This window comes from Elgaria multicarinata, chromosome 2 (assembly GCF_023053635.1).
Source record: "Elgaria multicarinata webbii isolate HBS135686 ecotype San Diego chromosome 2, rElgMul1.1.pri, whole genome shotgun sequence".
NCBI classification, from domain to species: Eukaryota; Metazoa; Chordata; class Lepidosauria; order Squamata; family Anguidae; genus Elgaria; species Elgaria multicarinata.
This window is the reverse complement of record NC_086172.1, coordinates 85,773,265-85,917,443: the sequence shown is the minus strand read 5'-3', so window position 1 is coordinate 85,917,443 and position 144,179 is coordinate 85,773,265. Positions and strand designations below refer to the sequence as shown.

The 144,179-nt window shown below is 42.3% G+C and overlaps 1 protein-coding gene across 3 annotated transcripts; it reads right to left on the bottom strand.

Moving 5' to 3' along the window:
* Window positions 1-25,342: 25,342 nt before the first annotated feature.
* On the bottom strand, window positions 25,343-132,169 carry RASSF7 (Ras association domain family member 7). 3 transcript variants are annotated; one of them, XM_063117090.1, is made up of 6 exons: window positions 132,104-132,169; window positions 42,912-43,065; window positions 37,432-38,324; window positions 33,315-33,483; window positions 30,561-30,668; window positions 25,343-28,403 (listed from the first exon to the last, which is right to left on the bottom strand). In XM_063117090.1, exons 2-6 carry the CDS (start codon window positions 43,012-43,014, stop codon window positions 28,372-28,374), a joined length of 1,305 nt encoding a protein of 434 aa, XP_062973160.1. In that variant the 5' UTR covers window positions 43,015-43,065; window positions 132,104-132,169; the 3' UTR covers window positions 25,343-28,371. The 3 variants fall into 3 exon arrangements, with proteins under 3 accessions (XP_062973160.1, XP_062973157.1, XP_062973161.1); XM_063117087.1 differs by lacking the exon at window positions 132,104-132,169 and adding an exon at window positions 92,464-92,804; XM_063117091.1 differs by lacking the exons at window positions 33,315-33,483; window positions 132,104-132,169 and adding an exon at window positions 92,464-92,804.
* Window positions 132,170-144,179: the final 12,010 nt, after the last annotated feature.

Genomic DNA, 144,179 nt, shown 5'->3' with positions numbered 1-144,179 from the left:
TGTTCATTTGAGGCTGAGCAAGGAGAGGAAGCACTTGCAGGCATTCGCCACACTTCTCCCAAGGGTTTTGCATGCCTGTACGGACAGCGGAAATGATGCCAACACACGAGATGTTAGTTGACCCCAATTCTGAAAATCTCATCATAAAATGGGAGATTGCTGGGGTGGGTGGGAGGAGAGATACACGGGTAAGAGATTTCACAAATTGCTTGGAAGGATTGCTATAGTGTATTGCCAGTTGTGATTTCTGCGCTTTATCCTCTGCCTATATGCATCAATTCACCCATGTTCGATACATTAGGATAGGTGGTGTGTGCAGTGTTATCACATGAAAGTATGTGTAAAAAACTGCACAGACGTGAACATGTGTGCTTTCTGCCTTGCTATCAAGTACAATTTCTGGAGTGTAACAGCAGTGGGGGCAAAATGATTATTCAAATGAACATTAACTTCCTATTAAACCAAATGCCCATGTTTTCAGACCCTGGGAATTCCTGCCAAAAATCACACTAAAACTCCTCCAAACACGAGACAGCAAAAATCCTGAGTTTTCACTTTGTGTGCCACTTTTCTTTGGTATTTTCAAGTGCACGTCTCCTGCAATGGTTCTACTATGCACTTTTTGAAATTATTATTTTAAAGAAAAGTAAGAATGTCTGAAGGCCTCATGCAACCTATGGATCAGAAGACGTCCAATGCATGGATATGAGGCACAGGTACCTCCGATGTGCACTATCGCAGGCAGCATGCAAGATTTGCAGCGTTTGCCGCACAGTCTTGAATGTACTGTTCCCGTGCTAAAGATAACCAGATCCCCTGGGCTTTTTGCACGCACACACGCACGCACGTGCACGCGCGCAGGCACAGATACCCACACAGAAGCAAATGAGGTAAAGGAGCAGGGCGGGATCCCTTGCGCTGCTGCTACCTTGCTGGGGCGGGGGAGCCTTGGGCAGGCCTCTGCCGCGCCGGGACTCAAAGAGCCTTTGAGGACAGCCAGCGCGCGCCAGCTGCAAACAGCAGCTGCATCGGCGGCCGTGCAGGGGACATCTAGCGGCGCGCGCGCGCCCTGCCGGCCCCGCGCGCCGCTTGGGACCCGTCCTGCTGTTGCTTCTGCGCTTGCTACGTGCACATTGACACTGTCCTCATGGCAAAGCCCAAGCTGGGCTGTACCACTGAGCACCCCCGGGGAGGGGAGAGGCCACACGAATCACAGGCGACGAACTTCACCCCGAGGCTCGCCCTGGCGTGAATGCTTTTCCCCAATAGCCGCGTCCCTGGAAAGGAGCCGGACTGGCGGCAACCATTGCGGGGAGGGGAGGGGGAGAGCGCCGCTGACGCTTGGGCAAGTACAGTTGGTTCCTCCCTAAAGTAAGGACGTGCAGAACCGAACGCGCCGCACCCCGCACTGTAACTCCCGAGGAAGGGAAAGGAGGGCGCTGCCCGTCCCTCCTCAAGGAGGGGATTCCCGTTGATTGGCGAGCGCGGCGGGGGGCGTGGCTCCCGGGCAGCCGGGCGCGGCTCCCATTGGAGGACGCCTAGTGGCGCGTCACAAGCCCCGATTTGCATGGTCGAGGCGGGGAGGGGGAATGCGAGAGAGAAGGCAGGTTGCACGGCGGCAGTGGCCGCGGCATGGGCTGGGCGGCGCGGCGCAGGGAGGACGCGGAGCGGCTGGAGGGGGCCCTGCCCGCGGAAAGTGCCCCGCGCGGGCTGCAAGCCCGGAAGCTGGCCGCCACGTCCCATGGAGGCAGAAGGTGGGAAGCGCCGCCCGAGCCAAACGCCGCCAAAGTTCAGGTAAGTCGGATCATCCCTGGAGAGGGAGGCGGCAGGGCGCGCCGGGACGTCGCCCGGGGTCCCGCTTTGCCTTGGCCGAGGGTGCCATGCCGGGGAAAGGCATCTTTGGAAAAAGGAAGAGCCGGGCGTGCGAGCGAGATTCCCGTCCGTGCCAAGGAAAGAACTTCAGTCGAAAGTCGCGTGTCTCCTCCCCCTCCCCGCTCCCCAAGAAGCCAAACGCGCAAATGTTCGCCGAGTTGCAGAAGGAACTTCGCGCAAGGTCAATGGCAGCCCTTAATTGCCTCCTCGGGAAAAGAGCCCTAAATTTCCATTCAGTTTAAAAAAGGCGGGGGGGGGAGGGGAGTCTCTTCGTTGCATAATGAAACCGCTTCCGAACCATGGAAGAGCAACGCATAGTTTCGCTTTTGTTACTGGGAAAGTTCTCCGGTTAACTCCGTAGTCTTGTGGACCAGGTTTGGGCACGCTCTCAACTTCAAGGAAAGGGATGGAGCGTTTTGCTCTTTTAATGGCTTTGGGGCATGTGGAAAAGCTGCCCATTGAACGCTACGCGTTTGAAGGGATAACGTGCGCCGCTTAAAAGTCCAGGGGAGGGGGATACCTTGGAGTCAATATAAATACAGGAATTCTGTGGGTAGCCAGGGATGCAATTCATCTCTATCGAAGTCAATGGGAATTTTGCTGTTAAAGTTAGTGGGGGTGGAGGGGGGCACGCGATGTAGATGGTGCTCCAGATGGGAACAGAGCTTCCTCATTGCAAGCATTCCTACAGCAGCATTACTTACCATCTTTCTGTGAAATAGGCAGCTGGTGGGCTCTGAATGCACCCACTGAACTGATCTGGTGGAGATACTTCATGAGTATTTCTCCCAAATTAGCCTGCTGATTTGTACTGGGGAGGGAAGTTTTGCTGTAGAACTTAAGCAGTAGGTGGCCTAGGAATCATTTCATTATCACAGTAAAGAGAGGGAATACTTTGAATACTTAATAAATAAAAACCTACCCAAGCTGATGCACAGTACCATTGAAAGCACTGCTGTGCCTCTGCATTACAGAAGTTGCAATGGACCCAGATTGCTGAAAGTGGGCTTATTCAGGTATTGGTCTAAATTTGGGAAATAAGATATAGGCAAACATGATGGTGAATGGTGGTGGTGGTGACTCTGTTGTTCATCTCTCTCTTGTGTGTTTCAGGTCTGTGTTGGTGGGGTGGGGTGTCTGTCATTTGTATCCTAGGATTATAAACCCATCTATGCTGGGTTAACTCTCCAGAAGCAGGTGAGCCACTGACTAACGCACATTGTGCTGCTAGTGTCCCCACTGTGCGTGTGACAGCGGCTAACCTGCTTTTCGGACATCACTGAGTCTCCTCTTGTTACCCCCTCCCTCACCACCGCCCATCCCAAGAAGCAGCGACGCAACGTTCTTCCAGTTCAAGTGCAGCAGGGGAAAGGACTCCCTTAAGACCGGAGCATCAACTACTAACAAGCGTGCACGTCCGTGACTACAGCAGAAAAGCGGCGTTGACATCTCTGTATGCTCTTTCCCTCAAGGATGTATGAAAGACTCAAAACAAAACACATTGGTTCAGTTTTAAATAGGCTCTGATTTCACTGGGATGTCTAGGCTAGAGAAGGGGTGTAATTAGCTAAGATGTGCTTGAGTTGTCTTGAGTTTTTCCAGCAGAATAATCCAGTGACGTGGAGTGAGGACAAGGACAAGTTCTGTGTGGGAAAATCATAAATACATGGCAGTAGATATAAGGGATTGAAAATCCTTACCCCCCGCCCAAAAGTACTTCTTAAAACTTCTGTGGTTGAGATCATACTTAATCAAAGAATCTATCTCGTGTCTTGATACACAGTGAGTGAGTGAATAAATTAGTTAAGACTCGATCTGTCGGTTAAAAGAAGAAATTACAAATAAGGGGGCTCCATAATCTTTTGAGTATCAATCACCACCATTCTTCTTTCTTTACCAAAACCATTTGTGGGGTCTCACTCGTTCCTAAGAAAATATTTCCTTTAAGAGCAGGGCAGTGGTCTGCTCTCTTTAAGAGAGAAAGAAATGGCCTTGGACATAAATGATCTTGGACATATTTCACACATGAGAGAACTGAGTTTCCCTCTTGCTGAAAGATGGAAATGCAAATGCCTGATCAAGTTTTTAAACTGATAGATGTCCAGGCAGGAAGGGAGATTTACACCTTCATTTCAATCGTCCTGCATTTTTGCATCACCCATGAAGAGATGTGTTCTATCTGAAGTGCATTTTTAGTCCTCCACCAGCTATTTTTCCATAGAGTTTGTGAATACCTTATCTTCACACTTTTAATTTTTCCTGTATAGAAGGGTTGGGAAGAAAAGCCCTATCAGTTTCACAATCACTGGGAAAACCTCATCCAGCCTTTTCCCAATTGTTACTTGCAACTTCAAGAAAGGGTAGGGCCCTTTTCTTTTCAAAAGGGCATGGATGTGGTCACAGTAATACTTCAAAGAATCTGACAATCTTGTCAATTTCACTGGCATGCAGAAGAAGGAACAGTGAAGGAAGTAGTGATGGGAAAGGTCAGAAGGACATCTATGAAACTGCATCCACATCCTAACACAAAGCAGTATGAGCCAGCATCTAGAGTAGGCAGGTACAGGAATGCACAGTAGCCGGAGTAGGTATGGTAATATTTAAGTGGGGAAAGCATAACTTGTGAATAGTGGTAATGTGTATTAACCAAAGTAGGAGAAGATTCCTGAGTGATCATTTCTGTTTTAAAATGTATTTCTGATTTTGACCTTAGAGATGCTTGGATGACTCAATTATTGGTGCCCAATGGAAAGAAATTTAGGATGATGAAATAATTGTTTTAAATAATGTCTTGTGGTTGACTTTTTTGAATTATTTTTTCTGGCACTGAAAGAATTTTCTCTTGGGATATAGGACATTTTTCTTAACTAAAAAAACACACATGTCCCTATGGCTTTGTATCACTTTCATTTGTTCTGTTTAGCAGTTTTAAATGTGTATGTTGCATACGATAATTATTGTATTCTTTATCATGAAAGTCCTAGCAAGTAGTTCATTGTGTTTCTGCTTTACAAGTGGGCAATTGAATCGGAGATACCCCAAGACACTTAAGGAATCCATGGCTAAACTGGAATTTGGGGTTTCCTAAGGCTGTGGCTCCATCCAGTGGACTGGATTGACTCATTATTCAAATACCTTTATTTCCACAGTGATGTTAACAGTTCAGGAACATTTGGGAAGATACTGCTAAAGGTGTAGATATTGACAAAAGAAAGCAGTATGTAGACATTAAAGTTGTTACATATATGCCTCCCTCAACTATACACATGTGGAAATGCAAAAATATTTTAAACAGAACAATAGAAATGTATATTTGGCTGTAGCACTAAGCATCTAGAAGCATTGTTTGTAGAATGTGTGTTGCCTGCATCTAATCATGTGTCTTGCAGCTCCTGATCATAACATTGCTCTGTCTGGTCTCCTTGGCTAGGTCATAAGCGCAGCTGTTTTAGTTTAACCCAAAAGCCTGCAGAGAAAGGAAAGCAATGTTAACAGCTGCTGGTAGATGAGTAGTCTTGGGTTGTCTTCTCTGTGTGTGTGTGTTTGTGCTTCAGCCCTCCAGCAGTGTTCCAGTGCACCTTTAAATATCTGTGAATATCATTGCAGTCCATCTAGGTGGATTTCTCATCAGAGAAGTTAAGAACTGAACAAGCAAGAGTGAATGTCCTTGAGACTGGTATGTCTCAAGCTGTACCAACTATCTAGATGAAATCTCTCTTAAGGCTCATATTTTCCCAACATTACCAGTGGCCAGGAGCCTTGACAGCACACATGTTCCTGCATCAAGGCCTGGCTCATCCATGCAGGGTCATCAGTTAATTGCTGCAAGATCAAAGTGCAACAAACGTGTCAATGTGCACATAGGACTTCTCATATCACCTCCTTTTCCCAAAGGAGTTGGTTCACGTGTTCAGCTACAAGTAATCAAGTGATGTATATGCATGTGTGAATCAGCTTAAAGTAGGGCTGCAACTTGGATGGCTAAGTAGATGATGTTTAATTTTGAAATAAGTGACCCTGTAAATGAAAGTGGAAAACTTCTCTGAACAAATGAGATACAGAAATTGGCTGTTGGTGGCTCAGTGGAACACATCTGCAGTCTGTTATTCTGCTCAATATCATCTCTGTTCAAGTTAACTATATGAAGTTGTGCAGCATCACAATTACTATGCAACATCATAATTACTCTTGTACAGCATTGCAGTTACTGTTAGTAAATCTTTATTTTTGAAGTAAAAACCATTGGTGCGTTTCTCATTCCGGTGTTCCATGAACTTGCATGCCTATGTGCAAAATGACGTAATAATGATGACTTAATGCAGGTTTGCTGCAAGGCTGAATGAGAGGGAGGGCGTAGTTCAAAGCAGAACGTTAGGAACGTGTCCTAAAAGCCACTGGAAGATGATGTGGAATTGGATGGACTTGGTTCGAAAAAGTGTTTACATCACTAACAAAAAGATATGGCAGCCTAGGATGATCCATGAATCTGGGAAGGTTTGCAAGAGAAGTTAAGAACAGTCTTATTTTTCCTTTTTTTTTTTTTTTTTTTAAGAACATATGTGAAAAGTGTGTGGAGGCAATAAATCTATCAGTTGGTCACTTCAGCTTTGTTACATTCTTAAATCAATATTTTGCCACATAATTGTGTACACATTCTTCAAAAATATGATTGACAGATTAGTATGCTGCACCTGTGAGCCATATTTGATAATCCTCAATGACTGAAAAGTGTATGTGTGGAGAGATCTAATTTCACCTTCCTGCATCTCAGTTGGATGTGCAAGTTAGTCCCTTTTAGTGCCCTTATTTGCTAATTAGCAAAGAATGAAGATACATAGCCAGAAACATTAAGAAATATTTGTATTAATAGTTTCATCCAGACTGCAGTGTGTCTTTCTCAAGAGGACCTTCTAGTATAAGTCTCTCTGAGGAAAATATCTTCCCTGTGGATGTTAAAAGGGGGTTACAACATCAGACTTGAAACTTAAGGATGCTATTTAGCTATTTCCATATTTGTCAAGACTATCGGTGGCTGAAGTGTAATAATCCTGATACATGATTCACTACCAGCACATGGAACTGAGATTATCAATAGCTATGCCTTGTAAAATATGATACCATTAGCAACACATGTAGATATGAGAGCAAACCATTCAGGATTGAAGTTGTTTAATCAAGCACCAAAGACTCTTAATGGAGTTATGCAATCTGCAAAGCGGGCACAAGGATGCTTTAGTATTGGAGGAATTGGCAATGAAGGCTATTCATTTTTTAATGAAGGTTTTTAAGTGAAATAGTCTGATTGCATTCCTTTCATCCCGATGAGGCAGGCAGGTGGAACCTGTCCACGGACAACTGAAACACCTTGCCTTGCTTCTCATGTAACCCAGAGTCTGTGAGTATGCCGATAGGATCCTAGAAGAATGTAAATAGTATTTTGGGCTGACAGCAGTATGTTTCTCCAGCACCAGAAGAGCCCATGTTACTTTCACATAAATGTAAGCAGAGGCTTATATAATCCCTCTTAAAATCAGTTCGCAGGAAATTCCACTGGGAGAGAGAGAACTCGCTCATCCAGAAACAGAATCTTCTGGTACAGAACTAGAGCCACTGAAAAAATAATAAGGCAAGTTTTACACTCTCTCCCTACCATTAAGTGGCTGTTGCGTAGGAATGGATGTCTTATCCTTTTACAGATTCATTAAGTTTTATTTTAACTCTTATTTAAACGCATTTACAGTACACCAAGCATGAAAATATTTAGAGAAGCTTCACTTATCTTGATGGTCTGGTGGTGTGTGTGTGTGTGTGTGTGTCCTCTATTGACAAAAGGGGCAGCTATAACAGGTTTCAATCAAATCATTGATTCTACTTGCCTGGTCGAAATACTCCTGCTTGTCTTCCTAGTAAGCCTAGCTGCCCTAGGATGAGTCCTCTTGTTGCCCTCACATGTATGAGAAATCAATTCAGAAATCATTTGGAAAGGTACTAGAGTCAGTAGGCCTCTTCCTGTACTTTTAGCACCTTGAGTTTATATAACAGGCAATTCCCAAAGGAAGTAGGCTTGGGGGGGGGGAGGAGTTCTTTCAAGAGCCCAGCATTTAGGAATTGTCACAAATTCTGTAAAAACTGCTGTTAATGGATGGCAGAACATGTATGGCATCTTTTGCCCAAGACAATGATACCTGGCGTGGCTGTTGTGTGTATTACAACTTTCAGTCGAATCTTTTCCAGATATAAATAAAAAGTTTCTGTGAAAAGGATATAACTCATGAAATTGCTTTGTGGGAGTGTTAAGATGGGTGGGTTGGAAAATGTTTTGTTTTTAAACTTTAATTTTCAAGTATTTCCAGCTATTGCAAATTGACTACCATTAGGCTTGGCATAAAGAGCAGGCAATTCATATATTCTTGGTTTGTTCCCTCATCGGACACTATAGCATCTTTATTCTCTTGTCAAGCTGCTTCTGTCCCATTTGCTATATTTCCCTCTAATTTTGTTTGGTGGAGACAGTCGCATCTCGTTTACTAATGCTGGCACAATGGGCCACCTGCTACGTCAATGAAATGTGCAGCCTACTGTTTACTTACTAGGGCGGCATATATGCAACAGAAGGTGATTCCAGATCTGATGGTATCCTGAATAAGCTTACTGATATTGCTGGGGAATGAATTTTGCAGTTCAAAAACAACAACATTGTGTGGTGTTACTCCTTTGGGTATGACATTCTTAACTAATGAAATACAACACATCCGTATCCATGAAATGCTGCTGTTCAGCCATTCTCCCTCTTGCCAGCTAAGGCTGGCAGTGTGGTATTGCCTCACCAGGAGATGATTAGAGATTCTAGCCTGTGGAGTTCACATTGTGTTCTGCCATAGCATGCTTGACTAAGAAGAGCAGGCTTAAATTGGGGAGAAGATGCTCCTGTTTCCCACGCATGAAGTATTATTATTATTATTATTATTATTATTATTATTATTATTATTATTATTACAAGTTCAACCGCAGCTTTTAAAGCTCAGCTAAAAACTTTTCTTTTTCCTAAAGCTTTTAAAACTTAATTTTGTTCTGACTTTATACTGTTAGTTTTACCCTACCCAGTGCCTGTTTGCTTTCTCTTCCCCTCCTTATTGTTTTATCATGGTTTTATTAGAATGTAAGCCTATGCGGCAGGGTCTCGCTATTTACTGTTTTACTATGTACAGCACCATGTACATTGATGGTGCTATATAAATAAATAATAATAAAATTATTATTATTATTATTATTTATTAACACTTTTGTATCCCACCCTTTATCACAAGGATCTTGGGGTGGTATACAGATAAAATACAACCAATATAAAACAATAAATATACACCGCTAAAAACAAACCATTAATAAGCTAAAACCAGTACAGAATTTAAAAACAGTAAAAGCAATTAAAATTCTGTTCAGGCTTGGTGAATTTAGCCATCAAAGGCTTTGTTAAAAAGCCATGTCTTGGCACTGGAATGAAACCAGCACCGGTGCCAATCGGGTCTCCCCAGGGGAGGGCATTTCACAGCCGGGGTACCACAACAGAGAAAGCGCTCTCCCACGTCCCATCATAGCATATGTCTTGCGTTGGTGGGACGCGGAGGAGGGCTCCTCCAACAGACCTCAAATCTCGGACAGGCCTATATAGGGAGAGGCACTCCCTCAAGTATCGAGGTCCCAAGCCACTTAGGACTTTAAATGTCATTACCAACACCTTGAATTCTGACCAGAAGCATATTGGCAGCCAGTGCAATTCCTTTAAGACCGGTGTTATGTGGTCTCTGTAAGATGTACCAGTCAGCAGTCTGTTGCATTTTGCAACTTCCGAGTTGTCTTCAAGGGCAGCCCCATGTAGAGTGCATTGCAGTAGCCTAATCTGGAAGTTACCAGTGTGCGCACTACTGTGGCTAGGTTATCCCTGTCCAGGAAATCCTGTAGCTGGTGGATCAGCCCAAGCTGACCCCAAGTACTCCGGGCCACAGAGTCCACCTGGGCCTCCAGTGACAAGGATGGATCTAGGAATACTCCAAAGCTATGCACTTGTGCCTTCAGAGAGAGCGTAACCCCATCCAGAACAGGTTGCTTACCAAATTCCCAGACTTGGGAACCACCACTCCAGAGCTTCCGTCTAATCAGGATTCAGCTTCAGTTTATTAGCCCTCATCCATCCCATTATAGCCTCCGGGCATTGGTCCAGCACCTTCACTGCCCCAGCTGACTCCAAAGACAAGGAGAAGTAGAGCTGAGTATCATCAGCATACTGATGGCACCCATCCCCAAATGACCTCACCCAGCAGCTTCATATAGATGTTGAACAACATACAGGATAGAATAGACCCCTGTGGCACCGCACAGCTTAATAGCCATGGGGTGGAACAGGAATCCCTCAATACCACTCTCTGGAATCAGCCCTGCAAGTAGGAGTGGAACCACTGTAACACAGTGCCTCCTACTCCCATCTCACAGAGCCAGTCCAGTAAGATACCATGATCAATGGTATCAAAAGCTGCTGAAAGATCCAGGAAGATCAGCAGGGTGCACTCCCCGTTTTTCACCGGAGTAGGTCGTCGGTCAGAGCAGACAAGACTGTTTCAGTGCTGTGCCCTGGCCTGAAACCAGACTGAGATGGGTCCAGATAATCAGTTTCCTCCAAGAACGTCTGAAGCTGCCCAGCCACCACATGCTCAAGCACCTTGCCCCAAAAGGGGATATTAGTGATGGGGCGGTAGTTCTCACATACCTCTGGGTCCAGGGAGGTCCTCTTCAGGAGAGAGTGCACTACAGCCTCCTTCAAGGCAGCAGGCACCACTTCCTGACAGAGTGGGGCATTTATCACGCCCTGGACCCACCCAATCAATCCACCTCTGCTGGATCATATTAGCCAAGATGAGCAAGGGTCAAGCTTACATGTGGTGGGACAGACTGATTCAAGTGTCTTGTCCACATCATCAGGCTGCAACAACTGGAATTGATCCCAGGAAACGACCAGACGGGACACTGGACACCTCCTCAAGCTCTGTGATAACTGGCATCAAGTTCTGAGTGAATATCAGCAACTCTCTTCTTGAAGTGCCTAGCGAATTTATTACAGCAGACGACCGAGGGTTGCAATCCTGGTTTCTCTGAGCCCGAGCCTTGTCCCAACAGGCACTTCACCACACCAGTATAGCAAGTCCAGCATACCCTTTGTATAGTGGCCAAGCAGATGTCTATGGGAAGTTCATAGCAGGACATGAGTGTAAATGCACCCTTCTACCCGTGTTCCCCGGCAACTGGTATTCAGAGGCATATCGGCTCCGAAATGGGGTGATTGACATCTATAGATAATATTCATCATAACTATTAGCTGTTGATGCCTTATCTCTCCCCCTACCCATGAGTACTCCCTCTTCCACACACACACACACACGACAGCACCTACTCCTTCAGCATTCTGCTCCTGATATCTTCGGGGCTGTATCCAGGATAAAATCTTGCCTTATTATTATTATTTATTTATATAGCACCATCAATGTACATGGTGCTGTACAGAGTAAAACAGTAAATAGCAAGACCCTGCTGCATAGGCCTTGGTTCTCTCCCATTCACTTTCTTGGAGGAAGAAACCTGATTCTTCTCTTCCCTCTCCCACCTTTGTTTTTTTAAAAATGGGCTAAAGCATCAGTCAATCAGGGTAGTGAAATGACATTCAGGAAAAACTCAAGCTAAACTCATGCTAAACCTCAAATCCTGAGCTATGTAACCTTTGTATCACCTTCAAGGCCAATTGCACAATTCTCCTCTGGTAGAGTAATGCTATGGCCCCATTGCACCGCCACAATGTAGTTGCGATTCTCTGCATGACGAGCAGCAGCAGCAGCCCAAGAACAAAAGTTAACACCACCCCACGCTCCCACAACATCCCTCAGGCTGCCAGGGCACTCTGGAGTTGGAGGCCTCAATGCAGAACCCAGAGGCTTTCCAGGAGAAGGGTTTGTGATGAAGGGGATATTAAAAACAAGCTGAAGCTACACTAGTAAGCTCACGGCAAGCTGCCCTAGATGCTGTTCAGAAGGAAAAGAGAAGGTTGAGCTGCACAGCAAGGAGATGCAGCATAACCTACCTTCTGGGGCCCTCCTGGCAACAGAGAGCTCAGATGGACAAAGGGACCAACAGCAGCACAACCACAGCCCGGGCCTCCTCTGCCACAGAAGGATTTACGGTGGGGCATTTGTAGTCTCCCTGAAACCAACCCAGGTCATGCTGCCTTTTCTGCCCCTCCTGTCTTATGCAGGGAAGGACCAGATGTCTAGCTTAGAACTCACGGGGCCCACAAGGAGCTGTAGCTAAAGCACAGGCTTCTTGGCTTGCGGGAAGGTCTGTCAGTCTCTGGTTGTCTTCTGGAAAGGGGTGCACTTGGGAGCACATTGTGATAATCATCATGACAGGAAGCCTTACCAGCAATAAAAACTTTACTCAAATACCTGTGTGATCCACTCCTGCCCTGGGGCAGAAGTGGGAAGACTTCAAGCTTGAGGGAGCTACTTCCGTGTTTACTAGAATCCTGAAATCCATCCTTTGGAGCCAAGTGCAAAGTAGTGGCTCAGGCAGGTGGACATGTACTGATCAAGGAACAGGGGGCCTCTCAGCACATGCTCAGACCTGGGAGTTTTAATCAGGACCACAACTAAGCTCAAAAGTCTTGGTTCCTGACACCCGCTCCCAGCGTTCTTTTCAGCAATCTAATTTGCAGGAGAAGAGGGCATTTCAGTTGTTGCTAGTGTTAGACAATTGGGAATCAGAAATCAGTGTCATTGCGAAAATTCCTTCCACAATTTTACCAACCATTCCCCTTTAATAGAAAAGGAATTGCTTTCAAAAAGAAAAATCTCAGAACTGTCAGGGTTCAGCACCTTCCCCAGGTTCATTTGGGAGGGTTAATTTCCTTTGTAAAGCTATCAAAACAGATGCTCATTTAAAATTTAAAATCCCCATTAAGATCCTCATTTAAAAGCCTATTTAAAATAATAAGTTAATAATTTACAATGTCATTAAGTGATAGTTACTGGGTAAGTAGCTATCTAAACCAGTGTAATTTACTTACATTATAATTAAAATCCTATTGTTATGAATATGTAAAGTAGTTTGGACTTAGTGTCCTGGACACCAATACAAGATGGCTGCTATGGGAGGAGAGGCTAGTCACAATGGATGAGGAACCTGCCCAAAAGATTGAGTATAAGGCATCTCTCTCTCTCTCTCTCTCTCTCTCTCTCTCTCTCTCTCACACACACACACACACACACACACACACACACTGACATGCAAGCACCCTATGTATCTCTCAAGCATGCTTACATGCATATACATATTCCCTCCCTTCTCACTGCAAGCACACAAACATCCATACTCACTCATTTTCAGGATCCTTCCAAAATCTCCCCTAAACTCTTCCTCTCCCTTTTTCACACACACACTGCCCCCATCCATTCAGACATACAAGAAAACCCACAGCTTCTCTTCTACAAATGGAAGGAGCCTTTCCACTTATGGAAATGCTACTCTCGATCCAAGCTATTGGCCTTTATTTATTTATTAAATTTTTATACTGCCCAATAGCCAAAGCTCTCTGGGCGGGTCACAAAAATTAAAATCATGAAGAGCATTAAAACAACAACTGATTATAAATCAGTTGTTCAAATCCAAAATAAAGTTAGCTTATTAATTATAAGGAAGCTATAAGTAGTTCACTAAAATGGTTTTATTATAACAAATAAATAACTTCCATTAGTAATTCATTGAAATAATCCAATTCCTCATTTAACCTTGAATCAAGTGTTATTTTTGTTGGCAATGTTCTACTGTAAATCAATCTCACAGCAATCCATAATCAAATCATCCTGCCTAAATGAGTTCCTTAACGTTTAAAATCAGGTAAGGCTACTTTTCAAAAGGAGCGGATTATGCATTTTCTCCCAGTAAACTGTTCAGATGGTACACGGTTCAGTCACTGCATAATTCAGGATTAAGATGTCAACACTTCCTTTTGTACACTTGATATTCTGTGAAGTATTTCAGGCACGTTTATTCTGTGAAATGTTTAAGGCCCAGCCATTTATCAGGCATTTATTTACTATGAGTGGACTGTGATTTTCCAGCAGACCAGGTAAGGGTGCGTCCAGAGGGAGGGTCCCTAGTACTACCCATCAAAAGGCATTGTGTTCCTATTCCATTTCCCCCTCCTTAATGTTTTTCTTCGGGCAAGAAAAAAAAAAAGGCTGAAGAAGCAGTGGGAAAACTCAGGAGAGTTACAAATGGAAGACAACCTCATCTGGAGCCCCTGTGAATTAGGCAGGGCAGTCACACATGAGAAACCTCATTTCAACGCACCCAAAATCTCATATAGACTAAGATCCAAGGACGGACAATCTTCATGACTCCTAACTCTTGCTTTGCCCTAGCACAGCAGAAGGGACCATGGGATCATTGAGTTGGAGGGGTTGCTAACTATTCCAACCTCATGTCTGATGCAGGAAGTCCAAGCAAGAGCATCATCAACAGATAGTGTTCAGCCTCTGTTTCAAGGACTCTGACAAGGGAGTGTCCAACAGCTCTCTGGGTAATTGATTCCATTGTTGAGCTGCTCTGACTGTCAAGAACTCCAACCCTCCTTTAACTGAAGCCCAACTGATCAAATCCTGACTCCTGGCTGTACTTTGCCGCCAGCAGCCAGCATCATTGTATGCTGGTCGGAAGACATCTTGGTCCATCCCCAAAAGGGTATCCCTACAGCATGGGCACCAGTATTCACTGTGAGGATGGTTGGACAGATAGTAGGGTGGCCTAGTGTCTTACTTTACAGAGGACAGTCCTCTATTTTGAAGGTGTCCTCTCTTCGGAGGGTTGTGCAATCCAAGTCCACTTTAAAGATAAAGAACCATCAGAAGGAAGAGAGGAGTCTTGAAGTTGCCCATCAGCAGCACCTGGGAAGCAGACTGAGCAGGAACAAGTTCACCTGGTCAGTCTTCCCCACTATAATGAGATGTATCACATTTCTGTTTTAATTATTTCCAAATTTGCATCTATATGTTTAAATTAGCATATGCAAATATTATGCAAATTGATATCCTCTTCTGTCCTCTTTTTTTTGTTGATGTATATGTGGCCAGCCTAGCAGAAGGGCCAATGGTAACTGGTCCTCCTGCACCACCTGTTGTCGCCAAACACAATTCCTTTATAAAACCACACAATCTCACTTAGCACTGGTTTCACAAAGTGGTGCTCACTCTAATGAGCACCAGAGAGCTTCGGCTATTGGGCGGTATAAAAATGTAATAAATAAATAAATAATGACAGCAATTCACCACAAATGGACTTGGGCCATCTTAATATCCAAACATCCTGGAGAAGTTGTGTTGCCTTTGTACTGAATTCCAAAGAAGACGTGGTCTGGTGCTTTGGCAGGAAAATTCTTGTCTAGTCCAATACGTTGTAGGAACGGTTGTGAAGGAAGCCATAAACTTGCAGCGCAACCACTCCGGGACACTTCTAATTACTACATCACTTGCTGCAAGGAAAGTATTCCTGGGACGAGCAAATTGTGCTGGAGCATTTTACTGTGGCTGCAGCATCAGGAGTTCCCCAATTCTATTCCCACCTGGAGAAGCCAAGACACAGAGCAATTGGGCTTGCTGCTGTCATTAGGCTTGCAGAGGGAGCCCACTGAAGCACTTAGAAGTACAGGTTCTTTCTCCAGACCAGCCTTCTCAAGATCCGCTCTTCATTTCTCACACTATGCTTAAGTAATAGTTTGCTGTACAGTGGCCAGAAATGCCTTTCCGCTGCTCTGTGGTGCTCCAGAAAAGGATAGCAGCAGCAGCAACATCTCCCCGGCAGTGAGAAGGCTTCTCCCAGGACATAAAACTTTAATTAGTAACAATCAGGCAGCCTCAGAATGGGAATGGCAAGCAGCAGAAGTCAAATCATCAATAAAATATTCAATGGCAGGAATGCATTATTGACGCAGTCTCTGCACATGGCTTCAGAGCTACCCAAACTCCCAGGGCTGTGAATATGGAGACACATCCCCTCTATTTGTTCATAGATCCACAGAAGCTGTTAAATGAGAGTCTATGCCCTGCTCTTGTTGGCATTCAGGTATAATGACTATCCCTCTGGTCCAGCTGGATCACTAAGGGTTAGAGATTGGTGAGGCCTGACCAGCCCAGAAGAGCACTTTTAACGAACCATTGGAATTCAACGAGCAGCACACGTCTGAAGAAACATGGAGGTTGCTCATCTCTACGTAAATAACTGTGCTCAGTAACAAGATATTCTCAATTCTGTAGAGAACTTTTGGAATAGGTTACTTGTCCAGGTTTGTTGGTCACACGTTTGTTTCTTCAGGGAAAAAGATGGAGTATCATTAACATCCTAAACAGAAGCTGGCAATAGCGTCATGTGGACATTGTTTTCCCCCTCCTCGGTGTTTGTGTGTGCTTGCGCACAAGGCAGAAGAGGTGGGTGGGTGGGGAATGAGAATATACATCTCACTGGTATTCTAAGCTTACGGGCCGCCCGGCCCTACCATTAGGCAGAGAGAGACAGCCACCTCAGGCAACAGATTTTGGATATCATGAAAGGACAACTAATAGTTTTTTAATTTATTGTGATTGTTGTATTGTTGTTGCCAGAAAGTGGGGAAAGTGACTGTGAGATTTCTTTTTGTCTCAGGTGCCACAAAAACTTGACCAGCCTAGGTTGCGATGCACCTTGACTTTCAGGTGGCAGCGGGGGAGCATTTGCTGCTCCACCTCAGGCAGCAAAGTGTCTAAGGGACTTCTTTGACCGTTCTTTTAGGAAAATGCATTGTACATTTGTGGAGCAAGTTACAATGGCCTATTCTACATAATGGCTGAAATCCAAACAGAAAGCAAACTTGTGCAACCGATCTTTCCCTCCCTTCCTCCCCCATGAAGCCCCCAGTACTTCTCCCTCCCTCCCTCCCTCCCTCCCTCACAAAGCCTGTCCAAGAGGTTGGAGGAAACTACAGAACATTATCTTACCAAGCTGCAGTGGGAAGGGGGAGTCACCTGAAATTGGTGGGGGTTCTTGCACTGCTCCCACAAGGTTCACGATTTTGGCAGTTTTTCTCTCCCACTACTAGGGTGACCATATGAAACGGAGGACAGGGCTCCTGTATCTTTAACAGTTGTATTGAAAAGAGAATTTCAGCAGCTGTTGTTTGTAAATATGGAAAACCTAGTGAAATTTCCTCTTCATCACAACAGTTAAAGCTGTAGGTGCCCTGCCGTCTTTAAAATCTGTTCACAGTATAGCTCCTGCAGCTTTAACTGTTGTGATGAAGAGGAAATTTCACCAGGTACGACATGCTTACAAATGACACCTACTGAAATTCCCTTTTCTATGCAACTGTTAAAGATACAGGAGCCCTGTCCTCTTTTTCATATGGTCACCCTACCCACTACAGCCCGGTAAAAAACAGCTCACAATGTTCTCTGGGTTCCCTGACCCTCTGGAGAGTTTTTTCAGGGGCTGCAGGGAGGAAGAGGAGGAGAAAGGGGAAATAGATTGCACGTGTTTCATCCCATATATTCTCCTAACCATTTTATGTGCTCCATCTACCTTATGTGGATGTCTAATGTGATTGGGGATTATTAGATGTATGAAGGGTGGGAGCTACAATTCTCTCTTTAAGATGTACGTTTCGTGAGTGATTTGTTTGCGTTGTTTTTGTACACCTGCATGAATATCCTCCATTTAAGAAATGATTTGCATTACAAAGATGTCGCTGTGCCTGGGGGGTGTCTTTATGAGGTTGCTTTGGTGCTTCAAGCCCCCAGTATCTGACACTTGCGGCTCCTGCTGGCTTGTCCCCATGGCAAGGAGCGAGCGCGGGGTTTGAAACCATAACAGGGAGGAGGAAGAATTCCCCCCCCTCCTGGTTTTTTCCCCACTGAAGCTTCCCACCTAACGTTTCTCACCAATGATGGAGGATGCGCGGAGGTGTAACAGATGCCATCATTGCCTTGCTGCAAGAGGAAAAAGTCCCTGACTTTTTAAATTCAGAGCATCAGGAGAAAGCCCTGGGATGGCTCCGCAATGGCTGCTGCGTCATATAAATGACCTAGCACCACTGCGGAGCCAGCCCAGGGCTTTCCCCTCAATAGACAACCCCCAGTTGCTAGAGCAGGGGAAAGGACCGATCCTATAAAGAATAAGGTGTGGGGGGAGGAGAGGGAAGTAGGATTACCAAATGGCTTAGATATTTGGGCCTAGTTCTGTTATTAGTGATTTCATGGACACTAATCTATAGGTGTCTGTGAGAATCATGCTTCATTCCCTACAGCAATCACTATCACAGTGGACACGCTAAGAGGGGCTGTGTGTCCGTCCGTCCCCCCCCCCGGCTCCTGTGTTAGTAAAAGGAATGTTGTGGTTTGATTTCTCCTCATCCTCAAGTGCAACACTGGGGTAAGGCAGGATTTTGGCATCTTAACAACTAACATCATATAGAGTAGGGAACCTTTGGAGTGGAAGTTGCTACCTGGGAAATATAATTGTTCCAAAGCCACCCAGCGAAAAAAATATTAATCTTCTACACTGAGATTCAATCCTTCTGTCCTGCCCTCATTTTAATTTCTGGAAAGCCCTTAGGGCAGACTATTAGGATGAAACTCATTCACCTTTTCTATTGAAATCTCATGGAATATCTGGTCCAACACTGCAAGTAAAAATGGGATGTGGCCAAGTTAGTGGCTTAAAAGTCCAGAAGAATTAGCTTACCTAATGCACCATTGAAATATAGGGCCATTTAACATATATTAAAGCTTGTCCATGTGTACATCAAAAGTAGTGAAAGTATCCTCTGGTGAGGCACTACTGATCAGCTGGGATCATAAAAGGAATAGGTAATGTCCTGGACAAATTTGTGTTTGCTGTAGGAATGCAGGCTTTTGAGTTGCACAGAGTTCTTTAGCAAGTAGCTTGAGTCAGCCAGAGGTTTCTTATAATTCTTACTTCAGAAAGGTAGCAGTCCAGGAGTTTACTCCAATGGACATCTTTTACTGCTTATGGCACAGGGAACCAGCCCAAACCCACATAACCCTGAGAGCCTTTAATTGAAATCTATTATTACCATAATGGGTTAGAAACTGTAACCCGTTCTTCAGCACAATTTGGTGGAAAGGTGGGATATAAATTTTACAAATAAAATGAATATATAAATAGACAGTGGTATTCTGAGCTTTTGGATATCATGCTAGAGGCCAGGTGATTTTCAGAATCTGAAATTTGTGGAGCCAAAATGAACACATCTTGCATTCTGCTTGGCCCTGCTCTTGTATTTCTTGCACCAGAAGTCTTCTTAAAGCATCAGCAGCCGTTAATCTAAGACTTTTATTAGCATATTAAACTGGACTCTTTTTGCAGCTACTGAGCTATGTTTTATAGCTACCTCACAAAACCTCCTAGACAGCTGCAAGAGTGAAATACCAAGTAGCTGGCAGCAGCGTAAACACCACTTTTAGCATTTTTAAGGCTTCCCTTAGAGAAGGGATTTTAGAAAGACAAAGTAATAGGTGTGGTATGCTAAATGGGGCTTCTGATCAGATGCTGTCCTATGGGACAGAACTGTAGTTACATTTCAATGCAAATTAGAGAAGGCAATTATGGCTGGAGTACCAGTGTGAGCGTACCAGTTGAAGTGTTGGACTGGAACTTGGGAGAACTGGGTTCTAGTCCCCACTCGGCCATGAAGCTCACTGGGTGATTTTGGGCCACTCAATGAGTCTCCACCTACCTACCTCACAGGGTTGTTGTGAGGATAAAATGGAGAGGAGGTGGACCATGTAAGCTGCCTTGGGTTCCTTGGAGGAAAAAAGTCAGGATATAAATATAATAATGAATGGCTAAATGAATGAATTCAGGTTAGCAGAACACTTTCTGAGATAAATACTATGATAGTAGCCATCTCAAAACACGCACAATGGAGGGAAGTTAGAATCTGGTGTTTTTCTGGCATTTCCTTATTACTGGGGGGCTCAGGAAATCTGTGACGCCAATAATTGTACCATGGAAGAGAAATTATTCATTTATTAATTAAAAAACTGTATAAACTACCCCTCAACCTTATGAATACCAGGGGATGGGGGTGTTCAATAAGTAGAACTATAAGTTATTATATAGAGAATACAATTAAAAACAACAAAAAAGCACTTATCAAAGCAATTGAGAAGAAATATAATGAGTAGAATCTAGCAGCCAGAGCAGACAAGACGCCAGGGATCATATAAATTTATCTCAACAGAAGCCTCTGTGTGTGTGTGTGTGTGTGTGTGTGTGTGTGTGTGTGTGTGTGTGTGTGTTATATACTAGCAAGATGTCTTGTGCCACCCTGTACAAAGAATTGAGCTTTGTTTCCCACTGCATCAGCAAATGAACTGCAGAAAGGGACGTGTGAAAGAAGATGGTTTTTACTGCTAGAACAGTTTGATGGGCTGAGTCGATAGCCACTTGGGAATGTCAAGCATTTTAACTGCCTTGTGTACAAAAGCCAAACAATGCCCCTCAATCGATGTCACAGAGCGTGGGGGTGACTCAGTGGTCCAGTTCTTCTAGACCGTCTTATCCATTGACGTGCTTACAAAAGAAATTGTTCGTTAGCCCAGTTGAAAACTAGAAAACCCAATGTAGATCAAAAAGGGATGTTCAAAGGCACACAGCAGGACTTTGAAGAATTGGAATAGCATGTCCTTGTCCAGAAACATCCAGGAGCAAGATATCCAAATGAAGTGGGGAGTCTATGCAGCTAGGTGAAGGCTCAGCTTTCAGTGGTTCCTATTAGATTCCTTGGTTTTATAGGCTACCTATAAAAGGGCAAAGTCTTTTTATTTGAATCCTAGACATTGCTGCCAGGATCTCTGCAAATGCATACCCATCTTCTGCCCCTACTTGTTATAATACAACTTTGATTAGGGACCACCCTTTAAAATATCTGGAAATGTTAGGGATTCAACCTGGGACCCTTTGCATAAAAATCCACTCCTACTACCTAGCTCTGGTCCCTTCCCTTTCAAGACAGGGGACTCAATCCATTATTTACATTTCGTACTGAAATGCGCAAAGAGACACGCAACCATTACAACCCTCTCTGTAAGCACAGTCTGATTATTATCCTTTCACAAACGGGGTACTGAGGCTGGGAAAGATTTACACAGTGTAATCCGATGCATGTTTATTTGGAAGCAGGTCACATCATGCTAAATGGAGCTTACTCAAAACTAAGTGTGGACAATCCTTTGGATCCCAAAGGCCACATCTGGGATATATGGGCGCCCCACATGGGCATATCCCCCCCCCAATATATATAATTTGGACCCTTTTGGGCATTTTTCCTACCAAGCACAGCTCAGTTCAGAGGGAAGCCACAGCACAACAGCTTTCAAGCACGCAAAGCACATCGTACAGGACTGCAGCCTTACTCAAGAGCAACACCACTTGTTCCCACTGAACAGGGATTTGAACTCTGTCCAGATGGCTGGCAATTTGCTGGCCAGGCTGCCCCAGCAGCTGTCAGAAAGGCTGCTCCTAAATTCCAGATCCGGAATGGAGAAATTGGGGGGGGGGGACACGACTCCTTAATTTGATACTAGACTTGTACATTTTATTCAGACTAAATGAATATCCCAATCGGGGAGCTACCAAAAGAAGCTCTGCCCTGCTCTGTTGAAACGGAATGAAATCAGAAGGCGAAAGAGAGGGTGTTCCCTGCTGGGCAGCAACAGCCTCTTTCTTATTAGGCCTTCAAGATAACTGGAGCCTGGGATCTCTGAGCCATCTTGGAAACAGGGAGTGAGAAGGGGAAGGCAGTGGTGCAAAATGGGAGCTTTTTGAAGTTTGTCTTGCAAGGTTGCTTTCCTACCTGCCCTGTTTCTAGCCCCAAGTGTTGAAGCACTAATTGCACACAAATCGATGGGAGCTTGTGGATCTGAGCAGCTGCTGCCTAAAAGCCATTGCCCGGTTGTGGCCCACATGCTGCTATTCTTTCTCTGCTGCAGCCTGGAGGAGTCATTCATAGGAGTAGGAGCCTTCTTGAGTCTCTCCCTGGGATGCAAAGCTGGGAGGGCAAACATTCTACCTGGGGTCCACTTTTCGTTGCAGAATTTACGCAGAGGTAGACCTACAATGCAGTCCTTCTAGGATAGCCTTCCACAACCTGGTTCCTGCCAGATGTTTTGGACTTCCACTCCCATCAGTCCCAGCTAGCATGGCCAATGGTCAGGAATCATGGGAGTTGTGGTCCAAAATATCTAGAGGGTACCAGGTTAAGGAAGACTGGAGAATATAACATTTTCCCAGCAGGAGCAACTTCTGGACCTGGTGCAACTATGAACTTGCTGGGCTACAAATTGGTAGTCTCCCCCCCTACACATACACACACCCCTACCTGAGTATACTGATTGAATTCTTGATAATACAGAATAAGGGGGTTTCCAGATAAGAGTGTTGTTTGTTTGCTCAGGGAATGTGCAGTGGTTACTCATGTCCTTCTTGGCAGCAATTCAGATAAAATGCTCCAGAGCTAGAGAAAGAGATCTGATTTGCACAACATAGTAAACCACAGTTGGTTAATTTACCTGTGGGAGTCGATGCTGTGTGCTGGTCACCATTTTAGCCATAGGCTGCTTTAGGACTGTGGGTGGTCTATTAACGCCAACCATTCACTCTTGCTGAGTTCACACAGCGCAGCAAGTCTCATCCCCTGCTGCAGCTTGCATATACAACATGGCTGACGGCACACAACGGAGAGCCCTGCGGGTGAATTAACCCATGGTGGCTTGTCATGATGTGTGAACAGGCCCAGATTGTGTGAGCAATGCATGGAAGGAAATCACCTGTGTGAGAGAGAAAGCCCATCCTGTTGTTCATCTGAAATAGACTGCAGTCCTTTGGGGGTAGGCAACCTGGGGGGGATCTACACTACTGCTTTAAAGCGCTTTATAACAGTTTTGACAACTGTTGGGGCCCAGGACACACTGCATATACAGGTTTCAAAATGTTTTCAAAGCGCTTTAAAAGCAGTAGTGTAGATCTGGTGCCCTGCAGATGTTTTTAACTGCAACTCCCATAATCCCGGACAATTGGCTTTTGCTGCATCAGACTAACACAGCTATCCCCCTGGAAACTAAAATATTGAAATCATTCTCTCCACACACAATTATTGCATTTGCAGATGCTGTGTCGAGAGATGGTTACAATACTGCCACTGGCGTGTACTGGAAACGTCTGCCCTGCCCCCCGCCCACTTCAAAAGAAAAGTAAGAAAAGGTTGCTTAAGCAACTTTTTAAAAAACAAAAAAGGAAGCCAGTAAACCTATTTCTTCTATTGGGGATACTGACCTGCTCCTTAGTGTACCTTTTTGCTTTTGTTCAGTTTTTCATATTTTGAGTTTGTTGAAGGCGGTACCTGTCCTTGTGAAATCCCTCTCTCCCTCAAACTCAGTGCTCCCATGCTGACAAAAATGGAGGTAAAACTTGGCCGCTGAGAAAAGGGAAGTATCAGCATACTTGGAGGCACCCCAGTTTGCAGAAGGGCAATGAATCTTGTTAAACATACACACCCAAAGGGGGCAGAGTCTTCCCAGAAGAGCCCAGTAAGCTGTCCTCACCAAGAACCATGGAATGGGGACGGAAGGAATTGGCTTGCTTGAGCCCCTGACAGTTTACAGCAATGGAGAAGGGCATGGCTGGAACCCTGAAGAGGAGCGTTTCCGTTATGGGGTATGGATAGACTGCCACATTGCGTTGCAAGTCCTGCTTGCCTGTGTCAAAAAGATAGCTTCTTGCTTGTTTATCTTCCCCATCAGCAAAGCTACTCCTCCTCCTCTGCCCCTGTGCATTTTGTAGGAATGGGATATATCGCTGTTGGCTTTAGATCAGGGCTACCGTTTCTTCAGCACTTGGGATGCAAACTGCATTGACTGGTCAGCTGGAAAGGGCCTGAGAGGCCTTGTTGCTCTTGTCATCTGCTTCATCAGCCCTGCGTTGTTGGGAGCTTTAGAAGCAGATCTCATCGTAGTGCTGATTGATGGGGTTGGGGAAGAGGATATAATCTCTTTAGGAGGGAAAAATAAACATGCTTTAACCCATAAATGATGGTTGGTCTTTTTGCAGAAACAGGCCAACTTGATTAGATTACTTTAAAACGGAGACTGCAGAGGTTATTAGCTCTGCTTGTAAAAATGGCATGCAATGTGCTCTACGGAGGAGGGGGAGGAGGCCAGCACTACAGGACAACAGTGAAGTTGTGTAAGGGGAATGCACTTAAAATGTAGCATCTCTACTTGAGTGGGCGAACCAATATTGTTTTAGAAGGTCCTCAGTCTCCCTGAACTCCAGAAAGGTCTCAGATAAAAGCTCCCTGCCCTCCTCATTCAATTTCTTTGACTAGAAATAAGACAGGACCCCACAGTTTATAGGGGTGGTGGTGTAGGCTCTAGAACTGGTCTCAAGGCCTGGAATGTGTGAAGTCAGAATACCCTGGAGGATGTAGTGTGTCTATTCCCTCACAACTATTTTTGAATACAGTCTTTACGGGTAAAGGGGGAATAAAAGTGCCCATTTTAGAAATCAAAACACTGCAGGTAAGGCCTTTATGAAACTATGAACTGGTAATATTTCTGGCTGACTCACTCATTTCTACACATTGTAAAGGGGGTTATGTGCTAGATATGCATGCAAAACGCACAGAATCCTGTGTGAAAAGTGCAAGGGGGGGAGAGGGACAGTTTAACTTGTCTTAACAGCACTGCTAAGTTATGCAGTATTATAAAAGTAATCAACACTTTTTTTTGTAATTTAATCCAGACCTTTAAAACTTGCTCCCATCCCCAAAATCTTAACTGTCATCCCGATCTATCATTTTGGAGGTGGATCTCCCTATTAATATGCAATTGGGCAACTGCTTGAGTTCTTCATCCCATTTGCCAGAATGGCTGTGTGTTGACTGGGTGAGGAGATGGATGTCGAAGCACAGCCACCACTTGTGCCGTTAGGATGTTTTAGGGTTAATGTGGGGCAGCATTAGGACCCATACCCTGGATCACTGCCCAGGTCTGTAATTTCCATTGCCTTCACTTTTACGTGGCCAAGAGAAGGCTCTCCTACCCCAGAAGTAGATATGCCAAAACCAGGAATTGTTCGACACAGACCACTCTTGGAGTGGCAATCACATTTGGATCCTCCACTACAGTTCTAGCACAGAGCTATAATGGATGGTTGGGCTGGTTGTGAAGAGATGCTGTGAACAAGGTCTACAGTGGGAAACTCAATATAACGACTAGTAGCAGTAGGCATGGAATACAGAAAACCTTGCATTGCAAATACACACCAGAGGGTGGCAGCATTGTCCTCTAATACAGTAAACTTGGCCACAAATTAGGAGACACGCTATTTTCAGGAATTTTATTACAATTTGAAACCAGAAAATGCCATTAGTGCATGGGATACATACATTCGTACATGGAATATCATTTTTTTCTTAGAGAACATACAGGAGTCACATTTCATATACATGATACACAAAAGGACGTTTAAAAACAAGAGCAGGGCTTTCCAGAGCTATTCATCGTCTCCCAAACATCCATTCAACCCTCCCATGTCTAGATTTGCTTCTTTTGGTTTCACAATGAAAACATACATCAGCTCTGGACAACATAAATACACAAAAAATGCAACTTTACTGGCCAGAGTTCAGCAAGAAATACTACCAGTAATAATTATTTCATTCCCCCTATCATAACCCAACCACATGCAACTGTTAAAAGGTAGCAGATTCCACCACAGTAGTGGAGTTATAATTAAGTGTGGGTTAAATAGAATCACATTTGCAAAATTGACAGGGATTCTATTTGTTCCCATTCATCAATGCAACCCCCACCCCCTGGCATTAGAATCTAAGACGCTGTCATAAGAAATGTGGGACATGCTGCTTAATATCTGGAAGCAAGTTGGGTTTGCAAGTTATGGTGACAGTAAAAATTAATTACTGAGTTAAGTGCATCAGAGTCATTTTCTGGCTGAAAATTCCTCTCTCTGCAATGGATCACATATGGGGTTCTATTCAGACCTGGTAAAATGAACAAGACCTGTCTTTTTAAAACGTAAGCACCAAAAACACAACAGTAGCCAAAGATTTTTTTAAAAGGGGGAAATACACTGGAAAAAAATCTCGTTTGTAATAAGGTAAAGCCGTATGGTGAAAGGTACAGCCATTTCACCTAGGGAAAGTTTTACTGGGTTTTGTTCTTAATTTTGAATTTATGCATAACAGAAGGTTTATGAGTTCAGCATATGTTAAAAAAGAGAAGAAAGATTGCACTCCATCCATGCCTGAGATAGAAGGTCAGCTTGTCTGAAGAGAGGGACAGATTATGTTCTTGAACGTTCCATACGTCCTAGCTTAATAAGTGGTCCTGCTAGTACACTTGAGTATTTAACCATGTGGTTTCCTTCCAGGCACCTTTACCCTCCTTGCTGATATGGAAGTGCTAAGGTCAGAACACACCACTTTGTGAGTGAAGCTTCCCAAAGGCTGGTACCCATTATGCCACACTGAGTGACATGACCTTGAAAGAAATCTGGCTTATTTGAAATCTTCCATTCAAGAACAGCTTAGTTGGAATAAGATAACTTTGTCCAAAATAAGTTAAATTGAAGCAACATAGTATATGCCTATATTGATATTCATATTAAAATGGGAATGGCACATTTAGCTTCACAGTGTACTCTGAGGTTTGGTTACAAAGCCAACACATCGTAACTAATAATGCTAAGAAGCTAAAAGCACTGAAGGTAAGAGTGGGGAGAATGCTTCCCCTTTCAGGAGCCACATTACCAGTTTTTAAATTGCCATGCTGCCATCCTCAAGCGTGTGTGTGTGTGTGTGTGCGTGCACATGCACACGCACGCATGCACACACACACACACTTTCCCCACACCATGTACAGCAACAGCATGAATGGGCCCACGTAATGCAACTCTAAAGTGAAACCCCTGTCCTGAATGAGGAAAGAAATACTGTTTGTTTCTACTTTACTTCCTCTTGAACTGATTCCCCACATCCAACTCATCACGCCTACTGCAAGTTGAGGCCAAATAAACAAGTGGTGTGGGGCACAGGAAGGAGCCAGGTGGAAAGGGCTGGAGGCCTAGGATTCCCATCATTCATTTATAGCAGGTATCTTAACATCTTAAGCCACACCATTTACCAAAACTTAGCTCTGCAGACTTTGTTCCCTCCAAATGGCATTTTGGCTTTTGCCAAAGAATAGACCATTACAGAGAGCACGCTTGTAGTGCCCTGTTGCACTGTTACTTCATCGGGCTGATCTTTTTTTCAACACAGAACAGGCAGCCCAGTAGAAGTTACTCTGCCAAGGAGAAATATCATGATATACAAACCCAGGAGTCACTTTAGAACAGAAGAACTAGCCCACGTTCAATGCTGCCATGCAGTTATCAGTCTTATATCTGTTCTGGAAATGTTTACTTTTACAGTCTGGGGTTTGGAACAGTCTGGAATTCAAAACTATTATATACTCCACATAAAACTATACAGAGAATAAATATATCTATAGGCTGAAGCAACATACTTCTCTTTATATGAAACCAGATGATGCAATATTTGGCATGAGACACACAAATGGCAAGACAGTGCTAGCACCTAAATCCTATTTTACCAGATCTGAAAGGTCCTTCCTGAAAATGCATTCAGGAGCTGCAACATAAATGGGATGCGTTGATGGCCATGAGCACTTTCTGTCCCAAAGTGACATTTCTTTGTGTTTATATTGCTCACCAGGAATGGAATAGAATTTGTTTCTCCCATTCCAACAACAACAAAAAAGCTGTGTATTTCCACGAAATACCAAACATATAAAAGAATTGCAATTCAACAAGTTACACACACACACACACACACACACACACACGTGCGTGAGAGCTACAGTGCATTGATACAGTCCAGTAAAAAGGTCTGGCTGATCATTTACCCCTTCATTGTACGGCAGTAGCTTGCAGTATAACCTTCAGAATGGACACAGAGGACTTGCTGCTATACGCTTTGAACACTTCATCCCCAGCAGTTTCACAACCCTCCAGGGCAGTTATTATTTAGTCCGAAGCATTGTTAGGTGATGAAGTCTTAAAATAGAAAGGCTATATAAATTTTCAGAGAAGCCACAAACAGCATCTTCATTTTAAATTACAACAAAAGAGATTTAAAAAAATACAGCCAGTCTGTTTCCTCCAAATGGTTTTTTCCTTTTTTTAAAAAAAAGAAGTCTGTAAAAATATTTTGCACAACCATCTACATCCATCCATCCATCTGAGATAAAAAGTCAAATACATACATGAAATAGAGTTTTATTTCTATACAGTTATACTCGCAAGGCAATCAGTCCTCCTTGGCTGGCCTTTTTACCTCCAGATGCTCTGCTTTGTTGATATGACTGCAAGACATATAAAAAATAAACGAAGTGTTCCCATTATGATGGCTTAGCATTTGACAAACGAGAAGGTGATGACAGATAGTGGAGGGAAAGAAGCTATTCCATGCAATTAGTCTAGTTGAAATGAGCAGATACAAAATTTTGGAAGCTCTCTCATAAATTTTAAGTACATGAATGCAGAAGGTGTATCCCTACTGTAGTATCACAACATAGAAAACCTCACTTAATTTCTATCACAAGCACAGGAACCTAGTCAAAACCGAGGCACTATTTCATGATCATATGCTCCTATGCTTCAAAGCAAGTATTAGCCTAACATTCTGAGAAGAGATCCTCAAAATTAAATACGCACATACCCTCTCTCTAGCAAAGGAAATACAACTTGAGACTAACTGGATTTAACAAAACAGAGCCACAAAATAGAGAGAGAGGATTGTTAGACAATTTTTGTGCTGTAACTGTACAATAAATCATTCCTAGCTAATTCTGACGATGAGGCTGAAGATTCGATATCCATCAAAATATTTATGAAAACAATCTGGGGTCATTTACTCAAGCACTCAAAATTTGATGCTCAAAACATGGCACCTGGACTGCCTCCAAAATATCTTAAGGTATGGCATCTTTTTAAATAGCTTTTCTATGGGCATGATTAAAGTAGAATAGCAATGGAGTTCCAGTAAAGTCTGTTGGGATGAGGACCATACACTGGCGGAACATTTTACAGGAATTATATTTACATAGAACCCACTTAAATGAATGGGACGCGCCCAGGAACAAATCCTGGATAAATGAACGGGAGAGATGTCTGCTTGTATAGGTACAGTTTTTGAAAGCCGGATGTTTAGCCCATCACTACTAACTGTTTCCCCCAGTTGGGTCCAATTAGACCACCACTACCATTTGTTTAGAGTTTGATTGTAAGCACAACCATCCTCTTCAAGGTCACTACACTCAATTTCATAAGATATCTGCACCAGCTCAACCAAAGTAGGAAGATAACACAGACCTACTGCATGACATGCTTTGTTCTGCAGTGCAGGAGGCTGCTTTGGTTGACCCAGCTCAGCTGAGTTCAATATGGACAACGCCACAGAATATACATCCATTGCAATGGAACACTCTAAGCCCAGGAGAGTGCTTTCTCAGAAGGCACCACCTCCCAGCAAGCAGGTGGGACTCTTAACCAGTATGCTGAGCTGAAACAGCATATTTTGAAATAAAAAGAATATAGTTCCCCAGCTGATCAGACTCTTTTCTAGAGACCTTGGACCAGCACCTCCAGTGTAAAAACTCTTCATTTCCTACTCCAAACGTAACTTTATTTTTTCTGAAAAGTGCAGAACTGTACCTTCAAATTGTACCGATCAACTCCGGTGTGCTTTGAGGTAAAGCATTCCATAGACTTAACCCATGGGATCAAAACTTACACTTCTCAAATGAAGCCATTAGTAGTATATGAGGAGAAACAGCCAGACACATATTCTGTATACAGGCTATAATACAGGATAAAGAAAAGATCCCATTGCCATCAACGCTTTTTATAAGTCGAAGCAGTTAACCCAAATGTGACACATTCAAGGAATTTGACAGAAAGAACTCAGATGAAGGACACGCTAATCTCACATGCAGGACAATGTCCTTCTTAGTGAAGTTTTAAATAGGACTTAAGTTAGCAAACACCCTCAGCTGAAAAAGCAATACTACACCGAGTAGCTAAAACAACTCCTCCAAAAACAAAAATGCCACCCTGCAAGTAACCAGAATGTTACTGCTGAACATCTAGCATTATCACAACCACCACCACCATTGATGGACTATTCCAAGCCTGACCTGCGGTTTCAAACCCCAGGAGCAACTTCAGAGTGATTTTGCTTGTCCCTGTCCTTAGCCTACTTTCCCTTGCCATTTGTAACTACTGGCTCTGGCAATTTATGGGTAAACACTCCGAGATAACCACGCCACTGCTGTTCTAAAGAAGGAGAGAAAGGAGGGAGGACAGGTGGAGAGAAAGCCTGGGGAGCCAAAGGAATTGTAGCTCCTTGCAGATGAAAGCTGCCCCTACCAGAGCAAGATTAGAACATTTGGAGGACTGCTTGGCAAGACCAGGCATGACTGAAGCGCACAAGAAGCTTAGGCCTGCTCAAACATACACACCCTCAGGGTTCAAGCTGGACACCAGGGGGTTCTGAAGGTTCCGTGGATTGCCGAGGAACTGCCTGGCCGTGGGTCTGGGAGGTGAATCTGTGCTGGCAATGGATAGGTCTAGGAAAGAGAATCACATTTCAGTTCAGTTAACGGACAATGCATTTATTCAATCAGAATAGCCTGGGTTTTCAGGTGCAGCGTGTCAATACATATTTGCTTAAGATCAACTTTTGTGAAGCAAGTGTAACTTGACATTCCCTCTTGCATCCACAAAAGAAGCACCATCACAAAATGCATTTGGGGATTTCTGAACATTGTGAATAAATAGCTATATAAGATGGGTTGTATGCAATTGGTTTTCCTCCACTGAAGGTTGGCTTTTATGATCATTTTCAGCAATTGCCCCTGCAGCCCTTCCCTGCTGCATCCTCCAAAACATGCTCCTGAGAGTTGGGGGACCCTCCAGAACAGCACCGGATGTGACATATGGGGCTGCAGAACCCTGTTCTGACCTCTTATACCAGGGGTGGCTGAACTGTGGCCCTTTAGATATTCTGGACTGCAACTCCTATGAGCTCTAGCCAGCATAGCCAATGGTGAGGGCTGATGGGAGTTGCAGTCCAAGAACAACTGGAAGGCCATAAGATGCCCACCCCATCTTACACTCCAGAAAGCACCATACACAGTGACAGTGCTATATAAACAAACAAACAAACAAACAAACAAAGTGATTGCCTGACAGTCAGGTGTCATCATCATGGCATACTTCCCCCATATGAGCGGCCGTGTGGCTATGGAAACATTCAGCTTACCATACAGGGAGGGGATAGGTCATTACCTCTCTCCATACAGTTAGAGCCACTATATGGTAAACTTTAAAGCAAGTACTACTTGGCGTGCTACCACCTTCCAGCAAAGGTGCTCAAACCTGTTAGGACATTCTCCACCTGAGTGTAGGGATGTGCAGACTTTGTGAAATCTGTTCTGTGTTTCATGGATTGTCAGGTGTCTTTCATTCCATCATCCATTCGGATTTTTATTGGATTTAATGGAATCGGATTTTTAATCCAGAATTTTAAACCAGAATTGTACACTTGTACAATTGCCCGAATCCACACTAGTTAATGTGAATTAGTGCTAATGTGCAAGAACTAACGCAGATGAGAGCATTTGCACAAGTGTGCATTAACGCTAATCCCCCTGCCCCCAAATTGACAAACTGGTCTGCAAGTCAGCAGAGTCTGCATGTCTTGGGGGAAAACGGCCTGCTGCAGAATCCTCAGGCCGGATTCATAGAAATCTGAACTTATTTGAAGCTGTTGCAGATTCCTTCGACCTCTGCACTTGAGTGTGTTCTTTGCTGCTACTCCCAACTCACGTGGACTGATAGTGTGGAGTAATGGTGGATACAACTTCTAAGACTCAGCTGGTAATAGTAGCATTTCCCACTGGCAGGTTCTGTGGCAGGCCATGCTTTCATACAAACATAGAATCCGTGTGAAGAAATGTGATAATAATGCCAAGCCTGAACCTTACATGCAGAGACTGATTCATTTTTTTCCTGCCTTCTGCAGACTGGAAAAAAGTCAAAGCCAAGCCTATGCCATACGTGTATGTTGCCAACTTCAAGATTTCTTTTCTTCCAGTGTTAGAAGAAAATTCAGGACTGAGATGATGTACTGGGTGGATCACACTGAGGAAAAACTCAGGGAAGACTGTACCACACAGATTCCATGGACTGTCCACATCCCAAGAGCTTTGACACAGGCAGGGTTTTCTCATAGGCAGTGGCAGGTTTTCAGTAAACCCAGCCCATAGATATTGCAGTGTTATCTGATGGGAAGTCCGTCTGTACCCAAAGACCAGACTTATTTGCTAAAAAGATACCAGTGATCATATATTTTAGCTGAGGCTTTTAGAATACCATATATCAGTAGAAATCCACAATCTCTGGCCCACAAAAGCTTATGTCACATGTCACAATAAATGTATTAGTCTTTAAGATGCCAGAAAACTCTTTTTTCTTTTCGCTAAAATGGAAACGGGCAGCTAGCAAACCAAATCTCTAGACCATTTTCTACAGACTGCACACACAGATGCCACAGGAAAGAAAAGGGCTTGTCTACAGAGGAAGGGGCCCACATTTCAGATGCCACCATCACTGCTGTAATGGTCAACCTTCATGATGCTTAATTGCTCACCCCTACCCTACTGAATAGGAGGCAAATTCAAAATAGATGCTCTTAAATGCCTTGCCATACTTATAGCCAGAAGTGCATGGATCAGAATCCTAAATCTAACATGGAGCAGGTTGAGTGTAAGGTAACAATGGGGAATAGTCAAGCTGCATGTTCAGTGTGAAGCCTCCAGATTTTCTTCTCACTTCATTTTTAGGTATAGTTTCTGTGGCTGCTCTATCCAGTATTGATTAGACTCAAAATCCACATAGCTGAATTTAAACAGTTGCCTAGTAAACTGTTCTTTCACCTGCTTGGCAAGTTTCCACTTGCCTCTCCTGTTATATACTATAACGTGAAACTTCAAAGAAAGTCATGCTCACTTAAGTATTTGGCCCCCATTCCTATGGGATTCTGACTTAAGAGCTGTCAAAAGCAATACTAATGGCCAGAAAGTTGGTCTTAGTACCATTCTTTATCAGCTTAAATGGGAGGAAGCATTACAGCACAGTAGGAGAGATGGCTTAAGTTTGGGTCTCCTGCCCCCCACCCCCTCCTCTGCCCACCCTTTGACTTGTGTTCCAACCTCCGTTTCTCTGGTGAGCTGGCAGCTCCTGACTAGTTTGATCCAGCTGGGGTTCCTCCTCTGATCTGGGCTGCGAAGCAGTCACTATGGCTCCCGTCTGCTGGATGAACTGCTGCAAGTTACACTGCCTCAGCTCCTTATTTAGCTCCTCCAGTTCTTGGTTCTGGGCCTGCAAGACAGAGGAGGAACAGGCAGAGTGAACTCCAAATCTTATCTTCATCTGAGATAAGAAGCTGCAGAAGAAAGGCTTCTGATCCCATCCCAGCCTCCTCTCAAAGATCCAACTAATTTCTCTCTATTCCTCAACAATGAGTACAAATCTACCAGAAAATACATGTGACCAGAGTGTTAAAATGAAGACAGCTGTAACATGATAGCCAGATATTCATTTCTGAGTACTCACACATTCCAAAAGATTGTTCCCAGTTTGTTTATCATGGCATCAGTATCTGCATCAGTATCTGCAGTCCAAAGTCTGGTGTGTTTCTGTGTGGATGTCTGTTGGGGGGGTGGAACTGAAGATCTATCCACCATCATAGACAATTGATACACACATACACGGTCCATTTTCTTCCTTGCTAGAAATTCCCTCTTCCTTCCAAAATGGCTGGGAGCAGAGCCTGCAACATACCCTATAGAGTCCTTAACCCTTCAGGACCAGGGTTGCCACAAGGAGGTAGGCTAGGGATCACCTTGCCAATCTTGTATTGTCTTGCGAGTCCCATAGGCATCTGATTGGCCACTATAGAAATGCTATTCTGGACAAGATAAGCCTTTGAGGTCTGATCCATCATGGCTCTTCTTATGATAGTCAGCCCAAGGGCGAGTTTCCCATTCTGGAAGCTTTAGTAAGATCAGCTGCTGCACACTCCTCTCTCTCAATCGGCATATAAAGATTTGCCTTACAGCGGAATAATGTATTTCCAATTACAATGTTTAAAAAATAGCCAAGACATCTGAAAACCAGCAGCTTCTCAGTAAGTCTAGGCCACGAGCCAGAAGAAATCAAAGAACCATCTGCACACTAACATTCTTGTTCTGTTTCATATCCTTATACCCAACAGGTCCAAAGCAAATTAAACATACCCCACAGTATATCTCCCCCCTTGCCAATAATGCTGAGTAAATGTCTTTAAAAAACAAGCATCCCTATGAAGAGGATGAGCTGTAATGGTAGTGACGCAGACTGACTGAATGGCATTTTCTATTTACAGTTGCCTGAAATTTTTGCACACTTCCAACAACCATGGATAATTAAGATCTTTACAGAAAATGAACACAATAAATTAATACAGATTCCACTTTATATTGAGTCTCCTGGCTCAAGGTGAGTGGAAAGACAGTAGCAGTGACGATAAGAGGTGTGTAGGATCATTGGGCAAGCCCCACTCAAGAAAGACTTCTACTGTTACTTTCTACTGTTAGTTTTACCCTACCCTGTGCCTGCTTACCCTACCCTGTACTTGTTTGCATTCTCTTCCCCTCCTTATTGTTTTACTATGATTTTATTAGATTGTAAGCCTATGCGGCAGGGTCTTGCTATTTACTGTTTTACTCTGTACAGCAATATATACATTGATGGTGCTATATAAATAAATAATAATAATAATAATCAGTTTTCTTGCAAGATACCCCATTTACTCTGGCCACATGATGAAGATTAAGGCTAAACTGTACTGGTGCAAAAGGAGAAGATCTGGAGACAAAGAAATCACCTTGGTTCTCATAAATAGCTTGTTGAATGCTAGTACAGTATTTTTTTAGCCGACAAACACTTTCTACTGGAATTCAGCAAGAACTGAAATGCTAAAAATGTTTCTCTGATCAAAGAACTGCAAACTACAAGCTCTGCATCACAGAAGCCAGACTATGGCCTTAGCCGATTTAGAATGCATATAACCAAAGCTACAATCGTAAACATACTTACTTAAAAGAAAATCCATCAAAATCAAACTGTTTAGGGTTGGTGTGTAAACAAAATTTCACAATGCAATAGTTTGATGGGGAAATGGTAGAAAGGAGGGAAAAAACAAATATCTAGTTTAGCTTAAATTAAATGTGCAATTTGAAGAACACTCCTTTATGGATCTTCTTCAAATCATAGTTGAGTGGCAATGCTTTTTCATTGTACTATTGACCTTGTTTGGATGTAACAGCAATGTTCAGTGGCAATTTGTGGATTAATTAATCTAAGAATTGTGAGGATGTGCAATCCGCTTCCAGTTTCCAGCAATATGTCGCATTCATAGGTTGTTTCTGTGATGTCCAAACCCAGGGATTTGTTCTTCAGTTAACTTGGGGTTGTTTAACCTATTAACAACTCCAAGTGTCCAGGTTCAGATGTCATGGAAACAACTTGTGTATGCCACATTCGTAGGCTGTTGCTGAAAACCAGAAGCAGTTTATGCATGTCCCCACAATTCGTGGGTTAATTAACCCATGAATTGCCACAGAATATGGCCATTATGTCCAAATAGGGCCATTGTCTCTTATAGTTTGGAATTATTTTAATGGGTTTCTCAAACGCATACACCATCTTGTCCTTATAATCAGAGTTTGGCAGAGGCAAAAGAAGTGAAAACAGCACGTCCTCTCCTAGGCCATAAGAGGGCACCACTGCCTAGTAAACAGTTGAACAAAAGAAAAGAAGTGAGCTGCTATTGCTTCTGCTTAAAGTAGGGAAGTAAGTAACAGCAGCCAGTGTCTTGGAGACACAACAGCAAATCCACATAAACACAGAAGCAGAATGCTGCCTCAGCTTCTAATAGAGATTCCACAACACTTCTTATAATTGAATTAAAATTGGGAGTACACTTTCATACGCCTCCAAAAGGATACTTGAAGTTAAAACTATCCCTTCAAAAGTGACCCCTACCATAGTGTTTCTGAGTGAGTCACCATTCTGGGTTTACCTACCCCAAGGGGAGGTAATTATGCTTGTGCTGCTGCCATATCAGAAGTGATTGAATTGCATGAAGCACTTCTGGTGCAAACCCATAGAATCACCGACCTCCAATGGAGACTTACTAGAAACAGGCAAAAATCAGAGCAGTGAATCATGCAGAGACATAGTGGGCAGTCTCTGCTATGGGTAGGTGCTTTGAATTCACAGAATACTGATTCTGAATTTGTTTATGTCTTGTAGCACATGACTATGCCCAATACACAGTTTGGGAAGTACTCTTCTAATGTGGTGGTAGCAGGCACATTAGCAAACAAGCAGCTTTTATCATTACTTAATTATCTGATTTCTATTATCACCCCAAAGCAATGTTCCCTTTATTTTGGGATGCATCCAATGTTATGTTAAATACAAACTACAATTTTGTACACGCAATATACACCCCTCTGACCTAAGGCAAGTCTCCTCCTATGCAAGCCGACAGCATGTCACAAAACCATGCCTGATGACTGCAACTCTTGTCACTGGGTTCAATCTGTGCCCATAAGAGTTGCACTGTGAGTCCTATTCTATCTAGCAAGCCGAGAAGAGCTTTGGGTAGGATGACCGTGAAAGGTGCTGATCACCCTGGTTCCATTCCAGCTAAAGCTCATCCTAATCCTCATGGGCACAGCCCTCAATGGAGCTGATCAGCAACACCCAAGCACTCGATGCCAAGAATGTGCCGGGCTGGCCCAGTCTCAGACCATTCAGCATTATGCAGGATCAGCTCCATCTGTTTGCTGTAACAGCTACACATTCTGCCATGGCTGTCCAGTTTATAACCCAGTAGCTCCCAGAACCTGCCTCACTTACTGCCAAATGTCAGGGAAGGCAGAAGTTTAGGGAGTACTGAGCTTCAGAGGAGGTCTCCATGCTTCAAGTCCTAGTATGAGAAAGCCTTCCCTCAGGGGTATGTTGTCTCATTGGGATGGACTGTTTGGGCACCTAGCCCTACACTAACAGACATGCCTTTTGAATTGAACCCTCGTTCTGTGCCTATGTATTCTCTTTTAAACAGTGAAATAAATACAAAGCAAACATACCTTTCCAAAGGGGGCACGATTAGTTATGCTCAACTGCATTCTAAAACATTTAGAAGCCAAACAACAGAGACTGTCCTAATCCGTCCATGGATCCCCTCAGAAAGGGGAATTATGACAAAGCACAACGTACCTGAATGCTTTGCTCTGCTTCCTCCAAGGCCTTCCCCACAGTATCCAGGCTGCTCTCCAGCTGGGCAGTCTGCTTGGCCTTGACTTCTAGATCCCTCCTCATTTTAGCTGCCATCTCCTCTAATTCAGAAGGGTTCTGGGTAGGGGCTATCTTTGCCCTCTTGGCCCTCTCAGCAATTTCCCACTGGATTTCTCTCTCCAAAGTCTCCGTTTTTGCTGTAAGTTCTTGGATTTTTTGCGTGTACTCCTCCATGGTGGCCCGCAGGCTGCACACTTTCTCCTGCCGCTCCCTTTCATATTCCTTCTCCGAGCGCAGTTCATTCTGCCAAAATTCCTCCTCGCTCAACTCGCTCTCATTTTGCCGGATCACCTGCTCGAGATGCGGGATCTCATCCTCTCGGGAGATGCTTTTGCTGTATTCCCAGTGCCTGATGTCCATTTCCAAGGCGTCCCCCTGCATCTCCAGGGAGTGGAGATGCTCCTGTTGGTGCAGGACAGTCTTAAACAGCTCCTCTTTGGAAAGCTGACCCCCACTAGCACCATCCCTCAGCTTGTGTGGCCGCAGCTTGTCCTTTGCAAGCAAATCCCTGGAGCCCGTAGGACCCAAACTGAAGGTTAAGGATTTTTTGGGCTGCCTGGGCCTAGGTACTTCCGTGCTGACTGGCCGGGGTTTGATGGGCAGGCTAGCCCTGACAAACGTCCTCTCCGGTACCTGAGGGGCACTATCCGAAGAAGGCCTTTCTGTGAGGCTGGGGCCTGTGCGCTGCAGGATAAACTGCACATCGTTGGCATACTGTCCGCACTTGGCAAGAGACTCCACAGGACATTCATGTGGTAGAAGCTGCCTCTCTTTCTCACGGAGTCTCTGGATTAGAACATACCGACCTGTTTGACCTGAAAAGGAGACAAGCAGACATTACTGGGGGAAAGGTTTCACCACTACAGAAACCCCAATACCCTTCCCTGCCACCATCTAGCTCAGACAAGGTCACATTGCACAGTAATATCCCTCTCACAAGCACAAATCCATTACACCTAAAAGCTGAACACTCTTTGGAGGCACTGATCATTCATGAAAAGAGATAGGCCGGCCTGTCAACAGTTAAGTAAGAGGCAGTATTGCCAATGACCGTTAGTCCTTCCATGCAACTCTAGTTCCTTCCTTAGTTGGGACACATACTTTTAACTCCACATTTAACAACACGGAAATGAACCTCATGAAGAATTGGATTTACCCTTAGAAATGCTGATTGAAGGCTGCTGCACCACCCTCAGAAGCAGTTGCAATTAGGGTTGTTGTGGGCATCCAATATGGTGTGTGTGTGTGTGTGTGTGTGAAGTCCGATGGATGTCCCCCAGCTTGACCTGCAGGACTGGGGTCTGTGGACCCGGGCGGCTGCCCGCCCCCACCCACTACATGAGCTGCTAAATCATTCACATCTCTAATCTTGCAATGGCGGCTTTATGGCTGCCATTTGCATAAAATTCATTTTACACAGAATAACGAACCACCATTTTATACAAAATGGTAGCTTGATAAGGGCACAGGTGACCCTGCAGCTCTGGATCCAGGCAGCTAGCAGGGGTTCAGCAAGTACCCAGTGGTGTGGATGGAGGTGAGTCCATCCATTCCTAGTTGCAATTTGGAAGGTAATTTGGGCATGCATGACAGCATCTTTTCTTACCTCAAGATTAGATGTGAACTTCATAGGTCCTCTTCTACACCTATACCTCAATTGCTACTGTTAGAAAAGGCCTGGGGAAGCATTTCATATGCAGGCACAACCTAAGAGTCTCAGTCTCACTTCTACCCTAAGCTAGGATTTAAACTTCATTTTGCACACAGTACAGACTAGCAATGTGCTTATGTAAGCATCTGCTTCTAAAACAGTGGACCCTTTTGGACACAATGGAGATACCTATTGATAAAGCCATATACCATAAAATGTATAGATTTGATGGAACATGAGGAACTGCATTAATCCCTTCTTCTGCGGGTTGGGTGAACCACCACATAAGGGCAGTAGCATCTGCCATAAACCCAGAAATACTCATCTCTCTCTCCCTACAATATAGCGTCCCAATGCGCACCAAAATCCCCAACTGAAAACGTTCAGATGCTTCTCTCTCTCTCTCTCTCATTCTCATACACACACACACACACCAGGAATGTTTTTGGAAAATGTATTTCAAATTCCATTAATGTTTTTTTCCCTGCAGCTCTTGGGGGAATTTTAATGTAGGAATCTAAACCCTTTTAGGCAAAATTATCATTAGCAAGATTTTGTAAACTAGCAGCTCTAGTAACTTCTAGCAGTGAATCAATAACCTGCTAGCCCACAAGGCTTTTGCCTTAAAAGTCCTGATGATTCCTCACCGACTCAGAAAGTACTCATATATGCTGTGACTGTAACCCTATTTTGCCGAGTCGGGACAGAAATACCCCTAAATCTAGTTAGAGGGCAGAAGCAAAAGTTAATGCAAGCTTTGCTGGCCATTGTAGAGCATTTCCGCATCACAGGACAGAATAACCCCTATTAGCCTCAAGGGGCGTAATCAGCACTGATGTGCCCACATAATAGTCAAATGGGGAAAACTCACGCATGCAGGATTTATGAGTCATGCTTGTATAGCGCAGATGTAAATCATGGTTGTGCTCTGACCATAGAAAAGCAGCATCCTGTTTGGAACAGGGAAGTGACAAGCAATACTCAAGGCTGTTTTGTAGGGCAGTGTACTTGGGCTTAATGAATAAACACCAAATTTGCTTAACCGCTACATTAGTGCATTGCTCATGTTCTACTCAGGATTTCATATTATGGGATTTCAAGCCAGTTGTCTCTCCATGTACCTAAAGACAAAGAGGATGAAAGAGCTGCAGAGCATTCTCCTGTTCAGGAACAGAAGGCCACCTACAATTGGCCCACAAATTCTGGCTTTTCTTATTGGCTAGCCCATATTTGTCCCTGCTAGCAACTCCTTACACACACAGAGAGAGAGAGAGAGAGAGAGAGAGAGAGAGAGAGAGAGAGCAGCCCATGTCCGCTGGCACATGCAGAAGGCTTCAGGGAAAGACAGAGATTTCTTTCATTTGCACTGGGCCAGGGCCAGTGTCAAGGGCAGGCATAGTTAGGCACCTACCAAGGGTCCACACCCAGCAGGGTCCCATTGACAAGAGCCCCCTGGAGTTCTCTCTTCACCCTTGCAACTGCTCTTCCCCCTGCCTCTCGCTCTGGCCCAGACAACGGTGGTGGTGAGAAGGAGAAGCAGCAGTTGCCACTGCTTACTTGCTCCCTGGCCTATCAAGCAAGCAAGTGGTAGTGATGAAGAGAAAGAGAGGGCCTCCACTGAAGATGTCTCGCCTAAGAGCCTGACACTGTACTGCAATATGGAGAAGAGAAGAAAGAGCAGGGATTTCTCTTGCTGTTCCTTAACACCTCCAAACTGCAGCACAAGAGAGCCTCTTGGAGACTGCTGGGAGTGCTTGTCACCAATGGCACTTGTCCATGGCAAACAGGAACTTTGTTTGCACTTATTTGTAACCTTCAAACCTGCCTTTGGTTACAGACTGAGCCAGTCTCATGCAGAGTATAATTTATTGTTTATACCCACCCAAAGGCAGTGTTGGCTGTTTTGGGGTGGAGAGAGAGAGAGAGAGAGAATTCTAGACTGAACACTCTTACTTTGGGCAGAACTGCCTGTTGCAAGAAAACACCAGGTTCCCAACCTCATGTTGTCCTTGTAAGGCATGTTTGGGGCCAAGGAAGACACTTGCAAACGAGAATCAACTGGAGCGGCTGCTTAACTCTTCCCCCTACCCATTTTCCCCTTGCAAGTGCCACCCAGGTAGTTTTTGTTATGTTTTTCCTTCAGCCAGCCTCTGGAACACAAAGAGAGCTTGAAACTTGGCATATGCATGTCTAGAAAGTAAGGAGGAAAGTGCATGCCAAGTTTCAAGTCATTTGCCCAAAGTTTGGGCACTTTAAATCCCAACACTCCATTAACAGCCTTTTCGCCCATCCATTACTATCATTAGCATCATCATGATCAGCATCATCAGTATTAGTAATATTTCCCTAGCAACTAGTGTAGACAGGCATACTATCTCTGACACTGAACAGTAGTATATATTGTGGCTATCATGTGGGGTCAGTAAGAGCCTTTTTCTCCATTTTCTGTCATTATTATTATTATTATTATTATTATTATTATTATTATTAGAAGAAGAAGAATTGTGGGCTGTCATGTGGTGCAAACCAGGTCTCTCTCTCACAAGTCCAATTTGAATGAATTGAAAAGCCCACCATGGATTAAGCCATTTTGAATATTCAATGTTTAACCTTCACATAAGCCTTGGTTCACAGGTTCGCACAAAACAAGCTGCAACCAGGCACTGAATATTTGAAATGGTTGTACCACAGTCCACTGTGGCTTAAACAACCCATGGTGGGCTGTTTTGATTGTGCAAACCAGGTCTCTCTCTCTCTCTCTCTCTCTCTTTCACACACACACACACACACACACACACACACTCACTCACACACACACACACACTCACCCTGGACAGCAATTAGGCTTTAAAAAGGCTCCTATTATTATTTTAATAAAATTAAATGTTATTAAATATGTTAATAAATGAGGCAGGATAAAAAGGGTAGTTCTTAAGTGCTACATCCAGCCCACAGGCTGGAGGTTCCGCATCCCTGGGGTAAATAGTGCCAAAGTGTTTAACAGCTTCATCAGTGACTAACAGAGACAGCTATCTCTGTCCAGATTTCCTTTCAACCCAATGCAAACCAGTTTTCTCTAGATGTCTTCCTCCTGTGAAGCTCACCAGCTTCCCCCAGGTGGATAGAAGAGTGCTGAATTAGTCAAGGAAAATGCAAAACTGCAGCTGAGAGATGGGGAGGTAGAAAAGGGAAGGATATTTCACAGCAGTAGCAGCAGTGTTATAGAATTGTGGAAACCAGCCTTCACCACTGAATCTACTTGTACGCCCAAACGTAGGAACGATTTCCCCACTAGCAAAACATAGTATCTAAACTAATCCTTAGACTCAACTTCTAAAGAAAAACTATTGACAGAATTTTAACTCTTAAGCTGTGGAAATCAACCATGCAAACTGTTACCATTCATGTAGCTACCAGTGCTTTTCATTTACTGCGTAGTAACGACAATCCTTGCTTACATAACACAGATACGAAAATCCACAAGGGCGAGTAAAGCACCACTCTGACAATATGTTCTAAGACAGAAATTTGGGCAGGGAGATTAATCCTGCAATCCAATGTACACTTACCTGGAGTAAACCATGCTCTCTCCATTGGAATTTGCTTCCGAAGAAACATTTATTTATTAATTAAATGTATATACCACCCAACTGGCAAATGCCCTTGGCGTAGGTCACAATAAAAAAAAAAGCATGCCTAAGATTAGTCTGTAAGTTTGCCTTTAGACAGAACAAGTACAACAATTACTTACCAATGGCACGTGCCAGTGCGATGACAACCTCCTGGCAGGTGGTCTGATCCGAGACGCCACAAACAACCCGCTGGACACCATCCACCCAGACCTTCAGCTCCATCACCAAAAAGGCAGAGGATTAGACTTTCTGGATCATTGCCGTGAGTCTTCCCTGCAGAGAAGTTTGAAAGAAACAGGTGGTCAAGTGTGCTGATTTCATTCTAACATAGGTTTCGTTGCCCCAGACCACTTCAAGAGTAAAAATGTTAACTGGCTAAAAATTTGGGAAGGTTGAGGGGTGTCTTCTTCCTACTCCTCCAATTTCTAGCCCATTTGCTCCAACAGGAACAGGCAGTTCTAGGTTTATTCTTAGCTGAAGCTTCTTGCTCAAAAGAGAAAGGACAACATATATCCCCATATCGAAACAAGAAAGGTTGTAGAATGCATACATGACAGTTCACTACTCAGGTCAGCAATAGACCCCTTCTGACAACGAACTTCAGAAACTAATACATTTATGGGGCCAAGTACAATTATGCTATCTTTGTTATTGCTTGGCTTCAAGGACAGACTGTACTGGGTGATTTAAATCAAGTAAGAGTAACAGCAGCTTTAAGGCACAGTTCTGTTTAATAATCACCCAGTCACTGCAGTAGTGAGCATAATACATTGCCAACGTGCAGCCAACTAGCATGAGAGTGCTCAAGTGAGTTCAGAAACTGTGCTTAGTTCAAGAGACTGTACTGGCCAGAAAAGGAGGGTGGAACTGCTGCCAGAGCAACTGTAAATAACACACACACACACACACACACACACAGTGAATTTACTTTCTATTTGCTGTGGGCTAATATGCAGGTAAGCAAAGTTCGCAATCACATGGCAAGTCATCAAATGTACAGCATATAAAACCCTGAAAAGTCATAGTGATTCATTCAGAAAACAAATAAATATTTGCATTAGGCTATGTGCCATTAATTGTTAGAAAAAGGCTTCTGGAGAGAGGCTGAACAGTTAACTAGCTAAGAGATTAGTGACAATTGCTGTGCCCTTTTAACTCCCCCCCCTGCCCCGCCCCCCGCAAATTACCTGACTGAAATGGAATGCTGCACACACAGTAAACAATTCGTATTCGTCCTACCGCTCCCTACATTACAAGTCAACATTAACATGTTCCCTTTCACATTTATCTAAGATATAAAGCACTGAAAGTCCTTGGAGAAACACAGATGATCCCTTCATCACAATTCCAGTTAAATCAGAGGATTACCAGATATACACTGTTTTCCTAACATGAAATTTATAATGAAGATAAAAAATTAAGATTTGGGTAATTCAGAGATCAATCTACTCTATTTAAGAAGTATTTGGGGGCTTGCATATTTAGCTCAAAGACTCCCCAGTCTCTTTCTCCCAATTTTAGTTGTGCACTATTGGCTTTAAGAACACAGTTGGCGGTACTTCAGCAGTCCAAGAATTCTGAAGGTCAAATATTGAACAATGTTAAACTGGTGAGAATAAGCCACCGATCAAAACTGTGAGGATTTGAGACATCCTGGCTAGATCTCAGCCTGTTGGAATCCAGTCATCAAAAAGTCACCTTTGGCTGACAATGCCACGCCTAAAACATGTTCTTTCCTTCCAACCAGGGAACCAGGGTAAAGTGCAAAAGTACATCACCCGAAAAGGAAAAAAAAAACCCAGCACATACATTCACTGATTACAACATGCCAAAGCGTATGTTGCTTTTGACATTATTGGTTGTGCATTCCAGATTTTCGCTTCCACACCCAAGATTTGAGCACAGGTCTTGAATAATATAAACAGACAAACATTCCCCACTTAAAGCTGTTGTACAAGAGAACAGAAGAACACAAGAATAGATGGAAATATGCATTTAAGAAAACATTTGTGTATGTATAAAACTGACTGCTTTCTGCTCTAGTCAAACAAAAAATGGATAGATTAAAAATAATTCTTCCTTCAAGTGTTTTCAGGGTGTTTTCAATTAAGTACACATATTTTTCTAATTATTTGGAAGAGGGAGAAAGACAGGCTAAGGGACCACCTGTCTCATTATGAACCTGCCCAAGTATTCTGATCAGCAGGAGAGGCCATTTTGAAGACACCATTACTTGCACAGGCCCGTCGTTCGGCACATGTAAAAGGGCTTTCTCTTGTGTTGCTCCCCAAATTATGGCATGCACTCCCTCAAAAGCTATGACTGGCCCCCACCCACTCTCGTGGCTTTTAGAAAATACATCTTTTTAATTTAGCCATTTAAATTATGCAATTAATGTTTTAACTTATGTTTTTTTAACAAGTTTTATTTATTTATTTATTTATTACATTTCTATAACACCCAATAGCCAAAGCTCTTTTAAATTGTTACACACTATCCTGATGGTAAATAAGGCAGTATATAAATGGTAATAATAATAATAATAATAATAATAATGCAACTATTTTTAGGTATTCTTTCTACCACAAGTATGTTTCATTTCCTATACTGTACAAAGTCCAAGGAGATTAAGATAGGAAACATAGGAAGATAGGAAACAGCCTTATATTGAGTCAGACCATCGGTCCATCTAGCCCAGTATTATCAATACCCACTGGTAGCAGCTCACTAGGGTTTAAAGGCAAGGTTTCTTGTATCCCTACCTGGAGATGCTGGGGATTGAACTTGGGACCTTCTGCATGCAAAGCAGATGCTCTAACACTGAGCCACAGCCCCTCCCCATGATACCTCTATGGCCTATAATTCTAAGCCAAACACAGTGTCTATCATGAAAAAGAAATAAAGAGACCTTAAAGAGCAAAAACCCTTACTCCACATGCCATCCAATATGAATAAGCGTATCTTTTGATTCATTCTGATGAGCACAAATGTTACATTGGTAATGGCTGGGAAATGGATCAGCTCAGAAGAACCATTCCTTCTCCAAATTTTCTCATGTACCTTGAAAGGGTCTGGGACAGGCTGCCACTACAGTTCCCCAGGGTGCAACGACCTAGCTTGGAGAGCACTTGCTTGCAGCACTGATCAGCTGAGGTCAGAGTCCTGATTCCCAGAAGTAGACAAGTGGAATCATGCTTGCGCCTAGTTGGGAGCAACAATGAGGTTCGTTGTTCCTGAGGCCCCCAACATGGTTCCTATAGGCACTACTATGCCCACATAAGCCTCCTTAGGTGTCTGCAAGGCTACCAGACCGTCTTGCTTTTTCAATTTTCTTTTTTTGAGATTTAGAAACAAAATTAACTGAGATGCAAAGAGAAGTACCAGCTTCTAGTGCCAGTTTCATTTCCAAGAACTAAAAGAAAAGTAACTTGCCGGAGAACAAAGCAGAATGAGGGCTGAGCTCCAAAACACAAAACCACTCCTCTGGGCCCCACATGCAAAATGTGTATTTTGTTATGCTTTGTAGGGGCCAGTGTGCGATTTTGCAGTTCTCAGGCACTATCTCTGCCTTGTACTCATTTTCTCGGCCTGATCAAGTTACTTATAGCTAAACCTCATCAGTTTGCCTTCTGTGAAATGGGTTCAAAGGCGTGGTTTTGTATTTTGGAGCTCAGATCCCATTCTAACTTATATTTAAGTTCTTTGGCAAGTTATTTTTCTTTTAGCATTCTGGCAGCTGGGTGTTTATGTGTGGCCACATCCACCATGGTAGTGAATGGCCAAATATTCCCAGTGTCCCAAAAGTTTTGGAGACTCCTGAACAGGCCCCTGGATACCAAAGGAGCTTGTGATAAAAGGCATACAGGGAATTTCCAAGATTCCCCTTAACCATGCTAGGAACACACCCAGCCAAGAATTACTACTAAGTGACAATTAAGGGAAGCTCCAAGCTGTTATCATATACCTACCCATATTTTAAAAAATCCATGCTCATTTAATCAACTACAAAAGGTCCACCTTCAAAAAGTATCATTTGACTGTCCAATATAACATGGGGAAACCCAACTACCAGCTAAATCAACTGGATTTAGACTTGAATAACATCTAGCTTGAAATGGGTCTGTAAACACTTTTAATAAATTTGTTTAAATACCATGTAAACCCTACTAGCCCAGACAGTTCTCAACCCACAACAACTAAAGCTAATGTCTTATGCTACCCCCAGACTTCATAAAATGTCACAATAGCAGCCAAGATGGGAAGATTAAATGCTTAAGTGCTGCTGAATTTGTCATTGTTATTTCCACTTGAGATGGAAGAAAAATATTTTTTTTTCATCAGCAACAGTTTAATGCAGTGATAATTCTGTTACTACTGCTGAGTGAAGTTCATTACTTAACTGGCTCTTAAAAGAAAAGAAAAACTGAAAAGCTTAAATTGTCCCCATTTAAATTGGCAACAAAATGCTAACAAATTTCAAGCAATGTATGAAGCAGGCAGACTTGAGTGACTTCTAATTCTCCACAGATATGTCAACTAAACATTTCAGACATATGTAGTGTTTGGGTTTTTTATTATAATTTGTGTTGTTGTTGTTGTTTTAAGTCTACTGATTCCATTGAGTAGCTATGGACACAAAAGACTGCGGGACTGTTGAAACAACATTTTATTGTAGGCATTTCCTCTGTAAAGTATTCCTCAAACTAGGGTGATCAGCATCACCAAATAAAGACAAAAGAGGGCAGATTTGCATTAAGATTTGCATATGTGAATTCACCCTAATTTTGTAAACCGCCCAGAGAGCTTCAGCTATTGGGCGGTATAGAAATGCAATAAATAAATAAATAAACAAACATACATGTAGAAATAATTGCTATAATTTTAATAAAAACACAATTGCATTTCACCATAGTTGGGAAGACCATGACCGGGTGGTTGGTGTGCTTGTTTAATCTGCTAACTGTGGATGGGCAACCTCAAGGCCAAGGCTCTCCCTTCCGATGATTCTTTAAAACAGAATAGCCCTTCAAATAGAGGACCGCCCTCTGTAAAAGAGGATACTGCCACTCTACCTCCAACATTTTACAGATGAAAACAGGGACACTCCTGTACATGGGAGGGCAAAGCTATGGGCAAAGTCCAGCAGTCCAGACGTGTGGCCTGGCAGACAAATGGTGGGGCTGGCTCTGATAAGCAGGACTCAAATGCGCCATCAGCAGGTACTACAAGTCCATGTAAGGCTCAGATGACAAACATCACACAAGGCAAGACAGAACACATACAATACACAGATGTATACTATATTGCATTTATGTCAATTCAAGGACATCGGCCCATTTTACAGCTACCTGAAGATCAGTCAGTGACTACATGGCAGATCATTCTTAAGCCAAATAAGCGGTAAGATAACTATATGGAGAGTGCTTTTCCTTAAGCAACTGCAACCTCCCCCACAAACTTGGTATCAATGATTAGGGCATATACAGCGATGGCATATCTCCCACAGGTAGACCCTGTTCAGATGACATGCTAAGCCATGGTGGTTAAGCATTTTGAACTAAACATGGCTTAGCGTATCATGTGAATCATGATTTAGCATGTCGTGTGAACCATTCCTAACCATGATGGCTACATAACCATAGCTTAAGCCTGCTCACTAACCAATTGCTGCAAAAGGTTTAGCAGCCTAACTATGGCTTAGCATGTTGTCTAAAAAAGCTTGTAATAAAATCCGAATACCTCTCATCAGAAATTAAGGACTGTTGTTATCCAGACACTATAAATGAGGAAGCACGTACATTCTTCTCCCCCCCCCGCTCCCCGATTAATCCATCCCTAGATTTCTCCCTTACCGTCTTCCCAGAAACTCGTCACAAAAACAGCCCCTCCTGGATGGGAAAATCCTGCCTCGTACCTTCTTGTTACAGGAAACTCTCCACCATCCCTGGACTTAATTTGGGTTAAGACTCAACAGGGCTCTGCAAATGAGTATTTTCAGTTCCAGGACTGAGTCCTACAATATAGGAAGAAAAGTACTTCTGAGTATCTGCAGGGGGCCTTTCTCTCATCTCCTCCTGATAGACTTAGAATCCAAAAGTAGGTAGCCTCCAAGCAATGTTTTACCTATGGTTTTCATTAGAAGGGTTGAACTCAGTCCTTTCCTTCCACAACACACACATGCACACACATATATAATCTCGGTTATCTTCTCTCCCTGAACTCCTCCAATTTCCCAAAATAAATCTCTTTAAAACCAAACCAAACGAAAACCTTACCAGTAGAGGTGAAGAGGGCACTTTTTCATTGTTTAACGGTAATCTTTGAATGATCTAGTTTATCTATGTATTAAATATTTAAACTTTGCCTTTTGACCCCAAATGGGACCCCCAATGGATTAAAGGAATGGATGTAGGGCAGAACGAATTGCTTCTTTTGCCCAAGCACTTCCCATCTTTCCCCACAATACACCCTAGAAACTTCAGTTGTAGTTCTAACTGGCTTCTTTTTCATTTAACTGTCAGCCAATCAGTTGCTTTCTCTCCCCCCTCTCCTTCCATGTGTCTTCATTTCCCAATCTCAGCAGGCTGGGAGAAGCTCAAAGAAGTAGCCAATAACCACACACAACCCATTTGCATTTAGCACTGTGACTTTGGGGAGGAAAGATGGATTAATATTTGCATTTAAAGCATACATTTAATGCCCAGTCTCTCTGCTCGCATCCATGAGAAGTTACAAGGGGGTGGGGGATTACTTATGTTTTTTTAACAAGAACATATTAGTCACTAATGGGAATTTCCATTCAGTCTAATCGGACTTTATGAAGGGCAAGCAACATATTTGTATTTTGGAAGAAGGCCATTTATTTCTTCAGCGGATTAACACTAGGAAGCAATACAGGTGCTGATGCAATTGATCGTGTTCCAGAAACAGATGTTAACTGAGAAAGATTTCTCTCGGTTATATTGTACAAGTATTGTTTGATCTTGATATATGCTCTGTTATAAATATTGGGTTAGATCCACAATCTGTCTTCTGTAAATGGAAAGGCTCCTCTTGTGGAAGGTCTCTCTACACAATTTTGGGGGATCCCCTCCACACCACAGCTTATCCCATTCAGTTGGTTCTCCTAAATCTCCATGTAGCATTTTCAGAGAGCTCGAGGGGCTGTTGTGGTAAGGAGGGGCAGGGAAGTCTATTTCCGGCAGGGCAGTGCATCAGGGTTAAATCTGGATCCAAGCCATTGAAAGTAACTTCAGTTAACATTAAGTGCTTGCATTCTGGAATTAAATAACAAATTGCTAAAACTGAAAGGTATTGATTATACATAACTTATTTGTTCACGATGGTGTGTCAGAAGCCTATCCTGGCTTGGGGTGTGTGGCTGGCACACATACAACTGGCTCGGCATGGGTTGAAGCCACAATGAGTTGACTTTTACACACCTGCCATAGGCTGAGATAGGTGGGTGAAGTATCCCCAGACCTTGTCCTTGAACTAGCTCTTTTTTATTATTCTATTTGCTGTTGATTCTTCCCTTGGCAGAGGTGCCAAGGATGAAATTTACCGTGGATGGAAAGCATTTTTCCTTACAACTGGCCTTAAAACTTTTCAAAGGTGATCTCTAGTTCTTGTATTATCCAACATGCTACAAAAAGTACTGATTCGCATTTTTCAGAACCTTCAGCATTTGTGTCGCAGCCATTTCTTCTTTTAAACTCAAGTCCTTGTCTTGTTTTGTTTTGTTTTCAGGTTCCTCCAATACTGAAGGAATGTTAGGTCTCTGATCATTCCGTTGCCATTTTCCACACCTTTTCCAGATCGAATATTATAATTTATTGTTGGAAGTGCACCTGCCCTTAGATGAGTCCTCCTTCAGACATAGCAAACTAACTCTTGATTATCCCAAAGCACATGTAAAGCACCCCAGAAGGCTTTGTTGGGAAAATTGCTAGGTCCTTGAAAAATACATCTTTGCACACACTTTAATTCATGGGAATAAGCACACAACATACGAAATCAGTGGAGGAGCCACACATTTGCAAACTCTCTAAGCAAGAGAAACACAACTTGTGATTGTTGAGGAAAAGTAGAATTCTTAGCAAAATGGGCCAGCTTGAAGCCTATTCCTATAAGAAGGAAGAACACGAAATGTGCCAGAATGAAACCACTCAAAGTTTAAGATTTCCCAAGGAAGACTTAAATGCTGCCTCTTGTTGCATTAGGGATTGGCATCACTGGCGCCAGACGGTAAGAGGTTGACATTATATTAAGTGGAGGCTTTCAGGTGCTGTAATTTAGATTTGGCTGTAAACCCTGACACGTCTGATTTGATAACTCTGCTTATTTTTGTCTACAGATGAGGTCTAAATGCCTGGATGAAATGAGCCACTTCCTGAGATAAAAAGGCAACTGGAGGAGGGGGTACTGGACAAACAGGTACCAAGAGTCTGCAAACGTTTTGAGGGTCCAATCCTACATGAATAAATACAAAGAGGAAAGTGACATTGGCAGCAGCTCAGCTAAGTATCTGTAATTTATACTGCAAGTCAATTAAGCCATTTTGTATTTTCCTACATAGTCTCTTCTAAGCTGAATTGCAGTCACTGGAAAGGGGTGTGTGTTGTCATTTCATTTTATGAACATTACATGAGCACAGGAAGCTTTCTGTCTTTAACAACACATCAGTCATCTACAGTCTACAATTTATTTTCACATTATCTCCTTTTTGGCACTGCTCTGTATAAGAATTCAGTCACTGTGCTAGTGTCTGCAGTTGAATTTACAGTTATAATCCCATGGAAAGAGGAAAGCAGAAGAGAGATGGTAGCAGGGGGGAAAAGCAAACACTGTTTCTTCCAGTTGCAAAACAGCCTTGCCATTCTCCAGAAAAGGCTTCTTTCCCTTTACAGCTAATGCTTTGGAGAAATCACAATTAAGGGTCCCTCTGAAATGTGTGCGCTCTTATGGATCAATAAACTGCTTCTACATGTGGTGTTCTCCAGCCAACAAAGAGATTTATGTGGGGGTTCCTGCTTCTCCTTTTTTTAATGTGAAAGTACTTCTTTAAAACAACACACTAACAACTCATAGTTATGGATTCTAAAGTACTGACAGAGCCATTTTTCACAAGAGGGACTTCAGAATGTTTGACAAGCAGAGGGAACAGGAAGCACAATCTCTGGAACATGAGTGGCAGAGCATCAGAATCACCCTGTTCCCTTGCTTCAGATATAACAGAGAAGACCAGCTCTCATTTAAAATGGGTGGGGGAATCTGTGCCCCCCCAGATTACTTTGGACTACAACTCCCATCATCCCAGTGCTGGCTGGTGTTGATGGGAGTTGGAGTCCAACAACAACAAGTTCCCCACCCTGAGTTAGATGATTGTTATTATTAACCAAGCACATAAAACAGCTAGTATGAGCTCACTTTGGGCCAGTCACAGACTCTCAGCCCAACCTACCTCATTGGGTTGTTGTAGTTGTGATGATAGAAATGGAGAGGAGGATTATGTATGCCGCCTTGGGTTCCTTGGAGGAAAAAAGGATATAGATGCAATAATAAATAAATAAATAAATAATAAAGCTGGCGGCCTTCAACTAGTAAGCAATAATAATCTCCTACTTTGCTGTTAGAACAGACTGTTATGATGCGTTCCTTTCTTCCTTTTTGTCTTACTTCATGATCAAAATAGAACGTACTGTAAGCTTTTAAAAGCTGGACATAGTGTACCAGAATATAAGGAGGAACATGTCTGGAAGAGGGAGCACAATTGCAAATGTATTTCAAAGTAAAATTGGTCCTACTTTAGGAAGGAGGAGGAGGAGAAAATTACCACCAGACAACCAGATTCAGGTCTAGACTTTAAAGGAAGGTATGGCCATACTGCTGCTTGCCAATTCAGAAATCAAGACACATGTTGAAATATAATTGGTTATTTAGCAGGACCTAAGATACTATCTTCAGAAATGTTGAGATATCCATGCAAATTCTACAACGTAAACACGTGCTAAGTAGTAATCTCCTAAGTAAGACTATTTGCCCTTCCTTTACAAGGACAGAGGTTCTGTTGATTCCTTTTTCCTCTCTCTCTCTCCTCCCCTCATGACCAAACTCAATGGTACTAATCCCTCCTTTGTAAGAGTAATCCAGATTTCCCAAGGGTATGATATTTTCAGATATGCTGATATGAAAAACCTAGTATGTTCAGACAGCAATTTGAGCAAAATAGCCATAGTCTCCTTCACATAGTGTTGCAAGGGAGAACATCTTAGATGAAGGATGACAAGAAAACATCCACTTACACACGTCTGACAGCTTTGTTAAATGAAACAAACAAACAAAAAGGAGGAGCCCTCACAATTGGTTAAAACAAACATACAAGGACTTGTGAGTCAATTTCCCAACTGAATAGAGCTGAAACGTTGTGCAATGAAAGCTGAATGCCATACACACTTTATTACTTAATAAACGTGCCCTATGGGTTACACAATGTAAAAGGTTTGCTTTGAATGAACAGTATGAACACAGTTGATTCTCTCTAAAAGAGCATATAATAAAACCAAACGTTATAGAAAGAAAACTGATTACAACACTGAAATTAATTTTGGTAGGTTTACAAATAATGCTCGATAAGTAATAAATAGACGACAACTCAGGATTGGGTTGTGTGTTTCAATACTTGGGTAACCCATAGGGCACATTTATTAAGTAATAAAGTGTGTATAGCATTCAGTTTTCATTGCACAATGTTCCAGATCTATTAAGCTGGGTAATTCACTCACAGGTCCTTCTCTGTTTGTTAGTTTTGTTAAATGGCCAACTTTTTAACCAGCACCCTCTGAAGTACACTGTAGGTGTGGGCAGAGGCCCATGGTCAAAAAGATAAGAAAATCCAGGGTGGTGTTTCGCACCACAGTAGACACCAGCACTCCTTTTACCACAACCCAAAGACTTTTTTTTTCACATTAGGAGTGAATTCCATGAGTTGTGTAAATCACCAGCTACTCAATAAAGCTGAGGCAGCCACATTCCACACCAGCCCTCAGGCAGAGTGAGTGAGAACCATGTTCGGACTGTGCAGTTGTCAGATACAGCAGTTGAGAACCACAAAGAGTCTCTGACATTAATAATCCTCTTCTGCTCTGGGACCACCGATTTAAACAGTCTGATTCATGGACAGGCGGGCCTAATTGCAACCATGTGAGCATGTATCTAAAAACTCCGTCGTCTATTTGATGGGTTGCACACAGGAATGAAAACTGCAGCAAGAGCCAGTCTCCTAAGGCTATGTGCTCCCAGTTAACAGGACTGGAAGTAATCCCATGCCAAGGTACAGACCTAGAGAAATAGCACTTTTGTACAGTCAAATATGTTGTAACTCTACTGGGCCACTTATATAAATGAGGCTGTGCTGTGTTTGGGCTATATTCCTTCATCTTTACTGGGCTTTTAAAAGAGAATGCAGAACTTGCTACTGCAAGTTATTACCTCTGTTACTAGTAAAAGCAACAATGAAAGTTCTTACAAAAGATTGCACAAGTTGTATCACAATGATGTTTAGCTACAACCTAGGGCCCTAGCAGGTTTACAGGTGCCTCCATAAGCCAATTAAATTAATTTTGACGGGAGGGGAGGGGTGCAGGAAGACAACCCCTGCCTCCTCCAAATCATTAACAGAGTTGCTCCCTTTTTTGTGCTGGACAGTCTTGCTGCGCTACTCATGCAACATGATGTGCTGTTCACTGAAAAGCAATAACAACTTTTTTAAAGATCCAGTTCAGAAGCATTATTCTCATTATCAGAACCATGGTTTGCAGGCTGGGGCTGTACTACAGCCACACATGATCCCTCCTGGAAATCCCCTCCTTTCCATGGTTTGTTGTAGCTCACATTTCAACATTACACAAACGTCAAAGCATACTTCCATTGCAATCCTGGTTAGCTCTAGCCATAGCTCACCCCAATTTGGACTAGCCACAATAACCTGCAGTTGTAGCAAATCACGGAAGGGAGGGGAAGGCTATAAGCCAATAAACACATTCCTAATCTCCAAATAATGATTTGCAGATTGAGAATGATGTTTCTGAACCAGATTGAAGTCTGGATCTGGATTGGTTGACACTTTTCCAGACATTTATAACATGTATACAGTCAGAGGAGCAGTATTGCACCCACTATCCTAACTCCCAACCTCCATGTTTTGAACTAACTTTGCTGAACAAAGCCTCCTTTCCATGTAATTGGAGAACCTGCATTTTGTAGGGTGCACATCTGTAAGATTGAAGTTAAAACTGACCAACACATGAGGACCGGAGGCAGGGATAGTAGGAGTAATCCTCCAAGATGTAGTGATGGCCACCAATTTAGATGGCTTTAAAAGGGGGTTAAATTGCTGGTGGAGAAATCTATCAATGGCTAGTAGTCCTGATGGCTATGTGCTTTCTCCAATATCACAGGCAGTAAGCCTTTGTACACCAGCTGCTGGGGAACATGGGTAGGCAGTGCTGTTGCACCATGTTGTGCTTGTGGGTTCCTGGCCAACAACTGGTTGGCCACTGTGTGAACAGAATGCTGGACAAGTTGGACCCTTGGTCTGATCCAGCATGGCTCTTATGTTCTCTGCAGTCACTGTTTATATGCACTAAATGCTTAACTACATAGTTATGGCAAAAAGTGGACGTGAACACACCTTTAGAATAGTAATACTCAGAATTTTATATAGTGCTTACTGAGTGTTTCAAAGAACTTGAAACACATTTCCCCAGTAATCTTTACAACCACCTTGCAAGGCAAGCCATCATTAACACCTCCATATCGTGGATGGAAGGCTGGCGATGAGAAATAGTGGTTTGCTTGAGGCCACCTGTGATCATACCAGAGTAGAGTCATGTGGCTGCTGCTCTCCCTTGCTAAGTGGTCATTTTTCCTGCTAGATACTTTCATAAAGGCAAATCCTATACTAAGTGATTTATGGGCATGCTGAAGAAAATCATCATGAGATGGGAGTCTATGAATTCAAAAAGCATCACTTGATAAGGATGAGGCAGGAAGGGGAAAGGAGGGAAACCCCCACAAATTCTGACTGAGCTCTCACATAAAACACAGGCATCCAAAAGTGTGAAAATATTGTCATTTCCTATTGATTCCTGCACCCACACCATGCTGCTTTTCAGAGGGCTTGTTAGTATAGTAGCCAAGAATGTATACAGATTGCACTGCAGTGACTCAGAAAGCACGTGACAACCCCACACACTCAAATGCAAAAATTAATATGTATCACAAGTCCTTATAAGTTATTTGTGGATCCTGTGAAATCGAGGCTCAACAAACTTGTTATTAAACCCATTGTAATCACAACTGTCATTAAAAGCTATTCCTATTCTTTGTTTTGCAATAGTGATATTCTCTTTAGTGAGTCCCTCTCGTGGAAAGGGCACAGGGAGGCAGCGAAATTGAAAGCACAAAAAACTATAGGGGCTCTATAAGTTTTATTATAATAAAGGGGGACAGGTGATCGAACCTGCCCTAAAAATCTTTAACACCAAAGTAATACCGCAGCTGCTTTATGGGTCTGAAATCTGGGGGTCTGACAACACCATGACCGAAGCCTTGGAGATTGTGCAGAACAACTTCCTTCGAAAACTTTTCTCTCTTCCATCTGGTACCCCTGCAGCTTTCTTGCGCACAGAAGCTGGTAGTCCTTCAGTTAGGGCAAGAATTGAGAGTGCGCAGCTAAAATATTTTAAACGAATCGCCATCTTGCAAAATGAGCGTCTTCCTACTAAGTGTTTTCTAGAAATGGATAATTGTCATTGGACAGCAATATTCTAAAAGCTCCTGCATAGTTATCATTAGGGGTGTGCACGGACCCCCCGCTCCGCCCCGCGGGCCGATCCGAAAATTTCGGCTCGGCCCACTCCGCTCCGCACCGCTCCGCCCATACTCCGCTCCTCTTCGCCGTGGAGCTCAGGCTCCGAATCGGAGCTCCGCAGTGGAGGGGAGTGGCGCCAGGTAAGGCCGGGAGAGGAGGGCGGGAGGTTTACCGGGCCCTGCCGCCATCACCGCCCATGCGGCGACGGCAGCAGAGCCCGGTAAGGGACCAAGGGAGAGGGGGGCCTTACCTGCCTCCGTCCGCGGTCCGTCGGCGTCTTCAATTGAGCTCAATTGAAGACGCCGACGGACCGCGGACAGAGGCAGGTAAGGGAGAGGAGGGCGGGGGGGGGTTACCGGGCCCTGCCGCTGATGCCGCATGGGCGACAGCGACAGCGGCAGGGCCCGGCAAACCCCACTTACCTTTCCAGCGGAGCTCCGGATCGAGGCGAAGGATCCGCCTTCACCTCGATCCTCTTCGCCACGCTCCGCCGGCCCCCCAATCTTCTTCGCCTCTGCCTTAAGGGCAGGCGAAGCCCCCCGCTCCGCTTCTAATTCGCCGGTCCGAGTAGAAGCGGAGCACATCCCTAGTTATCATCTCCCTGAATTGAAGTTTGCTCTAAGTATGGATAAGAAGCAACTAAGGGATTGGTGTTTTGGGATAGATTGGGCTAGGAGGGACCTGCAACTTATTAAAAATTCTAAATGGCTATTGGGCGGTATAGAAATGTAATAAATAAATAAATTCTCTCAGTGGTTCCCTCTTCTAAAAACAGAACACTATAGAGCATGTTATCTGTCCAAATTGAGGCCACTGCCCCTGAGAAATGCTTTCATTGAATTGAGGTTTCAAGTGATGCCAAACGCAGTGCTGGACAGACGCTACCACAAGGTAACATTCGAATCGAGATTATGTATCTGTGGTCAGCAACAAGTGGAAGACATAGCACACTACATGTTAACTTGCCCTCTGTATGGGGACCCAAGAGAGAGACTCTTGAAACCGCTGCTGACATATGGAGGCAGGAATGCCCAAGCAGAAACAGTTCTCTTCCTCCTTAGCGATACCAATAGATGTCACTCATAAAGTGGCCCTGTTTGCACTGGCAGCGAAAAAGATTAGGAAGAGAGAACTAGATAAAATAGCTATAAACTGCCACAGAGACTCAGAGTGCTGAGCGAAATGAGAGCTTTAGTCATAGTAAATTTAAGGTTGTCTGTATGGTTCTCTTGGTTATTTGAAACTATTGTGTACTTTTATAGTTGTATGCTTTTCTATGGATGTATTTGTCATGGCCTTCGGCTAGCACAATAAACTGATGATGATGATGATGATGAGATATAATTGTTAGCTAAAAGATTAAGATGAACTATTGCTCCTATTCTTTGTCATTTTATTAAGGATTAGGCACAAAATGTGGTTAAAGTTGTTTGTCCAATAATAAGAGTAAAAAAAAGTTTTTGTCAATGCTAGAGGTATTCATATTCTGAGGATGATGTAATTCCTCAAACTAAATTCAACTTGCAGAAAACAATTCAGTTTGGCAGCATTTCCTTTCCTTTAGCCTGTCACCAACTAATCCAGCATTTAATCAATCTACTCTAAGGCCCTTTCTACACCTAAGGATTATCCCAGGAAAATAGAGGGATCGTCCCTGCCTGCTCCCGGGATCCCCTGTGTGTCATTTGGATGCACAGGGATGACCCTGGAACAATCCCAGGATAAATGGCTGGTGTAGACATGCCCTAAGATACACATCATATTTTTAAACAATTTGTGGCACACCCAAGTCAAGAACACCTGCATTTCCTAAAAGCAAAATAGCAAGCATAAGAAGCCATGTAGTAGTTACAAATAAACCATCACCTGTTGGTGTTTTTAGGGGAGAAGGAAAAGTCAGTAGCATAAATAGTTTGGGAAAATCTCCATTAAACTAAACTGCTGCAAAGTGCAGCTGGCTTTCAATATATTTAGGCATAGAGAACCCAATGTTTTTTTGGAGCCAAGCTTGTTTTGAGCATTTCAAAGGGAGAAAATTATTCACTTGACCGCTGTTTGCTGCTGCCTTACCCCCGCCAGTCATTCACCCTTGGCAATCATTAACCAGCATTCTTCTGTAGTACTTTCCCCAAGCACAATTTAGGGAAAACGTATTGAACTCTAGCTACTTCAAACACATAGATGTTTTCACTACTAATGAGGAGGAGGAGAAGCAGCAGCAGCAGCCCTGCAACTTTAGTGACTACAAGTTTTCTTTTGTTTATGGATAACGACCAAATTCCTTCTCTACCTCCTACTTAGCCTCCTGCCCTCTGAACATATACAAAATAACATTTTGTTTTTTCACATGAAGCAATAAAGCCTGGTAGCTCTTCAAGTGGTCACCTGTGCAGGCATACATATGCGTTCTATGCTAGTGCAGAGTATTTCAGGAAGCTTCTATGGCTAAGCTAGAGATCTCAAGGGTGCCTCATCCTACCTTCCAGTCCCTTGCTCCATAGCCACAGTGTGTCTACTTCCCACTCAGTTCAAACTTCCAACATTTTTACAGATTTTGTATCCTTTCTTTTTACCATTATGTGTACCTATATGCCATAATAATGGTCAGTTGACTGTAAATAAAGATTGATTGCTTGAACTGACACAGTGGTATGAAAATGGAAGCAAAGCAGAAAACAACACACAATGCCAACTGCAGCAGGGGAGGAGGGTGGGTTGTGCAACCGCAGGAATGACTATTAGTCCACCTGTAGATGACAACGCTACTGCAGAAGCAGTAAGAATAGGATCTTTCCTCTTTATGGGTTTAGATGGCTTAGGAGGGGACTTGACGATGGTAGCAGAAGGAAGGGTAACAACACCCTTGAGAGTGAGGTGATAGTGACCTGCTTCGATACCAATGAAGATAAGGAGAACCATGGCAATGATGAATATAGCTCCAGCGCTCATCTCTAGGGCTGTATGATCTCCTTGAGAGGAGCATGATGGAGAAGGGTGTTGCCACGGAGGGTGAGCAAGAATGAGATCAGTATGCTTCCAATGCGCTGGGATGATCCTACTCATGGTACCACTGTTCCAATGGAAATCAACACGGAGAGTGGTGGGACAGAGTGGGTGAACGGTCTATTTCCCCTCACCTGCTGAGTGACGGCCTGACAGTGGCTACCCTAACTGATGAAGTGACTCTCTCTCAAAAGCAAAAGGCAAAGGGAGTGGCTGTCCATCAGCAACAGCAGCTTAATACTGTAAGGCAAGCACTTGCGGAAGGAAGCAACCTTCTGGGCCATCAGCATGCCAATTAAGGTGCCAAAAATAATAAGCGCCAAAGGTGCTGACGACAAAACTGAGAAGAAAATAAACCACAGAATGTAAAGGACTGAACACTAAAACAACAGAAAGAGTATAAGAGACTATAACACAAAGGTTTGTTTTGTTTTTGTCTAGCTTGAGCAGCATTCCTGAGATGCTCCCATTGCGGTGGTCAGGAAGGATCTGAGCAAGAAAGCGAGAGTGATGCCCCTCAAGTGTACAATTGGACGGAGGGGGCTGGGTCCCTGCCGAAACTCTAGCTATGGAAGCTTCCCGAAATTATTTATTGATTGATTACATTTATATCCCACCTTTTTTCCTCCAAGGAACCCGAAATAGGCTCTTAGGAGGTGCAGAACTTACATCTAGAACTGCACCAAAACCACTGATGCCTCCCTGGTTACTAGCTCTTCTTATAACATATTCTCAGTAATCAGAAATTTGTCTTTAGTGTTAAATACATCCGCAGTATTTGTTGAAAGAGGAGGAAAAATCTATCTTGCATCTTCTTGTTTTGGGGCACCTCAGCAGCAAGTTTCACACTGTTAAAAAAGGTTTCTCTTTTTATGTTTTAAATCCACTTGTCTTAACTGAATGGGCTGCTCTACCTGGCCAACAGTCTACAGCAGGAAGCTTGGACAGTCAGAGGCCTCATCTACACCAAGCAGGATATTGCACTATTAAAAAGGGGTATATAAAAGGCAGGAGGCACACCAAGCAGGATATAGTGGTATGAATGCGGTATATTATATGTGTCAATGGGCCCCAACAGTTGCCAGTGCACTTCAATACCGCTATAAAGCAGTAGTGTAGCATCTGGCTTTTATATACCGCTTTCATACCACTTTTATAGTGCCATATCCTGCTTGGTGTAGATGAGCCAGAAGCTCTTAGCAGTGGACACCAGAGCAGAGTGAGGAGGAAAGAAGGCAGACAATGAGGTTTGGTCCTGATCTTGCAAACTCCCTAGGTGTTATAGGTATCCCCTGCTTTTGGGGGCACCTGGGATTTTTGCTGCTTTCACAGTTAGAGCTGGGTTTCATAGTGCATTGGGGTGCCTCCTTAGTAGAGGAGGCAGCATATGAGGTTTGGTTCCGATCCTACAAAACCCCAATGTTTTCTAGGCATCTCCCTTTTCGGAGGGAACTCGGGATTTTCACTCCTCTGGAGTAAATGCGCAGGGGTTTGATAATGGATTAGGTATGTCCTGACTGGGAGACGCTGTATGTGGAGTTTGGTCCCAATCCTAGAAATGTCCAGTGCTTCAGAGGTGATACAGCACCACTGTTAAGACAGGTAGACTGCAGCAGGACAGGAGTCGGTGTGTGTGTGAGTCAAATTATACACGGTAGCTTAATAAGCTACTCATATTTGTACATTGCCCTGAGATCTTAATGATACAGGGTGGGATACAAATGTTTTAAATAAATAAATATTAGCCTGCTCCCGTGGCAGGGGAATCATGGGTTATTCAAAATATAAGCTACTGTGAGTAGCTTATTAACCCATCGTGGGCTATCGTGAGGTCTGAACGCAGGAAAAGAATCTTGGGGTTGTGGTAGTCAGCTCAATGAAAAAGTTGACCCTGAGTGCGGTTGCTGTGAAAAAGCCAAATTCTATCTTGGGGAACTTTGGGAAAGAAATATCACAATGCCTTTACACAAATCTATAGTGTGACTGTACTTGGAATGCTGGGTACACTTCTGGTCACTGTATGTCGAAAAAGATATTGGAAAAGGTACAGAAAAGGGCAACCAAAATAATCAAGGGGAAGGAGCAACTTTCCTACGAGGAAAGGTTACAACATTTGGGGTACTTTAGCTTACAACAAAGTTGAGTAGGAGAGGATTATGAATGACAGAGATTATAAAATTATGCATGATTTGGAGAAAGTGAAAACTCTCATAATATTAGAACACCAGGATCATCCAGTGAAGCTGAATCATGGAAATTTCAGACAGATAAAATGTTTTTAAACACCTTGCATAGTTAAACTATGGAATTTACTACCACAAGACATAGTAATGACCGCCAATTTAGACAGGTTTAAAAGGGGATGAGACAAATTCATGGAGGAAAAAGCCATCAATGGCTACTAGTCATGATGGCTATACATTGCCTCCAGTATTAGAGGCAGTATGCCTCTGTATGTCAGTTGCTGGGGAACATGAACAGTTGATACTAGTGTACTCATGTCCCTCCTGTGAGTTCCCTAAGGGCATCCAGTTGGCCATTGAGGAACAGAATGCTTGGCTAGACAAGCCTTTGGTCTGATCCAGCACAGCTTATGTTCTAAAATGGTACAGTACACAGTACACTTGTGGTGCAGATGCACTACTGATTTATAGAACAGCTTAATGCTACCTACATTTATCCTCTCAGTTGTCTCAATATTCTTAATGTTTGGTTTGGGATAGTATTAATGTTTTCAAAGAGCTGTCCACATCAACAAGCAATGTGCCAACCCACAATAGCAAGCTTAGAGGGTGGGGTGGGGGGTTGTTTTAAATAGCATTGGCTTTGGGTGTGGGAAACTCAAAGTTCAAATCTGCGCTCAGCAGCCTTGGGCACTTTGCTATCTCTCAGCCTAATCAACCTCCCAGGCTTGTGAGATTACAGTGCTACTCTGAGATTCTTGGAGGAAGGGTGGGAATTCAAATAAAATATTTGCCTCTCCCTCCCATGCATATTACTTTGAACTGAACAAAGTTGTGTAAAAAAGAAGTGCAATATATTCAGACATTGTAAGGGCTTCTTTCTAGATTATAATGTACTTTGAGTGGAACTTCCTTGATCACTTGTAAATTTTGCCCTTACACTTAAACTGTCAAGGTCAGTGTACTGCAGTGGATAGGATGTCAGCCTTGGACTAGAGAGTCCTGAGTTTAAATCCCACTGAAGTTCAGGGAACAAAACTTTGATCAATCACCATCTCTCAGTCTAGCTTACTCACTGGTTGGTTATAAGAATAAAAATGGAATGAACCTCATGCAGCACGCACACCCCATCCCAGCAAATGAAATAGTTTTCTGAAAAGTATTAATGATTATTTAAACTGTCTATTAATTTTTATGTTAATTGTGTCTTCCCAGTCCCAGATTGTTCATCCCTGGGAAATGGCCATTGCTCTGCTTGGTATTATTTATCAACTGCCTTTCCAAGGAAAAGCTATAGCCACACATATCTGATATAAAAACATCCTGCACAGAGGATAATAGGCTATAGAGTTTGTCTTTCATGTTCTGAATATTTGGAGCCTGAAGTAGATGCTGACTAGGGAAATAACACATATGCTTTCCCCTGTGATCCAAATAAGAGTATGTGTGGTGGGGAGGGGGGAAGACAGCAATTTAGATGGGGAGGGAGACTATTTAATTTAATTTATTAAATTATAGGTTGCCTCCCACCTACCATCCATCCCCCAATGTAAGTCACCTACCATTTCCTTTGCACAGGCTGTTTCCATCCATGACTGTTTTCATCACATAACTAGGCCTAAAAGCAGACTGAAATGGATCTAAGAATAATTAGTGCCATCCAATACTTCCAAAATGGTATGAGAAAAGGGTTAACTAATCCAATCCCTATCCCCCATGACTGCTTTTCAAAATTAAAAAATACAATTTTAATATATGGGGTGGGGTGAGGTGTAGTAGCTGCATCTTTAAAGCTATGGAGTAGAAGGATTTCCCCAGGATGACAGGATGTGTTGTTTTGCAAGACATATTTTGTGTACCTTTGCAAGTTAGCAGGAAAAAAATGTTCCAATAGAAGTAAAGTTCATGGCAAGAAATTAAGTGCCCTATCTACAAGAGTTTGTCACTGACTAGATTCTACTGAATATATTCATGTCTTTTGTAATACAAATTAGCTCAGGAATGTTAATGGTCACCTTCAAGAAAGTGTTTCCCCCTCTTTTGTGTTTCCAGTAGGAGAGGAGGGAGACTATTCTCACTAAGCTAAGAAAGGTTTGTAACTTAGAATTTTTTGATGCAATTTCAGTCTTGCAGCCCCTTTCCATCTTTTCCTGTGTTACTGAATGAATGGCAAGGAGAGTGAGACATGCTTCCCCATGACCTGTATCAGCACAACAATGACTAAACAAATTGAAAGATAAGGAGAATAGCCATGTGATGTAACAATGCACTTTTAAAAACACACAGCTGGGCAATAGTTTTATTGGGACCAACCACAATTCTATTAAAATGTGCAAGCTTTCAAGTTCTTCGGAACTCTTCATCATGCACGATGGCACAAAAAGCAGGGGAGGGGGACAGGGGCATCTAAAAATGTGGCCACATGTAATGACCATGATGTTGATAGTTTATATAGACCCAATCTTAAAATAGTAATTTGGATTGGTCCTAAAAAAGGTATTGTGTAATGGAGAGCATAAGTGCAAAGAATGGAAGACCCGTTCTACACAAAGATTAAAAAAAAACATGGTCTGCAAAAATACGATCCAGGGTTTATGAGGAGAGAGAAAGGAAACAAAATGTCTTAAGTTAATGACTAATTATATGAAATCCAGGAGGGAGTTTGTATCGAAATCAAATGTATTATGTATGATGTAATATTTGACTCATGGAACCAGAACCAAAGAATAATAAACAATGCCGGACATTATAATAATCTACAAAATGCCTTATCTACATAGTTACTTATTTCAAACATCTTCTACCAAGCTATTGTGTGTTTTTCCTCTTTCTCCCCTCCCTTGTAATCAAAATCAGCAGAACAATTAGAATACAAGGGCCATTAATCCCTTTGCAAGCGTGTGCAAGGCTTATCTTCAATGTTTTTTATCACTGGGGTTTAATTAAAAGACTCCCAAAAGGCAGGGAAAGCCATGCCAACATTCCCCACATGTACATTATGTTGTGCTTCTTAGCAGCAGGTCACATCAACAGCTGGATATGGGGAAGTATTACTCAAACCAGAAGAGCTAGTGTGTTTACATTTAAACAGGTTCTTATACTGATAAAAGTCTGCAACCCTGCTTCAAAGAACAGGTATTTCAGGTTCCTGGGAAAGATCAAGTCATCTGAGATAGAGGCTACCTTTTCACAACTACTAGATCACAGGCAATACAAACTTCTTTATCTCACCCAGCTGTGTTGCTTTCTTTATGCTTAATCCCAAATCCCCAAAGAGCCTCTATTATACACAGCATTCATGCTCTCCCCTCCCCTTTAAAAAGGCACACTTAAAAGTAAATGGAAGGTGGTGATTTGTCTTCTCATAATGACAAATTCCTCTCCCATCCCTATTTCATTCTTCATGGTGGTCCCAGTTAATTATTACATACCCCTTATTTAAAATATATACAGAAGGGCTGCCCTGGCACTGCAGACTCATGAGAGAACAATGGGGTGACTTCCTGATTGAGTCTCAGGGGTGAAATGTTCAGGGGAGGGGGCCTTAATTATGATGGCCATCCGAGACTTGAGGTCTACCTCGTGAATGTTGTAATTTGCTTCCAGTTCTGCATCCGTGACTTATGGGCAAACCAGGCAATGGGAAAGGTAGAAAAGCCCCAAATCCAAATAAATAATCTAAAAACTTGCAAACAAAGAAAATCTTCCTCTGCACAATGTGGAAAGGTTGATGGATTGTGGCCTCTTAGGGGTACAGCAATACAACTTGGCCTCACCCTGCATGATGAAGTTGTGTGCTTTTGAGTAATGCAAAACTGATCTCACCTTAAAGCAGGGATGGGGAATCTGTGGCCCACCAGATGTTCTTGGATGACAATTCTCATCATCCCTGACAACACTAACTGGGATTGATCAACATTTAGAACACAATAGGTTTACCACCCCTGCCTTAAAGGCTGAAGACTTCGAGAATTAAGCAAGGCATAAAAAAAATTTATTTTCCTGGGTTTCTGGAGACATGCGGCAGCACAAACATCTATGCAATTGATAAGGTTTTGAGGATAGAATAGCAACTTTATTCAAACACACATACACCTAACAAGGACTAATTTCCACCTTGATAGGATTATTTAATAATTATGCCTCCTGCTAGAAAGGCAATTAGCGGAGAGAGAGAAAAGGAAAGCAGAATGAGTGTTTACCAGTCCCACATGCACACCAGCTATCTTACAAAAATAAAAGGAGGACACACCCTTATTTAGTGAAGAAAAAGTAAAAGTACTCACAAATAATCTTGCATATAAAATGCAGGCACAGCATAGACTTTCAAAAAAGTGTTTCTTTGGTCTACTTTGTGTTCCATTACTTAGGCAAGAGTGAGGCAGCAAACACAAGTGCTCCCAGAGTGGGGAGGACAGAAGGGAAAGAGCAAAAGGAAGAAATCACAGGGAACAACTATAAAGATCCTAAGGGAAGCTGTGGCCTAAATTCTCATGAACTAACTAACTGCAACACTGCCCCCTTTCAGCAACTTGCAGACAAGGTTGCAATATTCCCAGCACACCTGAGGCATATTATAATCTAATTGCTATATTACTGCACCAAAGATAGGATCTGGAAAGATACTAAATCAAGAGGAATCCTCCCATTCCAGAAGTCCTCAGTGAGTTCTTTCAAGACATAGCACTGGTGGATGCTCTCCGGCAGTGCCAAAACATGAGACCAGTCACAGAGGCACTGACAGCAACCAGAATGAAGTACAAATAGGGGCTCCCCTTTCATCTCAATGGGCAATATCCAACACTGCCCAAGCGTTATCAGGATCCACTGCTTATGTTAAAGGAATTTAATGCTTCAAACAGTAACTGGAAACAAGCTGAAACATTTGTTTTCATTATGCGAGCCATTGGAGCTTGCATAATGAAGCTCTGCTGATCTGTCTGCATCCAGAAACTAGTGTTTCCGCTCGTTTGGGGGCTTGTTTTATGAAGTGGTAAATCCCCGTTGCACTGGCAGTGGGTTTTGTTTGCACAACAGAATTGACAAGAGCACAGCAGGCCTGTTGGATACTACCCTGCTCTCAATATTGACATTCCAAATATCTGACATAGGTAGATCCTAATGTCGACCAGCAAAGAGGCCCTTATTGACTCACAAAGGAGAAACCTTATAATAGAAACTGTCACTTTCCGCATTCCAGCCCCAAGACCCTTTGTCACGCACACTGACACAGAAGACTGATTAAACCTGATGCCAGAAGCTACCATGTAGCCACATTTCTTCAGTCTCTGTATACTTGTCCCAAGCTTCATCTAGAATCCACTTCACATGTTCATGGAACATGTACAAAAAATGGTTTCTTACCTTTTGATCTGGCAGCACAAAGTTCTATCCTTAAAGGCGGCCTAAAAACATTTTTTTAAAAAATCATTTAAATAAAAGAAATTAACAAAAAAAAACAAGGGGGTCAGTTCCAAAGTGCTTTACAGTTGCTTTCCCCCTCCAACTAGCCATGCCACCCAGGTTTAGATGACACAACAAGCTGTGCCCAGGCAGGTAATCAAGTAAATTGTTCCCTGCATGCCCGGCACACACCAAGAATTAAACAAACTCCCGTGGCTTGTTTAACCCTTAGCGATCATGCAAACCAGGTCAATACCACTTTGAAAGAAAGTTACAGTTCTACTGTTCTGTTTAGAATGGGTGGTTTAGTTTGGTGGAAGAAGCGGGGATGTCTTCTGGGAGATAGTGGGTTTGGAGAAACAATGTATTTTTCCTTGAAGGAAGAGAGTCAACTTAGGGTCATGGAGGGAAATCCTCCAAGTACTTCTGAATGACATTTGTGTTGGACCACTATGAAATAAGGATTTACAGTTTAAGCTTATTTCCATGCACTGGGTAGTCTAATTAAGAGATCTATGTAAGTACACACAAGAAAAATAATGAACGTCTTATATTGAAATCCACCTGCTTTACCATTCAATATTCACCAGCAGATTCTTCCAAAGAATGTGGGGGCAGCAAACCAATCATCCAATGACTTTCAGTTTACCCCATCGGATTTTAAACAGGACCCTGATTCCTCTTCATGAGAAGTGAGTTACAAGATTCCCAATAAATGAATGCTTTATTCAATCTATGCCCTGAACTTCCAGAAAAATAAGCAGGATGGAGAACCTCTGGCCCATGGGCCAATTTGGCCCCCTCAGGCTAAGTCCTGCTCACCCCTCAAAAGAGAGAGCGACTGAGTGCTCAGTCACTTTGCACATGCCCATCACTTCCAGGAGCCAGGTGAGTCTCAAGGTTGGATCTTGGTTGATTCCTGGAAATGCCAACTGGGTGTAGTTCATTCCCACTTCCTCTCAAAGGCAGGGACCCAGCCCTGATGTCATCCAGCCCACAGGGAAGTGTCCGTGGGGCAATCTGTCAGAGCTCAGCTGATTCCTGGAAGCACCAGCTGAGTGTGTTTCACTTGTCCTTCCCCACACTTCACTCATCCCTCGCCTTTGTTAAAATCATATTAATATCAGCATCAACTGCCCATCAGCAACAAGGCAGTGCAGTTTGGCAGTATCTGTGTGTACCACATCTCCAGTTCTGTTTATATGATGATTATCTGACAATAATTCTAGCTTATCAAAAATATTAAGACCTAGACCATGATCATCTGGTGCGAAGTAAAACTATTTTGAACAGGGTGCTCCAAACTTAGACAGAAACAGCAAATTTTGGCTCAGCCTCCCATACAAGCAACATTCCAACTTGCTGACGTGTGAGATAAAAATGGAAGGGAGAGGCTTTAGCTGCTTGATTTCATTCTGCTTGAATTCAGTGCCAGGCAGTGGAAGGTAGTCAACACTGACTGCAATAGGATGAAGCAAGTTTCATTTTGTTTATATCTGTGGCTTGCTTTTTAAATGAAGCATTCTTTGGGGCCACCCTAGAGCCTTCCACATATGGGAAAAATATGTACAGGCATTAATACCTGTGCATTCAGATTCCAAGCAAAGTCAAACCTCACCCCAAAACAATACTATTTGAGTTCTGGATCTGGTTTTGGCTTTGTAAGCTAACTGCACCAAAAGACATACTGTTTAAAGAGAACCCCAACACATTTTTTTTAAAAAAATCCCAGGTACACAAGATTGGGAGAGCTGGTGCAGATGGATTGGTAAGTTCATATGCTCTGGCTGAAAATTTTTACTTGTGGGAAAGCAAGGGAATGCGTGTATGTACAGTGCACATACATAAACACCAGTGGCACAGCTAGGCTGGTGCTCAGGACTGAATTCTAGGGCCCTGCAATCAGGACACCCCCTCCTCCAAAAGGCCACCAAGTGAACAGCAGGTGATGGGGGCGGGGGAAGTGGCAAACATGCCCAGTGTCTTCACCTGAGCTTACCACAGCATCATTTCTTCTGTGTGTTTTTTTAAAAATGTTATAATTGAGACTAGTATCCAGGCATTTACATGGTTACAGAAGCTCATTTTATTACTTTTTCAAAATATATTATCGTTTTCTACAGCAAAGTGGTGCTTATTCCCAAGTATATGTGTTTAGTATCATGGCAGCAAAAACAAAATTTGTTTTATTCCAGTAGTCATGATGGTGCTATGATATTAATGTAAAAAGGAGAACTGCACCTGTTCAGAGTTACTTTCTTTTTGTTATCAAGGTTGACAAACTTATATATATATATTCCCCTCTAATGTATTTGCTCAAGAATGTAGAAGCAGTTGCAAAGCATGAAATGGCAGTGGGGCAGGGAGAAGAGAAATATTAGTTATGTGCTTCACAACTGAAGCAATACACATGGCCATCCAAAAGGGATGTGTGTTGTAAGTTCATTAAGTCCAGAGTCTAACATTACCTAGCTGCACTTCTCATAAAAACACTTTGCTTGAATAATTATGCACTCTGTGCCACATCAAACATGAGGCTAGAAGAGTTAGTCTGCTTGCTTGGTGCCCAGATTTTACTCTGTGAACTAAAAGATATGACAACAAATCTAGAATTTACCAAATGTCACTTTACACAGGGAATTTATATGTAATTCAACAGACTTCTGACCTATAATTTAATGTTCATCTCTTATTTTAATACATTTTTGTGTTAGTGTTTTTATTATGCTGGTTTATTCTATATAAGTATGAAATTTTTTTAATGAAATGGGACTAAAAGTTGCTTCCTTTTAGGATAGATAGAAACTTGCTTTTTGAGGTTACTACTGATGTGGTCGCTTGCCTCACTACTGTTGGGCAGAGATCTGGTAATCCCAACCCCTATTAATAAGTTGTATTGTTAGCAGGACAAAGGTATGTTGCCTAGATTGCACATGATCATTGAATTCGATACTGTGAAGAAACATAGTCATTGTTTACAATGGAACAAGATCTGAATTAAAAGGTTACTGATAAAAATTAGCAATGAAATTATCACTAAATTTGATTGATTTTTTTTTAAAAAATTCTGGCACAATTTGGAGACAGATGCCCTATCATAAAAAGATACTGGAAATGCTGAAGGTATCTGGTGAGAGAGCGTGGGCAGTATCTGCAAAAATAAACACCTTTGACAAGATGAGGTATGTACAGAAAGTTGGACACATCTCTTGTTGATATGCCACCAACCTCCAGCTCCCATCAGAGCATATATCCAAAAAGGAGTTACTAACCCTCTTCGATCATAATCACTACACAATGATCTGGTTCGCACGTAAAGACAAACTACCGTGAGTGAATGAATTCATGGAACTTGCTGTTTTGCATTTTAAAAAATCAAGCCACAGCAGTGGGGTGGGTGTGGGGTGAGTACCGTGGCATGTTATTACATACAAACCTGGTAAGGGAGGGTTGTTGAGTGGTTAACAAGCCACCCAGAACTCCATGGCCTATTCACTTGCCAGGTTCACATGTAATGAGAAGCCATGGCACATCCCCCACCTTGGCTTGAATTTTCAAAATGGTGGCCAGCACCACAACAAGAAGCCCCATGGGTAAACTTGCCCACAGTGGCTTCTCATTACATGTGAATTGGCTTCATTCTGAATCTGCCGGACTGCAGCAGAGAAAAAGCAAATAGTGTTTCACAACCACCTACATGCCTTATGCCTTTACTAAAAAAAAACAATAATTATGTGCAAAACATGACACACGAGAATAAGCAGTGCAAAGTGTTCTCAGTTATTTGTTGTACTTTATGCAAGTGTGAAAAGCTGTCACAATGTATCTGAAATAACACACCCAAGTTCAAAGGTTTACTTGCATTTATCAGTAAAAAAATGTATGCTACTTGAATATAGTTTCTGATACAATGTTATTAAATAAATATTGGTTTTACTTCATGATAAGGATATTGGAAATAGTTGCCATTACTATTCATGCAGTGTATTATTATTTCTATATTGCAACATTGTTGAAGGCACTGTTTAACAGGCCTGTGTTAACAAGATCCAACAAATTCTAGATTTGCTGTAGCAGTGCCACACACATACATATCAGAAAGCAGACAGCAAAATGTTCCAGTATACACATATATTGTTTTCCCCATATACATGGAGGTCAGCACGTTCCCCTTTCAGGTTCAAAGTGGTTATTCATCCAGCTCATATACACTCTCCAGTTTATCTAGATACTCAAGCTGAAGGTTATTCTATCTGGTCATTCTCTCCCTGACACAATGGTTTTTTCTATGAACACAAAGAGCAATTCAGCAACAGATTCTGTGAATGTTCAAAGCCAAGATAAGATATGATGGTGGGTGGGGGAAGCATATTCTTTCAATTCAGGTAATCTGTCAAGTTGCCTTCCTGATCCCTCTTTAACTAGCTGGATATGCTATGGTTGTGCTACAGTTCCCATTAAAAGAAAATATACTGAGGTATTATTTCATTCAATTGCATTATGAAAGTAACAGAGATAGCCACAGTAGAGCAGTCCATTACTGGTCATGCTGGTTGGGGGATGATGGGAGTTGCAGTTCAGTCCATCTTATTATTATTATTATTTATTTATTTATATAGCACCATCAATGTACATGGTGCTGTACAGAGTAAAACAGTAAATAGCAAGACCCTGCCGCATAGATAGTGATTGGGGAAGGCTGGTTCTCATCAAATTTCTGCAGTGATGTTGACAAATGTTTGCGCCTAAATCTTAAACACATATTTCTGTAACATCAAAAAGCCTAGTGATGCACATTTTGCAAATTAGCAAGCCAATTTCCTTGGTGCAAATATAAGCATAAGACATCATCTGTTTAGCTAAAATTATATGTTTTATGCTATAAGTAACTTTAAGCCAGCTAGAATCCTAAACAGGTGCTGAATTTTTATGTTACAAACTTTCCCGCAAATTACATGAGTTTAAATTGCTAAAACATAGAATGTATATTTTCAGCTTAATAAGTACACTTTGGCTGGAAAGACTTTTGAAGGACCTCATGAAACATGGGTAAAACAAGCTACATGACAAAATAAACATCAAATAAAAGTGACAAGAGAAGAATCATAAGCATTATCTGTTCAGACAAAATGTACTATAAGAACTGATTTTTACTACTCCTTCCCAACTAATGCTTATTAGCAGCAGGTTTCAGAATCAGGCAAAACCCCTCAACATCTTTGCTTTGTCCCCAAGTCATACTGGAAAATGATAGCAGGGAAAAGAGAAAGAAACTTTATGAAAGCACTGCCATAAGTTGCCAGAAGACAAATACTTCTGGCCCTAGTTTTTACTCCAGGGAGTTTTATAATTATCATAATTATATTTGGAAGAACCCACTGAAGCAGGAGCAGTGCAACAAGCACATCCCATGTTACTTTGATAGAAGAAATCAGCAAAGCCAATGATATGACAATAATTCAAGGAGACAAGGAGGATCCGGTGACACTTGGAAGCTTTGTTTACTTCAGATGGTTTTCATATGACAAACGAAAACCAGAATGAGAACACAGAACTGAACACGAGAAAGCTCATGTGCCAAAATCCTTGATATGCATTGGCAAGAGTACAGTGACTCATAAGTCTGATCTCAACTGTTTGTAGTGGTGTGCATAAAAGTTATTTAACACTTTCACAAGCCCTTAGATAGAACCTGTGTGGTTACATACATAATTTGAGCAGTGGGGCTGCTGTGGACATGCACTCACCACATTTGGTTCATATGTACAGTCTACTCTCCAAGTTCAGGAGAAACTAGTCCTGCCTGCCATATTGCAGCGGAAACCAACTGTGCCCAATGCTGATTTCACAAACCTCCCCACACATACACTTTTTAAGGAACAATTTTTCAACTTAAAAATAATTTTAAAAAAGAAGCACTGAATTACCTTTTAAGTGCATAAAAATACAACTAATGTTTTAAACAAAAAAGGTGGACTGAAGCATGGGGGAAGAGCAAAACTACAGTATAAACCTGATTGGCATTCACATTGGCAGAAAATACATCTGTTATTGGCATGCAAAAATAGCAAGAAATTAAGGCTTGCTCTGCATAAGAAAAACACTATATAGACTTCTGTTTTAGGCACATCTGTATGCACATCAGGGTGGTGAGGGTCTAACTCAGGCACCTTCCCCCCCAACCTGATTTTAGAGCCTTTTGTAGTTCGCTGTGATGCCTTTAACAATCATTTCACAGATAAAATCTCTTGGATAAGAGCTGATTTAGATGCCATCATTAGAGCAGAAGCTGACAATCGAGTGTCCAGCAACTCTGCGAGTAGGATTACACTGGATCAGTTTCAGTTGGTGAGTACTGAGGACATGAACAAGCTGCTTAGACGAGTGAGGAGGACAACTTGCCCTCTCAATCCCTGTCCTTGGCTGGTTGTCCAGGGAGGGAAGTCTTCCAACATGTTTAAAAGAAGCAGTAGTACGGGCGCTTCTAAAAAAGCCCTCCCTGGACCTTAATAACTACAGACCAGTATCAAATTCGTGTCCTATCACGTCCAAAAGTACCTATTGACCTGGTTTACATGTAACAACCAACCATGGGGCAATTAATTATGGGTTAATTAAGTAATTATGGTTGGTTGGGCTACGCAGGAGCAAGCGACCTGCCTTCCTCTTGCTTGCCATTTCACATCTGGTTTAGAAATCAATCCAGATGTGACATACCTGGAACTCTGTATTGTTGAGGGAGAAACAACTCGAAAGAATTTTAATTCAAGAACAAACCAGTTCCTGGGCTGTTTTCTTAACTAGATGCAAAGCAGAAGCAGATAATAGGTGGGAGGCAGTGCACTCCCTTGCTTCTGCATGGCCTCAATAACACATGGAATAAACCCATGGCTTGTCATTGTCATTACATGCTAAGTCAGTCACTGTTTTTATCTTTAAATGTAGACCACACTGAATATGTTATAGAAAGGCAGGATATTTTTTAAATAAAAAGTAATATTAATAAATGTGTGCTGCTTGATAAGACATTCTAAACATTTATTATGGGATTCACTTCTTCCTGTGCAAATATGTCCATTAAAGTCGTAAACAAAAAAGGGTCCCTTTTTTATTTATTTATTTATTTATTTATTTATTTAATTACATTTATATACCGCCCCACAGCCGAAGCTCTCTGGGCGGTTTACAACATTTAAAAATAGTAAACATTAAAAGTATACAATTTAAAAACACACACACACACACACACATAAAAACAGTATAAAAACAACAGTATCCATTTAAAAACAACAATTGTGGGGTCCATTAAAAACAAACTTAACGTTGTTAAATGCTGTTGTTAAATGCTTTCTTCAAATAGATTCCTACAGAGTAGCCATGCAAGTCTCTTCCTGTCAGTTATCTCATCTGATATCACTTCGCCCACCTGCTGAAGTTCAAGAGAACAATAGCCAGAGGCAAAGATAATCCAGAACAGAAAAGGAACTTTGCTTGCTGTGCAGTGCAGTGTACATTTGCGGTGCAGTGTAATAGTTGCCTTTTAACTGATAGAATATCCCTCCTCCCCACCATCCAACTCCAAGGAGATCCTTTGCACTCACTTACTATGGGCTGTTCTATGATAAGCCACCCTGAAAACAAGCTATGGCGGGTTGGTTGGTTTGCTCATTAACCCATGTTACTCCTGACAGATAATCAGGTGCTCTATGGCTTCTCTTGGCTTGTTTCCACCCCTTAGTTCTCCCACCTGTTCCCAGTATGTATCCCATGGGCCCTTGCAGCACAACTTCAGCAGCCTATTCCACTAATGAGTGCATTTGTGTTCATTAGCAGAATAGAGGTGGTTTTTTTGTAGATTTCCCCTGCCGCCACCGCCACCTTCATGGAGATTTTCGTATATTTAATTTTTTCCTCTGCTTTTGGGAAAATTTCTGCAAATGTAACTTTATTTTTAAAAAACTTTTGAGGAGATTTGCACAAATCCACTAAAGCGCAGTAAATCCACTCGAGAGCAGTAACTATCCACATTGAAGCGACTCTACTGGGTTCGGACGTTACAGCGTGCCACCCACCCTGAGAACAAGCCACCCTACTACAACCCATGGGTTTTCAGAGTGGCTTGTTTGCGAAAAACAGCTCACGATGGAAAAGCTGCAGCAGGTTCGGCCGTCATACTAAGCCATCCTGCAATGGAGTAGTTACTGCACTTTATCGGATATGTGCAAATCTCCCTGAAAGTTAATATAAATAAATAAAGTTACCTGTGTGCAGATCTCCCTGAGTGAAAAATAATAGTAATGCTAAATATGAGCAGATCTTCTTAAAGGTGGGGAAAATAATGTTAAATATGTAAAAAAAATCTCCATGAAGACCAGGGGGCGGGGAATTGTAGCTGCCTAGGGAGGCAACAAACTGAAGGAGTGATTAGTGTCAGAAATGACTAATGTTATTTCAAGATGTAACGGAAAGGGGATATCCGTAGCAGGATTATAAGGAGCAGACTCACCCACTGTTTTAAACAACCCATGCTGAAGTGTCTGCCAGGTTCAGACATCACACTAAGCTACCCTGAAAACAAACCATTCTAAAACAACCCATTACAGAAATGCCATGCCAAGTTCGGATGTCATACTAAACCACTCTGCAACTACTCATGGTGACAACCCAACGTGACTCAGAGCGAGGTGAAAAGCAGGTCTATGTGTGTCAATAACAGCACCTCCAGCTTCTCTGCCAAAAATGTATGGGGTTGGGGAAGGGGAGATTAATGGAAGCTGCGCTGTCTGCCCTGAATCTGATCCCTCGGCCTCCACTGTGCTGTGAAAGGAAGGTTCCATTGCTGCAGATTCTTGTGGGCAAGGGGGGTTTGCTCCAGAGGAGGCATGGTGTTTCTGCCTCACTCCCCACATCACCCCTGGTTCTCTCAGAGTTTTTTTTTACCTTTTCACTATCAAACAAACATGCATTATGGGCAGGAGGGGAAAAATCCCACCAACTATACTTTGTGGGAATGGCACATCGATACTGTGAATCAGGATTTTCCTGTTGAAGTTGAAAAGTCAAGAAAGTAGTTTTGTCCTTTTATGTATGACTAATGCTTGCAGCAATTCTAGGAATCAGAATGTCCTTGCCAGTTTAAGGCAAATAAATGATTAGCTGTTTCCTGCTTGGTTAAAGATAAAAGCTCTGTTAAGGTTTCAATAAATTTTGAGATTTCATGTTTTAGGACTCTGAAAATTACAACTCCCTAGGGAATAATGCTGCAGCTACAATGAATTGCTTCTCAAATCACAACCATTAGTCCAGGTTTTTCTTTTTACAGTGATTTATGACACCAGAAAAAAGCAAGAGAAATTAAATATCCATTCAGCACTCCCCAACCATCACCACACTTACAATTAAACCAGGGATAAGCAAAGAAAATAAGAGTCCCAAATCTTGTTTATGATTTGATTCTCATTAAATGTAGATCAGGACTGGCAGTGGATGGAGAGGGCTACCCAATACGCATGCTCTGCTGGCTGAAAAAGAAGCAATTTAATTTAATTTCTCCAAGGATTGCAGGAAAGCCACAGGTGACATCAGGGATGTAACTGCACTAGAATCTTGTACTGGAATATGTCTTGGGGCAATCTAATGCAGTCTGCACTACATCTGAAGTGGAGTTACAGCTGAGATTTTGTTAGTGGAAGCAGATATGTCACCTTAAAATGAAGTGCTCTCCCCTTACCAAGTCTTCCTCAGACACACCCGGGGCGGATTCCATCGTAAGGCAACATTAGCCGTTTCCTAGAATGCCCAATTTTATGGATTGCATACTTTCTCTAGAAGCAGTGCACCAAAAGAACAGTCCAAGACTCAAATCACAACAGTACTTGTGACTAGGATCCATTAGCTTCCTCCCTGATGGTTGTATTGTGTACTTATTTCTGCTCTGTTGATCATAAAGTTGTTAATTATTTAGTGCTGTAAGGAGCATCATTTTCAAACATTGTCCAGCCAGCCAGCCGAGCCTCTGCCATCCCAGGTAATGGCTGCTGACAAGTCTACCTACTACTTAGCCCAACCACCACTGCAGCAGCCCACGGAACCCAGCCATTGCTCACTTACCTGCTATACAGCCAGCCCACTGCTATCCCCCACCCTCTGTGCTTGTAGAAGAAGATGAGTGAATGGCAGAGGTGACTCTAGGCTGGCCAGTCAAGGCTGCATGGGGGACAATGAACACAGTGGTGGTGGTGGCTGGGGAAGAACTGGTGAACTTCTGCTTCTTGGGCTGAGGCACTGATAGATGAGGTGTTGGCGGAGGGCAACAGGGTGTGTGTTTGTGTACGTAACTACAGTTGGTAGGTAGAGGTGTGTGCAGCGGTATCTAGTTTAGTCAATTCTAAGGGAAATCAGTTTTATTTCAGACTTCCTATCTTTAAAAACTTGGATCTTTAAGAACTTGGATAGACAACAAGCCTTTAAAACTTGCTGTGAATTTTCCCTCTGTCCCTAACACCCATGGTACCGAAACCTGAAAGTGACCCCATGCTTACATACCAATCCATTGAACAAGTGCCCAATAATCAGTTCAGGCTGAAACATTTGACAAGGATGGTGTGTTTCCCAAGTACTCACTCTTAGGAGCAGCACATGTTATATTAATTAGTCAGAGGCACTATAAATCCTAACCACAAAAATACAGACACATACATTCATAATAGCTCTTTTTGTACAGCTCAAATTCAACCACCCTAGCAGTTAAACAATCCAGTCTCTTATCTTTCAGAAAAACTCACAGCTTTATCTCACCCTCCACAACATAATCAGTGTCTCAGCTAACAAGCCAGTGTTCAAGTGGCAAAGTACAAATCACTGCTTCACAGCAGGGTGGTCTTTTTAAATTGAACAGAGGGGAAAGGTATCACAGAATGGCTCTATGTCAATGCCTTATCAGATACGTTTTGACTCAGAATTATGCACAACAGCAATGGGGAAAGAAACACATCAAGCAGAGTGCATTGCATGTCTCCCATCTCCATGGACTTGCCAGTACATGTTTGATCTTTAACAGCTCCCTTTCCAGAAACAAACAACCCAGTTCTGGTCAGTGTCTGCTTGTCATATTAAGGGGTCAGGGTTAGATGCTCAACTGGCATTGCAATGTGACGGGGGTGGGGGCTTATTTACAGATGAAATGCTACACAGCTTATTTTGAAGAGATAGTTTGCACAAGCATATCCTTATGACAGACTAGGGACTATGCACACCATCCTCTGAGCCTGTGGCAGATATGTTTTTCATCAGACCATGATGTCTTCCAGCTGAGGTAGCACAAGCATAGCTGCAAGTATATTGACTGTCACATGCTGAATTTGCTTTTGACACCGGTGTGTGTGTGTGCGTGTGTTTGGGGTGGGGGTTAGCAGTTGCAATCAGGTGTCAAAGGCCAATCCAGACTTCATTAGTGTGTGGCAGCCAGCAGGCATATGATGACCAGCTCAGCTTGCTGAATGAGGAAATATCACAACTGCCAGGGACTCAAAACAGCTGTGCATGTGAAACTGACACTGCAGCATATATTGTCAGATATTAAAATCCTAAAGAGATTTGCTGACCACTTCCACAGCATAGTAATCAGCCAGTGAACCACCCCCTGGCATTCCAATTTCAAGACATCTACATGACTTCATCTACCCACGCCTGAATAACCATCTTTACATAAGGGCACTGCAATGATTCACTCCATCCCAAATATTTTGTAGCGCAAAAAAGTCCTAGGAAAGCATCATAACCAAGTTGAAGATCAAGCAGAAAGTAGGTATATATTGATATTCAAGCCTCTACATCTATTTAATGTCACAGGTGTGTGTGTGTGTGTGTGTGTGTGTGTGTGAGAGAGAGAGAGAGAGAGAGAGAGAGAGAGAGAGAGAGAGAGAGAGAGAGAGAGAGAGATTTTAAAAGTGTACATCAGAAGTCATTTCTTTTTTGGAGGGGTAAAACCTGAGGAAAATAAACCCAAATCTTGCATCATATCAGAATGTTAACCATTTTTGCATACTTCTAATGTGATCCAGAAGGCAGCTAACTAAATAGACATAATCCAACATTCATAATAATTTATTATGGATACTTTCTGCTTCATAGAGCTTTCTACTGCAGGTTATTGGAACCACTGTAGGGAGAGAGGTAGGATTTAGTTTCTGGTTTACAATACAAGAGTAATATTTACACAAGTCCCAGAAAAGGGACCAGGAGGAAAACAATCTATTACTGTTTGTCTATAAATACTTAGGCCAGATCTACACCAAACAGGAAATAACACTTTAGAACCAAGTGTTACATTTGTTTGTATGTGTGTTTGTCACTGGAGATGAAATTAATAAAGGAAGTTAGCTTCCAGGAGCATATCCTTACTCAGCATTGAACAGATATTCAGATGCTTCTATGCCATTCACTTGTTTTGTGACCTTTAAGACAATGTTTTTCTCGCTGCCTCCATTCCCCTTCCACCCTTTGCATATCTGCCTTACCGAACTACAAATACTTGTTGTTGGTATTACCTTCAGATAGTATAGTGCTATCTTTTGTACAGGAACAATCTTCAAAACCAATATAATATGCTCAGAGGAAATGATTACCTATTTTGGAACTGAATGAAACCAATGATTTCCTCTTACAGGACAGAAATATTTATCCACTGTAAAGGGGGGGAGCCAGAGATTCCTACCAGTTCTCAGCAGCTTTTTGAAAGAAAAATGCATTTCTTGGACTATTGCACATTTGTACAAGCTATTCAACAAGGGGCCAAAATTCTACTAGAAGAAGTGAAGGCACGTACGTGTGTGTGTGTGTGTGTGTGTGTGTGTGTGTGTGTGTGTGAGTGTGTGTGTGAGTGTGTGTGTGAGTGTGTGTGTGTGTGAGAGAGAGAGTTTATAGTGGTACTGGGTTCATCTCAATAGGACACACAGTTTTCTCCACTACCCATCCACATCTCACACAGGCACTCTTAGTTTAAAGGTAGTAAAGCTCAAGCCTACCTAAAAGCCATACCCTCTGATTCAGGAGCTCTTCCTCTGAATGCCTGCAGTTACTCCATAGTGAAGGAAAGACACTTCACTTTGTCCCCAGCCAATCATTCTTTACCAGTACTTCACATCTTTCAGGACAGAGCCCCAGCATTGGAAGAGAACCTGGAAATTCTCAAGTAACACAAGTGCCAGTCACCAGGCCCAATCTTTATGTCTTTAGTGTCAAGTAGAACTTTCCACCCCTGATTATTTTCCTTCCATGTGTCACAGGCATGCTGTCTTTCTTCAATGTGAAAAACAATCAAGTTTCTGTTCCTTTATTTAGTGAAGCTAACAACTAGAAGATCATATTAAGATATTGCAATAAATCCGACTTATTCCCATGCGTTTCGCAATGAAGCAAAAGAGAAGACCCTAAGCAGCCAAACACACAAAGATAAATAATGACAACCAGATAAGCAAAGACATAAACTGAACTAATCTGAGACATTTTACAGCACTGTTTCAACAAGATTTCTTAAATTGTCTCGCATTTTAACTTCCTGCTAATGTAGCCTAGCCCAAACGTCTGCAGTAGGGCCTATATATGCACAGAGGCAAGCCATTTAGACATCTCTTCCCCCAATGTTTGTATTCTTCCTTTGTAGCCCTTGCTTCATTCTTGAAAAATCTGCAGCCAACAAATTGGTGACAGAACTATACACAACCACAAAGGACTAGTAATGAGTGGCAACATTTTATAGATTCTGTCCCAATTTAAATTCAATGTAGCAAAGGTTACTGCTAATTTATATAATTTAGCCCAATTTTATCCTGTTTTCTTATTCAAAAAGAACAAAATTGATTGAACCTAATTGGCTTTAGTATTCATGTTCTATAGGACATTAATGACTGTGTTTCCCAACTAAGACTCCACCTTCAACCTGAGCCGGATCTACACTACTGCTTTAAAGCGCTTTATAACAGTTTTATAGCGCTTTAAAGCAGTTAAAGTGCTTTATAACTGTTATAAAGCGCTTTAAAGCAGTAGTGTAGATCCGGCCCTGGTGGTTAATTCAAGAACTTGTTTCAGTCTTAAATCTTTTCACATGTGAGCTTTTGCATAACATTGCTCAGTGCATAAACTGAAACCCAGAAGGGAACACACACATCTCTCCCACACTTTTGCACATCCCAAATGATGTTATAATACAGCAAGATTAGCAAATACTAGTCAAGAGATCTCCACAATCACCTGGTTCACACATTAAGTAACCCGAAGGGCTTGTCATTGTGCACCAGCTACTATTTAAATATGCAAGCCGGGGGGGGGGGGGCTTGTTGTGTTGTGTGAACCCGGCCAGGGTGGATTGTTGCCATGGTTAACCACACCACCACAACCTGAAAACAACCCATGCGAAGACTCATTGCGAAACAACCCATTGCAAAGAAAAAGACAAGCGCCACAGCTAAATTAACCCATGGTGGTTTGTCATGACGTGCGAACAAGCCCAGAGTGTAGATTACAGAGCCAATACTTGCTTCCGCTTGGAATGCACCTCTGAATGCACAAAGTGTAGGGGTTTTTTTGGGGGGGGGAGGGATTGCACTTGCAGATAAAGCTTCCGTATTCATGCCTCATTCATATGACTTCAGAACTATGTAATTAGTCACTAAGGTAGTCCTATGTATATTTTAAAAGAGAAAAGATTTTGTAAAACCCTGTGATTAAAAAACCCCAAAACCTCAATATGACATCATCCTACAAAAGAAGGATAACTCTAAGACCCAGCTCAACAAGAGACCATTGCAGAGCAGCACAGCAGAACAGATTCTTGGAATTCCAGCAGGCACAAGGTTTCCAAATATGTGAAAGGTAAAGCTTTCATCCCTGCCCTTCTGGCCTCACTGAACTGTTGGTACCACATAGTCCTAGCTTAGTCCATACTTCATGGGAGAGCCATACATTTTAATTCAATTAGGAAGAAATACTTTCCAGGTTAACAAGGGAGAATTCATACACTACCAATAAAGCTTTCAGCACTTGCTCACTTGCCAAAGAAAGTATTATGCAGCTTGCACTTCATTTTCCTCAGAATTCATTATTTATTTATTATTTATTTATTTAAAACATTTAAATCCCTCCCTATATCATTACGATCTCAGAGCGGCATACAGATAAAAACATACAGTATAAAACAATAAATATGCACAGTTAAAAACAAATTAAACCATGATCCAAGTTAAAACAATATATAATTTAAAAGCAGTTAAAACAATGTGCCAGTGAGTTTAACCATCAAAGGCTTTGTTAAAAAGCCATGTATTTACTTGGTGTTGAAATGAAATCAATGTTGGCGCCAATCGAGCCTCCAAGGGGAGGGCATTCCACAGTCGGGGTGCCACCACAGAGAAAGCCCTCTCCCTTGTCCCATCATAGTGTATATGTTGCATTGGTGGGATGTGGAGATCCCACAGATCTAAGGTCTCAGGCAGGCATATATAAGGAGAGGCGCTCTCTCAAGTATCAAGGTCCCAAGCCGTTTAGGGCTTTAAATGTCTTTACTAACACCTTGAATTCCGACCGGAAACGTATAGGCAGCCAGTGCAGTTCCTTTAAGACTGGTGTTATATGGTCTCTGTAAGATGTACCTGCCAGCAGTCTAGCTGCTGCATTTTTGCACTAGCTGCAACTTCCGAGTCGTCTTCAAGGGCAACCCCATGTAGAGTGCATTGCAGTAGTCTAATTGGGAAGTTACCAGTGCATGCACTACTGTGGCTAGGTTATCCCTGTCCAGGAAAGGCCATAGCTTATGGATCAGCCAAAGCTGACCCCAAGTACTCCGTGCCACAGAATCCACCTGGGCATCCAGTGACAATGATGGGTCTAGGAGTACTCCCAAGCTACGTACCTGCTCCTTCAGAGGGTATCCCTTCATAAACAGAATAACTTTGCATAGTTTTACATTATGGGGAGGTCCACACTATTGTGGGGATTTTAAAAAAGGAGAAAGTGAACATTCCCATTATGAGTAGGATATACCACATGCAGTGTCTGTTCTAACATTATCATGGATAATATTTTAATATGACTTATCAGGCTACTTTTGTGAGGAGAAGGTGATTCTTTAATGATATGCATTTTAACAGTAGAGGCCTAGCAGAAAGGTGTTTGTAACAATACATTTCAAGATATTAATGGTTCATCTATATAAGCGTATTAGCCCTGGTAAAACCTTTATGTCAATAAACAGATAAGGAGCTCAAAAGTTGTATTAAGATTACACTACCAAAATGTTTCTTGTAAGAAAACCAGGTCATTTCACACTATTAAATTAACATGACAATTTGTTAGACCAGTAAAAATTATTTGTACACTGAGATATTTCTAGCATAACATCCATCTCAAGAAGTAAATATTGCCCCTTCCACACAAATTAAAGTACATAATTCCCAACTCAGGTCATGTTATTATGGCACCTGATGCAGAAAATCCCAAAAGCACCTCTCCCTTTCCTGCCACTAAAAATACATCATCATCATCATTATTATTATTATTGCCCTTTCATGACTCCTCAAAATAGCTGCCTGAGACAGCTGCCTCACTCTGCCTAATGGTAGGAATGGTACTTTAAAGAGTAACAAGTTCTTTTTCTGTTATCTACGGGCAGCATTCATGCACTAGCAGGACCCACCACCTGCACATAACAGGAAGCTAGTGTTTCGTAAGGCAAATAGAGAGAGCAGGAACACTTGTTTCCAGAATGGAACAAGTCAGCGAAAGTTGCAGAGAGTAGTTTTGATTAACTGTCCTGATCCATAAACAAGTGTTTCTGCTTATTTCTGGGCTTACCTTTGTAAGTGCTGTTTCTTGTTGTCCTAGTGGTAGGTCCCAGAGGTGCAACTTTACTAGTGGAGGTGCAGCAGCTGTATTGGCTACAGCCCTATACTTTTAAAAGACCGCATTCTTTATCGCATTTCAGTACAATCTCTAAGACCAGCTAAGTGCATCCTTGACTTATGCCAAGTATATGCCACACTATACAAACTTGTTAAGTTTCAATATCAGGCACTACAGCTTTTTCTATAACCTGGCATTTAACAGTCAGGTGGAAGTAGGCACTGGAGAAATTTATCAGTGGTATAAAGGAATAAAATAGGTTATTTGGAGTTACAGAATCATAGAGCTGGCGGGAATTGCATAGGTCCTCTAGACCCAACCCGCTGCCAATGGAAATCTGCTCCTTTGGGAAATTTGCTATAGCCTCCCTGATCTGATGTTTTCACGCTACATTTATCTCTGCTTAAATTCATTTTGGCCCAGATAATCATCCTCTCAAATCATCTTGAATCTTATTTTAATATGACTGTTTTTGTGGTGAGACAACTATCACTTCAAGCCACAGTGATGCTTCAGCAATATGCTTTTTAACAGTAGAGCCCTAATTATTAGCTATCCCTCCCAGATTGGCGTCATCTGTAGATTTTATGAGCGTCCCTCTACTCTTTCTTCTATATCATTTATGAGAGATATTGAACAATGCCACCTTGAGCACCATTTGGGCAAAAAGGTGAGATATTAGTTAAATGAATAAACTACCAAACAAAGAGGCTCAGGACAGAACCCAGCATACTCCGTAACATTTTTCTCTAGGTTCATGAGGAGCCATGGATGACCACTCTTTGGCTGTGTTCAGATTACACAATAGCACAGGAAAAAGGGAGGGAGAACCCCATAGGAGTATGCGAAAAAAGCCAAACGGCAAGGGGTGGAACCAAAAAAGGAGTTCTTGAAGAATGTTTATTCAAATATGCCTTTCTTGAAATATCTTTCAAGAATATGGCTTATCTGAGGCTTATCTGAATAAACATATTTCAAGAAAGGCACATTTGAATAAACATTCTACAAGAACTCTTTTTTGGTTCCACCCCTTGCCGTTTGGCTTTTTTTGCATACAGATTACACAATAGTCAACTTCACGAATGACTATTATCATGTCGTCTTGGGTACTCCCCTAAATAGTCATCTGTGGAGTTGACTATTAGCACAGGGTTGACTATTCCCCTCTCTGTCCTTCCCAGCAAATAGTGGCACTCGTTCCCATGAGAATCCCCCTTCATGGTGGGTCCCCTCACTCTCAGTACCTCACGCCATGCTCTCCTCCACCCACTGTGGGGTGACCTGGGATGAAGGGGGATTCTCATGGGAACCAGCACTGCATGGGGCGATTGCTTGCCCCCATGTTCCCCGGGCCATACACGTCCCATCCCTGGGTGGGGCGCCACGTGCATGTCCCATCCCTGCTGCTATCCTTGACAGCATCAGGAAAGTATATTCCTGTACCGCGCTGCACTATCCATTTGGAAATGGGGTCAGGGGAATGGAAGTATCCCCCGACTTCATTTCCAAATGGATAGCGGTGGGGTGGGGGGAGACACTTGCATGACGCTGACAAGGACAGCATCATGTGAGCATATCACTTCCCCCTCCCCACCCCCGTTATCCATTTGTGGATATCAGCAGGGCGTGAAGGGAGACAGCAAGTGTAACCCTCCACACCCTTCCATCTTCCACAAATGGGCTTTAGGTATTGGGGCAGAGGGGGAGGAATTTCTCCTGTGGTTTGATGCTGCAGCCACAGGAATGATTCTTACACACCTCCAACCTGATCTCCATTTGTTCACATCCTGGGAAGCGCATGGGGAACTGCATAATCGGTGACTCCCCACATGCTTCCCAGGACGAATGACAAATGCCTACAGAGCCCCATTGGGCAAAAGCAGCAGGGGTTTCTGCCACCCTTGCCTTGTGACCCTGTAGGCATGTGAAATAGCCAATGGATCCCACAACACAATAATGGAAAATGCTCACTAGACGACACAATAGTCAACGGTGGACTATTTAGTCAACCGGGGACTATTATGTCATCCGAATCTAGTCTTTGGGTATGCTCCATCAAACCACTACAACTGCATTTAAGTATAGCATTGCCTAGACCACATTTTGACAGCTTTTCAACAAGAATATCATGGGAATCTTGTCAAAAGCCTTGCTGAAATCAAAATATATTGCATCTATAGCATTCTCCCTAAGTTAATAATTCTATCCAAAAAAGATTAGCTTAGTCTGGCATGACTTGTTCATGAGAAACCCATGCTGGCTGTTTGCAACCATAGCATTCTTGTCTAAACACTCATAGACTTGACTGCTTAATTAACTGGTAGAGAAACTTTCCAGGTATCGACATCACATTACCTGGTTAGCAGTTGCCTGGAACTTGTTCTTTCTCCTTTTTGAAGATGGGGATATTTGCCCACCTCCAGTCTCCTGGCCCTTCCCTTGCTCTCCCCAAAAATATAGGCAGGGACCCTAAAATTACATATGAGAGTTCCTTTAGTACCCCAAGATGCAATTCATCTGGCCCTGAATTAATTTATAGCGGCTAGGTGCTCCCATATCACCACTTTACCTATCTTGGGCTACAACTCCTTCCATTCATTATTTGATTTATTTTTGACAGACCAAGCACAGTTCTACTTTGGAAGAAAACTGTAGCAAAGTAGCAGTTAAGCAGATCTGTTTAGAATTGAGACTAGCAACTTTATTTGGATTTCTATTTTGCTTAGGGGCAACGCACAATAAAGTAACTTGTCTCAAGGTAAATTCTAACAATACTTTCAAAATGCAGAATGTGTTAGAACATGGCAAGAATAACTGGTCTTGTCAAATTTGGTTTCAATGGAAGCGTAGCCCTCAGACTGCATTTCCAGAAGCATTTTACTGCCAATAGTAATCATGAAAGTGTTCTTATATCAAGAAGGTTTGCATGTGTCTAGCGATAGTTTCAGTGGCAATTAAATCCCATTAAACATGAAAAACCCAGCAGGTACTTTGACCATGACATGGAACTACACAGCATTACAGTGACAAGGCTCAGTCCAATGAAAGTTAGACATGCATAGCCTGAACTCAGCTTAACTAAAACATTTGATTGTGCTTAAATCCTACAAATTTCAAAGGGTGTGAGGCACATAGTGGAGGCTTCATGAACTGGAGTGCTCTGTCATTCCACAGAGTTTAAAATCAATCAAAGTAACCTGAAATATTTTACCTTCTCTATGCATTATATCCACACACAATTCTAGAGATACCATCACCATTAAGAAAGGCAATGTGAACTTGGAGTAGCTTTTATCAGAATTAGACCATCTTGATAGTCTATTGACTAGAACAATTTTTGACTAACTTTTTAAGCTATTTAATATGAAGAATCAGTGGGCAATAGTGACATCATAACAATTAAAACTTTCAGCTAGGTCTAATAATAGATATGGCTTCTGCTGCACTTGCATGCACACTTATTTGGGACTGTCTTTTGAATTCAGTGGAGCTTATTTCTAAATAAATGTGCACAGTATCTGACTGTTTGTTACTACAGAAACATGAAGTTCCTTAACGTTAAAAGCAGGCACAAATACAGTAAGACAAGCTGTAACCAAGAGAACGGATAGTCTGAACAGGTCAAAGAGATGAAAAGACCCAGATGTATTAATAACTGCCTTACTCAATGCAGTAAGAAAAATTAGATCTTTTACAATACCGCCTTTTCCTAATTGTTTATCTTCCAAGACAGCAAACAACAAGTCTTTAAATACATAAGCATTTCATTATTTACTGAAGAGCACCAGATGTGATAGGACCACCTCAATGACTTATTCCATAAACTTATAGTATAAAACATACCACTGCCTTATTCCATAAGGAGCCCCATAAAACAGGCTTTTTAGAAATGGCAGTTATAATTAGAAAGTAATGGGCAAATACAAGTCCAAAACAACAACAACACACCCACCCAAAAGCTTTAAAAAGTAGACTATGTCTAACAAAACAGCTCATGAACATTAGAATTCAAGACTCTTCATGCTGCTTGACTGCTATCTACCTGCTTAGGCTTTGCTGTTTGATATGTCCAAGGGCACTCTCAGATTCTGTGCCTGTCAAGAAGCCATACTCCTTCACGATGGCCAAATTTATTGCTCTAAAAACATTTTACTTTCTGAACAAAGCCAAGTCAGGCCAAACATACTCCTCTCATCACTGTTATTTTTATTTTATTTTATTTATTTATTTATTTTATTCAATTTATTTATTGAAAAGCCTTCGCCCATACTGTCACTCCCTTGTGTGAATTCCAACCAGACTCCTCATGCACCAATACAATTTCATGCTAACACTAAATAGTGGCAAGGAAGAATACAAACATCATTCCCTGTGTGTAGATCACAAGGATTTTTTAGTAGCAATTACAATAGGGGAAGTGTAGTCGAACTGGCGTACTATCTCCATCTTGTCAAGATTTAGTTTCAGTACATTAACCCACAACGACTCAATCACAAGCTCAAAACACTGGTTCAAGACATGCCCCTGGATGCTTAGATAATGAAACGGAGCAGGGTGTCATCAGCACATTAAATGACGTTGCTCAGACCTTTGGACTGCAATTTCATCCAGCAGCCACACACTACTATGTTAGTGTTAAACAACCCAGCTGACGCAATATTTATCTTTGTAGAATATGATACCATAGTTGCTTTGTTGGATTTATAATGAGGAAATGGAAGTAACTTTATGACAAGTAAGGAAAATTGGTCCACAGATTTCAAAAGAAGTTTGGAGAAATCTGGCAAAATTTAAACAGATTTGGTTTAACGTTGCTCTGTTCTGATCGGTGTGCTTTTCTGAGCCATTGGGCCATATAGCTAAAACAAGCAGCCAGTGTGGTGTAGTGGCTAAGGTGTTGCACTGGGAGTCAGGAGATCTGGGTTCTAGTCCCCACTTGGCCATGGAAACCCACTGGGTGACTTTGGGCCAGTCACATACTCTCAACCCAACCTACCTCACAGGGTTGTTGTGAGGATAACATGGAGAGGAGGAGGATTATGTACGTCACCTTGGGTTCCTTGGAGAAAAAGGTGGGATACAAATGTAATAAATAAATATACAAGTGTCTTTATTCATCAGCTTAAAGAAGCATAATTAACAGTTATATATGAGCACCATGTACATTGATGGTGCTATATAAATAAATAAATAATAATAATAATAATAATCTGAAACGTACATCATATAAGTTACATTACACATATAGTTTTAAATGTATCCTGTGGCTTAGTGCAGATGCTACCTTTATTTATTTATTTATTTATTACATTTTTATATCGCCCAATAGCCGAAGCTCTCTGGGCGGTTTTCCATAATTTTTCCATAATCATGATTAAGGGATCAGGAACATGGCACAATGGCACATGTTCAAATTGTACATAAATACAGTGTAGCATTTGGATATAACCTGATAAAGCTTAACTCCTTTATCAAGTATAGCAATTATATAGTTGCCTTCAAATATTAGAATTATTATACTTTTAGACATGAATAGTAAAATAATTTAAAAAGGGCCCTAATTTAACTGTTTGTAACTATCAGAATCTATTTTAATCCCTTTTCTTCTTGAACAACAATTTGAAATAATTTAAAGGTATCCCTCCTTTATATTTGATGCCTCTTACATGTTAGAAAGTAAAAATTCTGGAGCTGTGATTTACTCAGCATCAACCTTCCAATACTGCATATACCCCATCTTGTTTTCTATGCTTTTTATTTCCACTGCAGAATTTATTGCAATTCTGTTATTCTCCAAGAGTTGAGGTCAGAATTCTTACTAGAATCAGAACTCTGACTACTAAACTGTTCCATGGAGTTTAGCAAAAGCAAAACTTATCCCAAACCATGAAAATGTTAATGTTTAGGGCACATGTTTCTGTAGTCTATGGTACATTCGAGTGAGACTGGTAGCTTCACAAACGAGTACCTATGATTTCCATATCCAAATAAATCCAGTACTCATTTGCAGCTGAGTTAACAGGAAGTTATTTAGTAACCATGCATATGGAACACAATTGTCATCTGGAATACATTCCAAGGCATTATCCATCTGGGAGCTCTCACCTTTCTCATTTCTATAGTATCAAGAAAGGACTTGCATCATTTCATTTTGTTCTTTATCCTTTTTTTTTAATGGCTATTGCAAGTGGCACCGAGGCTTTCATTAACTGCACCTACCATAGCAACAGCTATGCTTCTTTCTTCGGGGTGATTATAATTAGAACCCAGTAAAGTGTATGAGTAATTCAAACTAATCCTTTCAATGCACTTCACCTTGCCTTTGTCAACAGAAGAAGAGCAACTTGCCTAAGGTCACAACACAAGTCAATGACAGATCTGAGAACAGGAATCCAGAAGGCTCCAGCTCTCAGTCACATGATCCAAAAATGCCACCTAATACAGGAAGTCACTTGGGAAAAGGGTGAGCATAGGACAAAACCCAGGGGAGCACCCAGATTTGCATAACAGGTATAGTAACACATCTGCTTTTCACACATTTATTGTCAGTAGAGTACAGTCACTTCTGAAGTGCAGCCTGTGTACTTATTCAGCCCTTTAGACTGGATGGAAAGCTGATGTGTGCTACATCAGGAAGTCAGGGGAAAGCACATACCAATTGGCCACTGTCTGAGTCAAATATTACAGCATTAGGCATGTCATATAAAATGCATTCTTTCTATTGACAATTTATCATGTCTAAAAATCAGTGCAAACAAAAAACAACTGGCAGTTCTGCACTGGCTGCAAAGGGATTTGTTAATGCAGAGAAGTGTATAAAGTTACATAATAAAAAGCTTGTTTATTTCATCTCCTTAACTTTAGATGGAGCCGTGGGAAGACTGAAATCCTGTTGCCAGGCTGAGTGCAAATGAAAACTAAGCCTGCTACACTGTTTGTGCCACCTATGCCTACTCATTGTCACCTCCTACCAATCACTATGTAGTTGTGGGTACTTAAAGTTAGGAGCAAAAGGGTCCTAATATAAAAAGTTCTGAACAAATACATACAGCCAACATTCTCTGTCTGTAAGAATGGCATTTTCAAAGGAAGAGAGAAGAAATTCTTACAGAAATCCTAAACATTTCACTTCCAAAGAAATCCACAGGATTGCAATCTTATCTTCTGATGATATTCATATTTACTGCTAAATATGTTTCTAATGCAACTCACATGTATTTAAATACTATATTGTTATAGCTGTTGATACCTGTTCTGAGCCTTAAGGGATAGGGTGGATCAACCACCTAAAGGGAAGAGTTCAAGGAAGAGGCATACATGCTTATAAATCAAATGCAACAAGGAACACATATGCATTTGAGTCTCAGCTGACTGTGCCACATGCAGATCACAATTCGTTGCATTGGACATAGGTGGGTGCTTGCAGTTAACGCTTGGACTGCCACCCCATCCTTCACTTTCAACACTGCAGTATGATCTTCTCGGGCTTTTTTGTTTTCCTAAATAGCTTTAGATCTGGAGAAGAACACTGACCCCACCTGAAGAAACAACAACAACAACAACAACAACACGCATGGAACTCCAGATAATCTTTTACAACAGTCTGACCACCATCGCCTGAAAACCCAGTATCCAGCAGACAGAGCAGGGACTCGGTCCTCAGTAAGAGTGTGCGACTCTAACAAGGACCAAAGAGAGAGACACAAGCAGGCAGAACAGGCTAAAATACTCCACAGAGGCTGGTGGAGCGAGTGGATTTTCCCCAAAGAAGGGAAAGCAGAAAGGCAGATTGCCAAGTGGCCCCACCCACCTTCCGTAGGGCACGGGAGGAAAGTGCTCGTTTGCCAAGTGGCTGATTCTCAACTTGTTAGCCGGCCCATCCCAGGAGGTGACCCGAGCCGGCGGCACCGTTACCGACAGCGAGTTCGACCCACCCCGAAATGAGAGAGCCAGGGACATTCCGCGTCGCCTACTGCGCCTCAGAAGAAAAAGGAGCGGGGGGAGGGATTCCAAATTCCTCTTTGTGGATCACCTGAGGGAGGCGGGGGTGGGGGGAGAGAGAGACTGTGTTAAGCGGAGATGGAATCGCAGCTGAGGAGGGAGAAATGAACGCGCTATCATCCGGCGCCTGCCTGCCCACTCGGAAGTCAGTCCCAGATAAATGGGCATCGGATCTCCGTGTCTCGGGGGTGAAACAGTAAGGGCAAAAGGCGAGTGAAGCACAGGAGCGCAGGCGTGGTTGGGAGGTAGCCCGGTGTGGGTGGGAGGGAGGCAGAGGAGCCTCCTCAGAGTCTATTGGACGCATTTGCTTACCTGGCCGAGTCTCCGCTCTCCTAAGCCGGGACAGAAACAGCAAAACAAATCCTCTTTGCGGAGCGCGTCCAGCCCAGCCCCCTCCTGTAGCTCCTCCGCGGGTTTCTTTTCCGCCTCCCTTCCGCGCTCGCAGTACTGTCGCTTTCCTCCGCTGCGCAAGGTCACCGGCTCCCCTCCAGTGGGCGAACAAGTACTTCGCGTCTGTTTCCTGGCTTTCTTTCTTTCTCTCTCTCTCTCTCTCTTCTCGAGCGAGGCGGCGGCGGCGGCAGCAAGTTGCTCGCGCCGCCTTCCTTCTGTGGCTGGGCTGACGCGGCGCGCTCCGCTCTTGGCAGAAACGCGACGCTGCTGCTTCTGCTCTCTCTGCAACCTGCAGCCTCGCCTCAGAACACCGGCCCCGAGCGCACAGCTCTCTCGCTCCCATTGGTCAGTCCCGCCTCCCCAGCGCCGCGCTACGCCCCGCCCCGAATCTGCCTCTGCCTGCAGGTAATGGGCAGAGCCAGTGGAGGCTGGTGGCTCCGACTTCGGTGGCGACGTAAATCTATTCTGAATTTCAGTCAGAACCAGACAGGACTCTTAAGGAGCTATCCAAAGTGTTCAACCCTATCCCTAAAATGGGTTCAGCACCTTGGATCGCTCTTCTAGAGTTCTGGCTGGCTCTGACCGAAATCCAGACTGGATTCACGGCCCCAGCGAAATTGGAGCCACTAGCCTCCACTGGGCAGAACTACGACAGCACAGGGAGGAGGAGCACAGACCGACTGACGGACCCAAGCACCGTTTGCTTCCACTGCTCTGCCAGCCAGCAAATTCCCATAGTTTGGAGTAAGAGAGTTTTTATTTGTTTCTGAAATGGAAATCAGGAGAGGAAGGCGGATTTTGGATATCCAGTACTACTAAGAGTTATCCACTCAGGCCATCACATTTTATTTCTTTATTTGAAAGATCCGGCTCAGAGTCTATTTTTAAAAGATTTTTAACCCACCTTTCAGGCCTCAATTGTTCTCAAAAGGTGACTTACAAGACTCTAAAACACATGAAAGTACAGTCAACAGGGTTGTATCCAATGTTCTGCTAACTTAAGTCTCATTTATTTAAGTGGATCTACTCTAAGTAGGACTAACATTGGATGCAACTTCCTTTTTAAACATTTAAACCATAAAATGATTTAAACAAACCCAGCAGCAGCTAAAGAGTTTTACAAGTACAGCACAATTTAACCAAACCCATACTGAAATAAATGTGTCTTCAGAGGTTGTTTTGATTTTGATTTTTTTTTAAGCCAGCAGATAAGACGATACATATCCCGTTGACAACATTTAAGCCAGAGCATTACTAGGTTTTCCTGGTTCTTTTTCCTCAGCCTTTAAAAACAAACAAAAAAGTCTGTACTTCTCTAATCCACCTGCACTTCATTGGGAGCCAAGCCTCAAAGCCAGGCAAGTCAATGGGAGGCACACCAGGAATCCCAACTACAACACTGTAGCATTCTGAGGGTTGGAAATTATTTTCATGAGCAGAAAGTTGAAGAACAGTAGCTATTGTTAATCTGTGGAGGCAAAAAACCAAAAACAAAAGCTGCTTTTGTGATACCTTACACTTCTATCCGCTTCTTCTAGTGCTCTGAGTATATTTGCAAGTGAGCAGCAAACAGACACCTGCAAGCCAGATGTCAATTGCGAGAAAAGTGACATGAGAACCAACCCTAAGCTAATGTTTTTGAGCACTTTAAAGCTGGTTCATCTTAGTCCCACAAGTCTATTCCAGTACTAGTGGTAACAAGAGGATTGCAATCTAAGCACACTTGGGTGGATGTTCACTGAAATCCATGAGACCACAAGGAGGAGGTTGGTGTTAATAGAGTGAAATTAATAGAGTTCCCTATTACATCTAAACTCAAGGGAAGCCTGGCTCATTTAAACTATGGAATAATATAATAATAATAATAATAATAATAATAATAATAATAATAATAATATCCTGCCTTTTCCCCCAGTGCTGGGACTCAAGGTGGTTTACAAGATTAAAACATGTACAATTAAAACATATAAATATAAATTACAAAAGTTAAAATAGAATTAAACCTACAGTAAAATTAAAAACATGTTAAAAAAAGTAAAACTGTAACAGATTAAAAGGGGGGAATCCAATACATTAACACAGGTCCAGTATAGTTCCAAAAGCCTGCTGAAAGAAAAAAGTTTTTGCCTGCCTCCGAAATTGTAGCACAGAGGGAGCCAGCCTAGCCTCTCTGGGAAGGGAGTTCCAGAGCCTCGGAGCAGCCACTGAGAAGGCCCTCTCCTGCGTACCCATCAGACATGTCCGGGATGTTGGTGGGACTTTGAGAAAGGCCTCCCCAGAAGGCCTCAGAGCACAGGCAGGCTCATATGGGAGAATACAGACTTTCAGATAATCTGGACCTGAGCCATAGAGGGCTTTGTGCCCGGAAACCGACCGGAAGCCAGTGAAACAAGATGGAACCTGCACTAGCACAAGGTGTGTGCACATAATGCACAATCATAGTTTAGGGTTATTTCTGAACTGGACCAAATGTGAGCATACAGAAGTGAACAACAATTGGCACTTCCCTCCTCTGCACCCGCTTTTCCAGCTAGAACATTATGGTCGCATTTTCATACCCACTATTTCACAGGCAATTTTGCTAGGATGAACATAATCATTCCAGCTGCGATTCTGCACGCAGCTCGATGGTTTAAATCCATCTCACCCCAATGGGATTTAAGCAGCTTCTGTTGCAGCCAGGATTGCAGCCTTCATTTCCCCCAAGCTTCAGACCCACGTTCAGTGCCTTTAACAGCTGCATGCAGAAATTAATGAACAAGTGGAGTTTTGTTTTGCTTTTTTACTCAGCATGGAGATGGGTGCGGCGATGAGGAAAGCTGTCCCTCCTGATTTCTGTTTGTCTTGCCACTGTTTAAGGCATAGTGGCTTCATAATAAGATGGCAACCCTCAATTCCTTAACTGTGCGTCAAACACAGCAACTCAAGAGCTTTATCACACCAGCATTATACTGTGCAATCATTGCGAATTGCAAGCAAAGGACTCCAATGTTTTCCATCTTATAATCTGCTTTTATTGTGAAGTACTCCCATGCATCCTGTTTTAATTGTGCAAAAGACTCGCCTTATTTTGATACTAGTTTTTGAGCGTATCATCCGAGCGGCCACTGGGGTGCAGGAGCAGGATTTGAAGGAAAATTAAACAAATGCTTACATCTGTGTAAGCTTTAAAGATAAAGACATCAAAATTAGCACAGTAATAGATATTAAGGAGAGCTTTAAGCATACCAAATTTGAATCAGATTGGGTCATCCATTGATTTTTGTATGATTTTTTTTTACATTTCCCCCCTTAAACCCACTTCCTGATATGCAAAAGATCTTGCCGCCCAGTAGCAACAACAACAACGCCGACAGCTTAGCACTGTAGGGATAATTCGAGGGAAACAGGTACATGGGATGAAGCTAGTAGAACAAGGACAAATGTTAACTTGCACACAAAACTACAGCTAAGGATCACCCTGGCAACCAGGTGACTCTGTAACTGGAGTTAATGTGACCTGATCTGACCAGCATCTGCAAGGAAACAACCTGTTGTGCCACCTGAGCTACTGCCAACCAATCAGCTGAAACCTTTCTTTTTACCTGAAGCAAAGGTACACTTGCTGAGTTTGATCCTGCTTCTATCTAAACCAATAGCAAAATAAAGGAAGTGGCTCAATGCATCCAATCAAGTGGTCTATCCAAAGCCAATTACTATGCTAGTATTATATATATCAGCAAAGGTGTCACAGACAATTACAGGATTCCCTGCTACTCTTAGGGCCAAACTAGATGTCACATACAATATCCATGATCAGGATTGCTCATGGCTGTAGCAGCTGCTCATTCTTCAGACCAAAGTATCTGGGGAGGGGAAAGAATTGGATTAGATCCATAATGTTGGATTGTTTAATCTTTTTAACCTTCCTGTTTTATGGGAAGAAACATACAGGAATCTTAACGGTGTGTGTATATTTTCCCTGACAGGGCAGTTTTTGGGGAGGGGTGAATTAGATAGGGCAAATGATACAGAGTAGCACAGCAAGTGGTTGCTTCATTGTTGGTTTAAAGCTTCTTTCTATTATACTAATATTTTTCTTTTATGGTGAAATCTTCATTTGATAGAAATATTATTAAAAATAAACTCCCCTCTCCCAGTACTACAGCTCCAGTCTGATTCACACACCCCTACCCCCAAACTCAACTAGTTTGGTCTTTAAATAAAAAACACATCCCTTGGGGCAGTTTCTGACCATGGATCTCCTGCATAACGTCTAGAAACTTGAAAGATTTGAAAGCATGTAATTTCTTGTAAATGACTAGTTAGTTCAATCTCTCCGCCTTCTATGCTCTCCCCTAAATTTGGGCATTGTGTATAGAAGTGTACTTGTTTCTAAAATTCCTAGAGCTATAATCTTTTACATTTTATCAGAAATAATAAATAAATAAATAAAAATATAACCTTTCACATTTTATCAAGTGACAAAGCATGCACTGAGGAAATGAAATTCTTAGACAATGCATATAAATAAACAAACAAAGTTTTCTTAACTTAGTACTGCTAATGTTTGCCAAGTTCTGCAACTACAATGCTTATGCTACCAAAAACAAAAACAAAACTCAGCACGTGTATTTATGTTTGCTTGGTAGCTCTGGGCCAAAGGCTCTTTGGTTTTTTTAGACCACGTTTATTTTCATGGGGGTAAAATGTAAGACTGTTTTACCACTATGGTTCAGGAAAAAGCCACTTAAACAAGAGAAAGTCAAAATGTCAGAATGATTAAATCATTCTAGCTTATACAAATCTAGATTGCTTAATTACAAGCCATAACCTGAGCTTTTTAAAAAGGGGAAATCCCTGCGGCACATTGATTTGGATTATAATCGAAAGGAAAAGTCAACACGGAGTTTCTGTTGAACACAGCAAGATAAACCTGCTTCATAAAAATAATTAAAAGCCTGTGTTCCTCTGACGATAAGACTGTGCCATAAAACTGTCGCCTTTCTTGGCAGCAATCAACATGGGGGCTTGAAAACAAAATCTCTGTTTAGAGAACTGCCAGGAATGAAATGTGTCTACTTGATGTTTTCTAAACTCCAGTCATCTGCTAAAGCCTTTAAGGATTAAGATTTTAAAGAAGCGGAGCCCTAACTCAAAAGAATTTGGGCTGTCCCTTAATTTCAGGTATTCTGGAATCCAAATCCTGCAGACTAAAGAAATTCAGAACTTAAAAGAAGGCAGGATGAACAGGTTTCATGAAAAGGCAGGCTCATCCATTATAGCAAAAGACTAAACCAGTTTCCCTGTCATGGCAAAGAGGTGACTGCCCCACCTGCTAGAAAACTCTTGATCTCTAGTTTTACTTTCAGAAAACTCAGGTGTATAAGAGCCCTTTGAATCACCAGGATTGCAGATAGTGGGTCCACTTCTTATACCCATGGCATTTTGATGCCTGAGACAAAAAATCCAAATGGTGTAGTAAAAATACAATAATACACTAACTTATGATACTCTAAAGTCTGTTGTTTGAGTAGACAGCCTCACCTTGTTTAATGGTAGGGCTGTCCTATGTGGCAAGGCTGGGATCAGGTCTAGGTTTTGTCCCAGCATTGCCACAAGGACACCAAATACGCCCTTACTCTAGAGTATTATGCTTGATCCTATGACAGGGATAGGCAACTTCTGCCCCTCCAAATGTTTTAGCCTACAGCTCCCACCAACCCTCACCATTGGCTATGCTGCCTCAGGCTGATGGGAGTTGTAAGCCAAAACATCTGGAAGGCCATAAATTGCCCACCTCTGTCTTATGAGATATTGATAGGGTGACCATATGAAAAGGAGGACGGGGCTCCTGTATCTTTAACAGTTGTATTGAAAAGGGAATTTCAGCAGGTGTCATTTGTATATATGGGGAACCTGGTGAAATTTTCTCTTCATCACAACAGTTAAAGCTGCAGGTGCCCTGCCCTCTTTTAAATCTGGTCACTCTAGTATAGCTCCTGCAGCTTTAACTGTTGTGATGAAGAGGGAATTTCACCAGGTTCCTCATATATACAAATGACACCTGCTGAAATTCCCTTTTCTATGCAACTGTTAAAGATACAGGTGCCCTGTCCTCCTTTTCATATGGTCACCTTAGATATTGAGCCGGGTTCAAAGTATCACACTATAAGGTAAAAGGAAAGATTACTTCTGGCCCTGCTTAATCATGTGTTCCTACCACATGCTCACACAAACACAGACACATAAAGAATATGCCTTACTCTATCTGGGAGGAGTGACTCTAGAGAATTTTAAAGGCTTTGAAAAGTTGAGGATTGGCCCATTGATCCCCAGCACAGATAATCAATACATTGGATGGATCCCAGAGCTTCCTATATGCACTGACTGGGTGAAGGTTGGTTGGCATTGGCCTATCAAGATACTGAAAGGAGCTCAGCCAGAATGATTATGTTCACCCTAGTCTACTCTGCAAAACACTTCTTTGTGTCAAATTATCAGCCTGATACCAAACATCTCAGGATCTGGACAGTAGATGGATGAGATATCACCTGGGGGAGCCCTAAGGTCATTGCTCTTCAATCCCTTATGGAAGGGTAGGATACAAATAAATAAATGGACAGTTTGATGGGAGAATAATTTTCCACTGGCTATTTGCAGCCAGAATTCCTTCAGTTTGCATGACCTGAAAAGAGGAAAAAAGGCAACAACTTTTTTAACTTTTAAAAAACAAACAACCCTCTTGGGTTAGGCCATGTTTCCTGGAATTGTTGCACGTGATACAAGTGTAATATGGCTTTTACACTTTATTAAAATAAACATACTTGCTGTGGGAGCTGCAAGGCTTCTACTATGCTTTAGGAAGTTTCTTTGTTTAAAATGCTTATATTGCAAAATGTATATATAGTGTCACTCAACAACCTTCATTGTTTGTTTTAATTTTTTAAAACCAATTTTAGATCACTTCAAATAATAAATGCAGCACTATAGAAAACAGTATCCTTCCTTGAAAGTCACACAACCCAAATCCGCATGTAACGAGCAAGAATGATGGGAGAATAATGTAAGCATCAGATCAGCATGGTTAAGCTGGATTGCATGGGAGCGAGCAAGCATGCTGTCTCCCAACCACTCACCACTTTGTTTTCGATTTAAAAACAACAACCCAGAAACACCCTGTTTCTGGGTTGTGCTCCATGATGTGTAAACCTGGAACTCTGGGTTGTTGAGGGATAAACAATTCAAGAGTTTCAACCCAATGACAAACCATGGGTTCAAATTCTGGGTTGTTTATCCCTCAACAATCCAGAATCCTGGGTTTGAAAGTTGCAGTAAACTATCTAAGAAAGGAGTTTGTTTGTTTTGTAAACCAAAAACCACGTGCCTTGCTAGACCTACCTGCAAATCCGTGTGGGAGGAGGGGCTAGAAGTAGCGCAGGCTGTCGCTCCTTTCCACACATCAGACGTGATGGGCTGCACGGAAGCCCATTTGTGATCACCATTTTAGTTTAGTTTTTAAAGGGGACGAATGCGCAGGAACGCACCAGCGATTAAGGTAAGGTGTGTTTTTTAAAAGGGTTCCCCGCTCCCCCCGGTCCCGATTCTCCCCCTGGCTCTGATTTCTGTCCCCCCAGCTCCGATCTCTTCCCCCCCATTTCTTTCCCAGCTCCAATCTCCCCCCCTGATCTCCCCCACGGCTCCGACCTCCCCCTCCCCCAATCTCCCCACCCCGGCTCTGATCTCTCCCCCCCCGATCTCCCCCCCCCCCGGCTCCGATGGGCTCCACAGGAGTGCTGTGCCCCATGCACAGCTTCTCCCGGCTACGCGCGAGTAAACCACGTAGCCGGGAAAAGCTGCAGAACGGGCTAGACCTTCCATGGTCCCGGCCTCAGCCCGGGACTGCAGAAATACTGGGCTACAAGCGGAGCCCATTACCCTGGGGCAAGGGAAGGTTGACCCATGCCTGACCCCCAGATCCCCTGTGTGTCATCTGGACGCACAGGGGTGAGCCCCGGTGTCAGCCTGGGCTAACCCGTGGTCTAGCAACAGCCAAAGTGTAAGCTCTCTCATTCACAGACAGTGCACGTGCTCAGAAGTACTCCCTACATATTTCAACATTGAGCCAAAGGATTCAAAACAGATTTGTGTGCCTGTTTAAATTAAGCCATGCTGACCTATGAACCTAGCCTATCTGAACAACCCATGAATTAACCGATCTGATGCCTACAGTCTCAAAACCTCTTGTGACTTTTTTCACACTGCTTGTCACACCTATCCCACACTATGCTGTTCCTCGTATCTCATGTCCCTCATGACCTGATGAACCTCCTCAGTTCCACACCCAGTTGGACCTTCCTTTTTACCTCCATGGCCTGTTAATTGAGTAAACAAATCCTCTTGGCGAAGGAGCTCTTGCCCAGTGCTGGAATTATAATAGTTAAAATGCAGCTCAGAACACTATAGGTACTTTTCAGAGTCTGGAGAAATGTTTGCTCAGTACTTGTGAAAAGTCAGGGGCTCTTCACCTGCACAATGTTATCAGTAAATGTGGTCTATGGTTCATGTTTACCCACCCATTGAAGAGCTAAGGGGTAAAGAATTGGATCTTAAGTATGGGTTTACAATGTATTTGGATACATCAGATGTGTTATGTTTTATCTTTCCCTTAAAGTATTACTCACAACTCTGCTCACTTGTGTTTTTCCTACCTCTCTCTCCCTTTTGAGTTTTGTGAGTGGTTCTCCCTCCCATGTCTCTTCTTCGAAAGTAATAATAATTCCATGCACTGGGTTGGATCTAGGATTTGCCTTCCAAAGAAAGAAGGGTTTCACTCATGGAAAGTATTTATGCTCAATGTGGGGAGGGGTTATTCACCCCCACCCCTCCCAGCAGGGTCCCCCAACCCTCTGTGCAGCATTTTCAAAGGATTGGCTGCCATGGGGAAGGGAGCTGAAGTTCACTTCCACCAGCCCAGTTGCATGTATCTATATCTTAATCCAACTGTTTTAAGTTTATTCATCTGGAAAATTAGTTGCGTACAGTGCCTTACTACAAAAAGTATAAATGTAAAGGTTTTTTAAAATGGATTTTTAAAAAATATGGACACTGACTTGAACTTGGGAATATACTGCTTGATTTGTTTAAGCTTTGGAATGTTGTGGGCAAATCACTACAGTCCTTTCCTGATGCAGCAGCTAAATTTCATGTACAGCACATAAATTACCTAACATATCGGACATGTTCTCAAGAGAAAGTTTATTTCTCTGGACAAGGTTTGGATGAATGGGGAATTGTCAAAAGTTGTGTCGCATGTTAATGTTTAGATTTTCCTACTGGCAGACACCCATGGGTACTGCAACCCAATGCCAGAAGTGAGAATGGTGACCTTGGGTCTCACAATAAATGAACTATGCACCCACTATGTGACAGGCGAACAGAAGGAATCTGGGAAGCAAAAGCTAGCTAAGCATGCTGTCGCAGGGATTTTCTTTAATGCCATCCCCACTTCAGAGATGCTTTGCTTGTTAAACTCTGTAAAACACCATGAAAATTGATGATGCTGCATAAACAATAACTTATTTTATTTTAGTTGTTCATGCTGTAAACCCACGGACTATTTAAAGTTCTTTTCATGGTATATGTCAAAATCCTGAGGTTAAATCCAATAGCCAATAAAGACACATTGAGGACTGCTTCTGATGTAACATTTTCAGATCACATGTTTGTTTGATGAAATGATCTTATGAGTGTCCAAACAAAGAGATATTGTATGGGATATTGTAACAGGACTTCTAGATTTCCTGTTTATATAATGGGATTTTTAAAAAAAAGTTATGTGGAAAGCAAATGGGGTCCTTAGGAGCCCTTTTAAAAGTTAATTTGTAGGTCTAGGACTGCAATACTGCACCTGCTAACCTGGAAATAAGTCCCACTGAATTTAATGGAACACTTCTGAGTAGACATAGGCTTGCACTGTTTGTGGGACTTTAAAAGAGAATGAACATCACTGGCATTGGTGGCAGCACCTTTGGAAAACTGCTAACGCTCAAGCACCTTAGCAAGGCCAATCAGTGTGGCCACCTACCTCAGGTTAGCCCAACCGCTGATGGTATCTAATTTGGTGCACCCACCTGTAGGCTTATCTGGTGGCAGCAACTTGAAAGCTGCCTGCCATGTTATATTTCCCACAATGCCCCAGAGCACTCCACTTCAGAATATTTGAAACGGGTATGTGCCTAATAATCCACAAAAGTGCCTTTCACAAGTGATACGGTGTTCATGTATTTTGCATGACGGGATTCAGTACCTGAGTACCAAAATGTCATGTGTGAAAAGGTCAACAATCCCACCATTGTTGTTTGGTTGTTTGCCTGAGCATTTAAAACCCTGCTGTAAGCATATTTGAAGGTCAGAAGGCTGCAGATAGTTTGCATACGTAATGTGTGCATAATTTGAACGATCTCTCACATAATTTGAATGATTTAACTCATGTAGCTCTTGTGAGGATGAAAAAGATAATGGTTGTGCTGGCTGGGGTTGGTGGGAATTGTAGTCCAAACAACATTTGGATAACCGCAGGTTCCCTACCCTTGCTGTATGCCAAGGCTATAGATCCTAAACTTATTTGCTAGGGAATAAGCCCCATCAGACATAGTGGATGCATGCTTTTTTGATATTATAAGTAATGGTGGTGAAGAGAGAGAAGCTTCCTTCTACTTAGATGGGTTTAGGATTGCAACCTATGTTATAAAATCAGTTTGGGAAGAAAAACAAAGCTGAAGCAACATAGCTGGTAAGCTTCCCTTCCATCCCAGGCCACTAATATTTGTTTTTCACAGGTACCAGTAAACATATAGTTCTCCCTCTTTCTCTCTCCCCCACTCCCCCCTCTCTCTTTCCCTCTTCCTGAGATATAGCAGCATTTATTGTTACTTAGTATGGGAATGCAAACAGTTCTTAATGTCTCTACTTGCAAGGGAGCTGGTGACCTTAGCCATCTGGATTGCTTAAGCAGTTAGCAATGCAGTCACACTAATTTAGTTAAGGTTTTAAAAGACTTTCCAGGAGAAGCTTCCTCCTTCCCAGGGGCACTGACAGTGGTGACCCGCTGACCTGCTCCTTTACGGTTAGGTTCAAAAGCAAAAACTGCAGCTGTTAAGAGTTTTCCTTCCTTCCCCAGTGACAATGTTTTGGGAGGACTTGAGGCTACTGGAACAGCAGAACTGTTTATCTAGTGCTGACCTCTCTTCTTCAAACATGAAGACACGGCTTCATTGCATTGCAGGGAAAGCCTTGGTTTTAGCACTCACACAGATTACCTTCTCCGACTGTCAAACACTTGTTCGCTGTCGTTTCAGTATCAAGCCCTGCATGAAGATGGAGCCTGTCACTCAGATCCTAGGTATATTCCAGAAGTGAGGTCAGGAACCAGGAGAAGATGTTGCCTACTTTGAAGAGAGGACTACACCACAGATCTTTTATTATTTATTATATTTATATACCACCTTTATAGCTAGAGCTCTCTGGGCAGTTTACAGAAATTCTAAAATTGAGATAAAAACGAGTATACAAAATTTAAAATTCTAAAATGCAGAACATACATACATAAAGCATTAAAAACCATTAAAAACTAAACATGTGGGTGATTAAGATGTGCTGCTATATGCAAAGAGGAAAGTCTTAACCTGGCGCCGGAAAGATAGCAGCATTGGCGCCAGGCGAGCCTCATCATGGAGATCTTTCCATAGTCTGGGGGTCGAGCCTCTCTCGGAGTAGGCACCCAGAGGAGGACCTTAGATGTTGAACGTAGTGACCGGGTATATTCACATCAGGAGAGGATTCCGTCAGGTATTGTGGTCCCAAGCCGTGTAAGGCTTTATAGGTCAAAACCAGCACCTTGAATTGGGCTCGGAAACATACAGGCAGCCAGTGCAAGTGGACCAGAGCAGGTGTTATATGGTCAAACCTTCTGGTTCCCGAAATCAATCTGGCCGCTGAATTTTGCACGAGCTGCAGCTTCCAAACCGTCTTCAAAGGCAGCCCTACATAGAGTGCATTGCAGTAATCTAACTTGGAGGTTACCAGAGCATGGACAACTGAAGCCAGGTTATCCCTGTCCAGATAGGGGTGTAGCTGGGCCACCAACCAGAGTTTGTAAAAGGCACTCTGTGCCACTGAGGTCACCTGAGCCTCAAGTGACAATGATGGATCTAAAAGAATCCCCAAGCTACGAACCTGCTCCTTAAAAATATGTCACCGGACGGAGCACTTTGTTTGCCTCCTATCCCTTGTAAACCAAAGGGGACCTGTGCTGACAAAACAGAGTGGCTACTATCCTGATCTTGAGAGTTACTGTGCAGAAAGCATTAAAGGGTGAGCACAGAGCGGTGACTGAGGAAGTCTCACCTCTGCCCAGAACTCACTAGGTGGTCTTAGGTAAGCCATTCTCTCAGATTCAGTCCAACCCCATTTGCAATTAGGAGTAATAATGCTGACCTAACTTTCAAGGTTGTTGTAAGCAAGGCTGGCACTGATGGCAGCACCCTTGGAAAGCCACTAATGCTCAAGCACTTTAACAAGGCCAACCAATGTTGATGCCTACCTTAGCTTAGCCCAACCACTGCTGGTATCTGTTGTGGCCATCCCACTTGGAGGTTTATCTGGTGACAGAAGCTGAAAAGCTGCCTGCCATGTTACATTTCTCACAATGCCCCAGAGCACCCAAAATATTGCTACTCACAGTCACAATGGGAACTTAACATGGAAGGTGTCTTCCCAAATCCAACTCCTGCCATCAGATTCATCCATGGTTGGGGACGTGTTCACCAGGAGGCAACACTGTTGTGGGGGGAGCTGGCCACGGTCATAAGAAAGGCTCTGATAATGTATATGAAGGGCTTTTTGGCTGATCCTAAAGCTCAAATGGGGATCATAAGGGTGAAGGCACTCTCCGAGATATCTAGGATCCAGATTGTTTATGGTATTTAAAGGTCAAGATCAGCACCTGGTAGCTAAGGAAACTATTTCAAAATTGGCATATTTTCATGCTGGCCTATACCTAACAGCAATGGGCAGCTGCAGTCAGACATGCTTAGGGTCTTTGACAGTGGGGAGGTGGAGAGGAACCAACAACCAGTTTCCAGAAATCATCTCTTAAGCAATTTGGCAGGAAATGTAGGTGGCCAACTATAATTCCAGGTTGAAGTGTTCAAAACAGATCTCTGATGAAAACAGAACAAATTATAAAAAGAGAGAAAATAGCGTCAAAATACTCAGAGCTGTTGATTTCAGAGCTAACTACACCTCACTGCCATTTTTTTCTCATTGCATTTAACTTTTGTCTGTGTTTTGGGTGCAATAGTAGTGTCATGCTTCACAGAGCCTTACAGACCTATTTAATAACTGGCAGAATGACAGCCTATACCCTGTGTTTATGTTTGATTCAACCTTTCCAACTACTGCATGAAGGAGGAGGGTATCATTATATTTCAAGAGGAAAGGGAGAGAGGAGGGAAATGAGTTGCCTAAAGTCACCCATAAAATCTGGAACAGCCCAGGGAAGAGAATCTAGATTTCCTTACTCTCAAATCTAAGCTGACCTACACACTGGCACATATTTGCATGTCCTCTGGTCATCCAGTTTGTACTTGTCTCAAACAGGTTTCATGATGAAGCAACCTTCTTCTAAGAAATGTACTTGGCAATTTATTTTAAAGATGAATTCTATTTTTCTACTGATAGCAGCAACAGCAGCAAGAAAAGGCCAGTAGCTGGGTGTGGATGTGGAAAAACTTTCCTCTCTTCATCAATATCTCTGGCCCTCTTCTCAGCAAGATCTTTACTGGCTACTTTATGTACAACCCCAAAGCTACTTTAGCACTCAAACTAAGGCCTTAGCTAGACTTAAGGTTTATCTCAGGATCATCCTGGGGTCATCCCTGTTCATGTAAATGACACACAGGGGATCCCGGGAGCAGGCAGGGATAACCCTGGGATGATCCCGGGATAAACCTTAGGTCTAGCTGAGGCCTAAAAAGCCAATTCACACTTACTTTGAAACTGAGGGACAGTTGTTTTCTCATTCCAGTAAATTGTAACATCAGTTAGGTTAGTCACCGTTAGTAGTTTATATTAGTCTATTTGACTACTTAGCTAAGTACACTGGTGTTCAGCTCCTTTATCTGCATCTGGGCTAGCCAGCACTGACCTAGGAAGAGCATATTAACAAATAACCCAGTTAGCATGTAATGGCAAATCAGGGGTTAATTAACCATGATTTGCTATGCACAAGTGGGAGTGAGCAAGCATGCTGCCTCCAGGACACTCCTCACTTCCGCCTTTAATCAACAACTCATAATCAGCCGGGTCATAGGTTGTTGAGCATGATATGTGAACCCAGAATGCTGGGCTGTTTAGAGGTTAAACAACCCAGCAGTTAACCCATGGTTTGCTGTTGGACTAACCACTGAGTCATTGGAGCACTTTGCTTGCCAGGTCTCCATGAAAACTGTTTTTGGCCTTTTGTTTCTTGCCCCTTCCTCTCTCTAGTGGAGTCATGGAGAACCTTCTATCTGTAGGGCAAATATAGTCCGCAGAGGTTCCCCATTCGGCCCACCATGCTTATTCCCTAGGCCCTGCACTTTTACCCTGTCCCACCACTGACCTGCAATAGATCGGAGATATGCTCATTTCCCTCCTGCAATGCTGGGCTGGGAAAGGGCTTGCCTTGGATCTGCTGTCGAGAGACTGGGCCAGGGAGAAGTGGTTTCTCTGAAAAGCTGCCTGTAGAATAAAATCTAAAAATAAATGTTATAACCATTGGGATTTATTTATTTATTGCTCTGTCAAATCCTAGAGGCCATAGTATAAACCCCCCTTTTTATTCCATCAGCGTATTTTCTAAAAACTTGACACAAATCAACAGAAGAACCCAGCAGTGCTAGGTTCTTCAAAGCCCTTGGAAAAGCCATTCTTGCATGCTGCTGTACAGAACTGTAAACTGTGTATTCTCTCCCCCCCCCCCCCGCCATGAATTTCAATGACAAGAAAGAAGTAGCATGGGGCTCTCCTGCATACTCTCTCCTGTACCAGATGTAACTGTCTTCCGCTGGGCCACGGAAGGCTTCAGGCATGGGCAGTAGCAATGCTGTCACACCACAACAGGAAAGACCAACAGGTACAAGTTAATGCTTAGGGAGCTGGAAGCCAACAGAATACCAGGCCCCAGCAAGCAAAGTTCAAGGCTGAGAACTAATTTGGAAGCTATGTCAATGAGCTCATCACAGACAGGTAAGGGCGAAGGTGAGGGCTCAGAACACAGCAGCAGACTTAATACCTCAGCACAAGACTGGCAAAAACAAATGACTTAATACGTGATTAATATTAGCAGGCAGAGGAAAATGTTTGTGGACCCACCCTCTCTGTTGCTGAATTTCTGACGTGCCAATGCCGAACAGCAGTTGAGCACTTTGGTTTCTTTGTGAGGCTTCAGAGTTGCATGGTGAATGTAGCACTTCTGATGAGAAGGCTTCAAAGGTTGTCTCTCTGGGTAAATGAGGTTCTGGATGAATTGGTTTCTATGGATCCTGGTATCTGAAAAGTCTAGGCTGGAGATGTGGATACTAGGGAAGGAACCTAGGTGAGATTTGGGGAACTTCTGGGACTCTCTAGCTATGTATTGTTGTGTTCTGTGCAATTCCTGAGCTGCCTCGCCTTCCTTAAAATTTATGATGGTCACCCTATTTCTCCAAGAGGTGAGAAGTTCTGGGGTGTAGCACTTACCTAGGTTTGATTTCCTTTGGAAGAAGGTCATTAAAGGCTTATGGTGTTCTGCAATATTTGAGTTTATTTAGAAATATACCACAGGTTTAAGACCACACACAGCCAAATCAACTACTCCACATCACATTTTCAATGAGAAACACCTCTACATCCCCTCAGGGAATTACCATCCAGAGCCTGAAAAACTCATTGGTGTGTGTGTGTTTCTTCAGAGGCTGAGTTTGGGAGATTGCAGGGACAAAAGAAACCATTATGGCTTCTCCTCCCCACCCCCATATGTGTGACCATGATTTGCATAATTACCAACAATGCAGTACAGGTTGCCATGTCATCTGAACCCAGCATGCAGTGCGACAGGATAGCTTCTCATCCACCCCACAGCCCCTACTTCAAGCCATGGGTTGTGGTATGGGTAAGAAACCACTCCCACCGTGCACCGCACCAGGTTCAGACAACACAGCAATCCACGCTGCATTGTGGGTAATTATACAAATAGTGGTAGCACAGACAGCACACATGGGGTCAGGGAAAGAACCTGTGATGGGTTCTTTCGCCCCCACAAGCGTCCAAACCCAGTCACAGAGCTCCATCACAACACAGTTTTTCCCCCAGGTTGTCCCCACACTATCTGCCTCCATTTCAACAGCACATCAAGCAGTGATTGCTTTAACATGTGTGCGTTGTTGCACTATTACAGCATGTGCATCCTTTCACCTGTGTGGACTTGCATTGTTAACATACCGCCCTGTCTCCGCTCTTTTCCTTCCACTTACAGTTCAATGGTTGTTGTGGCTGGGAGGGACTTTGAGATGGACATGGGATGTGGGTTCCTTCCCTCACCCTAATTCTTATTTTCCCATGTTTTATTTTTTTTATTTCTGCACAAATGCAATTGTATGCAATTCTGGTAGGCTGAAATGGTGTAATGATGCAATGGTGTATTTAAGGGATTAGGGAAAGTCAACCCCTTTCATGTCCATGGACTGGTCTACCTTTCCTCGTTTCAATGAAGTATTGTTGCACTGTAAAACTTAGGAGAAAGGGGGGGTGAGAAAAAGAACACACAATGTTTATAAGGATTCCCTAGGATCCTTATAAACCAAGTTGGAGGACTGAAAGTACAATGGACCGACTCAATGAACTCCATACTAACGATCCAGCAGGCGTTCCCAAGGAGAATGATGAGGAAAGGAAATTGAAATAGCACGCTAGAGGAGAACCACCCCACCCTCTGCTTTCATCAGCGACACACACGCCCTTCCAGACACATCCCCAGCAGAAAAATCAGGACGATCTGAAATAGCATCAAAAAGGAAATTACATGGGAATGGAACAGCGATGTTGTTGCGCATGGCAAAAAGAACTGGACATTTCCTGTACAAAAATAAAATGGAAGAGGAGGGGGAAACGGCGAGATCACAGCAGGATGGGTACGATGTCATGTGAATGCCGTGCTGCAAAACCGTACACCAGGCATGTCGAGAGTGCGTAAACGCTGATGTGATGGAGCTCTCAGTCAGCTTGAATCCCTCACACAAAAGTCTTTTAAATATTGAATTTGTGTTGCTACTTTAAAAATAATACTTCTAATGTATTTTATTAATGGTTTTTTTTTATCATTGGTTGTATTGATTTTGCTTTTATTATGAGAGCTTAGGCTAAAGGGTGATTCAAATAGAATAAATAGCAACAATAATAAATGCAGTATGTCTCCTTCCCCACCCCTCTCTCTCTCTCACGCCGCCAGTTTACATGACCAGAAGGTGGTTAATAGGCCATGGGCTGCAGTAGGATTCTGGGGTGGCTTGTTAACCACACCAACATGCCATCCTGCCTGTGGCTGCATGTCACAATAAGCCATCATGACCACCCGCCACAGCTTGAATATTCACAATGGTGGCTGGCATGTGTCACAACCCACTGTTGCTTATTTAAACCATGGTGGGCAGTGGCGATTGTGAGAACTAGGCCTAAGTCAGCTGGGAGGCAAGGTATGACCCTATCCCCTTCTCCGCTTTTTCCTATTCAGAACATCCCAGAGTCTCAAGAAGCAATCTTCTAACAATCAGTTCCTTTTGAGATGCATCAGCTGACTATCCTAGGCTATTAGTACTCCTTTTTCAAATCCAAGACTCTGACCAGGTATTGCCTTAAGACAAATGTGCAGCAATATTCCTGTTCACAGAACTCTGAGAGCAAAACTCTTAATATATTTATCCTATAAAGGCTTAGAGGTCATTTTGTCCACCGATGTTGAAAGAATTATCAGACCAACTAATAACACATTTTCATTTCCAGGCATTTCTTCTAAACACATTGCACCATTCCCCCTACCCCACCCTAACTTTCTGAGTTAGAGTGGATATGGTGGAAGGGTATTCTCCTACAGAAGATAGGCAATGTGAAGCAAGTTCATCGCAAAGATTATTCGATTGTGTGAGGTCCTTATCTATACAATGGATATGTTATTGATCTCACTTGCCAGGATGTGAACAGAGAACCAGTACTTATTATACAGTTCAGTATTCTTTAATTAAAGATACAATATAAGAGTGAAGAGGTTATGAGGTGAGGGCAAAGGGTTATTATTGTTATTACACTGCAAAACAGGCTAGTAATTATTTCAGTGTATCTGATTTTTAACCCTCTGTTAATTAGCTATGTGTCAGCTCCTCCTATAAGAGAGATGGTTTCTACACCAACTGCTTTTACACCCATTTTCAGTCCTTCAGAAGGAAGATTAGTGTATAATCTTGCTCCTTAAATATACACAACTGGCTTGTTTTCAACTATTAACATTCATCATTACCCAGCAAGAAGAAGTAATAAAAGATGGGAAATCACATTTCCATAATCAGACTTATCACAGGTATTACACACACACACACACACACACACACACACACACACACAGAGAGAGAGAGAGAGAGAGAGAGAGAGAGAGAGAGAGGTGGAAACGGAGATGTTCATCAGTGGCATTGGGAAATCTGTCCATTTCAGACTAATCTCTGATTTACTATGGTTTAATAACATCTTCATTTTGAACTGTTCTGCCCATCTACCAAGCTTGGCAAGGTCTCTCGGCAGTTCCAGAAAACACTGTAGACAGATTCCAGATGTTCCTGCAAGTGGAGCACTGACCCAAGGAGGATAGCAGGGGCATAAAGGCAGAGAACAAGCCTGGTCAGTTTCACAACTTGAGGTAGGGAATAGACTGCTCTAAGACTCATAAATGCTTTCTGCGGCTTTGTTTATTTTATTTATTTATTTATTTCATTTCTATACCGCCCAATAGCTATAGCTCTTTGGGCGGTTCACAAAGAAACACTCACCCCACTATTTTAAAACCAAGTTGTTTAATAAGAGGCATCTCTTACTTTATTTTGTTGTTTAAAATTAAGGACCTCCAACAATGTGAAAGGAGTATAGTGTAGATAATATTAGCCACTTTACAACTTTATTGAAACAGCTGTACAGAAACAGAGCATTTTATTATTATTCTTAGCATTTTATTCATTTAAAATGTTTTTAAACTTTTAAAGTGTCCAACAGTTGAAGAGCTCTGGGAGGTCTACATACATCAAAAACATACAATGCATTAAAACAAATACATTACATACAATACATTAAAACAAAAATAAACAAAATAAATAAAACCAGTGCAGAATATAACTAAGATAAAGCCAGCAGCAAAGAATAACACCATTCTAACACCATAAAACCAAATTAAAACTACCAGCACAAGAGTAGTAAAAATAGTAAAGCAATTCTTAAAATGCCTTCAAACCCCAAATTATGATAATTCATAAGGAGTTATACTTTAAACGTATCATAATGATAATAATGGTAAGTATCCATCATTATGAAGTTATCACAAAAATAATTTAATGATAAAATTATGTGATAATGTATCTTATTTGGAAATGATCATGTGATAATGTATTTTACTTGGAAATAATTGCACACAACTATTTTATGTCATAATTGAAAGATCCTTGGGAATGCTAGTATGCAGTTAATTTTATTCCCTCCTTCTTAGCAATAAAATAAATAATGCTCCAATGAAACACTCTGTTTCAGGGCAGACTCCCAATTTGAAGGGCCCTCAGGGACATGCACACTAATTGGACCCCTCTGATGCTGGTTCAGGGGCACTTGCAAATAGCCACAAGGTACCATTTTAAATTCCCCACAGTTCCCTGGAACACTATATTGCAGCATTGTGGGACAACTGACCAATACAGCCACCTGCTGCAGGGAGGGCAAAGGGAGGTCAGCACTGGTGGGCCTTGCTGTGGCCCAATATTTGCCAAAGTGTGCAGAGTTCTGGACTTGCTCTGCTTTTTAAATAAAGATATTCCTGGTGATTGCTATGAATTTTCAGAAGAGAGTTGGCTTTATGTGATTACTCCACCATTCAGCTTTATTGGATGACCCCGGATTCTAGTATTATGACAGAGGGAGAAAAATGTCTCCCTCTCCACACCATGCATAGTTGTATACATCTCTATCACGTCCCCCTCCCCTTATTTATCTTTTTTCTAAGCCAAAAAAGCCCCAAACATTGTGATGGTTCTTTGCGTTTTATGCTGTCTGGTGCCCTGACGTCTGATATGAATAATAAAATGTTTTAAACAAACGAACACCAGCTCTGGAGACGAGAGAAAGTGATGACAAATATTTGTCATTGAGTGGCTGCTGAATTCTGCTCCAGATGGAATTTGGCAGTGAAACAACAGTTCTATTCATGGAGTAATGACAAAAACAAACAAACTAGAACTTACCAGAAGCCCGTGCTGCCCCATCACTGTTCAAAAGACTCCCATAATATGCTAGGTCTTGGTGCAAAGGTGCAGGAAGGTTTCACTACAGCAGGGGTGAGGAACCTCAGGCCTGCCAAATCTGGCCCTTTTGAGGTCTCAGTCCAGACCTCTGGAGTTCCCCAGGTGGCAACATCCCCTTTCCCTGGCCATATCTCTTTGCTCTGACCACCAATCATTTGGTAGCTTTTCAAGATACATGGAGTAGTTTACTTCATACTCCCTCACCCTTTCTTCGCCAGTAGTCCTCCTGCCCAACCAGGCAGGTATCTCAGCTTCCTTTGTGGCGGAAATAGAGATTGCTTGAGAAGAACAGAGCAACAACAGCATTTTTGGCCACTCTTGCCAAGCAGCACTATAGGCGATCACCGTAACCCATGCTGGCACGATAGACACCACGGTAACCCACCATAGGTAAAATAACCCTTACTGCAGACTGTGGGTTCTCAGGGTGGCTTATTTGGGGGAAATAACCCATCGTAGTGGGGAGGGGGACATCTCACAGACAAAACACTAATCCATCATGGGTTGTTCTGGAAAATAAACCATCATAGTTTAGCATGTTGTGTGAACCCAGGCTTTATCTATCACCTCTCATGATCTACTTGTACCTGGTGGTAAAGTTGCTACCTCTTAATGTGGGATTTATGCTGATGGCCATTATAACTTCTTGTGGCAATCAGTTCCATAGCTTAATTATGCATTTCATGAAGAACCTCCTTAAGTTCTCAACATGATGAATTTTTCATCTTAATTCTCTCTGCCCCAGTCATAATCCTATAAATCTCTATTATGTTCTTCATCAAGCATCATTTTCATGACTAAAGATCCCCAACTTTGTAACCTTTTCTACATCTACAATATGATCCAGCCCCTAATCATTATGGTCTCCCTTCTCAGCTTTGCTATATGGAAGGGCAAAGGGCTAGCTGCAATATGAGAGAGGAATTAGCATCAGAGATCAAGGTGCTATGAGCTAGGAAAAGGTTTGGTTTTTGTGCTTTTGTAGCAATCCTTGGAGATGTTAGGCCTACCGCTTGTGTGCTGGACCCTTGATGTCTTATAAAGGCAGCTTGGGGGTGGGGTGAGAACTGGCTGAGTGGATATTCCCCCTCCTCCCTCCCAATCCCCTTTCCTTTTGTGTCATGTCTTTTAGATTGTAAGCCTGTGGGTAGAGACTGTCAAGAAATACTTTTGTTAGCCGCCATGAGAGCCTTTGTTGGCTGAATGGTGGCATAAAAATCCTTAAATAAATAAATAAATAAGGATAGTGGTGAACACCTCTCTATGGCAAGGTGTGATTCTGTCTTGCCTAAAAGAGGCGGAGGTAATCCCTTTGTTTAAAAAAACACCCAAAAAACCTCCCTGAATCCCATTGTACTGGATAATTTCCAGCCAGTCTCCAATATTCCATTCTCAGCTCCAGAGTTTTTGGATGATGCAGATTATCTAGATCCATTTCAATCTGGCTTCAGACCTGGTTATGGGACAAAGACTGCTTTGATCGTCTTGGTGGATGGTTATGATTTACACGGGGAACTGAACAGAGGGATAGGGATAGGCGAACACATGATGTTTGAGCTTGCCAAGATTTTCCAAACATCAACTCGCTGCTTGCCTCCCCTTGATTTGTGCTTGCATTTGTGAGAGCTGTTCGTTTTGTGCAAACAGGAAAATAGCACAAAATGAGCAGTTGTTGAACATGAATCTTGTGCAAACAGTTCCATAATCTGTGTAGATTTCAAAAATTGTTCTAATTTCCCCCATAGACCAAAGCATATTTGAAATGTGCAGATTTCAGAATGTTGTACATTTTTCAAGTATACATTTTGTGAGTGGGAATTTACGGACATTTTTGGAGAAAATGCGCTCCCATTCACAATTGTGTTTGGGATTGCAAATGGAACATTTTCGAGTGATGTGTGTACTGAAACAAAATTCTCATACATCCCCACAGCTGGACCTCTTGGCAGCTTTCAATGCCATGGACCATGGTATCATTCTGGGGTGTCAGTCTGAGATGGGATTAGGAGGCACTGTTATATGGTGGCTCTGGTCTTTCTTGGAAGGGCATTATCAGAAGGTGGTGCTGGGGGATTCCTGTTTGACATCTTGGCTGCTGGCCTGTGGTGTCCCTCAGGGTTCAGCCTGAAAGACCACCTTGTCCCATACAAGCCAGATGGGGTCTTAAGAATTTCAGGAGGCCCTCCTTTCAAGACCACCAGCTTCAGATGCACATTTTGTGGCGATTTGAGAGAGGGCCGTCTTGGTGAACTCCCTGTCAAGGAAGAGTATGTTCACTCCCTTTCCGCTGTCAAGGAAGAGTATGTTCACTCCCTTCCACTGGCAAGCAAATATCTTTTTTATTCAAGCAGGCCTTTGGCACGCAAGCAGGTCTGTTGGGTTAGATGTGGTTTTTCTTCTGTTATTGTGTTTTAAATTGTTTTAATAGATTTGTTTTATCATTGCTTTAATCAAATTTTATCTATGGTTGTAAGTTGTCTTGAGTGTCATTTTTTCTTGGGAGATAGGTAGAGTACAAATCAAATAAATAAATAAAATAATAAAATAAAACACCGGCATTCTGGAATTGATCAGGACATGTTTTTAATAAGAAGATAGAAAGGCAGGGCCATGATTTGGCCGGTATAGAATATCTTAACAGAGAGGAAATAATAATAAAAAAAGAGGGTGGGTTGGGCTTTGTGAGAAGAATATTTCCACTCATGTACAACAGCAGTCTACCCTGAACCTCTGAGATAGAGTGGGATATAAATCTATATAGATAAAGATAAAACCATTACATCAATCAATAAGGTAAGGTTCCAATTGCCCCAACACCCTGTGTGGGAGAGAACTCAATTAGGGTGCTTTTAGATGACTTCTGTGTTGTCTGAAGAGATTTGATCCTCTCCAGTTGTGCAGTCTAATCTATGCACGTTCACTTAGAATCAAGACCTGAGTTCAATCGGCCTTACTTCATAGTAAATTTGCTTAGGATTGCACATTTTTGCACCAACACTTGCACTGCATTGACTGAGAATATGGGGCCTTAGTCCAAACAAGATCACCACTGAGATGAATATGGTCCTTTTTACAACTTTCAAGGGGTTTTACTTATACAGATAGGATAAAACTATTCAAACCACCTCCTTAAGGATCAGTGCTTCTTTCCCTGTTTATTGACAGAATCTCCCTTTGGGGCACACAGCATCGGTCCTTCAGGCAATGGTTCTCTGGAAAGCAAATCTGCAGCTCTGTAGACAAGCAAAAACCAGCTGAACCAGAGGGTGGGAAGTGGGAAAGGAGATAAAATGTCAAGAACTGAAAAAAAAGTGGCGGTGAAGTTTCTTGGGATCTATTTTAACAGCATCTTCATCCAAAAACCGCTCAATCCATCATTGACTTAAGCATCTGTTTGACAGGCAGAGTGGCTTGGGACAATTATTTCCCAGCCTTGCTGAATACGTAATATGAAAGAAAGGATGCAATAAATACAGAGCATTCATGAGTAGTTCCCCAGGGCACAGGACAATGTTCTGCTCATAAAAAGCTGGTGTTTGTCTCCCTGTCACATTTGGATGAGCAATCAAGAGAGAAAGAACACCCACAAGATGCCATTACTTCTTTCTTTTGATCGCATTATCAGCATCATTTGCGCATGTACAATCAGCAAAAATAGGGTGGCTAAATCACTACGGCCACAATCCAGAGGAATCTTTTAGGTTCATACAAGCCCTTCTGCTCATGCAGCCTTTTGCTATACACACCAAGTGGATGTTGTTGTCTGAACAACAGCAGCACCCTCTTCCCTTGACCCATGGAATTTTACAGGGTGTCCAGATGTCATCTTCAATTTGTAGCCCTCCTGTGCTTTTCTACCCACTTCTTCCATCTTTTTCCTTACCAGAAAAAAATCAGTAAAGGAAGAAAAGACTGAATAGCTGCACAAGGCCTTTTGGTTGTTAGCACAAGGAGCTTTCTGTTTGAATGCACCTTTGATATACCCTAACCTAGTAAAAAACATTTATTTATTTATTTATTTATTTATTTATTTATTTATTACATTTCTATACCGCCCAATAGCCGGAGCTCTCTGGGCGGTTCACAAGCTCTTTGGGCGGTTCACAAAGCTCTCTGGGCGGTTCACAATTGGCTTGCTAATAATTGGCTTGCTCTAGGAATACATAGCGTAGTTGTGTTCTACAAGATGCTATACTTCTATCTGACAAATACATTATTAAAATAACATCTTGGAGGTTATTTCCCTGCTGCATTACAAAAGTAACAGGAAAAGCCATTAGTGTAGGTCTTTGAACTTATGCCACAATATTTTCCAATCGAAAAAATAAAAATAAGAACATAAGAAGAGCCATGCGGGATCAGACTAGGGGACTATTTAGTCCAGCATTCTGTTCACACGGTGGCCAACCAACTGCCTGCGGGAAGTAAGACATGAAGCAAGACAGAAGTAAGACATGAGTGAAACAGCACCATCCTGCTCAGGTTCCCCAGCTACTGGTATACAGATGAATACTGTCTCTGATAGCATTATCCTCCATGAGCTTGTCTAATCCACTTTTAAAGTGACCCATGGCCATCACTATATCATGTGGTAGCAAATTCCATAGTTTAAGATGGTTCCCGTTTTGCAGGTAAATATAACATGCACAGAAGGATTTCAAGAGGAAGGAATTGTCATAGTGCCTTTGCTGGGTTCTCCAGGTTCTAACACACTCTTATGATCTTAAGCATAATATCATCATCACTCAGAATTATTATGATGTGTTGTTGTAAACTGGATCTCACAATGCACCAGCCTAAATATATTTGCCAGTACTGGATTTTATTTTATTTATTGACCAATTATGGAGTCTATACAAGTTTATAACATAAAATGTAATGTGTGAAGTTACACTAATGGAACTCCCAGACCCTACCAAACTATATTTTGGATTTGGATTTCTTCAAGCCTGCTTTCCTCAGCCTTAAGAAGCTAGTGTTTATCTGCCTTTTGTTTGCTTGGGGAACTCCCACATGAAATATTTGTGTGTGGGGGTGGGGTGGGGGTCACTAGATCACATCTATTTTGACATAAGTTAAGAGGAAATTGCCAGAAGGATTCACAGCATCTTGACAGCTTTAGCAACATGGGAGTCTATTCCTGCTGCACCAACCTATTTCTTCAGGTGCCTTGAATAACAGAAAGATCCTGAGTTTGCCCAGATGTATTAAAATAAAAACATGAAGTTTAGGACTCTAAACTTTAGTATTTAGATAGGTGTTCTCTCTGCCTACCCCCGCCCCCTTCTCCATCTGGGTTGTCTCACAGAAGGTGTCAAACAAAGGGAGTTTAAGAGGTTGTTTATTTGGCAGATATATTGTAGTTATTGGCCTTTATTAATTTTAATGCTGTAAATCTTCTGCAAAAATGAAACATACTATTATAACAACAAAGTCAAGGAGAACACTGAGAGGACAGTGGTGTCTTTATTTATTACAGCAGGGCCTATTTAGAAAAGGAAATTCTCTGTTGTATTACTACCTACATTCCACTTGCAACATAGTTTTAACCCCTGTTGTGTGACTTTGTGTTTTGACTTCTGCTGCTGTGTGACTTTGTTATTTCTTCTGTATACAGGAGAATACTAAGCAATGAAAAGATAAAATGGAACACTGCTTATGTAACTCAGCATTAGACACAGCCCTTATGGCAAAGCCACTCTTTCCTACTAACATAATCATCTTGTGAATGTAACTAAGTCAGTTTGCAGGTTTACACATTAGTTAGCACTTGTGTTGAGCTTTTCATCGTGGAAGCATTTTCACAAGTATCTAATTAACTGATCTGCACTATTCCTTTGTTTATTGTATACTCGTGCTGTGGGGGGGGGGGAGTGAAGCACAACAAAACAGAGCAGCTTGCTCAAGGGCAGAGTGAGGAGGCGTCGTTTTGCAAAGCCAGAAGACTCAGCAGTTCTTGGCTTCCAGTTCAGCACACTTGTTCACACCACTATATATGTCAAACGTACAAAATGAAGAGATTCATAAACTCAGGCTTGTCCATTAGTTGGTTCCAGCTCTTATAAGCTTGAGTAAAGCATAGTCATTGAAGAATGAATACAACATAGGGAAGGAAATAAATATCATGTAGTGCTGCTATACAAGATAAAGTTTCTTTTTTAAGCTTACATAGAATATTCAGGGGTAGGCAACTGGAGCCCTCCACATGTTTCGGATTATAACTCACATTATCCCTGACCATTGGGTGGGGCTGATTGGAGTTGTAGTCCAAAACATCTGGAGGGCATCAGGTTGCCTACCCCAGTTGATTTCGTATGTATCCAAATTGTATTATTCCCTTAACAAAACAAACAAAGAAATAGTCTTGTCTTTTAAAAACCAGCCCAGCCTGTTGTATGAGGTGGGGGGGAAAGAATGCCCCCTTTGTCTTTTAATAATCAAGCAAAGCAGAAGAGGCCTCAGTAAAGAACTGCAAAGCGTGGATCAATTTACTATAGCAGTCGGGGTGCCAGATTCACCTGATTGATTGAATGGCCACTAGTAGCAGTTCTTCAGTGCTCTCACACTTCTGTTCCTAGTCAAGTGGCTGCAGTGTTCTATGGGGTTTTTTTAAGGGAAGAGGAAGATGGTTTAATTTGTTTTTAACTGTGTATATTTATTGTTTTATACTGTATGTTTTTATCTGTACGCCGCCCTGAGATCTTAGTGATATAGGGCGGGATATAAATATTTTAAATAAATAAAATAAATAAATAAATAAATAAATGTGATTTAAAGAGTCATTTCTGCAAAGACAACAACAAGCAGATAGTTGAATTTCCTTCCCTGTGAGCACACCATGCCCACAAAATTAGTGTAGCCCAAAAAAGAGGTCAGATTTGCATAAAAATGGCATAATTCAAAATTTACATAAAATTTGAATTTATATGTATAGATGCAAATTTAGACATAATTACTATTATTTAAATAGAATTCCAATACTTCTCATCAGCGTGCTCAGTCTGCTGTCTAAGTGCTAAGTGATGATGGGCCATGTCAAAGCTTCTTTCTGCTCTTCCTTCTTGTAGTTCTTTATCTTTATTATTATATTTATTTGTTTGTTTACAAAATTTGTATACCTCTCCGTTTCAGAAAAAGATTCCAAAGCGGTGAACATAAGAATTAAAACAGTAAAAGATACAAACACTAAAATCAAAACACCATTATTATACTAAAAAACACAGAATGCCAATAAAAACCTTGGCTGTCAGTCAAAGAATGCTTCCTAGAATAAGATTATTTTCAAGAGGTGCCGGAAACAACACAGTGTTAGCGCCTGCCTGACCTCCAGGGGCAAGGAGTTCCACAGAAACAGGGCCACCACGCTGGTGGACTCCAATCAGGCCATAGGTCCATGTGGAACCATCAGGACCATGCCCTCTGACAACCTCAGTGACCGCGCAGGTTGTTAAGGGAGGAGGCGCTGTCTCAGGTATCGTGGTCTCAAGTTGTTTAGGGCTTTGTACAGTAGTACCAGAACCTTAAACCTGGCACAGTAGCAAATAGGCAGCCAGTGCAGCTCCCTTAGCAAAGGAGTTCTTGTTGAAAAGGGGCAGCTCCCAACAACAGCCAAACTGCTGCGTTCTGCACTAGCTATGGCTTACGGAGCAGCCTTAAGGGCAGTCCCACATAGAGCACACTGCAGTAATCCAGTCTTGAGGTTACTGCCTTTACCACTGTGGCCAAGCTATTCCTGTGCAGAAGAGTCTGTAGTTAGCAAACCAGCCAAAGCTGGTAAAAGGCACCCCAAGCAGAGGTGGCCACTTGGGCCCCCAGCAATAATGATGGATCAAGCAGTAGCCCCGAACTATGAACCTGATCTTTAAACCCGACTCGGACTGCACAGCCATTGAAATACAGGCCTGTCCTCTGTAAAGTAGAGGACACCTGACCACCTTATAAATGGATCCTGACGAAAAGCTCCAGTCCAAATGCATTAAAATTCCTCTCTCATGCATACCGCAAGGTGAAACACTTGTACTAGAAGGATGACCAGCAGACATGCTTATTTGTTGACCTGTTGTGAGGATTGTGGTGTTCATATTTGTGTCTTTTAAAGTGGTTTAAAGTGTAGTGTCAGAACCTTAAATACTAGGTTTGAATGGAAATCTTGTTCCAGCAAGGCAAACTGACATATATGGTAGGAAATTTGCTGAAAATCTATGAAAATTTACAGGGTTGGCACCTTTGCTAGCTAATTTCTCCTGATCACAATATGAAGCAGAATCTTAGCTCTTATTTTTCTTTATCTTCCTACAAAGTGGAAGCAGATTTTAGATTCAGAGCAGGAATTTGGGATGAATTTATCATGCACTTTTCATTTCCTCTGGAAGCCACTGGGAATTGGGGGATCAACGGTCATCTAAGTTCATCCAGTGAAACTTCTTAGGCATGCTTGAGGATGACAGAAGCCAAAGAAGCCTGCTGGGGCTTGAAGCACTGTAGGTATGGAGGTTGCAGATGCAGAAGGTGGAGTTTGCAACATAGTTTTGCAGATTACATGTTCTGCTGCCAGCATCTGTTTATGATGAAAACATTAAGAGGAAATGTGTTTTGTATTAGAGCAGCCTTCCTCAACCTGGGGCGCTCCAGATGTGTTGAACTACAACTCCTAGAGTGCCCCAGCCAGCTCTGGCTGGGGCATTCTGGGAGATGCAGTCCAACACATCTGGAGCGCCCCAGGTTGAGAAAGCTGTATTAGAGCAACCGTCAGGGTCTGTAGAGGGGGAAATGTGTGGCTGGGAAAAAGCAAATGATCACCATATCTGGGGTCCAGTTACTCAGCTTGGCTAACAGTGCAATCTTAAGCAAATTTACTCAGAATTATTATTATTATTATTATTATTATTATTATTATTATTATTATTATTGCATTTTTATACCGTCCAACAGCTGAAGCTCCCTGGGCGGTTCACAAAATCCCACTGAATTCAACTGGACTTACTTTTGAATAAATATGGACAGATCACACTTTCAGGCTAACAATCCTTTAATATTAGACTTGATCTTGTTTTGACATTTTTATTTATTTTTTGTCTTTCCTTGTACAGGTGGTTTGGCTGGTGCTGAGCTAAAACAAAGAGGCACATCTCTTCAAAAACACACACACAAACAAACACAATTTGCAAAGGAGTGAATGTCAGGGTAAAGGAATGTCATAGCAGGCACTCCCTCAAATTTGGATGTGTAGCCAAATGTGCATTCCAATTAAAGCAATGCATCTGGATGCACATCTAAATATAGCTGTTGTTCCTTTGCACCACATTACTTTCAATGGGATGCACACTTGGATAAACAGAAGTGAAGGAACATCAACCTGTTTGTCTCAGCAGTGGGAATGAATTTCCTTTTCTTGTCACCTCACGTGCCAGGCATTAAAAAAAAATGTGTGAAAGAGTGGAATGTAAGGAATTGGTCACGAAATCTTGTGCACCCTCTAAAATAGCAATTGCCCTTCACAAAAATTTGGTGCAGCACTAGATTTGGTTCACTTGACTGAGCTCTTCTTGTTGTACAAACTAAGCCATTTGTTAAAGGAACAGAGCTGGGCATCTTGTTCACTCTCCTGGTACATTACAATTGCATTGGGGCCCTTTTAAGTGAGGGATGGGTAGCGTTCAGGTTTGTCAGATCTACTTAATTTTTTCCTAGAACCCCAGGATCCATCAACCAGAACCAGACACAAAAGAAATACAGTTAGAGCTAATGAAGAGGTGCCAATGAGCACATTCTGAGCCCAGGAACATGTTTTCAGAACTGAACTGAGCTCACAGTCCTTTCACACAGAAATCCATTCCTGGTTGGGGTAACAGCAACAACCTAATTTAGATTGAGGGGTGAGAGAAATCATTTGGTTGTTGCTTTGGTTAAACATTTGGGACGCCTATTTCACCCTGTTTTAAGTGAAAGTCAGTTTATAAATACAAAATTAAATACACCTAGAATTTTGGCAGTTAATTTATAGGGAAGTGAGTATGGATTTGCCTCTGTGCATGGATGATTCTCTCGGAAGGAAGTTCAAGTAGATGCTCTTCCATCAAGCCCACAGGCAGCTGCCTTTTTAAAACTATGCCTGCACCAATACGCATATACACTATTTTATTTTCATTTTCCTCACTGGCCCAAAATGATCTTTGCTCATTCCCATATATACATAGGCAAGATGTATACGCGAAGGGGTGTATACAAGCACAAATTCAACACACACTAAGAACATAGCTCTTTATGACAATGGCCAGAAAGACAATGTCCATGCTAATCATGTAATACAGCTAGAACATAGTGGCAGGTAATAGGATATGATGAAAAACTCCTGGTGCAGCTGCAGTATGGACATAACTAACGAGAACTGCACATCTTAATATTCAACAATAACACAAAGCCTATACTTCAATTTGCTTAGTTGTAACAGTGGGCCTGTTCAGATGACACTTCAGGCTCTGTGGTTAGCGAAACTGTGGTTCTCTGGGGTTAGCACTAACCACAAGCTGTGCTGTTGCACACAATACTTTTAAGCTACGGTTAGAGCCACTAATCCTGCTGCAGATGGTCCAAATATGGTTAGTGAGTGAGCAGGGTTTAGCAAAATGTATTGCACAAGACACATTACACCCTGCTGCTTAACCAAAAGTCTTAAACAGCAGGGTTTAATGTGTCTTCTGAATAGGCCCAGTGGATGTTTATTTGAAATGATGTTTTCAGAAGCATATACTATAAGGCTGCAACCGTAAGAACACTCCATAGGAAATAAATCCTGTTGAACTCAGTAGTATTTTGTTATAAGCCACCTTCTGAGGGCCTCTGCCCTGAAAGGCGGCCAAAAAATGTTTTAAATAAAATAAATAAATCAAATAAAGTGCTATCTCAATTCCTTGAAGGGAGAAGGAACAAGCTTCCTTTAAGCTACAACATTTCTCTAAGACTTAGATTCTGCAAACCTCTTGCATTATACTTCTGGGAGAACAACCAATAAAATGGAAATTAATGTCTGACTATGGGCAACAAGCACAAACATTTGTACAAGGCAAAACCTGGTGTTGAGAAATCTGAAGTAATGTGCTATGCCACCCAGAAGAATGTCTGCCCTGGGATAACTATGACTATTAACAGCCGCATTCTGTCTAACATTTTGTGTACTCATTTGCTATGGCCACATAGAGCTCCATCACACCTACTCTTTCCCCCCTGCTTTGAGTCTGCGTTTCCCCCCTCCATTTCCTTAGCGTGTCTAGTGCTGAGCACGTTCACATCTGTGCATTGCTGCGCCTCTTCAGCTCATGTATCTTTTTACCTGTATCGCTACTGTGCTGGTGAAATCTCCCGCCCGACCCCTACGTTCTCCTTCCCCCTGCAGTTAATTTTTTATATATTTTATATATTTTTATTTCTGTGCAAATACGATAGTATGGCAGCCTGAAACTAAACAATTACAGTAAAACAACACACTATGCTTCCCCCTAAGATCATATTAAACAATATAAGTAAAGAGGAAGTATTACAATTAGTTTTTGGAGAAGTTTGTGGACAATGTCAGCAAGGCAACTGGAAGCCGACATTGTTCTGGTCAAGAAACCTAGACTCAGGCGTAAGAACCATAGAGTTGAATGGGACCGAGTCCAGGCATGGGCAGCGGCAGCCTTGCTCACCTTCTCCATGGGTGTTCGGGTGCCTTCTCTCCCTCCCCCTTCATGGTTGAGCAGTTGAGCAGAGAACAGCCCCATGCTCCTCTTTTGTCAGCAAGACTGCCCTTCAGTACACATGCCCCCGACAAAAAACAGGATGGTCCAATATAACACAAGGACAGCAATACACAGGATGGAGGAGTGGCTTTATTGCACACGGAGGGGGGGGGAAACGGACTTTCTCTGCTCCAAAATAAGATGGAAAAGGCAGGGGAAGAGGCAAGATGAGCACAGGACAGTACCGCACTGCAAAAACACATACCAAGCATGGAGAGAATCTGATAAATCCCTGGTGTGATGGAGCTCATAATTAGATCACACCATCTGAAGTTCTAGGTTTTCTATATTTATTTCTGAGCTTGAGAAATCTATTTACTCACTGCAAACAGGATTGCACTGGAAAGAATATCTATGGAATTGAAAAGATTATTTTACAAAGCTCTTGTAGTTGCAAACAGAACCTTTCAAGCAAGGACTGGCCAATGTTTGTTCCAAATTCAGACATAGTTACTAAAACATCCCAATTAGCACTTCAGACATCTTTTGGGGTAACATCCAATTAACCTGGTTTCCCCCAATCCCACTAGTTCATCATTGGCAATTATACCCTTATCTTGCACATCACTGCATTCTAATCAATCTTGCTACAAATGTACAACCGTTACCACAAGTAATCAATAGCATATATCATCATTAAACTATCCTGAAGGTAATTTAGTACTAATCATACCATTATTGCACTGATTGCCTGTAGAAGTCATATCGAACAAACAAGCAAACAAACAACAGAGTGCAAAATTACAAAAAAACAATCTTTAGTCTGCCTAAATTAAATCAAACTCAATTGCTGAACAATAGTATTTTATTGCATATTGTTGGCAGGCTGCTTGGCATGAAAGCTTGGAAAACATTATTCCCGGTATTTTCTGTGACATGGTGCTGTTCAGCCTGACACCCGGTGTAAAGTCAAACCTGAAGGGGGCTCCTCCAGCTGGAATGGGTAAAAAGGCCCAAGCAAGCAATCACGCCATGAGGTCATTAGCACCTGATCCAGTAGTCAGGACAGAAACTCATCACTGTGCCTTAATCAAGCCACTCCAAGCTAAATGTCTCGTGATTAGAATAGGTGCTGTAATCAGGATATAGGCCTGAATACACCACAAGAAAAGAGTCACATACTTCCAAAGTACTGTGTAATTAGTGATTAGTCGGGTGGTGAGGCATAGGTCTCCCATCCTTAAGCACACCACTCTCAGAGATATGCTGACTTGATTAGATTTAGTCCACCCTATTGAAACTCCAGGACGCTCTATCTGAAGTCATTGTCTTTTGTCTACTTTGTCTAAGTTTGGTCCAGAACTTTTTGTCCCTTGGGCCCTTGGTTTAAACTCTATAAGAAGCCAGGACTCCAAGGCTCAGTGTTACTGGCCTTCCTAAAGGTTGATACCCTATGGGAGTCTTCAGACGGGCATTTTTTCATGCAATCATCATGAGCTTTACATGACACCATTGCCATGCAGTTGTTGTCTCATGTCTTCCCCCGCTTTTTGGGTGTTATTTTGCTATGGGGAAAATATGTTATTTTTGGCATTCATGTGATGAAACTACCATCGTTTCCCTGTGTAATCCTTCCATCATGCTATGTCCTGCTTTGTGTGGGCAGGAGTCGGGCGGAGCAGCGTTGTCATCAGTGTCTCCTCTGTACCTGCTTGGCTCCGTATTTCAGGAATGCCTAAGCAGGGGGGGCAATGAGGAGGGGATGGTGGTTGCAATGGACATCACATATAACCCGCTTCCATTTAATCCCCCTACTCAAATGAGAAAAGTGTTAATGTTGCTTTTAGAGCATTTTCAGACTGCAGGGAAATCGCATGGCTGGGAAGCGTGGTCATAGCTGCAAAGATGCTCTTACAGGGACTATTTATTTATTTATTTATTTATTGCATTTTTATACCGCCCAATAGCTGAAGCTCCCTGGGCAGTTCACAAAAACTAAAACCATTCAAAATATAAAACAAATAGTATGAAAACATGATATAAAATACACATTAAAAAGTGATTAAAAACAATGCTGATTTGCACATGGGATTGGGGGAGGCAGACCTCTGAAGATGCAGATTTCTGAACTTGCAATGGGATGGGGGCTGCTCTGCATGTGCCTCCTGGAAAACGTTTAGCCCTTTCTATTCAGTCCCCATGCACACACAAAGGAGAGAAATGTAACCCCCTTCAACACAACCCCCATCCCAGTGTATACACAAATGAGAAAAATTTTACTGTTGCTTTTACAGGGACATAACTGACTTGCAAGGGGTGGGGGAGGATCTCCAATGATGCAGACTTCTGAACTTGGGAGGAAGTGTTTCGTTTCATGCTGAGAGAGGGGAGGGGCTGCGCCAGAGGGGTGGACAACCGATAACACCCTGCCAGGCTCCACCCACCTTTGCAAATGGCATATAGTGTTATGCATTAAAAAGGCTGTATAAAGACCCTGTTTAAATCCCCAAAAGAATCCAGAACAGGAAGAAGCAGTTTCTATCTTGTATGCTTAGCATGCTTACATTTGTTTGTGATATCTGAACTGACTGCATCCACCCTGGAGTTCATATAGTGCCTATTACCAACCAGCTGATTCTCAAAGTAATTATTATGTATATTTTCATCCTTGTATATTAAGTAAAATAACCCCCTTCTGGAATAGAGTCGTGTGTGTGTGTATGAATTATTGGGGGGGGGGGGTAATTGCCAAGATGTGCCTCAACCGACATTAAAAGTTACTTTAGTCACACGTATTCCTGAATATGAGTACATTCAACAGCAGACCTGAGTAGGCTGTCTAAGGAGTAAAACAGAACAAAGACAAAGAGAGAAGCTGGTTCCATGTCAATAATTGGGGTGAAAATGTGTAGATGTAGACAAGCAGAATCTCACTAATATAAAACACACCTTCTGCACCATCAGCAATTTACTTTCTCTAAGGTGGTTCTACTCAACATCCAGAAATGTACATTATACTATTTTTGTACCAGATAGAAAATAAACAATAAAATACAATCCAATTGGACCATCAACACCTAGGTTTCCCCCCTCCCTTTTTTGGTATGCATTGCAATTTCCACCTCTGTTTCATTAACACATCAAGGGCTGGTCACTTTCACGTGTGTGCATTGTTGCACTATTTCACTTCATTTACCTTTTCATCTGTGCTGGCTCACACTTCCTGGTTTCGCCATCCCGTCCCATCCCGCACCTTCTCCTTCCCCCTCCAGTTCACTGGTTCTTGTAGTTGATGGACATTCTGATGGACGTGGGTGCCTCCCCACCCCTTGCTCTGGTTTTGTTGTCTAAAGTTTAGCGATTTAGCATTTCATCAGCTGAGCACCTCGTACAGCAGGCAAAAAAAAAAGAGGGAAGTTGAAACGGGTGGATGATAGAGCAATGACAGTGGGGGTTGGAGCAGCGAAAGTTCGTGCTGGAGAAGAACCGCCCCACCCTCCTCTTTCGTCAGCAAGACCATCCTTCAACACACATGCCCCCAAGAAGGGACAGTCTGCAACATAGCCCGGGGATGGCAATACATAGAGATGGAAGAGCAGTTTTATCCCATGTAGAGAAAAAACGCCGCACTTTCCTTGCCCTAGAAAAACAAGGAAAGTCGAGGGGAAGAGGCAAGATGATTACAGGACAGGGATGACGATGTGTGAAGGTCACAGGGCAAAACGGTAAACAAGGCAAGACAACAGTGCGATAAAACACTGCTGTGATGGAGCTCTCTGGAACCAATCTAGGCTATTACACTAGATTTCTGAGAGTGCTTAAGTTTGCACCTCAGTGTGCAGTCCTGTGTTACTCAGAACAATAGATCCACTAAAGTAAGGAAAGCAAACTATACGAATTTAAATTTACATTCTGGAAAGATGTCTCAATTTTTAACATTTTTTTACATTTTTTACATTATTTTACATTTTCTACAAGCATTGTTTTGGCTCTTCGACTTGCCTGCAATTCAGTAATACACTTGGAGCTTTCTTCAAATTAACTCTCAGCTTTTTACATGGCAACAGCTCTCAGCCCTTCACTACAATGTGCTCTTCTCCTTAACCAGTAATTCCCTGGTTTTAAATGAGCACCACCATCCCCCCACCATCCTTCCACTCGCCTCTCTGATGGCCTGAAGGAGAACAGAAGACAGCTTTGTGCTGACAGGTTTCTCTCTAGTACTCTCTAGTATTGAAGTACTGAGATTATTTTAGAAACTGTGCACTTCCTTATGCTTTATCATTTGTTTAACAGTCTTGGTTCAACTTCTAATTCTAGTTCTAATTCTAGCGTTTCTCTTATTACCAAGAGAAGAGTAAAAGCAAACAAGCAAACAAATATGATGCATTTTAAATGCTTTTATAAGGACCATGGTTGGAACAGTTTTCCTCTAAAGCTGTATCAAAATCATCTTATAACTACATGGAACACCTGCTCCTCTGGTTGACAATTTGGGACATCATTGCTGGATTGAGCTGAACAGCAGTTTCAGTCAGAATCCCAGAACTGCGCATTAGGCTACAATATACTATAAGACAGTGGTAAGCAACATTTTTGGGTTGTGGGCACATTTAACAATCTGAGAAACTGTCCTGGGCACCACCACAAAATGGCTGCCATGGAGGATGTGACAAAAGACAAGTAACCTGCTGAAAAGACTGAAAACAAGGCAGAGGTGGGCTCTGAACCAAAGACACTAAACGATACTTTTGAACCCACAGTTTTCCACACTATCAGAAACTTATTTCACAGCTGCAATTAAGAAAATGGTTTTTTGTATGTGTGTTTTTGTTTTTAAGTGGAAGGGCTATGCCACCCTGGCAGGCACCAATAAAGGTATCAGGGGCCATATTGCAGCCCATGGGCACCATGTGGCCTATACGCTGCTGTAAGGTCACTTGATGTAGAAAAGAAGGCTGCTGTCATATATGCACAGGGGTTAAATGACATAGTAGATCTTACTTGTAGGTAAACATACAATAGACTTCTGTTGTGACTTCCATTAAAAATGAATGAAAGTTGTTTCCAAGTCGATATATTTAGATCAGGATATCACAGCAAGATCCCAAACATGCTTACTCAGAGGTGAGGATGCCCCCTTAGAGCCAAAGCAGGTATTTATTTATATTTTTATTTATTTATTTATTAAACTTATATACCACTCCCATAGCCAGGGCTCTCTGGGCGGTTTACAGAAATTCTAAAATTGAGGTAAAAACAAGTATACAAAATTTAAAACTCTAAAACACAGAACATACATACATAAAGCATTAAAAACCGATTAAAAACTAAACATGTGGGTAATTAGGATGTGCCGCCATATGCCTGGGCAAAGAGGAAAGTCTTAACCTGGCGCCGGAAAGATAGCAGCGTTGGCGCCAGGCGAGCCTCATCGGGAGATCATTCCACAGTCTGGGGGCCACCACCGAAAAGGCCCTATCCCTTGTTGCCACACTCCGAGCTTCTCTCGGAGTAGGCACCTGGATGAGGACCTTAGATGTTGAACGTAGTGACTGGGTATATTCACGTCGGAAGAGGATTCCGTCAGGTATTGTGGTCCCAAGCCGTGTAAGGCTTTATAGGTCAAAACCAGCACCTTGAATTGGGCTCGGAAACATACAGGCAGCCAGTGCAAGCAGACCAGAGCAGGTGTTATATGGTTGAACCTTCTGGTTCCCGAAATCAATCTGGCCGCTGCATTTTGCACAAGCTGCAGCTTCCGAACCGTCTTCAAAGGCAGCCCTACGTAGAGCGCATTGCAGTAATCTAACTTGGAGGTTACCAGAGCATGGACAACTGAAGCCAGGTTATCCCTGTCCAGATAGGGGCGTAGCTGGGCCACCAACCGGAGTTTGTAAAAGGCACTCTGTGCCACTGAAGTCACCTGAGCCTCAAGTGACAATGATGGGTCTAAAAGAACCCCCAAGCTATGTCTTTGTTCAGATATAAAATGATGGGAAGGGGTGTATTATTATTATCATCACCACCATCATCTGGAGCAAGCAGGGGCAGAGAGCAAAGCCATCCTCCCTAGGGTGACCGTATGAGAAGGAGAACAGGGCTCCTGTATCTTTAACGGTTGCATGGAAAAGGGTATTTCAGCATGTGTCTTTTGTATGCATGCAGCAACTGGTGAAATTCCCCTCTTCATCACAACGGTTCAAGCTGCAGGAGCCCTGCCTTCTTTTGTATCTGGTCACTCTGGCTATACTTTAGCAGCTTTAACTGTTGTGATGAAGAGGGGAATTTCACTAGTTGCTGCATGCATACAAATGACACCCACTGAAATTCCCTTTTCTAAACTACTGCTAAAGATACAGGATCTCTGTCCTCCTTTTCATATGGTCAGCCTAACCTGTTCACTGCATTCCATTGCTTTAAACACTTTTCTCCCAGCCCAGATGTGAACCATGCTGGGGAGAAAAGTGTTTGAAGCAATGAAGTACAGAAGTTAAGGTGCATCTCTTTTTGTAAAATAAATAGACCCTTTCTATACATACAAACTGGTTTACATGTGAGTAGGACAAATGTACGCATAAATTTATGTGGCTGCACCATCATGTCTAGTTTGGCACTTGGATGCCCAAGTTTCCAATGATACTGAGAGAGATTTGAGACTGTCAGAAACAAGTTTCTTTTTCCATATTGAAAAGCCTGCAATCTTAAGCATGCATACTCGAAAGCAAATTCAGCTGAAATCAAATCAATGTATGTGTTTCAGATTGAGGTGTAAACCATGGACCTTTAAGCCATTTCTTATTCTACTTTGGGAAGTCATGGTTATACTATTGAATGTTAAACTGGTGTCTAAGCATCCAAGAAAAATGTAATGGCTGAACTGTAATTCACACATTTTATTTTTGATGAACAATGAGACAAAATACTGAACGCAGGGCCATGGCTTGCTTCCTCTCCTCTCACAGATGGGCATGTGAAGAAAGCTTTCCAAAATAATAATTTGCATAGATCTTTAGCCACAGGTGCAACTCCACAAAGCGTACCAGCATACTGGAAAAACACTGTGCTTAAAAAGCACAGGGCTACATAACTCTCATGCCTTAAGCAAGACGATCCAGCGAGAATCTGACAGGAATGATAACACTTCACTTGAAAATACTTTCAGCACACACACTCTCACACAAAACTATTTGCCATATAAAAGTCTGACCAGAAAAATAAACAAACAGCCAAAGGTACCTGAAGAAAGTCCCGCTGCCCAACGTGATGCGGTGTGCTGCTGATCTTTCTTCTGTCCGTGCTGCACTTTTCTGAGAGGCCAGGAAAGTATGGCTGACCTGCTTCTCGTTGCCACGGCCACCTAGGCTTTCAAAAAAGGAGCCAGTGACCAATCAGGCCTCAGGGCTGGAACGGCACTCAGCCCTGGGTCATGTGATGCTTCAGTGTCTGTGTGAGTGAAAAGCATGACAATATCCATAACGACCAAAGGGAGCTGTCTTTGTATGACTTCAACACTTCCCCCCCCCCCCCACACACACCCTGTCCCACTACGGGCCCTCATTACTAGAATCCTATTTAAGTTGTGCCACAAAGCTGCAGGGGTGTGGGTGATAAAAGTACCCATAAGAAGAGAATAGATAGGGCAGTTGAGTCAATACATTGGACCTACCTTATGCAGCTTCCCAAATTCTGATTTTAAAACATCCTCCTCCCTCTCCAAATCATTTCTCATCTACCTCTAACTGCTGCTTTCATGTGGAAAGTTACTGACTCAGCTAACCTGACCAGAAATGAAAGGGCAGTTACACAAGCCTGGGGAGGAGAATCCTAGGGGCTTTTCATACAAGGAGTCAAAGTGTCTTCATGCTGTATTTTAACTTTGCATGATATTTCCAAGGAGAATAGTGCTCTGTCATAGCGACGTCTAATGGTTGTAGAGCTGTAAGTATAGCTGTGTATAGCTGTGTACGCACAACTTTTCTCAAATCCAAGATAGATGTGTTTTCCAGCACAGAAAAGGGAAACTGTATACTAACTTCCCAAAAAAATGCAAATAAAGGATTCGCAAAATAGCAGGATACTGCTCAGGAAAGAAGGGGAGGGTGTAGACTTACAAAGATATGATCAGGTGAGCAGGACTACCAACAGGATTCTCTGGGCCCAGTGCAAAATTTGTACTCAGTTCTCCTGACTGGAAAGTACAGCATTTTTAGTTCTTAGAGAACAAATGCAATATAAAAGCTGTGAAAAGGATGATCAGGTCAAGAAACCACAATTATGTACAGAAAAAGAGAGAGCCTGATCACTTCAAGGCCCTCACTCTGCTGCTGCTAATATGCCACCATGGCTACATCACAAAGTTATCATTATTAAAACGATTGCACGCTGACAGAGGGCTGTCATGTGGAGATAGGTTCTCTACGTAGCCCCTCTCTATGAGCCCATCAATTAACACTCCTGCACTAGATTTCTACTGCATGGGATTCAAGAAGTGCGTAGCCTCCAAATATCCACCTATTTCTTTAAAATAAGAAAAGGATAAAAACTTGACTTAATTGCAAGAAGTGAGTGTGGAGCAGGGTAGTTGGGGACACTGAACACACCAAAAACAAAAGCCAAATAGGGACCTATGGTACTTAGGTAATCACATTATAGATGACAATTTCAAAAGCAAAAAAAGTGTACTGTTGGGCAGCGGGGGAAGGGGATTAACATTCCCACAGATATTGCTGCTCACAACATCCCCACAACAGAAGCACCACTTTGAGGGAAGGTATGTGTTGTGTACAGAATACACTGTGTGGGAAAAGATTCTGATCTCACCTAACATGATCTAAGAAAGAGCAGTGACCACCTACTGTGCATACACTGTAACTTCTGCATATGCATTCAACATTTACATTTGCCCCATCAACACAAAAGCATATAATTACACTGTATGTTTTCAGTCATGTAGGGAGCTGTACCTGTCTTGCCTTTGGGACAAAGAGACAGCATGGGCATAACCAAACAGGTTGACTGTTGCTATGCCATATGCTCCTTCTAATAGCAAACTTAGGGTGGATTCCTGCACTGAGCTGGGGGTTGGACTCGATGGCCCTGTAGGCCCCCTCCTTGTAAGCCCCTTCCAACTCCTATGATTATACGATTCTATGTAGTGAGTGCTGCTAGGATTTGTAGCCAACATAGGGCCAATGAGAAACAAGAGTGGAAATTGGCATGCTTGGGGGAACTCTGAAGCTTGGAAAAGTACACCCCTTTTTTAAAAAACAACAACACTGAAAAGCCCCCCAAGCCCAAATACCACTGAGCATGCTCACTAGCCACATAGAATGAATGTGACTATTGGCTAGTCACTTGTGGGGAGAAGTGGGGGGAGTGGAATGCTTGAAGGGATGGGAATGGTTAGCTGGAACCCTGAACACGAGCCGTGTTTTGGGAGGGAGGATCCACCACAACATTTTATTGAATGCACCATTTGTATATCAGAATGTGTATTATAAGCTCAATCCATCCAAAGCTACTGATGGATGAAGGAGAAGTTGGATATAGATCCCTCTTGATGCTACTCAGTTCTTCTTCAAATGTGCAGGAATCTCTGCCAAAGTGCAAAATAGAAATCTTTCACTTACTCCCCAGGTTTGCAGCAGTTACGTTTGCTCATCATTTTTTGGTTCAACATGTTCATAGTGCCTGGCCAAGCAACATCAGGCTCCAAGATATATTTTGGGAGGCCAAGTAGCTCCTCTTACAAATGTAAGAAAAAGCAGCCTCACAGAAATACTGTTTTCTTTAATCTTACCTAAAACTATTTTGTATCAGTGTGTGTTTCAAAACTGTGTGTATTTCCACGCTGTAACTGGTAGTTTTACATGGACTAGTTCATGTACATTTATGCAAAATTTCACCTTTTTTATTTGGGGCAGAAAGAGATTTTGAGGAGTGAAAATGGCTGGAATGCAAAGAGTTAACTAGCCCATTCCTATGCTGAAACTTTTAGCTTAAAAGCAACAGCTAACAACAGAGAAAACAGACGCACACCTGCATGCAACATGTAGTTTGACCCTACTTGAAACAATTAAAAGACTAGAAGGCTGTATTATTTGGTTCAGGCCATGTTACAAACAACTGATTACTACTTCAGAAATCGGACTTTTTCAGCTGAGCTTGTTTGGCTGGCTGACACCTGCTTATGTATCTATAGAAATCTTCTGTCCTATAAGCTGACCAAGAAAACAGCTCCCAAAATGCAAAGAACCACACTTTAGTTCTCTTATTTATTTATTTATTTATTTATTTATTTATTTATTTATTACATTTCTATACCGCCCAATAGCCGGAGCTCTCTGGGCGGTTCACAAAACCGCTCTTAGGGATGATTTCCCATGTTCCATCAAATACAAGAGGCTTTGTGGATAGTAGAGGCTACAGTGGCAGCTGAGTTTCATTTCATCTGCGGAAGACCTACACTGGAACCTCTTTCATTTGTGAGGCACCGTCGTGCTGGTATTTTTTCTCAAATGGAATTGTTTCTCTGTAAGCAGATATTAACGGATAGTGTGGTATCTGCTATGTTTATAATGTTGCCCACATCAATGTGTCACATGCCAATGCATACTACAGTAACTGCAGGAGAAGTAGGAGGAATTTGAAATGGCACATGTATGTTGGATGGTCTGTGTTTATAATGTGAGCACATGCCAGAAGCCACAGTATAGTGCTGCAACTGCAGGAAAAATGAAAGGTCGTGTTGCTGTTTCGGGTAACTGCATGTGCACTTTCAGAGCTGTGCAGAAATACAGGTTTAAAAATAAATTGTGTGATAATTCTCAGCTGTGTAGCTGTGCAGCGAAAGCGGATTTCCTGCCCACAAATCTCATTAGAAAAACATGTGAGGAAAGAGGAAAAGAAAGACAGGGGATAGATGAGGGGAGGTCACACTGCTGTTTCAGGTTCCTTAAAAAAAGTCTGATAACTGCACATTCACCTTTGCAACTATGCAGAAATGCAGGCTTAAAAAAAAAGTGAAGTTATTCATAGCGGTGAAGTTGTGTAGATGTGCATTGAAAAATAGCTTTTAAAAACATGGATTCTGCCCCTACACACACACACACACACACACACACACACACACACACACACACACACTCCTGTCAAAATCCTTGTGAAGAATAAGCAGGAAAGGAGGAAGAGAAGGATGTGGAGGGGGGAAAAGGTGGAGGGAAATGTTGTGAAACAGGTTTTATAGCTTTAAAGCCACTCCCACTAAATTGTTGTGAAGTAACCAGAGAGCTTTGGCTATTGGGTGGTGTAGAAATAAATGCATACATATATACATACATTTCAACTATAATGAAGTGGCGGTTGTCCCCTCACATTTCCTAGCCACTAAGACTGTCCCTTGATTTCATACATAGTAAAGTATCACTTAGATAGAACAACCTGGAGGCTTCTCTATATTGTTCCTGACTTGACAACATTTCAGCGTCATATTCCACCCATCAGAAACTATGCTAACTTAGCTTCACCTAGATGTGTGTGGTCTGAGATGAAAAACAAGGAAATTAATTATCTCATAGGATGAAGGTGTGGAAGAGCTGCATATGGATGTAATGAAAATTGAAAGGGAGGTTAAGAATCACATTGTAAGCAGATATCAGGGTACAAGGTAGAGCAATTCTGGAGATGATACTACCTCCAAGTTGATGAAGCAAAAGGCCAAGAATGACAGCAGGGCTGCCAAAGGACATGGTGGTGCTTCCCCCCAATTCTCTAGGTACATATACTGTACATACTATTCAAGTGTTCAGCACCCATGAGGACTGAACATATGAAGGGACTAACCAGAACACATGCGCTAGCCTCACTCCCAGACACCAATACTGTCCTCTTCAGACTGATGCCAATGACCCATCAACAGTGTAGGTGTGGCCAGTGTACGTGTTTGCTTCTAGGAAGCAGGGCTAGCCCATGCTTTCTGGAGAACACTTTCATGCATTCAGTACCTGTGGGTGCTGAATACGACTAGTGTTAAGCACTGCCCAGTTCACCAAGCAATGAGAAGTTTAAAAGAAGTGCTACTCAAGCTTGGGGTTTTTTTTGGATGAAAGAACACTGGAGACTTCACCTTCATAATATTTGTTTTATTTACAAATATACAAGCAGAACATTCATGAAGGCAAACAGCAGGCATTTTTTTAAGACAGATACTCAGAAAGAGGTCCTGCACCCGAAGATGCCTTCAGCCTACTCAGTTTTTGATCTGCCTCAGTATCCATCTGGTCCTAAATACCAACTGTGGTCTTCACACACACACACAACTTACATCAATTCTTCAGCTTGGCTGAGATGGGGAAGGAAAACTATCTTCTCCAAGCTCTAGCCCCTTCAAAACACTCAAGAGAAATTTCCAGGCATCAGTACCATCAGTTAGTCCCCATGGCCACACTAGGCTATCAAGTACGACCAAAGAATAGTCAGCCAGAACACATAACTATAACAGGGAGATAGTGGATGAAAAACAGTAACTTCAGGAACCCCTATTACAGCCTTCCCTAACCTGGGATCTTCTGGATTTTATGGACTTCATCCTATTTATTTATTGCATTTATATACCACCCATAGCTGTAGCTCTCTGGAAGGTTTACAAAAGTTACAGTCTTCCATCAACCCCAGTCAGTATGACTAATGGTTGGGGATTATGGAACTGTAGTCCAAACATCTAGATGGCATCAGGATGGGGGAGGCTGACCTATTAGCTGTTGTTTCATATACACAGAGAACAGGGATTCATTCTTCAGAACTATGCAACTAACCCCATCGCAGTACTACAGGATACTTCCTATCATGAACCTTTGGAGGGAAACGCCAGAGGAATGAATATACTGGGAGTCTGTACACCTTCTCGCTCTTTAGCAGGTTGCATCCGTCTGGTTGTCTGCCCTTTCTCACCACTCCCTTGCACAGAAGAGACAGCTGTGGCCCTGGGGTGGGTATGCACCTGGGATTTATATTTCTCTCAAAATCATGTCCCATTCAGATTGTCATTGTGTGACCATTATATATCCAAGTGAAGATGCTATCTAGACATCAAAGAACAATAATAGCAAGGGTATTACATACTGTGGTATTATAATAAAACCACTACACTTAAGTTATAATTGTAATGTTTACATGAATAGTTGCAATAAGAGAGCAGGCAGGGCATCACTACTTCATTACTGAACAGCAACACACCATGATAAGGCACCTCAGCAGGTAGGAGGTAGGAGACTGAATAACAAATGGGCTAGTAGCCATTATAATGATGGCATAAGGAAGATGTTCAAGTTAGCTGTTTAATATCCCAGACTTCCGGTTGTTTTGCTACTGGGTAATCACATCTCCATGTGGGTGGATAAAATGTAGTTTCTAATTATCTGAATGCATATTCAATAGGAAATGTAATCCAAGTTCACTAATTGATGCAATAGATAGGTGCTGATTTAACAATGGAATTTCACAAGCTAAAGCTTTTACAAGTTGAACTAAAAGCTACAATGTATGTGGCTTTTTCTTTTAACTCTGCAAAACTAGCTGGAGCAAATCTACTTCATGCTGCACTGCTATTTAACGCAGATGATTTGCTTCAGGTTTGTCTGCAAGTCTCAAAGTCCTAGCGAGCATATAAAGCTCGTATGTGGACCAACCACTATATAATTAAACAGAGGCGCATACCACTCTTGGGAGGAATTTCATTACCTGTTCCTGAATTTAATTTCCTGAATAAACAATCTCACTTCAGATTTGTTTTTAGCACACAATCTCAGGGCATTTTACTATCTCTCTCTCTCACTCTCTCTGCTTCTGATAAAGTGGATTCTAGTCCATGAAAACTTATGCGGTTACTGTTAGTGCTTTCGGTAACTTGACTGCATCTAGATCCACCTTCATATATTATATGGTAATTTACCCTACGAATGCAACAAGAGGTGAGAAAAATGTCCTTAATTATTAATTCCAAATGTGGATTTATCTCTTGAGTGTGTACATTAATTTGTAAGATGAAGCAAACCAAGGACTCATTGTAACTTACTGTGAAAGCAAGCTCTAAAACAGATTGTAGCTCATCATTTTGAGATTGGGTTATAAAATGGCTTATGTAATATTGGAGTAGCCAGGAGAGGGGTGCCTTATCCTGTCAGACCATTAGTCCTTAGAGCCCAGATTGGCAGTGGCTCTTCAGGATTTCCCAGCCCTGCCTGGAGATGCTAAAGATTGAATGTTGGACCTTCTACAAGCAAAGCATGTACTCTACCAATGAGCTACAGCCCCATATGGCATGTATGTGCTGCAAGAAGGAACTTTATCCAGACAGAAAAAACTGCCAAGGAAGTAAAGGTTTAGCCCAGGCAGGGCTCAATCCAGGTTTGTAGGGCCCTGAGCAAAGTAGCCTCTGTTGGACTCCCTCCTGTCTTGATGGGCCCTGCCACTGGCACACAGCAGTGCTCTGAATGCTCAGAATGAGCAGCCATTTTAATTTCCCACAATACCTCAAATGTAACATCACTCTGGGGCATTGTGGGAAATTTAAATGGCAGCTCTAAGCTGCCTGGTGCTGGGGGCCCTGGACAGCACAGGGTACTGGGGCCTCAGCAGTTCCCCAAGAATGTCACACGCTGACATGAGACCTGAATACAGGCAAATAGAGAAAGGACCACTGGTGACACCACCTCATCCTCCAAACAAGTAAGTAAAGACTACCATCATGAGCCTTACAAAATATTTCAGCCAGAGGAACTCAGCCTGCTTATTTTAATTCATTATAGAAGATTGATGTCCTTTCAAAATTAAGAGCAATACCAAAGCAATACTTGATTCAAGCAAATATCATAAGGTTTGATATTTTTGCTTATTCCCAATTAGAACCTATTATATACATTATTACCCAAGCATGAGTCATTGTTATCATGATGTGCTTTCATAATTTAATCATACAACATTGAAACAGCATGAGGTAAACTTAGTGATATTTTAGTGCAGTATTACAGTTTTTTTTTAAAAAAAAAAAGTATCTCCCAAACATCCCCTCCCCACATTTCAGCAAAAAACATAAAAACAGGGCAACCAGAGAAGTAGCAAGGTGTAAATGCATTATATACCTCCACTCCTGGAAGAGGGCCTAGAAGTATTGATTTACTTTTTAATGTAATGCATGTTTATGTGAAGTGATTCAAAAATGTTCCATCACTGCAAGCTTATGTAGTATTATTAAACTTCAAAAGCAAGAGCTGTGCCAGCTTTCTGCAGAAGAGACATTTATTCTGATCCAGTTTATATGTAATGTTAGAATAAGTGGGCTCCAAGCAACCCCATAATGCTCCAACATACTCTCTTCAAATGAAAACTATAGAATACATAAAAGTTCCTGGTATTGTTGGGTTGTGATATTGCTGGCTTTACCAGTGCAAATATGCTACAGTATATCTTACACCCCTTTCACTTGTGTGTCCATTGCAAATCTTAATCCTTTGTGCAAGTACTTATAAATAACGTGACCTTTCCATGTGACCAAGAAGTAATGCACTCTCTGCATTAAATACATTAAATTTAATGCATTAAATCTAGTTGGAAATGTTATAGAACAGCATGGAGTTACAGTGAATGTTCTTCAGAACAATCTGCTGTCAGGTTTCTGTTCTGTTGTCTGAGACACACACAGCAGTGTAAGTATACAGCATGGGTCAGGATAAGAGTGGCTATACGGTGGATAATTTAAGTGGTTCCAGGCTTTTCAACCTCTAGGTCAGCACTGCAATAGTGGAAGGCGAGCCCATAATCAGTTCATGCACCCCCTTCTTCAGCCAGTTATCACAGCATTACTCCTAGAGGCATTGCAATCACTGTACTGATTTGTTATTAAATTAGAACACATTAGAATGAGTCTGGATGCTCTCGCCCTTCACCGAACAGCTGTCACATTCCTGCCCATTAGGGATAGTATTCCTGCAGCTCTGATACGTTGTGTGGGTGTGGGAGAAAACTTGAGTCCTCTATTTGAAAGGCTGCCAAAGGACTAGCCTCTATTTGGAAGTGTCCTCTATTAGAAGGGCTATCCTCTCCAATTCCAGTTTAAAGATAATGAACCATAATAACTCTTGCTCATCAACTGAGCAACTGGTCAGCAGCTGAACAGGCAGGCACTCAGGTGACCCAATCACAGTCACAGTATGGTGAGTTATGTTGTATTTCTATTTAAATTGTAAAATTATTTCTAAATTTGCATGTGTACATATATATTAGCATATGCAAATATTATGCAAATCACTGTCCACTTTTATCCCATTTTGGGGTTTTTTGCCAAGTGGCCACCAACTTGGATGGAGGTCAATATTTTTACAAGGAAAGATGTCAACTTGAATTGTGGCTTTAGTGTGAACAATAGAACCAGCTAGTTATAAATTAACCGCGGTTGATTAATAATCATAGCATAAGGATTGTAGAAAGGCAACAAAACCAACTCTGCTTTACCACCTATCTACTACAATTGGTTCCAGGCATAGAATTAGCTTTGAGAAGTACAGCTTCTGCTAAATGGAAGAATAAAGAAATAAGCAAATAAGACACTAGGGAAGGAGTCCATAACTACTGGAATTAGCCCACTCATGAACCAGGGTGACACTCTTCATTGAAGGAATGGTTTTAAATGGTGGAATAGGAAGTAAAAACAAGCAGATTATCACATTGTTGTTATTTTTAAAGAGTAAGCTGCTTCAGCTGCCTTTTAATGACTAGAAAACACAACAATAACAAGTCAAAATTTATTGAATTTAAAGGATTGCTTACAAAATTAACATCATCCCGGGGTCATTCCTACCTGATCCCGGGATACCCTGTGTGTCATTTACATGAACAGGGATGACCCCGGGACGATCCTGGGATAAACCTTAGGTCTAGCTAAGGCCTTAGTCTGCCCTGATTCAAACAGGAATTTTCTTATGGTTACCCTTTGGATGGAAGGGTAAACATAAAGGTGGAAACCAAAGGTGGTGCTGGAGAATTATTGTTCTGTGCCTTGGCAACTATGCTATGGGGTTCCACAGGTCTCTATTTTATCCCCTATGCTGTTCAACATCTACATGAAATTGCTGGGGGAGGTTATCCGGAGGTGTGGGCTGAGGTGTCATCAATATGCGAATGACCCCAGCTCTACTTTTATTTTTTATTAAACCCAGTGGCCATTCTGAATCTGAGCTTGGGCATGGTAATGGACTGGATAAGGGCCAATAAATTAAGACACAATCTAGACAAGCTGGAGATAGCAGGTAGTTCCTCTGCCTGGTTGGGTGATGTTCAACCCATTCTGGAAGAGTTTGCACTCCCTCTAAAGGATCAGGTTCATAGTTTGGAGATGCTCTTGCACTCAGAACTGTCACTTGAGACACAGGTGGACTTGATGGTACAGAGCACTTTTTATCAGATTTTATCAACTACACTCTTATCTGGACAGAGATAGCCTAGCTGTATACAGTTCTCCATGCTCTAATAACCTCTCGTCTGGATTATGAGGGGCTGAATTGAAAATGGCCTGGAAAATTTAGTGGATCTGAAGCAGGGCAGCGAGATTGTTGACGAGGACTGGCCAATGAGATCATATTATGCCAGCCCTTTTCCAGCTGCACTGGCTGCCAGTCCATTTCTGGAGCCAATTCAAAGTGCTGCTATTAACATTCAAAGCCCTAAATGGCTTGGGACTGTTACCTGAAGGATAGTCTCCTCTCATATGTACTGCCCGGACCCTAACATCATCTTCAGGGGTCCTTCTCTGGGAGTCCCTGCCAAAGGAAGTGAGGTGGGTAGCTACCAGAAAGAGAGCCTTTTCAGTTGTGGCACCCCAGCTGTGGAATGAGCTCCCTACAAAGATTCACCTGGAGCCTACGTTGTATTCCTTTCTGTGCCAGGTGAAGACTTTTTTATTTTCCCGGCATTTAGTGTTCTAGTCTTTTAGCAACGCTGTTTTAAATCTGTATTTTAAATCTCTGCATTGCTGCTAGGTTTTATTCAGGTCATACTTTTATATTGTAGTTTTGAGCTTTTATATGTTGTACCTTGAGGTTTTAGATTTTGTGAACTGCCCAGAAAGCTTTGGCTATGGGGCAATATAGAAATGTAATAAGTAAATAGACTTAGATACAGATCTAGTACAAAAATCTAGTGCCAAAGGTCAAGCTCTAGTGACAAACGTCTGTTAAATTAGAAGTTATAGCTCATCCAGCTCCCCATACAATGGGGATTATTGGATTTAACTTGTAATATCTTAATTTTTGTTTTGTTTTGGTCAACACATACAACTCCCCCCACTAATAAAAGTGAAACCACTCAAGTTAATTTTGTGACACCTTGATTTTATTCCTAGTAGATTCCTGTATACCATCATGCTAACTAAAACATATGACAATATTGATCAAATAAAACATGTGCCATTGGAAACTCCATCCACATATCCACGTTAATTTCTAACTTCTTATATTCAAATGGATCCCATCTTTCTTATATATTTTGCCTGCTTAACTTTCACAGAACAACTCCTCTTCATTCATAGTGGAGGGTCTCTTTCCCTGAAACAGCTGTCATCATTATTGCTAGTGAGCAGGAAGGCACACAATACAAATAGCTATATATAGCTACAGTCTTAGGAAAAATAAAAATGCTGTTGTGGATTGCATCCATAGCAACACACTATCAAACTGCAAAGTACAAAAGTGGTGAGGTCACAAAGATACAAAAAATGCAAAGTACAAAAGAGTGAGGTCACAAAGACACAAAAATTGAGGCTACAGAAGGTTATATTGAAGTTAGATGAAAACTGAGGATGGAGAAATATAGACAGACTATTGTGTTCCAATCAAACTGTGGGGTCCCCCCACCCCACCAGCTGAATAAAATGAAAGCTTCTGTTATCCAACAGGGTATGCCTCCTCAGTTCCTGTGCATTGTTGTCATAGTCCTTTCTAAGAATATAAATATGCTACTTTAGCCAGAATGAAAAAGCAGGCTTTTAATTCCATGGAAATCAGATAAAGGCATGCAGCAAACTAAAGAGCCAACTATCTAAAAAAATAAATGGTACCGCATCAGTGTGGGGATTTTGACATTAAAAAGCAAAAACAAACACCACCACCAAGCTATAACAAATGTTTGGCTCAGCTGGTTTATTTGCCCTCACTTCCCCACCCTTCTAGGGAGACTGCCTGCTTAGGGTAACAATTTTCAATATATTTCCCCCACAAGATGTAGTTTACAGATTCTTTCCATGTGATCTTACATTCCTTCACCA

Coding starts and splice junctions, on each gene's coding strand:
- RASSF7 (XM_063117090.1), bottom strand. CDS start 43,014: ATGGAGCTGAAGGTCTGGGTGGATGGTGTCCAGCGGGTTGTTTGTGGC. Junction 38,325..42,911: donor CGCACTGGCACGTGCCATTG/GTAAGTAATTGT, acceptor TCTCCTTTTCAG/GTCAAACAGGTCGGTATGTT. Junction 33,484..37,431: donor AAGCAGAGCAAAGCATTCAG/GTACGTTGTGCT, acceptor TCTGTCTTGCAG/GCCCAGAACCAAGAACTGGA.